Source organism: Saimiri boliviensis, chromosome 4 (assembly GCF_048565385.1).
Source record: "Saimiri boliviensis isolate mSaiBol1 chromosome 4, mSaiBol1.pri, whole genome shotgun sequence".
In the NCBI taxonomy this organism is placed as follows: Eukaryota; Metazoa; Chordata; class Mammalia; order Primates; family Cebidae; genus Saimiri; species Saimiri boliviensis.
This window is the reverse complement of record NC_133452.1, coordinates 425019-526606: the sequence shown is the minus strand read 5'-3', so window position 1 is coordinate 526606 and position 101588 is coordinate 425019. Positions and strand designations below refer to the sequence as shown.

Sequence of the window (101588 nt, the reverse complement as noted above, 5' to 3'; positions counted from 1 at the left end):
TGGAAAATGTCAATATAAGGCTAGACACAGTGGCTCATGCCTGTAATTCTAACACTTTGGAAGGCTGAGGCGGACCTAGAACTTCGTGAATCTGAGATTTTGCTTCATGACTTTGTGGATATTTTCTACTAAGACACCGAGACAAAATTCAACCAAGAATCTCAGTGGCATTTATCAACCTGTATTCCTTAGATCATCAAGATTCATTTAAAAGAAGTTTATTGAAGTAAAATAAGAAGAACTTGATAGCACAAAACAAAGAAAACCCAGAAAAAGAGAGAGAGAGAAGCAGAAAAACCAAACACTGAGTCTTAATCTGTTCTGCCACTAGTCAGCAGTTTGGACAGAGCACTTTAATGTATTCTCTGTTCATTAGTTTCCCTGTTTATTAAAGTAAATACCTCCAAAAAAAATTAGGTGTTCTGATTTTTGTCTCTCCAAACCACTCCCCTGCTCCCTTCTCTCCTCCCCGCTTCCCTGTCTCCCAACGCCCACACACGCCTAGCCGAGGACACCTCCAGCATAGGGTACCACCAGTTTTGCTGGGTTTATCTCCTTCTGCCCTTTCCACTTCCATCTGAGGAACAGCTGAGATTTAGGACAGCAACAAGGTGTACCTCTTTCCAGGCTACGAAAAAGGATTTATGATTAGGCTCAAGGACCCTTCCTAGTCACTCAGTGAAGTCTGTGCACTAGAAAACTGAGGTAGCAGTTTCCTGAGCAGCAGTAAACGGTGGTCCTCAGAGGCCGAGTGGCCAGGCTGGATGAGTCAACACTGCCATCTGGCGGCCTCTTGGAGGGCGATGTGGAGACTGGCTTTCATGGAAGAATGAGGTCCCTTGCTTTCCTGAACCTCAGCCAACTCTCCAGCAGGTTCTCACGGCAGAAGAGGTGAGGCCATTGTTCTGCTTGAGGACAAAGTAGGAGGACCACACTTTCGATCACCTCTACTTGCCCTGTGGACATCAGCTCACGTCCCAGGCTGCTTTTAAAATATTTTCCCATTATAGAAGAAATATTTTTCAAAGATGGTTCACAAGCTCCAGGGGCCATTCAGACAAGGGAGAGCAACTTGACAGCTAAATTCAAGAGTGGAGCAGATGCACCTGAAGCTCCGTCTGGCAGAGGCACAAGACACTGAGTCTGGCTTGGAGGGTGCTCATGGCAAGAGCGGGGCCACAGGCCTCTCCTTTCATTGGACATAGTGGTCATACAAAGTGACTGCCTCAAAATGCACCCACATACACTATGGACCCTCCCAGTCTAGAGAGAAAACAGCATAGTAGGTCAACAGATACATCAGCAGTCATCCTGTGGGTGAAGCAATGCACCCATACTCTTTGTCCTGCTGATCAGAACTCAAGGGTCAGGCACTTGTATTCCTAACTCCACTTGCCTTCAGCCTCCTTCAATGTTCCAAACTGCCCATGGACAGAGCTACTACCACTCCATAGAAGTGACAACTTAAAAAAGGGATTTGAAGCTCCTTTCCAAGTTTAGACTCAGGCCTGATGCTAGAAACTCCAGAGGAGGGTTGGAGAGAAGTTTGCATTGCTCACAGATTTAATGTTTCCCTCACAACCAGAAGTAGGCAGCAGAATGGATTTTAAATCAACACCAACCAACGGATCACTCCTGGGTCCTTTAAACAAATTCCATGTCTCTTTATAGGTTGTAGATGCCTCCTAAGTGTCCAAACTTTGTAAAACAGGCATATAAATAAAGTAAATGGGAGGGACAATATTTAAGAAATAACAGCAAATAATTGCATTAATATTTGATATAAACTGTAAGTATCAAGTTAATAGAAGCTCAGAAGAAATTCATAAAATATAGAAAAGTTGGAAAAATTTCAGTAGAGAAAATAAAATTTTATCTGGACTTTAAGAGTATGATTTATAAAATTCAAGGGGACAGTACACAAGGTCAGACAATGTTAGTTAAATCATGGAAGAATGAGAATATCACACCCACTTAATGAAGCAACCTAGCTTGTCAAAGAAATATGTCAAAGAGATAGGTAGGAAGTTTAGTAGGGAGGGGAGGATGGGGTGGAGAGTTCTGAAAACTGTTAACCTTAAATGATGAGATTCAGAAAATATGTTTAAGTAGACAGTTGATTCGAGGGCAAAGCTTGAGAATGGCCACCTGGAAACTGCCTCTAAATCAATAGGGTTAATGTTTCAGAGTGGAGAAGGTAAGGTTTCACTTAGAAATTTTAGCAGGATCACGTTTTCCATACAAGACCAGGGCATTTGCCACAGCAATTTGATTGGTTACAGATTGCCACTCATTCCAAGATTACATTATTACTCTGTGAGAAGGGTAGTGATCTGGGGGATCTTACCTCTTGTGCTCTTTTGTCTTAATTATTTATAGTGGGGAAAAAAGGCAGATGTTGCACCTGCGTGCCATATGACTCAGGATGCATAGCCACATTTCTTTCAAGGCTCAGAATAATTTAAAGTTCAAACAGACTTAGGTTGTATTGTTTTAAGTTTGAATTAATTTCATGAAGCCAAGAAGGAAGATTTGAACTTCATGCAGTAATGAAGACTGCTGATGGGTACTGAACAACTCTGGTGGGTTTGCACTGTGTGAGCCTAAGATGCACAAGGTGCAGTGAGGCAGTAGCCATCTGCTCTAGCGCTGCTGAGCAGAGCTGATGGGCTGTCATTGCTCACGCGTGTTACCTGTTGACTCACCTGGTGGCATGAGTTGCCCATGGGGTCTCAGCTCCTTAAGCTCCTGCCAGGCCCTTCTACAACTTCTCCCAAGCTCTTGGGCCAGGTGTGTATCTAGCCATGTACGTGATCACTGAAGTAAAGGAGGCCAGTACCTGATCACTGAAGTAAAATTTCTAAGGCAGTGGGACTGCCACAGGTGTCCCCATGGTCCCCGGTCACAATCCAGTCTGTTGACCCTCTCCATTCACATCATTGCCCCCTTGATAGACTGTGCTATGGGTTTTAGGCTCTTAGCATCAGAAATAGGCTTATATACATTATCTAATCAGCTCCTGTTACTTATGTGAGCCCAAACTCTGTGATAAATCTCTTTTTATGTTTCCTAGGGCTTCTCTGATTAAACCTGTGTGCTGAGGAGTTAAAGAAATTCTCAAATTGTGTATGCATAATAATCATCTGGGATTTCCATATTCTATCCCAGAGACTGGGACAATAGGTCTGTTTAATCTGGAAGTTCATTTTGAGTAAGTGCTCTATGAAATTCTGATACAGGAAATCTCCCAGTTACAGTTTCAAATTCACAAATACAAGGAATGAGAGATCCAGAGGCAGAAAGTATTTTTTTTTTTGTATAACATAACCACATTTATTTAAGAATGTTTTCCAATAGCAAATAGCAAATTTCAACAATGCAAAAACCGCAATTACTTTTGCACCAAACTTAACATAGTGAATTGTGTAAGCCCAGCAATCCATGGGTTAACAAGCCCTCCAAGTGATTCTGATGCATACTTGGCTGGCTACAGCAGCTTTCCTCCCTCAACCCCTCCCTCCAAATCTTCATCCTTTTTTTTTTTTTTTTTAATTGCATTTTAGGTTTTGGGGTACATGTGAAGAACATGCAAGATTGTTGCATAGGTTCACACATGGCAGTGTGATATGCTGCCTTCTTCCCCATCACCTATATCTGGCATTTCTCTCCACACTATCTCTCCCCAACTCCCCACCCTCTGCTGTCCCTCCCCTATTTCCCCCAACAGACCCCAGTGTGTAGTGCTCTCCTCCCTTGTCCATGTGTTCTCATTGTTCAACACCTGCCTATGAGTGAGAACGTGCAGTGTTTGATTTTCTGTTCTTTTGTCAGTTTGCTGAGAATGATGGTTTCCAGGTTCATCCATGTCCCTACAAAGGACACGAACTCATCGTTTTTGATGGCTGCATAGTATTCCATGGTGTATATGTACCACATTTTCCCTATCCAGTCTATCATTGATGGGCATTTGGGCTGGTTCCAGGTCTTTGCTATTGTAAACAGTGCTGCAATGAACATTCGTGTGCATGTGTCCTTATAGTAGAACAATTTATAATCCTGTGGATATATACCCAGTAATGGGATTGCTGGGTCAAATGGAATTTCTATTTCTAGGTCCTTGAGGAATCACCACATTGTCTTCCACAATGGTTGAACTAATTTACACTCCCACCAACAGTATAAAAGTGTTCTTATTTCTTCACATCCTCTCCAGCATCTGTCTCCAGATTTTTTAATGATCGCCATTCTAACTGGCGTGAGAGGGTATCACAATGTAGTTTTGATTTGCATTTCTCTAATGACCAGTGACGATGAGCATTTTTTTCATATGTTTGTTGGCCTCATGTATGTCTTCTTTTGTAGTGTTTGTTAATATCCTTCACCCACTTTTGAATGGGCTTGTTGTTTTTTTTTTTTTTTTTCTCTTGTAAATCTGTTTTAGTTCTTCATAGATTCTGGATATCAGCCCTTTGTCAGATGGGTAGACTGCAAAATTTTTTTCCCATTCTGTTGGTTGCTGATTCACTCTAATGACTGTTTCTTTTGCCGTGCAGAAGCTGTGGAGTTTGATTAGGTCCCATTTGTCTATTTTGGCTTTTGTTGCCAATGCTTTTGGTGTTTTGGTCATGAAGTCCTTGCCTACGCCTATGTCCTGAATGATTTTGCTTAGATTTTCTTCTAGGGTTTTTATGGTGTTAGGTCTTATGTTTAAGTCTTTAATCTATCGGGAGTTAATTTTTGTGTAACGTGTCAGGAAGGGGTCCAGTTTCTGCTTTCTGCACATGGCTAGTCAGTTTTCCCAACACCATTTATTAAACAGGGAATCTTTTCCCCATTGCTTGTTTTTGCCAGGGTTGTCAAAGATCAGATGGTTGTAGATGTGTGGTGTTGTCTCCGAGGCCTCTGTTCTGTTCCATTGGTCTATATCTCTGTTTTGGTACCAGTACAATCAAATTTTGATTATGGTAGCCTTGTATTATAGTTTGAAATCTGGTAGTATGATGCCTCCAGCTTTGTTCTTTTGCTTAGAATTGACTTGGCTATGGGGGCTCTCTTTTGGTTCCATATGAAGTTTAAGGTGGTTTTGTCCAGTTCTGTGAAGAAGGTCACTGGTAGCTTGGTGGGGGATAACACTGAATCTATAAATTACTTTGGGCAGTATGGCCATTTTCACAATATTTGTTCTTCCTAACCATGAACATGGAATGTTTCTCCTTCTGTTTGTGTCCTCTCTTATTTCATTGAGCAGTGGTTTGTAGGTCTCCTTGAAGATGTCCTTTATGCTCCTTGTTAGTTGTATTCCTAGGTATTTTATTCTCCTTGTAGCAATTGTGAATGTCAGTTTGTTCTTGATTTGGCTCTCTTTAAGTCTGTTATTGGTGTATAGGAATGCTTGTAATTTTTGCACATTGATTTTCTATCCTGAGACTTTGCTGAAGTTGCTTATCAGTTTCAGGAGTGACTTCCTCCTTTCCTATTTAAAAACCCTTTATTTCTTTTTCTTGCCTGATTGCTCTGGCTAGAACTTCCAACACTATATGAATAAGAGTGGTGAGAGAGGGCATCCTTGTCTAATGCCAGATTTCAAAGGGAATGCTTCCACTTTTTGCCCATTCAGTATGATATTGGCTGTTGGTTTGTTGTAGATGGCTTTTATTATTTTGAGATACATTCCATCAATACCTAGTTTATTCAGGGTTTTTAGCATAAAGGGCTGTGGAATTTTCTCAAAGGTCTTCTCTGCATCAATTGAGATAATCATGTGGTTTTTGTCTTTGGTTCTGTTTATGTGGTGAATTAGGTTTATAGACTTGCATATGTTGAACCAGTCTTGCATCCCCGGGATGAAGCCTACTTGATCATGGTAGATAAGCTTTTTGATGTGCTGTTGCAATTGGTTTGCCAGTATTTTATTGAAGATTTGTGCATCTATGTTCGTCATGGATATTGGCCTGAAGTTTTCTTTTCTTGCTGACTCTCTGCCGGGTTTTGGTATCAGGATGATGTTGTTCTCATAAAATGATTTGGGAAGGATTCTTTTTTGATTGTGTAGAATAGTTTCAGAAGGAATGGTACCAGCTCCTCTTTGTATGCCTGGTAGAATTCGGCTGTGAACCCATCTGGACCAGGGCTTTTTTTGGGTGGTAGGCTCTTAATTGCTGCTTCAAATTCTGCCATTGTTATTGGTCTATTCAGGGTTTTGACTTCTTCCTGGTTTAAGATTGGGAGGATGCAAGTGTCCAGGAATTTATCCATTTCTCCCAGGTTTGTTAGTTTATGTGCATAGAGTAGTTTATAATAATCTCTGATGCTGGTTTGAATTTCTGTGGAATCTGTGGTGATATCCCCTTTATCATTTTTTATTGCATCTATTTGATTATTCTCTCTTTTCTTTTTTATTCATTTGGCTACTGGTCTGTCTATTTTGTTGATCTTTTTGAAAAACCAGCTCCTGGATTTATTGATTTTTTGAAGGGTTTTTTGTGTCTCTATCTCCTTCAGTTCTGCTCTGATCTTGGTTATTTCTTGTCTTCTGCTAGGTTTTAAGTTTTTTAAAATCTTGCTCCTCTAGCACTTTCAATTTTGATGATAGGGTGTCAATTTTAGATCATTCCTTGCTTCTCATGTGCACATTTATTGCTATATATTTTCCTTGAGACACTGCCTTAAATGTGTCCCAGAGATTCTGGTATGTTGTGTCTTCGTTCTTGTTAGTTTCAAAGAACATCTTTATTTCTGCCTTCATTTCATTGTTTATACAGTCAACATTCAAGAGCCAGTTGTTCAGTTTCCATGAAGCTATGCGATTCTGAGTCAGTTTCTAAATTCTGAGTTCTAACTTGATTGCACTGTGGTCTGAGAGACTGTTTGTTATGATTTCCATTCTTTTGCATTTGCTGAGGAGTGAATTACTTCCAATTATGTGGTCACTTTTAGAGTAGGTGCGATGTGGTGATGAGAAGAATGTATTTTCTGTGGATTTGGGGTGGAGAGTTCTGCAAATGTCTATTAGGTTTTCTTGGTCCAGGCTTGAGTTGAAGTCCTGGATATCCTTGTTAATTTTTTGTCTTGTTGATCTGTCTAATATTGACAACGGGGTGTTAAAGTCTCCCACTATCATTGTGTGGGAGTCTAAGTCTCTTTGTAAGTCATTAAGAACTTGCCTTATGTATCTGGGTGCTCCTGTATTGGGTACATATATATTTAGGATCGTTAGCCCTTGTTGCATGGATCCTTTTACCATTATGTAACGTCCTTCTTTGTCTCTTTTGATCTTTGTTGGTTTAAAGTCTATTTTATCAGAGATGAGAATTGTTTAACTCCTGCCTTCTTTTGCTCTCCATTTGCTTGGTAAATCTTCCTCCATCCCTTTATTTTGAGCCTTTGTGTATCCTTGCATGTGAGATGGGTTTCCTGGATACAGCACACTGATGGGTTTCGGCTTTTTATCCAATTTGGCAGTCTGTGTCTTTTGATTGGGGTGTTAAGCCCATTTACATTTAGGGTTAATATTGTTATGTGTGAATTTGATCCTGCCATTTTGATCCTAGCTGGCTGTTTTGCCCATTAGTTGATGCAGTTTCTTCATTGTGTTGATGCTCTTTACCACTTGGTATGTTTTTGGAGTGGCTGGTACTGGTTGTTCCTTTCTATGTTTAGTGCCTCTTTCAGGAGCTCTTGTAAAGCAGGCCTGGTGGTGATGAAATCTCTGAGTACTTGCTTGTTCGCAAAGGATTTTATGAAGCTTCCTTCACTTATGAAGCTTAGTTTGGCTGGATATAAAATTCTGGGTTGAAAGTTCTTTTCTTTAAGGATGTTGAATATTGGCCCCCACTCTCTTCTGGCTTGTAGGGTTTCTGCTGAGAGATCTGCTGTGAGTCTGATGGGCTTCCCTTTTTGGGTGACCAAATCTTTCTCTCTGGCTGCTCTTAGCATTTTCTCCTTCATTTCAACCCTGGTGAATCTGATGATTATGTGCCTTGGGGTTGCTCTTCTTGAGGAATATCTTTATGGTGTTCTCTGTAATTCCTGGACTTGAATATTGGCCTGCCTTGCTAAATTGGGCAAGTTTTCCTGGATAATATCCTGAAGAGTATTTTCCAGCTTGGATTCATTCTCTTCATCACATTCAGGTACACCTATCAAACGTAGATTAGGTCTTTTCACATAGTCCCATGTTTCTTGGAGACTTAGTTCTTTGCTTTTTACCCTTTTTTCTCTAATCTTGCCTTCTCATTTTATTTCATTGAGTTGATCTTTGACCTCTGATATCCTTTCTTCTGCTTGGTCAATTTGGCTGTTGAAACTTGTGTATGCTTTGTGAAGTTCTCGTGTTGTGTTTTTCAGCTCCATCAATTAACTTCCATCCTCTCTAAGTTGTTTATTCTCGTTAGCATTTTATCAAATTTTTTTTCAAGGTTCTTAGTTTCTTTGCATTTGCTTAGAACATGTTCTTTTAGCTCAGCGAAGTTTCTTATTACCCACCTTCTGAAGCCTGATTCTATCAATTCATCGCACTCATTCTCCATCCAGCCTTGTTCCCTTGCTGGTGAGGAGTTGTGATCCCTTGTAGGAGGAGATGCATTCTGGTTTTGGGTGTTTTCATCTTTTTTGCACTGGTTTCTTCCCATCTTTGTGGATTTATCCACCTGTTGTCTTTGTAGTTGTTGGCTTTCAGATTGGGTCTCTCAGTGGATGTCCAGTTTGTTGATGATGAAGTTATATCTTTCTTTTTCTTAGTTTTCCTTCTAACATTCAGGCCCCTCTGCGGTAGGACTGCTGAGTTCCACTCATGGCCCTGCTTGCCTGGGGATGCAGCTGCAGAACAGTAAAGGTTGCTGCCAGTTTCTTCTGCTATCTTTGTCCCATAAGGATACCCACCCAATGTAAGTCTGAGCTCTCCTGTATGAGGTGACTCTTTGGATATATGGGGGTCACCGAGCTGCTTGAGGAGACAGTCTGTCCTTTATAGGAGCTCAAGTGCTGAGCTGTGAGCTCTGTTGTTCATTCAGAGGTGCTGGGCAGATACATTTAAGTCTGCTGCAGCAGAACTCACAACCCCCCCCAACCCGTTTTTTCCTAGGTGCTCTGTCCTGGTTAGTTAGGGCTTTATTTATAAGTTTCTGTCGTGCTGCTGCCTTTTTTCAGGGCTGCCCTGCCCAGCAAGGAGGCAGCCTAGTCACTGCCTACCTGCAGAGGCTTTGCTGAGCTGCTGTGGGCTCTGCCCAGCTGCCTTGTGAACTTCCCTGCAGTCCTGTTTACACGGGTATAGTTAGAACTGCCTCAGCAATGACAGCCCACCTCTGTAATGGCTCTCTCTGTAATGGCAGGCTGCCTCAGCAATGGCGGACTACCTCTGTAGTGGTGGACTGCCTTGGTAATGGTGGATGACCCTCTCCCACAGAGCTGGATCATCCCAGGTTCAGCTGTGCTTGCTGTGAAACTCGCAATCCAGAGCGTTTCAGATTGCTGTTTTTTTGTGGGGGTGGGACCAGCCAAGCCTGATCACCTGGCTTGCTGCCTCAGACTCCCTTTTTTTTTTCAGTTGAATGGGTAACTCTGTCTCCCAGGTGTTCCAGTCACCTGTTGAAAAGGTGCCGGGATCTGTGTGATTTCCTGTGAAGCGACACACTATGCCGGCTGAAATAGCTGCACTGAGATTTGTAGCGCTTTTTTGCCCTGGAATCTCCTGGCCTGGCTCCCTGCTTCGGTCCCCTTTTTTTATCAGTTAAATGGGCAACTCTGTCTCCCAGGAGCTCCAATCGCCAGCTAAAATGGTGCCCAGACCTGTGTATTTTGTGCAGAGACCCACTGCGCCAGGATGCTGGCCGAAACAGCCATGCTGGTGACCCTTGGGGCTCCTCCACCTGGGAATCTCCTGGTCTGTGGGCAATAAAAATCCGTTTGTAAATGTGGTGTCCACTCACCCTCCATGCTTTCACTGGAAGCTGCAATCCTGAGCTGGTCCTAATCGACCATCTTTGATCTGTCCATCAGAAAGCATGTTAATATGCTTTTGTGCCATTAAGGGCTCACCCAGGTAACAGATACAGAAAGGCAGAAAAATAAACCTATCAGGGTAATAATAAGACTTTTTTTTTTTTTTTGAGACAGGGTCTTGCTCTGTAACCCAGGCTGGAGTGCAGTGGTGCAATCACAGCTCACTGCAGCCTCAACCTCCTGGGCTCAAGTGATTCTTCTACCTCAGCCTCCTGAGTAGCTGTGACTACACAGGCATGTGCCACCATGCCTGGCTCATTTTAAAATTTTTTGTAGAGATGGGGTTTTCCATGTTGCACAGGCTGGTCTCAAATTCCTGGGCTGTTGCGATCTGTCCATCGTGGCCTCCCAAAGTATAAGGACTACAGGCATAAGCCACCATGCTTGGCTGAGACATTTGGTAGGAAATACTGTTTTCCTACTAAATTGTCTATATTCCTCTTGGGTAGACTTGCAAAGTCACTGTGACTACAACAGGAACTATGGCTGCATGGGAAATATGGAGGCACAAGAGTGGTACCTGGCAATCATAGGCTCGACTTGTTTCCAACCTCCCAGGTCAGCACAGCCCCACTGAACAGACTGCTGGCAAGTATTTATGCCATCTGTCAGATAATTAAGACAAATCCAAACATGCATTCAGTGTGTATAAATGGAGTCATGGCTAACCTCTCCAAAAAGAAAGCAGTTTTCCCTCAATCATTTGTAATATTATCAGATACTTTCAATCCCCTCTCACACAGGAATGAAGAAAAAGTCTCTACATAGCAGCAGCTTCTCACCGGAATCTTAAAGGCTAACTCTAAGAATGAATTCTACTTCCAATCTTTATCAAAGGCTGCCTTTTCACACAAGGAATGTGCCTGAATGAACTATAAAAGCTACCCAATTAGTAGCCAAATCAATATGCCAAGCATATTTGAGAGTTGGTGGCAGACTCCAAAATTGAGGCCATGCTAAAATGTTAGCCGAAGGGTGTAAAAAAACATTATGAAACACTAATTATGTGTCATCAATCATTACTCAGTTTGTAGAACTTCCCTATAAACTTTGGGAGGTGAGAGCTTTAAAGAAAATCCCACAAACAATTTTAGGTAATATAGAAAATTCCAAAATGGGAAATCCTTTAGAAAAAGAATATACCTAGTATACACAAAGATGAAAAAACATAGATTTCAAATGGGATAGTCTAGTTTATACTTGGGACATTGAGATAATTTTAGGTGTCAACTGACTGGATTAAGGGGTATCAAGATAGCAGGTAAAGTGTTACTTCTGGGTTTGTCTGTGAGGGTGTTTCCAGAGGAGACTGGCCTAGGAGTTCGTGGACTGAGGGCAGATTGGCCTGTGTGAGCTGGCACCATCCAACTGAATGGAGCCCAGATAGAACCAAAAGGCAAAGGCAAGTAATTCACCGTCTCTCTCTCTCTCTCTCCTCAAGACGATTCCTTCTTCTGCCCTTGGGCAACACAACTCCAGGTTCTCCAGTTTTTGGATTCTGGGACTTGATCAGCAACACCTCACACCCAACTGATTTTCAGGACTTTGACAGTTGTACTACCAGCTTCCCTGGTTGTGAGGCCTTCAGACTTGAACTGAGCCATGCTGCCTTTTTCTCTGGTTCTCCAGCTTGCAGACAGCCGGGCATAGGACTTCTCAGTCTCAATAATCGAGTGAGCTAATTTCTTTAATAAACCCTTTCTCATCTCTCTCTACACACATATCCTATTGGTTCTGAATCTTTGGAGAACCCTAATACAGACACTGTAAGAGAAATATGAACCAGGTTTTACCACTGTGTCCCCAATGCATGTGATAGCAAGTGACAGTACTGATGTTTGTGCAATAAATGTTTACAATGTGCACCTACTAGCTTTTGATAATTTGAATTATTCATAAAAGGGAAAATAAACAAAAGTGGTATCTAAGATTAACCATCAACTTACTAAAATTGCCTTTATACCACTGGTTGTTCTGATACAAAGCAAACAATAACTACAATGTTAGGTATAATTTGACTTGTTCAGTTAGAAGAAAATTATTCAAATATTATAATGGAGTTAAAATTTATTTAATAGATCTAAAACAAAAATTTTGGCTCATCAAAACTTAGGTCTTAATTATAACATTACTAAAGTACTTGTGAAAACTATCCCGGATTTCTGGCTAAAGCTTGTGTAAAGGGTTATTTGTTTTCATAATTTTATTTTGGTTGAAGATTTTCTCCAAAATGGCTATTCCAGACTGCTTAACAGTCCCAGAAGTGAAAAATTAACTTAAAGATACTTCGTTTATATCTATTAGCGTCTTAATAAAACCCAAGTCCCTTCAGGCAAGCTGGTGGAATAAATATCAGAGCCCTCTTCATTAGTTTGCCCAAAAGGTCAACTTTTACAGATAAATTCCTAGCTCATTAGTGTAAGGAAAAACTAGTATGATCTGTTTTTCATACTTAAAATACAAAACAACAACAACAAAAAACTCTGAAAAATAGTAAAGGGTGGCAAAAATGAAGAAAATGAAAAGAAATTCTACTTCATTTATCTGTCTTGCTTAGAGAAAACAGGCTATAGCAAAATGAATACTACAGGTTTCTCTTTTAATAAACAAAACCATCCAAAGTACAGTTCCAAAGTACAAAATCAACCAGGTCTGGACTGATTAGTGGTAACAGTACACAGATCAGTCCTTCCTTAAGGGAACAGTCTCCTCCCTGATGCCCTCTTTGGTCACTATGCAGATTCGGAGTGCATCCCCAGTGTACACGTCTCTCTCAGCCGCAGAAATGAAGACATCTTTCACCAGCCGCATGGCTCTGTCCAAAGACAGTGGGACATGCTCCACATTCTGCATGTTCTTAAAACCAACCTGGTGGGACAGGACACTTTGGTGAGATGTCATGTGACAATAACAAGTTTCCTACAATACCCTCATGTATATGAGGATTTTTGTGATGAAAACACTACACAAAATTAAAATGTCCCTCAGACTGAATACAAACCCTTCCAGACCTGGATGAACTACACCCATATTCACTGGGAAAGCTCCCACTCTTGAGAAGCACATGACCTAGAGAGGTAGATATATGGAGGCAAGTTATGAGGGAATTATTATAACTAAAAGAAAGTAAGAGCCAGAAGAGCCCCAATAGCTGTCTATTAAGTCTCCTAGAAGAAGAAAGGCTTCAACCTTCAGCAGACAGGACTTTTGAGTAGGTGAGTGCTGAAGGCTACACTGAGGAGCACAGAACATTCCAGACTGAAGATGTGGGATGGATTCAGGAAGAAGACATCTTTTCTGAGAAAAGCAGAGTTAGGGTCTGGGTAGAGCGTGGGTGACAGGTCAATAAGCAATAAGCAGAAGAGTAGCTCTATATAACGTATTTCAGAAAACTGAGCAGGATGAATTAGGGAAGTAAGCTTGTAGGCAGAAAGGATGTTAGGAAATAAATCCAATAATCTGATAATGCAGATCTGAATTTGGCTAGCAGTAAATAAAAGGAGGGACAAATTAGAAATACAGGTGACCAGCTGGGCGTGGTGGCTCATGCCTGTAATCCGAGCACTTTGGAAGGCTCAGGTGGACAGATCACCAGGTCAGTAGTTCGAGACCAGCCTGGCCAATACGGTGAAACCCCATCTCTACTAAAAATGCAAAATTAGCTGGGCGTGGTGGCTGGCACCTATAATCCCAGCTACTCGGGAGGCCAAGGCAGGAGAATTGCTTCAATCTAGGAGGCAGACGTTGCAGTGAGCTGAGATTGCACCATTGTACTCCAGCATGAGTGACAGGGCGAGACTCTGACTCAAAAAAAGAAAAAAAAAAAAAAAGAAAAAAAACACCATTGTTGACCTTTGAACAACAGTTTTCAATTGCTAAGGTCCATTTATACATAAATTTTTTCAATAAACATACTGGAAATTTTTTGGAGACTTGCAACAATTTGAAAAAACTCAGATGAGCCACATAGCCTAAAAATATTTTTAAAAACTAAGAAAATGGTATGTCACAACTGTATGTAAATACTATTTTATCATTTACTACCATAAAATACACATGAATTGATCATAACAAATTAAAGTGATCTCTCAAGGTTCTCCTTTGTTTTTCACTGTGTTTAGTGCAGTATTATAAACCTTAAATAACAAGTGACCCAAACAAAGCACTACTAGTGATGTTGGAATTGCTCCCTGAGAAGCAGAGAAGGTCATGAGATTACAAAAAAAAGTTGAATTGCTTGAATGTACTGTAGATTGAGGTCTGAAGCTGTGGTTGCCCACCACTCCAGACAGATCATTCTCCTTATAAACAGATAATGTAACTTGCAGTATTAATAAATATAGTACAGTACTGTAAATGTATTTTCTCTTCCTATTTTTTAAATATTCTATTTTCTGTAGTTTATCATAAGAATACAGCACATAATACATATATAAAATATGTGACAATCAACAGTTTACATTATTGGCAAGGCTTCTGGTCAAGAGTAGGCTTATTAGTAAAGTTTTCCGGGAGTCGAAAATTGTACGTGGATTTTCCAATGCTCAGGAAACTGTGCCCCAACTCCTGTGTTGTTCAAGGGTCAATTATATGGTTGGGTGCTAAAATACAGTACTAGGTAACACAAAAAGGGTGAGAGGGAGAAAGGCATTTTTATGATCTTCAGGTAAAGGTGGCAAGAAAATTAAAAACATGGGTGGAACCACTGCAGACATAAAGGAGTTGGAAGCCATGAGAATACAGGAAAACAAAGCCATGGAGTAGGTTACGATCCATTAAAGAGTAGGGAGAACACAGAGAGAGATGATAAGGTTTGTGTAGGGCACATTAGCCAAACTCAAAGAGTAACTTATAAGAAAGTCTTTGTATCTCAGCTCTCCTAAGCTAATGAAGAGAACTTGGAGGAAAGCACTTCAGCTGAACACCATGACAACTTGGACGGTATCATTACCTGGACATAGTATTACCTGGTTGTCAAGCAGGGGCTGTAGCATGGCACTTGCTGAGCCTCCAGCCTTGAAGGAGTCTCTCTGGTAAGACCCTACTGGGTCAAAGCTGTATACAGCCCCCTTTCCTTAAAGAAGAAAACAGTATCCATAAGGATGGCATCCAATCACAATCCCAAATCACTGCAAAAATAAATCAGGTCAAAACATGACAAAAAATGGACTATCATCTTGGCTAAAACTTCAGGGAAGGGTTGGAACACAGTCACTTTTACACTGTGACAGCTGTATCACACACTGTTGCACGGTGAAAGACAGAACAGTCACCGTTGCACAGGTGCCACCCAGCAGACAGCCCCAATCCCTGTGTAGCTGTGTTGTTCAAGGTTCAACTGTATGCTTGGAAGTTAAAATATAATACTGGGTAATAGAAGAAGGGTGAGTATGAGGGGGAGAGGCATTTTTATGATCTCTGGAAACATGGACTGGAACCACTACAGACATAAAAGAGTTGGAAGCCATGAGAATATAGAAAACAATCAAAGTAGGTAAGGACCCACAAAAGAGCAGGGAGAACAGAGAGAGAGAAGGTTAAGGTTTATGCAGGGCACATCAGCAAACTCAAACAGTAGTTTATAAGAAAGTCTTTATACCTCAGCTCTTCTAAGCTAATGAAGAGAACCTGAAGGAAAGCACAACTTAAGTATACGTCCACAAGACAAAGCAAAAAGAAGAAAATTCTGTAACATGTATAATATAATACTATTTTTGTTTAAAAGAGTAAGAAAACTATTTATTTGTACAAGCACAAAGTATGGAAAGATAAATAAACTGTGGATGGTTATCTATGAGTACTGAATTAGAGGCAAGAAAAGGGAATGACATCATATGCTCCTGTATTACTTGAGTTTACTACAAAGAACACAGGTAATGCTGTAATTTTTTTAAAAGGCCTGTTAAAAACCACTGTGACCTAGGCTTAAAAAAAATCACAAATAATTTACAAAATAATGATTTTTTAAAAATATAACTGATTTGGAAAACACATCATATACCAGAACTTAGTTACCAAGGGAGATGTGATATGGGGACAATCGTCTTACTAACCATGTACAACCACCATTAGTGTTGTATGTTTTCTACTATAGAAATGCATAAACTGAATTCTCTGGTGGTGGAGGCACCATCTGAGGTCACCTAAGAAACTGTGGTGTTTTTGCTGGAGGGGAGCTGAGGAAGACATGAGATCACAGCAGGCAACCCACTAACCTCAATATACAAAAAGAGATGTAATGTGTACAGGCCAAAAAAAAAAAAAAAAAAGGTTGTATCTCTCATGAGGCTGACAGGCCACAAGTAAACTGAGGCCCAAAAGCTTTACTCAAGGATGGAACCAATCTCAGAATACTACACATAACAAATTTAAAAAAAACAAACAAAAGAAAGGGTGGGATATATCCAAGAACATGGCTTTAAAGACTCTCTAGAAAAAGCAAGAGAGACACTGGTAAAATCAATATAAAACACACACATACACAAAATAAAAAAATAAAAATAAATCAATGCAGAATGGCATCAATCTTGATTACAAAGTGCTTTTCCTGGTCAAAGTAAAATCCAAAAAGCACAATAATTTCAATGTAAAAAATAAAATCAGACATTTTTAAAAAATAAATATAGGTAAGCTTTGGATGAGAGAGGTTTTTCTAACAAGGCAGGAAACTGAATGTCATAAAGAAATTATCGACAGATTAGACTGTATGAAACACAGAAATTTCTGTGTAGTGAAAGACATCACCCATAAGAGAAAAATCACACTCTTGGGGGTATCTATAATATTACAGAGGGTTGACACAGTTGAACGTAGTTCTTGAAAATCAGTAAGAAAACTAACCTGCAAAGAAGGAAATGGGCAAAAGTTAATATATGAGGAGATTTAAAAAGTCAATATATATATGAAAACATTCCCCAAAATAATATAAATTAAAATAATAGATTGGGCAAAGATACGTTTCAAAATGTGTTAATTCTAATACTGGGAAGGTTACATAAAATCGGATACTCAGGGTACTGGTGTGTCCTTTAGAAAGGGTGTTGTCAACAACAACAACAACAACAACAACAACAACAAAAATATATATATATATATATATATATCTGGCCCAATACTTCTACTACCAGAAGTTTATTCCAACAAGCCAAGCATAATCGGAGAAGTATGCAAAAGTATATTTACAAAGATGTTCATCATATTGTTTATATTAAGAAAACAGGAAACCAAATGCCCTTTAGAGGACTGATTAGGTAAATGGCAGTACAGCCATACTGTGTAAGTCAGCAATTAAAAAATCATTGTGTTATAGCAGCAAAAACAGAAGGAAAAAAAAATACAAAATCATTATGCATATAGCTTAGCTTATATCTCAATAATACATAATGTATAGTCACAGAAAAACCGATACCAAAGTCCTACTTATATAAAACTGCATGAGTGTAATGTATAAACATGTACTGATTGTTTTCATTGAAGAAAAACTAAAGCCATTTTTAATTTGGAAAAAAAAAAATTTAAAGGCATGACAGCAATTAAGAGATTAAAGAGATTAAAGACAGAGAGGTTAGTGTGGACAGTGGCTGACATCAAACCAAACAGCTGTGGACCTTGCTGTCCTGAAAGTTTCAATATGGAGCACTGCTCTCCAGGTCGCCACATCCACCAACACCGAAGACAGTAAATGAAGTCTCCTGAGACATTAGGGAGAGGCTCTGGACTTAGAGGACCAAGCTCAAGAATAGCAAAAGGTAGGAGCAAAACACATGAAATGGAAAGCTGACGTAAACAAAACACAGACTTTCAGTCCCCTTCTTCCTCCAAGGCCTAAAGCTGCCAACCAAGCTTTTCTTCCTATAGTCCCACCTCATTCCAGGAAAAAAGATTAAATAAATTCCTGGCCAGCATGGTAGCTCATGCCTATAATTCCAGCACTTGGGAGGCTGAGGCGGACAAATCATGAGGTCAGGAGATGGAAACCATCCCGGCTAGTATGGTGAAACCCCAACTCAACTAAAAAAAAAAAAAAGGAATTAAAGAAATTCTTCATCTGAAGGAAATGCTGCTTAAACACCTAGTTAATGGCTGTCAGTTGACAAGCCATGTCAACAAGGACTTTTATAATCAAATTTTGGTATAACACTTTTCAATGTGAATGGACAGCAAAAAAAAAAAAAAAGAAAAAAAATCAGAAATTTGAAGGAAGCCTCTAACAGAGAAGACAGAAGCTAAAAATGAACACACAACATGGAAAAAAAAAAGCACTCTAATGAAATATAGAAAACTTCAAAGAAAGTACACAACATCTAACAAAAACAGGATTAAAAAAAAAAAGCCAGAAAATAAGAAAAAGCTCTTAGAAATTAATGTCACCAGAAATAAAAGCAATCAGTAAAGAATGAAAAGCTAAAATTAAGGAACTCTTAATACAGTAGAGCAAAAAAGACAAAGAGATGGAGAACATATGGAGTAAAAAATAAAGCACCGGGCCATAATCTAGGTGGTTGTGGAAAAGGTGGCGAGGGGTAGGGAAGGAAGAGAGGAAAAGAAGGTGGAGAAAGGACAAAATAAATAAGAAACTCTAGGCAAGGAACATCACTATACAATTTCAGAACATCAGGGTAAAGAAAAGATCCTAAAAGCAAAGTCTCAAGAAGGTCCCATTTTCAATTTTCAGAAATCTCTTCTAAAATAAGGAAATAAGAAAGAAGACAGCATAGGATGTGGTGCAATCTCAGGATGGCAGTGTGCATCTGTCTTAGCACAACTAGTCCATCCTGAAGCAAAGGGAAAAGAGATCCACCTATTATGTGAGGTCTGACCATCAGACGAACTGTATTCAGAGTGTACAAAGAACTGACAAAAAGTTTAAAGAAATCTGAGCCAATTACAGAGAGAGTTAATTTGAGAAAAAAATAAAAACGAGTTATACAAGAAAGAAAATATCAACACATACTACTTGGTGCAACAAAGATGATTCTCTATCTGGTCGTAATATAAACATTAAAGGTCTATGTTATCAAAAGTTTGATGTGTTGTTATGGGAGGATACTAATGAGGAAGAGTTCACAAAACAGCTAAGAACCATCATCTACCAGAACAAAACCACCAAAAGATATCTCAAAAGAGTGCAGTATAGTTTTGGACAATGGAAGTGCGTGCCAGAAAATACAGGTAAGAGAGCTAAAAATTGTCTCAGGAGGGCAATGGAAAAAGAAGGTAGAGGACTGCTTTATTATTCACACAAATTCCTCTATAAAATAAAAATCAGTTTAAAGAACACATAAAGCCAACCCGACAGACAAGCTTAAACAGACAGTTCTAGAGACACCTGAGGTTGTCACCAAAACTAGGAACACTGTTACATGGAAATCAAAGAACAGAGCTCTGAAGTGAAACAAAGCCAAACCTAAGTCTTAGGTCTGCTGCTTAGTAAATATGAACTTTCCCAGATTAGACTAACTCTCAGAAAAACTCAAGGATGCTGTCTGGCCTGTGGAAATTCAATGGCAACAATTTTTAATGTTGCTAAAATCTGAATCTATTAATCTGACATTCAAGTCAAGCATAACGTTAAGTCAAAAAAGACACCAGAAGCATCCAGCATGCTAGGTTAGGCAAACTAATCTGTAGCTAGAATCTAATTACCCAGGTTAAGGGTAATTCATTTCCATTTTTACTATTTCTATACTTTTTCTCTTAGTTTTCAAGTAAAGTTGAAAGTCTTAAAAAGAAATTTTGTCAACCTAATTTGTCTACACCTAAACCAGGGTAGGTAAAATGATGAGTATGTTTCCCAAGGATGTGTATGGGGGCAGATACTAAGAGTCTGAGAGAGAGTGCATGCAAAGAAAATGCTCATGGAACAGAAAGCGACAGGAGTCAACACTTGAGATGTAGGGTCCTCAGTCCCCTTTTCCTTCTGTGTCCAACTGAGAAAGAGAGAGTGCTTTGACTGCTCTGTGATGTGGCCAGCTGCACGTATTCCCCTGGAGGCTCAGACCCAAGCTAAGGCCTGCCTTGAACATTCCCAGGCACTGATAATATTGTTTAAGCTACTGTTTGAAAACACTGAGAAATTACCCCTGTTGCTAAACACATAGAAACTATCCCCAGCCTTTAACCTAATTCCTTAAACACTCAGATAAACTCCCTAACTAGACTCCCTCACTGTGGACACAACTTTTCCTGGTGTCTGTTGAGAGGACTGCTGCAGCACTAAATGCTTTCAACTGATCACCCTGAGATTCAGTGTTCTGGAATCCCAACTAGGTTCAGGGCAGTCCCTTACAGGAATTCCTTTGCCACCACTTTTAGGGCAACTCTAGCCATTGGTTCAGCCAGAAGGAACATCAAAGATGGGTTTACTCCAATAATGTCCTCATCTAGAGATTTCTGTCACTTCTTATCTCAATGGACTATTCTAAATGGTTACACAGATCTGTCCTGGGAGATTGTACTTGGTTTTTTAGAAGCAACCAGAAGCCAATCCAAATGAGAACTGGTGGAAAACATCAATGCCCACAGGGCAGACATGTGGGGTAACACAGCTTTGGATCAAAAAACAGATGGAATAGTAAGTAACAAGACTAATACTCTCAGACACCCCTGGTCTGACTCTTGACAGAAAATCAAAGAGGTATTTCAAAAAGTTCTGAAAAAACTGGAGTAGATTCAAATTATTAATTACCCCAAATGACTTCTAAGACTTTTCAAGAACTTTTGGAAGTATGTCTGTTAAGAAAAAGTTTTAATATTCAGAATTCTGTTTAGGTCAAACTTTCTAGGTCAAATTTCTTTGTATAAGACAAAAATGCCTAATTATTTATTATTATTGTATGCAAGATCCTGAGAAACCAGTAAAATAACTGGCTGCTTAACATTCACTATTAGAGCTTTAACGTGTCTTTGGATATCATACATTTCCCTTTCAGCTTCAATTTCGTCACTTTCAATATCAGAAATAAAATGAGAATGGTGTTAGATGGTATTTTCAACTCTAGCTGGAAACATATACATCTAGGAAATAATAATTCCTCTTCCCCGCCGTTTTCCAGAAAACAGGAATTTTACCTTCTTCATCAAGTCCACCAATAATGTTGTAAACATAGTATGGAAAGAAGCGCCTTGAATACAGGATCGTAGACAGCATTGCAGCAATTGCCCCCGTAGTCATGGCCTTATTATTGGAATGCTTATACATCTGCAATTATTGATAAAAGGAACAGGCATGTAGAGGCAGAGGCTACTATAGACTAGAACAAGCAACAATATAAAGTGAATAAATGCACACCACAGTGAAAGGGGAAAGTATGACAATTTCTTTCATGCTCAACCAACAGAGTATTAATAAGATAGAATGTTAAGGGAAGGAATACCAAGTTTGCCCTCAGCTCTCTGGTTTAAAGACTATTTTCTATACCACCCTTATGTCAGGTACTGCCAATCCAAGAGCTAATGTGCATGAAAGGGCACATGAAGTGGCTTAAGGAAGATGGGTTCGAATCTATCTCTCTCCCTCACTCTGCATCTAGACTGGGGTCAGCAAACTACAGCCCAGGGGCCAAATCCAGCCTATCCTCTATTTCTGTAACTATTGTCTGTGGCTGCCTTTTCACTACAAAAGCAGAAACAAATAGCTGTGACAGAGCTCAAATAGCACATAAAGCTGAAAATATTTCCTATCTGGTCCTTTACAGAAAAAATTATGCCAATTCCTAATCAAACAAAGATGTAAATCCCTCTCTTTGTGGAGCAGATCTCTGTGACAACAGAAGACATAAGGGAACACCCTTATTCTGCGTAATTTTAATAAACAGCAGTGGTTGTGATCCTAAAAGATCTACAGTAGAGAAAACAAGCGTCCAAAACAGGGTCTTAGCATGACAATACAGTGACTGCAAAATCCTAGCTGTACCATACCCTTGGGAACCCTACATTATCCACCGATAGAGAAACTTCACAAAAATTATAAACATAAAATGAATTTAAGATCGCTAATTTTTGTTACCGATATAGCAAACATCTCTAAAGAGAAACCTAAAGCCAGGCATAGTGGCTCACACCTGTAATCTCAACTGAGGCAGGAGAACGTCTGAGCCCAGGAGATGAAGTCTACAGTGAACTACGATTGCACCACTATACTCCAGCCTGGGCAACAAAGCGATACACTGTCTCTAAATAAATAAATAGATGTCTAACTAGCACTGTAAAATCAAACAATGACAGTCAAAACAGTAAAAAATGATTAGAGATCAACTACACTACAAGTAACGGATAAGTCATTTTACATAGTCTTTCCAAGACAAAAACTATAAAAAATTATTCGTTCCATTTCAATTCAAAACCGAGCACCAACAATTATTTACTTCATCATTTCATAAAGTATGACAGACAAACTTCAGGAACGGGTGTGTATTATGTTGACTCCACTGTTTCTTGTTTTACTAACAATGCCATGTTTACTTTTGTCTTCTAAATCCCATTTATACAATAAGCATTAGGAATTACACAAATTGTCAATAAATGTAAGTCATTATAGCTTTCAATATAAGTTTTGAAAAAAGTATTAACAGTTGACAAATATTGAGTGAAATCCTTTCTACATGTTCAAAAAGCATATGCCAGTAAAAAATGACACTACATACTCCAGTGACCACTCACACGTGTAAATAATCTCAAGTGTTATTCACATGGGCAAAACAGAATGTGATCTCTCATGACTTCCGGCAGCTGGCTATCAACTGAAGCCTGTCAGGTGATAGAAGTTAATGGTGTATGTTGTGCTTCTCATCCAAGCTCCTGGCTTATTCACTCTTTTGTATTTATACTCATGCATCCTGCCAACTAAGAACACAACACTGTAAAGAGGGAAAGCTTGTCAGCTGATGGTGCCGCAAACCAAGCTCCCGTGTAAAATCTTTCCTGGGCTCTTTCCTGCCACAGAAATTGATTTGTTTTGTTTTTGAGGGCAGAGTATCTTCACAAGAACTCCCCCTAGGCTACTTCTAAAAGGGTAGCGAACCCTTCATATGATACAAGACTTTAACAAATAGAATGTCCTGTTGTTTCACATTATGCTACTTGAATGACCCTGCATTAATAATATAATTTCATTTATAGGCTGGGCGCACTGGCTCACACCTGTAATCCCAGCACTTACGGAGGCCGAGGTGGGTGGATCACGAGGTCAGGAGTTTGAGACCAGCCTGGCCAAAACCCCATCTCTACTAAAATTCAAAAATTAGCTGGGCGTGGTGGCAGGCGCCTGTAACCCCAGCTACTCAGAAGGCTGAGGCAGGAGAATCACTTGAACCTGGGAGTCAGATGTTGCGGTGAGCTGAGATCATGCCATTACACTCCAGCCTGGGCAAGAAGAGCAAAACTCTGTCTCAAAAATAAATAATAATAAATTTCATTTCTAGGATACATTTATAATTAATGTACTAACCTAGTGACTCTCCAGCTATTCTGACCAACAGTTATGCTGTAGGTTTAAATGAATGTAATGAATTGCTATTAATTTAAAAATAGTGTAGAAATGTATAAAAGCATCTACCTTTAGTCTTGCTTCAATAATCTTTGTCAGGGTAAGACAGTCTCCATGAAAACCGCTGCATCCAATGACTGTTTTGTCTGTTCTGTAAAAAGCACATTTCAGAAAACTGAGCTGGTTAGATAGTAGAGTAAAACATATCTTGGGAAATTTTACATTTAAAACTCCTATTCCCACTATTCTCTAAATGGTAATGGGACAACCAGCCACCCTTCGGTGGTGGGGGGCAGATGTCTGTACTCCTACGTCTCACTCCTTATTCCAGATAGGTGGATCAAAGAGTTTAAAAATTCAACTATGAATGGACTAAATAAATCATGGGTGATTTTTTTTTTTACTATCTTGGGCTGGGGAAGGTAGGTAAGTTGATTGATTTATTTTTGAGACGGTTTTGCTCTTGTTGCCCAGGTTGGAGTGCAATGGCACAATCTTGGCTCACTGTAACCTCCACCTCCCGGGTTCAAGCAATTCTCCTGCCTCAGCCTCCCAAGTATCTGGGATTACAGGTGTCTGCCACCAAGCCCAGATAATTTTTGTATTTTTAGTAGAGATGAGGTTTCACCATGCTGGCCAGGCTGGTCTCTCTAGCACTTTGAGATTAGAAGCGTGAGCCACCATGTCCAGCCTGGGGAAGGTAGTTTTAAACATGACACAATCCAAGGGCTATACAGAAAGATTTCATAAATTTGACTCTATAAAAAGTTAAAACTTCTACAGAGAAATTTATGAATAGCTTTTTAAAACCCTAACAAAACATACTGGTAGCATCTACTACCAAAGTTTAATTTTGATTCTACAAAGAGTTCTTATAAGTAAGAAAAGCAGTAACAACATAATGGAAAGATGGATTCTATGAACATTCTACGAACAGACAAGTCACAGAAAGAAGAGACATTAAGTCACCATAAACATAAGAGCCTCTATGTTGCTCAGAAATCCAAATCTAAAAAAGAGACTATTTCAACCAATTATACCAGCTAAAAATGCCTAACTAAATGCTGGTGAGGTTGTGGAAACAGTATAAACTGATTAACTTGTTAGATGAGCAACTTGGTAGTATATTAAAAATTTAAATACAAACCACTTTCACTAATTCTATTGCTAGAAATCTAGCTTGTCAATATCCTTACACAAATATGCAAAGGGATGTCTAGATTCACCAGAGAGTATACTTTTTAAAAGCGCCCCCAAACGAAACAAAACCTAAATGTCAATCTGTATGGAACGGATTAAAGTTTGGTACAGACATACAAATTCAACCCTGTATTTCAAAAATTAATTCCCAGATCTTGATCTGAATCTACAAAGAAACCTATTTGGTTTGGCAGAGGCCACCAAATCTTGCTTCAATAATCCATGAAAACCGCTAATTCCTTTTGGAAACTTATAATCCTTTTGGAAAATAATTCCTTTTGGAAACTTATGAATGACTCACACAAACCATACACGTCCTACTAGGAGAGCAGCTGACACCTCTGGAGTCATCACTAGCATCACTTGATCTATCCCTACCACCAACCTCACTGCACTGATGTGAAGACCTCCAATTCTCTAGAAGACTTTACTGCCTTTACTAACAAGACTGGTTGAAAATACCAACAGGGAAAAATCTTAGAATTTCAACATCCTTTTCTCAAATATCCAGGTGCATCAAAGAAATGGGAGTTTTCATGCAAAGAATGGAGTCTCAAACAGGTTTGGAAGAGGCAAGCTTGGTTATAGGTCAGCCCCACAGGACATGGGATGAGGGATATATACAGGCATTGGTTAATGCTGCATTGTTCCTGTTCTCTATCTCTATACCTGACTTGTTTCATTAAAAAAAAAAAAAAAAAAAAAAAAACAGGTGGGGCTCACTTCAGCAACAAACATAACTAAAGCATTACGAAGATGAGTAAAAGCTAGTACAAGAGTGAGATCCATAAAATTATGTCTTAAAATCTTATTCCTTATATTTACTACTTTCAAGTTGTACAAGTGTCATCTTTGAGGAGAAAAAGGTAACACCAGAGCATTATAAACAGAAAGCAGAAAGCGGGTATCAAAAGATGGACACGGACAGAAAGAGAACTGGGAAGACGAAGACAAACTTCATCGCTTTTCTGGGTTAAGCTGTGGGCCATTCCTGGGACCAGGAAAGAAAACAGATCCTTCCTTCTTTACCTACTCCCTGCAATACAAGGAGGGCCTGTCCAGAGGACCTAACCCTCTAAGTCCCATTCCTATTACAATTGAAGTTTAACCCAGGAATTCATGACCATTTATAAGCATTTCCAAAACTGGTAAAAATCACTGCTAATCTGCAATAGGTATTTAGGTAATTTGTGCAGGCTCTTTTTTTTAAGTTTTGGCTTTATTTTCATGTTTGAGGAAAAATACAGCTAGTCTATTAAAACTGAGCTGTGGATATAATTGCTTAGGATATATCTAAGATGAATGTTTCAGGTTTAAAGAAGTGTGGGAAGGCAGATTAAAAAAAAAAAACACCACCACCATTTCATGGATTAATGGTGCTATGGTTTGAATGTCCCCTTCAAAACTCATGTTGAAATTTAATTGCCATTGTGAAGGTACTGGGAGTTGGGAACAGGTGTTCAGGTCCTGAGGGCTCAGCCCTCAGGAATGGACATTATCATTAAGAGTGGGCTTGCACTCATTTACTCTCTCCTTTCTCTCTCTGCCCTTGCACCATGTTAAGACACAGCAGAAGCCCTCACCAGATACCAGCCCCTCAATCTTGGACTTCCCAGCCTCCAGAACTGTAAACAAATAAAATTCTGTTCATTATAGGTTACCTATTCTATGGCCTTCTGTTATGGCAGCATAAAATGGACTAAGACAAATGTATATGGAAAAAGTGATACAAAGTAATTACACTTTGTAAGACCTAGGTGATGGCATATGGGTTTCCATTATGAAACTCTCTTACTTTTGTTGTATATATGAAATTTTTCACAGTAAAATGCTGGGGCGAACACATTTAGGTTACAGAAAGGGCAGTTGGTACCCTGAATATGTTAAATGTTTAGACTGCACATTGAATCATTAGGAAACATTAACTTAGAAAATGGCTTTTTAATAAAATTGCTCCCGAGCAGCCTAAAAACTCATGAAATCAATCATGTAGAAGTAGAAACTCTCAAAGCATTAAATCATTACAAAGGCATTGTGAAGTATTTTTAGAAATATTTACTTACAATTTGTAACATTTGGGGCTATCCCGGGTATGAATTGAAAACCCTTCACTCAATCGAGTATCCGAAGCAACAATTGAAAAGTCTTCTCCAGCAATTGCCAGTACAGTACTGAAGAAAAAAGACAAAAAAAATTAATTCTCCAGAGTGACAATTCTATTTCTACAAATAAAAGAATGCTCCACAGCATATAATGGGGTAAAATACTCCAGATGTGAACAAAAACAGGATTCAAATGGGAAGACGAAAGATGAGGGGGAAGAGAATGAACCCCTGGCTACAAGTTGTCTGGAAAAAAAAATTATTAACAAGCCTAAATCAGGGCAAAGTCTTGTTGGCAGGAAGTAACAGAAAAGCCAATGAATGATCATCACCAACACAGTAAATACTTACTCGGGCAAAGTACTACTAATACAGAACAACTAAATGCTACATTTGCTCCCTTGAGGATCAGGTACAAACAGCAGTACTACAACGCAAGCTCTGTGAGTTTGGAGAATACGGGATTTTTTTTTTTTTTCATTTCTTTATATCCAAGTCCTTTTATAATGCCTATTTCTTTATACCTAAATCCTTATATAATGACAAATAAATGGGCAAACAGTAATATTTTCCTTCTGTGGCTGTACAATTTGATAGTTTATCAAAGAGACTTACGGTATGAATTTCAAAAGCAGACTGCCTGGGTTCTAATTCTGGCTTTCCCATTTAGTAGATAGGAGGCTGTGGGTAAGTTACTTCTCAAAGCCTCAATTTCACCATACATACAACAGAGATCATATCAGTTGCTACCTCATTAGGGTGCTCAAAGAATCAAATATGTAAAGCCCTTATTGTAGTGCCTGACATGTAACTGGTCCTCTAGTAAGTGTTAGCTATGACTGCTGTGGCACTAGAATATGATTAAGCACCTGGGCTCTGGAACTACATGACACAGAGACCCATCTTGCTATATACTAGGTATGTCATCTTGGGCAAATTCTCCAAATTCAAGTTGATGGTAACAGTACCTGTGTCACAAGGTGTGTATACTTGGGTGTGTATATCTTAATGTACAAAGCTTGATTGGTAACTATAACCACTGTTTCAATGCTGTAGTGGAAATTAAGGCATGGTGCTTCACAGACATAAGGACTCAAAAAACTTTAGCCACTATTTTTACTGAGGTAGGATTTGTGTTAAAGCTCTCACATAGAAAATGACGGCATTCCAGGTAAAATAAACAGCAAGTAAAAGCAAACAGGTAATAATTCAAATAGTACATACATTCGAGCAACTCATTTAGGTGGCCCTTTTTGCATAAGCACATGTAGTAACAACGTTTATGTGATGCACAGGGTTCCTACTGTAGAAAATCCCAAATGCCAAGCTAAAGATTTTGAAATTTTAGCAAGGAATCATGAAGGTTTTCTGAGCAAGAATGATCTGTAGCTGTAACTACTCAGGAGGCTGAGGAGGGAGGACAGCTTGAGCCCAGGTGTTCAAGGCTGCAGTGAGCTATGACTGTACCTGGGTATTAGAGTGAGACCTGGTCTTTAAAAAAAGAGAGAGAAAAGTCCCATTTACAAAGTAGGGTTTTAGAAAGACTACTCTGACAATAACATAATTATGAAATGGGATGGAAATATTGTTCTAATACTACGAACACAATGGTAAGGTAGCAGGTGAACAGGAACGAACAGGTAAATCCAAATTCATCACAAATACACAAAATAGACAAGTTTTTATATCTACTTAAATGTGTTAGGAACTGGGAAAATCAATTATGACATCCAAGATTCAGAACTTATATGAGCAGAATGATGGCATAATTATAAGAAGTATTTTAATGGTAGAGAGGAGGCTGGGCACAGTGGCTCATGCCTGTAATCCCAGCACTTTGGGAGGCTGAGGCAAGCGAATTGCCTAAATTTGAATTTGCCTGAATTCAGGAGTTTGAGACCAGCCTGGCCAACATGGCGAAACCCCATCTCTACTAAAAATAGAAAAAATTAGCCAGGCATGGTGGCGGGTGCCTGTAATCCCAGCTACTCAGGAGGCTGAGGCAGAAGACTCTCCTGCATTTGGGAGGCGGAGGTTGCAGTGAGCCGAGACTGTGCCACTGCACTCAAGGCTGGGCTACGGAGTGAGACTCCATTTCAAAAAAAAAAAATAATAATAATAATAATAATAATAAAAATAAAAATAAAGGAGAAGAGAAAATTGAGAGGAATAATTAGCTTTTTGTTTTGTTACCTGTCTTGATTTACCATGAGAGGAGAAAAACCCGTTAGAAACGTTTTACTGGCCGGAGGTGGTGGCTCACGCCTGTAATCTCAGCACTTTGGGAGGCCGAGGTGGGCGGATCACCTGAGGTCAGAAGTTCAAGACCAGCCTGGCCAACCATGGTAAGACCCTGTCTTCATAAAAATAAATAAATAAATAAAAAGAAATGTTTTACTGAAGAAGCCAGAATCAAGGGACTCATGAGAGGCAGAACTAGAAAATCAGATTTGGGATTAATCCTCCCAGGAAGGAGACATTAAGAGTGCTGAGTGACAAAGCGGCTAATGACTTGTTTAACTACATTTAAAGACAGAGTAGGAAAAAAGAACTAGGCCTCATTTTGTGGAAGCAAAGACTGCCTGAGAGCCAGCTGCAATAAACACCAAAGAAAAAGAACAAAGGCTAAGGAAAAGTAATCAGAAAGTTCTAAGTAACTTTTAGGGAAGTAATGGCTTAAACGGAATTACAAGGGATTAAAAAGTGAGTAATGAGTAGGGCATACTGAACACTGAAAATACTTATTTATGGAAAATAGTCTTACAAAATGGGTCCAATAACCCTCCCTACAATATACAACTTAATGAGTCATCACAGCAAGTGTTAGAGGATTAAATAAGATGATGGTTTACAATTTACAAAATACATCTCTCATGTTTCTCACCAAAAACTATGAAGCTGCTAAGGAAGATAAGGAAATTTAGGTTCAAGAAGTTCAGAAGTACCCAAAGACCACACTGTCCTTTAGTGGCAGAACCAAGGCTAAAATTAGTCTTTCGTTATCTATCACACTCCAAAAATGTGCATTAATATTTGAAATTTATGAGAAAGCAATTAATATTTTTGCTTTTTAAATTTTTTTTAAGGCTTTTTTTTTTGTAGAGATGGGGCTGGTCTTCAACTCCTGGCCTCAAGAGAGGATCCTCCTGTCTTGGTTTCCCAAAGTGCTGGGATTACAGGTGCGAGCCATGGTGCCCAGCCAATACTTTTCATTTTCTTAAAGAACCATGGGTTCGAAATTGAGTATTTATATTTTAATATACTAAGCTTGATTGATAACTATAACCACTGCTTAAATTTACAGCTCTTCCCTGTCAAGAGCATCTTTCTATAACCATAAATCTCTGGTGTACCACCACGGAAAATTTTATTACTCAGGATAAAGCTGGTAAATAAAATAAAAACCAAAACTTGAACATGCAAGAACACACATATTACAAGGTCCATCTTCTATTTTTTTTTTTCCCTGAACTTAAGCCAAACGTTTAAAAAAAAAAAAAAAGCACTTATCTACGAATTGTTTGCTCAACCAATCCCACCTTCTATTTGAAATAAAAGACAATGACCTAACTGCAGAATTAGAAATAACGGAAGTCAGGCGGCTACAATTAGACGTTCGGCTACCGACACACTATGTATCTAACAACACACACCAAACAATCCTAACTTTTAAGTCTCAGACGCTAAACCTCTATCCTCGCCTGCTGGCTTAAGAAACGTGTTCAGACTCTACGAAAAGCTTAGTTTTAAAGGTCTTCCATATGGGCAGAAGCTGTTTCAATTTCTACTTTACTGTCTGATAGCAGCAGGGAGCATGGAGTGGCGGTCTACACAAAGACCCAAATAACCAGGCTGTAATGGGAAACCCTGAAAACCAAGGCTGCATCGCAACCACCAAGTCAACTCGAGCAAAGCGAGCCTTAAAGGGGGGAAACAGCGCAAGAGAGGACGGCAGGAAGACCGGCCTTGCGCGGACCCACTCAGACCAGGGCTCTGAGGCCTACAGGGGATCCGGGCAGCGCCTTCGCGGCAGCGATCCCCAAACAGGCTTCAGCAGATGGCGGGAGGGCGAAAGGGAAAGCGGCGGCTCTCAAGGGTTTTTACCCTCCGTTGAAAGCGTAGGGCGAAAATCGTAGCTGCAGAGGGCCCGCAGCTCTGTGCGGCTCCATCCCCAGGTCTCCGGCGGGACCCGAATACATGGCCGTGGAGGACAACATCGCACTGAAGCGTCCGCAACTGCGGCCCGCGCTCCTGCTGTCTCACGGCGAGATGGCGGCCCTGACCGGACGTTACGCCACTTCCGGCTTCTCCTGAGGCTCGCTCCCGGCCTCTCTATCTCGCACTAGTCGTTGCTCCTGGAGGGCCGCCCCGCCACTAGTCCCTTTTCTAGTTGGGTCCCGCCCATTACCAAAAAGATATTAAGGTTTTTGTTTTTTGCTTTTCCTCCGAAGAAAACATTGGAATTCACCCAGATGGACAAAATTTTAAAAGTCTGACCATACAAAAATTTGCCAAAACTATGGAGCAACGGCAACTGGAATAATGGTAACAGCGTAAATTATCCTGGCTAATACAAAATGTATGTAACATTTCCTATCCTTAAAGAGCTCACAACCTCCCTGAGGTTGTGAAAGTACAAAGGAAACAAGCGGTATAATATAAGATTCCGCCAAAACGAACTACAGAAGGTAAAATCAAGGCGTGCTGAAGTCCCACTAGGCAACAGCTGCGGACCGAGCCTTTGACAACAGTGCCTGAAACGCCTTGTGTTTTGCTTAGTGTTCCTAGTCATTCTACACGCATGAAGATCAGCTAGCGTTGTTGCTGTCAGGTAAGGAGCACGCGCTTACTGAGTGCCAGGCACTGCTCAGGCATTGACTGTCAATCTCCAGACGGCCCAAAGTTAAGCACTATTATCATCATTATTCAATTTTACAGAAGAAACTGCGGGGGAGAAGTCAGGTAACTTGCCAAAGGTAAGCCTCTAGTTGCTTTAAACACACACACACACCATTTTAAAATTGATCTTTCCTGTGTCCAGCAAAGGCCAATTAGAGACAGCGGTGGTGCGGCGGCCCAGTCCCGGAACTCCTCAAGAGCTCCGCCCCTCCTTCCCTTAAGCGCCACGCCTACGGAAACACAGGAAGTGACCTAGTGCCCACACTTCGCATGGCCACCACCCTAGTGAGGACAATTTGCTGAAGCCGAGGGCAGAACTGGCGGAAGTGACATTATCAACGCGCGCCTGGAGTTCAGTGGGGTCGGGCACGGTCGCTGTGGCGGGCGACTGGGCCGCCGGCTGTTTAACTTCGTTTCCGCGGGCTCATAGTGATTTCTGCAGTGACCCAGGTAACGGCTTGTTCTCTTTTCTGAGGGTTCGGGCGGAGGCGACCACTGCATTGAGGCCTGGGGGCGATGATGGGGAAGAGACAAGGAATTGGTGCGCGCAGGCCCTGCAGGGGACGTTCTTCCGGCTCGTGCTGCCGCCGTTCCGGCCTGTAACGGCTACTCGGCCGCCGCTCCTGCCTGGTGGCCTGTTCTGCTGTGGTTCGCAAGCGGCTTCCGATCATACGAGTGTGGGGCGCGGGGTACTGGCGGGCTCGGCGGCGGCGGGCGGGACAGGACAGTCCCTGGCATCGAAGACCCAAAGTTTATTCTGCCCTGTCCTGCCATCCGCTGCTTCTCCATGTTTGAAGGCAGATTCACTATGGTCTGTGCCCGCCTATTTTGCTACCAACACTGAGACTTAAATACTTTGTCAGAAGCCCGAGACAGCGGACACAGTAGCGCTTAAGATATAGTACACATCACTTTGTTTACAGGGTCTCCCATCTCTCGGTTCAGGCCATCATGGTTTTCCAAATCTCTAGGTAGGCTTTTCTGTGAAAAGACTATGCTTCATTTAGATATACAGACACTAGAAGGCTATGCAGAGTTAGATTGCTTCCAAAAAATATCGAATTCGATGTTTCAGTTTCGAAGAGATGAAGATACCCAGCAAACAACTCTTTTCTGAGGATAAATTAGTGCAGTAATCACTGTGCGGTTTCTTCTGTAGACTTATGTGCAAAAAGTGATAAGAGCCTACCAATATGTGCTGTCTCATCTCCTGTAGTCACCTATACAGTCATACTAAGCATGTCACCTTCATACTGCATGCTTTTTCAATGTTATTTCGTTTATCTGAAGCCCTGATCCGCAAATTCCTATTCACCTTGTGAGACCCAAGTTAGATGGTCCTTGTTTTGTGAAAACACTGCTCCTCTTCATAGTAATTGGCTGTTAGTCTATATGTCTTCTCTTCCAGGGGCATATATACACTCATTCATGATCACATACTGTATTCCAGGCGTAGTGCTAGATGCAGAGATCACAAAGACTGGTTTCTACATTCAAGAAACTTAGCTTAGGGCACACCTGCTATTATACTATGTTTTATAGTAATTATTTGCATACCCTTTATATTGAACACTTTGATGCCAAGGACTATATCCTCCTAATCTTTACATCCTCATCTGCATCACTTCTGTTATTGTTGTTATACGGTAACTGTCAAAAAATATAATTTTAAAAACATCTCTGATATTTTTATTTTCAAAAGCAGAGTTTGCTTGCTTGCTTTTTTGGTCATTTTTTCAATGATAAGTAGGTAGGATACAGAGTCTTTGGGGGCCTTAGCCCTTTCAAAGCGATCCTCAGAATCTTTCATTCATTCAGCAAGTATCTGAGTGTCTACTCTGTACCAGCACATGCTTGAAGTGCATATGCCTGAAGGGTCTTTGGACATATAATTTGCAACTTTCAGATCTGAAGTTCTGTGTGAGAATATGTTATTATTATAAACTCATTTCAGATATGTAGTGAGTAAAGAGATGATTTAAGAAAAGCCAGATAACAGGCACAGTTTGCATTAATGTGTTCTAAAGAGGTAAGGTTATTATTTACAAAAATGTAGTGTTTTATCTTTGTGCAGCTTTTTTTTTTTTTACAGTTTTATTACAGTAGGAGCTCAATAAATGATCACCCTGAAGTATATTTACTTAACTTTTTGCCCAACACATTATAGAGGATATAAAATTGGAATAAAGATCTGAACTTTGCTTAACAGTACCGTATATACAGTGCGTAATGAATACTCTGCTGTGATATTACAGTTTGCTCAGGAATTAGTTTTCTCTAGGTATTTTTCCCCAGAAGTTTTAAATGCTGGTTATAACACCTTGATTTTGAGCATTATCAGAGTACTTAAATGTGTAACAAAATGATTTTTGTTTTGTTGGCGATTTTACATGCAATCACAGGAAACATGGAAGGAATAAGACTTTAGGATTATAAGGTAAAAGGCATTGTATTCCAAAATAGCTTCATTGGTTTTCTAGTTTGTGTTTTGTATAGCCATGGAACTGGCTTATAGGACTGTACAGGTTACCTGAATCCTTAAATTAAACTTCAGGCTTTTTTTTCAAAGCAGCATTTCTGTCTCTTGGTGTGTGAAGATAACCCAAGGAATTGAGGAAGTTGCTGAGAAGAGTGTGCTGGAGATGCTCTAGGAAAAAATTGAATGGTGAGACAAATTCCAGCCCAAGAGTTTCTGGTTTGCCAAGAAGAAAGTGAACGTCATGGATCAGAACAACAGCCTGCCGCCTTATGCTCAGGGCTTGGCCTCCCCTCAGGTAATACAACAGGAGGGAGATAATGAGAATAGGGAAGGCAGAAATCTGTACTTCAAGAGATGGTATCAAAGGGAAGGAAGGGTATTTAATGATCTGTTTTTGAAAATGACTATATATATATATGTGTGTGTGTGTGTGTGTATTTTAAGCCTTATTTTGTTGAAACGTTCTATTAGGCTTTGAACTGGCACAATAGTGTTTTATTTGGGGAGTCTGTTTGGAAGCTAAATTAAATATTTGTTTATAAAACATTAATCTTTTGGTAAACACTTCTGAGAATGTTTCAAATGATTATATAGGTTCTTTGGTTTTGAAAATCACCCTCACCAAATTATTTTCTAGTTTTATTTTTCCCTTTTTACATTTCAAGCTCTCAACCACCCATCTACTTTAATAATTTTTCTGGCCAGGAGTGGTGGTTCACGCCTGTAATTCCAGCACTTTGCGAGGCCAAGGTGGGTAGATCACCTGAGGCCAGGAGTTTGAGACCAGCCTGGTGAAACTCCATCTTTACTAAATATGCAAAAATTAGTCAGATATGATGGCGGGTGCCTGTAATCCCAGCTACACAGGAGGCTGAGGCAAGAAGAATTGCTTAAACCTGGGAGGTGAAGGTTGTAGTGAGCAGTGATTGTGCCACTACACTCTAGCCTGGGAAACAGAGCAAGACTCGGTCTCAAAAAAAAAAAAAAAAAGTCGGTAACTTCTGTTCAAATATAATTTGCATACAATAAAAATACTCATTTTAAATATCAGTTGTTTTGATAATTGTATATACCTGTGTAAGTGGTGGAACATTTCAATTACCTTAAAAAGCCCCTTCTTCCCCTTTATAGTCACTTCGTTGGCCCCAGGCAACTACTGAATCTGCTTTTCAGTGCTAAAGATTAGTTTTGTCTATTCTAGAATTTCACATAGATGGAATCATACAGTATATGCTTTTTTGTGTATGTGTGAGTTCCTAGCCCAGTATACTGTTTGTATATCAGTAGTTAATCCATTTGTATAGCCAAATAGCTCTCCATTGTTTGGATGTTCCACAGTTTATCCATTCTCCAGTTGCTCACATTTGAGGTCTTTCCAGTATGGAGCTATTATGAATAAAAGCACTATAAATATTTGTGTAGACTTTGAATTCACTGTTACTGTTTCTCATGGGTAAATACTTAGGAGTAAGATTGCTAGGTCCTTTATCAGTGTGTGTATAACTTTATAAGAAACTGCCATACTGTTTTCTGAAGTGGCTATAGTGTTTTACAGCATAAGAGAATTTTAGTTGCTCTACATCCTCACCAACACTTTGTGCTGTCAGTCTTTCTACTTTTACTTTTACTCTAGTGATTGCTTTTACTGTAGTTTTGATTTTTATTTGCCTGATTACTAATGTTCCCTAGCACCTAGGCAAGTACTTACCAGCCACTCACACACAGGCCCACCTCACTTTACTGCACTTCACATTATTGCATGTTTAACAAATTGAAGGTTGTGATAAACCTGTATCCCGCGAGTCTGTTGTTGGCATTATTTTTTTAACAGCATGTCTTGGTGTTAGATTTTGGTAATTGTTGCAGGATTTCAAACTTTTTCATTATTATTTGTTATTGTTATCAAATGCTCTCTTTTCTTTTTTCTTTCTTTTTTTTTTTGGCAGACAGACTTACTCTGTCACCCAGGCTGGAATGCAGTGGTGCAGTCTCGGCTCACTGCAACCTCCACCTCCTGAGTTCAAGCGATTCTCGTGCCTCAGCCTCCTGAGTAGCTGGAATTACAGGCATGCACCACCACACCCAGCCAAATTTTGTATTTTTAGTGGGGTTTCACTATGTTGGCTAGACTGGTCTTGAACTACTGGCTGCAAGTGATCCACCCTCTGGGATTATAGGCATGAGCCACTGCACCCAGCCAAATCTTTTCATTATTATTTGTTACTGTGATCAGTGATCTTTGATGTTACTATTATAATTATTTTTGAATGCCATAAACTTCACCCATATAATACAGGAACTTAATTGATAAATGTCTATGATCTGACCAGCCATTCCCCCATCTCTCCCTCTCCTTGGTCCTCCCTATTTCCTGAGATACAACAATATGAAAATTAGGCTAATTAATAACCTTACAGTGACCTTTTTTTTCCCCCCCTTTTTTTGAGACGGAGTTTCGCTCTTGTTACCCAGGCTGGAGTGCAATGGTGCGATATCAGCTCACCGCAACCTCCGCCTCCTGGGTTCAGGCAATTCTCCTGCCTCAGCCTCCTGAGTAGCTGGGATTACAGGCACGTGCCACCATGCCCAGCTAATTTTTTGTATTTTTAGTAGAGATGGGGTTTCACCATGTTGACCAGGTTGGTCTCGATCTCTCGACCTTGTGATCCACCTGCCTCGGCCTCCCAAAGTGCTGGGATTACAGGCTTGAGCCACCGCGCCCGGCCCTACAGTGACCTTTAATTAAGTGTTCAGGTGAAGGGAAGAGCTGACATCACTCATTTTAAATCACAAGCTAGAAATGATTATGCTTAGTGAGGAAGGCATATTGAAAGTTGAGATAGGCTGAAAGCTAGGCCTCTTGCACCAAATAGTTAGCCAAGTTGTGAATGCAAGGGAAACGTTCTTAAAGTAAATTGGAAGTGCTACTCCAATAAACTCACAAATGATAAAGCAAAACAGCCTTATTGCTTATATTGAGAAAGTGTCAGTGGTCTGGATCAAAGATCATACCACCCACAATATTCCCTTAAGCCAGTGTAATCCAGAGCAAGGCCTTAACTCTTCAATTCTATAAGGGCTGAGAGAGGAGAGGAAGCTGTAGAAGAAAATTTTGAAGCTAGCAGAGGTTTATTCATGAGCTTTAAGGAAAGAAGCCATCTCTACAACATAAAAATGCAACACGAAGCAGCAAGTTATATGGAAGATCTAGCTGAGATAATTGATGCAGGTGACTATAAACACTGGAGCAAGACCCTCTGTCAGCAAAATGATTATGACTTGCTAGAGGCTCACGTGATTGTTAGCATTTTTAGCAATACAGCATTTTTAAATTAAGGTATATACATATTTTTAGACATAATGCTATTGCACACCTAATAGACTACAATATGGTGTAAATGTAACTTTTATAGACACGGTGAAACCAAAAACTTCATACTGCTTGCTTTATTGAGATGGTCGGGAACCTAAACCGTAGTATTTCCACCGTATGCCTGTATCTTCATTTGTAATATGCCCTTCACATCTTTTGCCCTTCTTATTTGTTGCTCTTCTTTTATGGAGTTGTCAAAGCTCTTTATTATTCTGTTTACCAGACCTTTCTCAGATGTATGTGTTACAGCTATTTTTCCCCCCAGTCTGTGGCCTGCCTTTTAATTTTCTCAATGGTGTCTTTCAAAGAACAGAAGTTTTTAATTTTTCCAAAGCTCAGTTTATCGATTTTTCTTCATGTTTATCCACTATGTGATATTAAAGAAGAAAGCAGTGTGTTTAAGAATAGCAGGTTCTTCCCTAATTAATGTTTAACAACCCCATTATTCTCAGAAGGCATCTGCCTTTGCACATCTCACCTGCTGTTCTACCAGGAAAGTTCCACCAACACTTAGCACCAGCTAGCCTAACCTGTTTTTCTCCTTGCTTTCCACAGGGTGCCATGACTCCTGGAATCCCAATCTTTAGTCCAATGATGCCTTATGGCACTGGACTGACCCCACAGCCTATTCAGAACACCAATAGTCTGTCTATTTTGGAAGAGCAACAAAGACAGCAGCAGCAGCAGCAGCAGCAGCAACAGCAGCAGCAACAACAGCAGCAACAGCAGCAGGCAGTTGCAGCCGCAGCCGTTCAGCAGTCGACATCCCAGCAGGCAACGTCCCAGCAGGCGACACAGGGAACCTCAGGCCAGGCACCACAGCTCTTCCACTCACAGACTCTCACAACTGCACCCTTGCCAGGCACCACTCCACTGTATCCCTCCCCTGTGACCCCCATGACCCCCATCACTCCTGCCACACCAGCTTCTGAGAGCTCTGGGATTGTACCGCAGCTGCAGTGAGTACTTGTTGTTTTACATCTCCTCCCTCTTAGGAGTCCCTTTGAGCTGTGTTCCTGCTCTGTTTTTAGATGGATTCTTCTATTAAGGGAGTGGCACTGATGGCGATTGTGTATCAAATTGCCTTATCTCACACTTGGGAAAGGGAGCAAAGCTGTCTTAGTGCCCTCAGTAAAAGGCTCTCTTAACAGGTTCAGAAATGTGCTTATTTGTGTTTTATGTACTTGAAACAACAAAATTTAATCTGAATTCCACTGTTATTATTATAGGCATTTCCCTGTATCTGATATCACTGAATCACAGTGCTGTGATTTAGCTTGTGATTTATATCTTCAAAGATATAAATCTTTGAAGGCCTGTGTCCTTCTCACAAAGTGAGAATGACTGTTCTTGTCCTAAATGGATTTTTCTACCTAAATGAAGTGGGTTCTATATGTAACAGCGTAGTTAGGGTAGGAAATAATTTCATCTTCCTGAAAAAACAAGCGAATATTTCCAAATAATCCCAGTCAATAAAAAGTGTATACCTTTTCATTTTAGAAAGCTTATGACCAGATGAAAAGGTTACTTGCAGTCTCTGCATCTCCTCAGTTTTCTTGTACGATACCTCCCTCTTTCATACTCCCTTTAGATCTAGTATTTCCTACCTGCGTTTGTTCACCTTGTTACATATATGGTTGTTGTTTGTAAGCTATCTCTGATCATTTTTGGAACTAAGTGGTGTGTAATTGTGGATGCTAACTTTCACCCAAAGACCTAAATCTTGCCTCCACAATTGTGTTTTACCCCATGCACAATTTTAAAAATAAAGTAATTTTAGTGATTTTAGAGAGGGCCTTGTTAGCTCACCCTTGTCTACACCGCTCCCATGTGTCCAGCATGCCTGTCTGACTCCCAGGGATGTTTAAGTTTGCATTTCTGATTTAAATCATAAACAGTCCAGTCAGGTGTTTGTTTCTTGCCAGTGCCTTTGTTGTTCTGATACTCTATAGAGCATCCAGTCATCCACATTCCGGAATTTCCACTATCTACTAAGAGCCCTACTGGTTTGTAATTCAGTGCCCTCTAAATCTTGTAGGCTTAAAGGAATTAGGGTAATTATTAAATTATTGAAAATATATAAGAATACATTCGACAACTGTGTGACTAAAATCTACTTGATACAGTTCATAAGTGAACAAATGCTAAAGGCAGGTGTGTATACAAAGGTAATTTGAAGGAAATAGATGATACAGAAATGAAAACATTCATTGTGTTGATCACCCTAATTGGCTTTATAGTTGTGTATCTTAGATTGCCGTTCTCTGTTGAACAAAATTACGAGCCATCAAGTTTTTACAAGTATTGCATTCTGAGAGTACAAGAAAAAGAATCAGAAGCAACAATGAGCTATTTGAACCTATCCATTTGAAATCTGGAATCAATATTCTTGGGATGGTGATTTCCAGGTCTATGCAAGACAGTTTTTGAGCAGCTGATAGCATTCAAAGGGCCTTGCCAATTTCAAGTATATATACTTTCATAAGCAGAAAAATGTATAATGAAAATATGAGTTTGTTGTTTAAATTTTTATTAAAATTTCTAATAAAGTTACTTTTTAGTATATCTTTATCCTTATGTAAGTTATTCATTAAGTGATTTAAGAACACTGAAAAATGAAAAGGGTCTGTGGACACAGATGGCTCTATTTATCCTTCTTTACTGAGAGTTCATTAGAAAAGAACTCAGGGTTTTGCTTTTTTTTTTTTTTCTAAAGACACTTAGCTCTTGTTTTTCCAAAAGATACTTACTTTGAGAGAACTGAGGTGGTACATGCCTGCTTATCTTCAATATAAATACTGACTTCTTTTAGGAGTAGGGTGGTAGTGGTGGCTTTTCAGAGCTCACAGATGAGAGTTGAGTTTGTCTATGAGGAGGCCAAGGGCGTGCCTCTGGAAACAGACTCAAATCCTGGCTCCACCATTTGGGATCCATGTGCATCCTGAGCAAGTTGCACTCCCTTTAAGCCTCAGCTTATTTATCTGCATGTGGGAATACTAGTAACTACTACCTCAGTGCATTATAAGTATGAAGTGGAGTAATCTATATAAAATGCTCAACATGTACATGATACTTGTTAAACACCTAGTAAATGTGAGCAATTTAAAAAAATTAAAGCCTGGTTGAAATAATCAGATGTCTACGTAATATCTAACACCTCATCCTATGAAAGTTAACTAATTTAAATCGCCATTTTTTTTTTTAATTTCTTACAGAAATATTGTATCCACAGTGAATCTTGGTTGTAAACTTGACCTAAAGACCATTGCACTTCGTGCCCGAAATGCCGAATATAATCCCAAGGTTAGATCTATTTTAATGTATGTTTTTTTCTTTTTTGTCTTCTCTGCCATGTCTCTCTATTTTTAATATATTTCATGATACGTAACAAATGTCTGTAGATCAGGCCAGGCACAGTGGTTCACGCCTGTAATCCCAGCAGTTTGGGAGGCCAAGGAAAGAGAATTGCTTGAGCCTAGGAGTTCAAGACCAGCCCAGGCAACATAGTGAGACCCTGTCTCTTAAAAAAAATTTTTTTTGGCTGGGCTTGGTGGCTCATGGCTGTAATCCCAATACTTTGGGAGGCCAAGGTGGGCAGATCACCTGAGGTTAGGAGTTCAAGACCAGCCTGGCCAACATGGTGAAACCCCGTCTCTACTAAAGATAAAAAAATTAGCTGGGCGTGGTGGCATGCGCTTGTAATCCCAGCTACTCAGGAGGCTGAGGCAGGAGAATCGCTTGAACCTAGGAGGCAGAGGTTGCAGTGAGTGGAGATCATGCCGTTGCATTCCAGCCTGGGTGACAGAATGAGACTCTGTCTCAAAAACAAAAATCTATATATCAAAGATTGTGTTATCCTTGTTTCTTGACACCAACAAAATGAAGATCTAAAGTGAAATGTGCATTGTTTTATATCTTGGATATTAGTGAATAGAACAAGTTCATCTCATATTATGAGAATTTATAATGATTTATAAGAATCCTTGGGAATATAGCGGTCTATAAAATAAGCTAAGTTTTATATATATATATATATATAGTGTCTGGATCATGTGAAGAATTTTGTATATGTATAGGGATGGTGTTTGCCAGCTATGGTAGATAAAGTAATTTGTATAAACATTAGCTGGACTGAGAGAAATGTTAAGTAATGAACTTAGGATGCATTTTTAAATCCCTGAAACATAACGTCTAAGATCTCAAAGATAGCTAAGGATCTGAAAATCACCTTTTAACCACTCATAGTGAGTCTGTATGACATGTGGCATTCAAAGAATTAATATTTTATCCATTATAACTATATTTAGTTGAATGCATCATTTTGTGACTTTATGATCTTTAGTGAAGTGATATTAGTTATCTAACAAATAAAAATAGTAGAGGAGCTGGGCACAGTGGTTCATGTCTATAATCCCAGCACTTTGGGAGGCCAGGGTGGGTAGATCACGAGGTCAGAAGATCGAGACCATCTGGCTAACATGGTGAAACATTGTCTCTACTAAATATATAAAAAATTAGCCAGGCGAGGTGTGTAGTCCCAACTACTCGGGAGGCTGAGGCAGGAGAATCGCTTGAACCTGGGAGGTGTACATTGTAGTGAGCCCAGATCACACCACTGCACTCCAACCTGGGCGACAGAGTGAGACTCCGTGTAACAACAACAAAAAAATACATACATATGTATATATATAGTAAAGGAAATTCCGGAAATTCAAAATAGCTAGGCTTTTCCTGAGACTTACGTAAACTGCAATATACTATTAGCATTTTTAGATGTTGATAAAGTCACAGGGAAGACATAGGGCAATTTTTCTTTTTTTTTTTTCTTTGAGATGGAGTCTCACTCTGTCACCCAGGCTGCAGTGCAGTGACACAATCTCGGCTACAACCTCCGCCTCCTGGGTTCAAGCAATTCTCCTCCCTCAGCCTCCTGAGTAGCTGGGATTACAGGTATCTACCACCATGCCCAGCTAATTTTTTGTATTTTAGTAGAGACGGGGTTTCATTGTATTGCCTAGGCTGGCCCCGAACTCCTGACCTCATGATCCACCCGTCTTAGCTTCCCAGAGTGCTGGGATTACAGGCGTGAGCCACTGCCCAGCCAACTTAGAGCAGTTTTTAAACTAAAATTGTTAAACGCTGGGGAGGGTGGTTCAGGCCTATAAACCCAGCACTTTGCAAGGCCAAGTTGGAAGGATTGCTTGAGGCCGAGAGTTCAAGATGAGCCTGGGCAACATAGTTAAGACCTCATTTCATCAGAAAATTCAAACAATTATCAGTTATCTGGGGTTGGTGGCACACACCTGTAGTCCCAGCTAATTGGGAGGCCAAGGGGGTGGGGGGGATCTCTTGGAGTTCAGGGTTGTGGTGAGCCATGATTGCACCACTGCACTCTAGTCTGAGCAACAAAGTGAGACTGTCTCTAAAAAAAGTAATAAAATTGTTAAAGCAATCCAGTTTGTTAAGAGTTATCTTAATTAGAAATATATAGGTTTTATTGTATAAATATGTATTAAATAATTTATTTCAAAGTAATTATTTGCTTTTGATCATGTACCTAATAACTAAGGCCATTAATTCAACCCACAGTTGAAATACTTTCCCCTTGAGTAACTATCTTAGCAAGAAAAAGTTTCTCAAAGAATTAACATGTTTCAAGCATAAAAAGCAGAAAATAAAAGTTAAAACTGGTTTCCTCTCAATTTGCATTTGTATGTGTTTAACAGAATAATATAGTTTCTAAAGAGCAATTGGAAGCAGGATTTTACTTCATTACATATTGATATGCTTGTAATATGATTTATTCCATTAAGGTAGAAAAGGTTTGTTGGTTTATTTGCCTCAAAATCCATATTAATAAAACAAAAGTTATTGTTAGAGAAGCTGTAGTCATTCTAAGCAGAAAATATAAAGTAGACACAGAGGCACTGGTATTTATTGAGAACAACCAAATTTTGCAAACATTATTTCTCTTGATGGAATGCTCATGTGAAAGAACACACAGATCTTGGTATAACTTACTTAGTAGTCACAATTGATTATTTTCTGCTCCTTATGCAAAGGAATACTTGTTACGTGTGATGGTATGCAAATCCTTTACAGATATACAGAAATACAGGGCAAATATTTTGATAACTTGATGTACTATGTCCTTCTAGTTGTGATTTGTCAACGTGTATGTAGTTCTCTTAACAAAATTAAGCGGTTTGGCATGACCTCACTAATGATTCTCTCTGACCATTTTAGCGGTTTGCTGCCGTTATCATGAGGATAAGAGAGCCACGAACCACGGCACTGATTTTCAGTTCTGGGAAAATGGTGTGCACAGGAGCCAAGAGGTAGCCATAAGAAATTCATTCTTTTAGTCTGTGGGTTATGAATGAAAAGGTGGTATCTCATTGTTTTTAGGTTATAGGTTAATGCTTTAACATGTTATTATTGCTTTCTTATTAAAATGGTTGATTGTAATAATTTTAGATAGCGGTGATTTCATTTTCTTAAAAATTAGGTATGGGCCAGGCATGGTGTCTCACACCTGTAATCCCAGGAGGCTGAGGCAGTCAGATCGCTTGAGGCCAGGAGTTCGAGACCAGCCAGACCAACATGGTGAAATGCCAGCTCTGCTAAAAATACAAAAATTAGCCAGGCCTGGTAGTATATGCCTGAAATCCCAGATACTTGGGAGGCTGAGGCATGAGAATCTCTTAAATCTGGGAGGCAGAGGTTGCAGTGAGCTGAGATCACGCCGTTGCACTCCCGCATGGGAGACAGAGCAAGACTCTGTTTCCAGAAAAAGAAAAAGAATTAGGTATGATATAATATAACATCACAACTATTAATAAAATTCCCTTTATGTAAAAAAAATGTTGTACTTAACATCTTGAAATGGAAGAAAAAATAGATCAACAATTGGAACATTTCAAAGCTAATGGTCTATGCTCTTTGCAGACTTTTTTGGGCCTGGCAGCGTTTCAGCACCACATATTTTGGCCACAGAAACCTGCCGTCTCACTGAAACTAGCTTTCATTATGAGTGTTTGAGTTGTGCAGATCTTAAGGAATACACCCCTCTTATAAAATGTCATTGCCTATATTCTGCATCCGAAGTGATCCTGTCTGAAAGTTAGTGCTCTGGGACCTTCACTGTTCTAAATGGAGCTCATATACCTGGTAGAAGTCAAAAACTTGGGGGATAATTAGTGACATTAGCTTCATAAATGAACTGAACAAATAAACTAAAACTTTTTGGCCGGACATAGTGGCTCATGCCAATAATCCCAGCACTTTGGGAGGCTGAGTTGGGTGGATCACTTGAGGTCAGGAGTTCAAGACTAGACTGATCAACATAGTGAAACCCTGTCTCTACTAAAAATACAAAAAAATTAGCTGGATATGGTGGTGGATGTATGTAATCCCAGCTAGTTGGGAGGCTGAGGCAGGAAAATCACCTGAACCCAGGAGGCGGAGGGTGCAGTAAGCTGAGATCGTGCTACTGCATTCCAGCCTGGGCAACAGAGTGAGACTCTGTCTCAAAAAAAAAAAAAAACAACAACAAACTTTTTAAGTGAAAGAGCATTAAAATGTACTTGGAGGTATCAACACATAGAAGGAGGTTGTGGACACTTGCTTTTTCTGAAGTTTAAACTTGTCTTACAGTGAAGGGGATGCCATTGGCGTGGACATTCTGGCTCCTGGTCTCCAAGTTTTTTCAGAAGGCAGAACAAGGACCTGTCCTTGCCTTTCACTTCCCCTTGGCCACAACATGCAGTAGTAACCTCTTTAATTAGGAGCCTTTTTGTTTGCTTGTTTCCCCTTGCATGGAGTATCAGAAACTTGGTTTGTCAAGGCAGGCTTTTCTTGCAGCATTTAGCCCTTTTTGTCTCAGAGCATCTGAAAAGCAAATTTTGTGTATCTAATTGGATGACTGTTTCATCAAGGCAAGAAACCACCAATAAATTTACCTGAAAATTAAAAAGCACAGCATAGATATATATATATGCTTAATTTTTGTTTATGGCAATATTTTCACATTCTGCTTTTCCTTCTCTTTTTGCCCTTCCCTCCCTCCTTCCCTTCTTTCCCTTCCTCCCTCCCTCCCTCCCTTCCTTTCTTTCCTTTCTTTTTTTTTTTTTTTTTTTTTTTTTTTTTTTTTTTTTTTTTGAGGTGGAGTCATCCAGGCTGGAGTGCAGTGGCACAATCTTGGCCCACTGCAACCTCTACCTCCCAGGTTCAAGTGATTCTACTGCTTAAGCCTCCCAAGTAGCTGGGATTATAGGTGCATGCCACCATGCCTGGCTAATTTTTGTATTTTTAGTAGAGATGGGGTTTCACCATGTTGGCCAGGCTGGTCTCGAACTCCTGACCTCAGGTGATCTACCCACCTTGGCCTCCCAAAGTGCTGGGATTACAGGCGTGAGTCGGCATGCCTGGCCCACATTCTGCTTTTCTTATGTAAGCTCTGAACTACTAAGTTATAGTTTTTATTCAACAAATGACATCATAGGAATGTTTATCTATGATGAGTCTTGGTATAAAAGAGGACAGAATTAGTGAATACATTGTTCAGTAATAAATCTCATTGACATTTAATGATCAAAATGAAGCCTATTAGTTTTCCTCTCAGTAGAAATGCATGGGCTAAAATATAAAAATAGTGATGATTGATGATGATGATATAATTTATGTCCATAAAATCTAGGGCTACAGTAATTTGGTGAATTGAAAGTGTTATCATTTTGGCAGACCTGTCAAGGACCTTTTCTGTCAAGGACCCAGGAACACTTCATAAGGAAATTGTGAATGTTTGTCAGTCATTTCTCCTGTTTCAAGGGGGCTGACCGCTTTACACTTTATTAGTTTCCTGTTTTGGACTTTTTGTAAGTTATTAGTCTAAATAATTATTTTAGCTGGCTCTGAGTATGAATAACTCACTTTTTTCCTTTCCCTAGTGAAGAACAGTCCAGACTGGCAGCAAGAAAATATGCTAGAGTTGTACAGAAGTTGGGTTTTCCAGCTAAGTTCTTGGACTTCAAGATTCAGAACATGGTGGGGAGCTGTGATGTGAAGTTCCCTATAAGGTTAGAAGGCCTTGTGCTCACCCACCAACAGTTTAGTAGGTAAGCGTGAAATGTATTATGATTGCTTTTGACACCAGTTCATTTATAATCAAAGCATTGCTCAGAATAAAACAAATGCAAAATATTCAGTATGTGAGAACAGTTGGCATGGTTATAGTTGTCTGTATTCTTGCAGTGTCTTCCTGATGTTCTCAGTGGTATTTATCACCCTCACCAGCCTTCTGCTTCCCTTATCTCTTAGCAGTACCTGTAACTCCCCTTTACTGGAGTGAATTCAATTTTGCTTCTGTATGTTTTGTTTTATTGCCAAAAACAGTTGGAATGCATGAATTGAACCTAAACTCTTGTATCAATTTTTTTTTCCCAGTTTGGATCTTCTCTTTTAGTCCACAGTGTATCAGATCTACCAGTAAAGTGTAAAGTTGAGCCATGGGAACAACTTTCTAATTATTTTCCTGCTACTTACAGATGAATACTCACAGGCAGGCAGCCCTGCCCACCTCACAGCCTCATTTCACAGTCTTCTGGAGTCTGTTCACGGGCACACTAGTTCTCTGTGCCCCTTTGGCTCACTTGGTTCCTCTTGCCCTCCACCTTTGCACGTGCCACTTTTATGCCTAGCACATTCATTTCCCTTTTCACCTAGAAAGCTCCCACTTGAGTTCCATATATCTACCCATTCCACTCTCCCTGAGAGAAGCCTTTCTTGAATTTTCTCTTAGGTCAGACACACAGACACAGAGAGGCATCCTGTTTTCAGTCTCTCTGAACTAAGATAAATTAGATTTCTAGGCTTACAACAGGCATCCCCAAACTTTTTACACAGGGGACCAGTTCACTGTCCCTCAGACCATTGGAGGGCTGCCACATACTGTGCTCCTCTCACTGACCACCAATGAAAGAGGTGCCCCTTCCTGAAGTGTGGCGGGGGGCCGGATAAATGGCCTCAGGGGGCCGCATGCAGCCCGCGGGCCATAGTTTGGGGGGACGCCTGGCTTAGAAGAATATGTACCAGGCCTGGTGTGGTAGCTCACACCTGTAATCCCAGCACTTTGGGAGGCTGAGGTAGGCAGATCACTTGAGGTCAGGAGTTCAAGACCAGCCTGGCCAACATGGTGAAACCCGCGTCTACTAAAAATACAAAATTAGCTGGACGTGGTGGTGCACAGCTGTAATCCCAGCTACACGGGAGGTTAAAGCAGGAAAATCACTTGAAACCAGGAGGAGATTCTTAATTCTTATAATTCTTATAATTCTTGATATATATCCCCACACACACCAATAGTCCATTCAATCAGACAGCTTAATCAGGTTTAAGTTAATTCTCAGGCTAGTATATCACTTTGGTTAAATTTCCTGACCACAGTTAACAGCTAGAGAATATTTCAATTTAAGAAGGTGAGATAATGATTACCAATTAAACTGTCAGTATCAGATCTTAGAAGTAAATGATTATTAGGACTGTAATAGTAATTATTAGGACTGTAAAAGTAAATGATTATCATGAAAGACTGCAGACATAAATACAGGGCTCTTTTTCTTAAATCAGAAAATCCAGATTCAGTAGAAATAGGGTAAAGTTTAAGAGGACAAATAGCCTCCCATCCAGTGGTTATCAAGTGATGACTGCAAGTCGGCCTCAGTTGCTTTAATTATTCTGTCCTTGATGTTGCTTGAAGAACTGTGCTTTACCTATTGACTAGTTTGCTTGTTTATTCAGCATTTTTCCTTGTATAGGTCCTCATTTTATCTAAAAGCATGAAAGGTTCTTAATTTCTAAACTGTTTTTGCAATTTTCCTTCCAGTTATGAGCCTGAGTTATTTCCTGGTTTAATCTACAGAATGATCAAACCCAGAATTGTTCTTCTTATTTTTGTTTCTGGAAAAGTTGTATTAACAGGTAAGTTGTAACAGGCAGTAGTATCTGAATGTTTGTAAGTTGTGGCATTTTGTCAGTGCTGAAAATAAATTTCACTGTTGGGACAGTGGGCTAGCTTCTTTTACAAAGGCCTCCCACCCAAAGTCTGATGAGAAACACGCCCACTGAAGGCACAGTGAGAGCAGGGAAGTCTGATCACAGTCCTGCAAGTAGACTTCATTTACAGTGGGGAGGTGAGCATTGTACTGAATAAAAGATGGTGTTTTCACTTGGAATTAGTTATTTGAAGCTTTAGGATTCTTCAGCAATATGATTACGAGACAAGAAAGGACGATTCAGAAAAGAGCTTAGTTGAAGGCAGCAATGGGGAAAATCAGATTCGGTTGTTTTCATTGCTGTCCTGCTTGGTTTATGGCCTGATTCAGGACCAAGGAGAGAAGTATGAGGACATGCCTCTTGAGCTATAGAATGAGACAGTGGAGCCACTAAAATGACTATTTAAAAGTATTGTTTTATAAACCAAAATAAGATTGTGACAGGTGATTCCACCATTAATGGTTTCATGCCTGTGCCTTAATCTGACTGGGTATGGTGAGATTTGTGCTTGCAGCTTTGTTTTAAGGTAATAATTTTCCCTTCTTAATATGTTAAGAAATGCCATTTCAGTCTCTTATTTCTACTCCAACTTGTCTTCTTAGGTGCTAAAGTCAGAGCAGAAATTTATGAAGCATTTGAAAACATCTACCCTATTCTAAAGGGATTCAGGAAAACGACGTAATGATTATCATCTACCCTTGCCTCCCCCACCCACTTGTTTTTTTAAAACAAATCGGTTGGTTTTGGTACCTTTACATGGTGGTGGTGTGAGGAGATGGATGCTGAGTTGCAGGTTGTGGCACCAGGTGATGCCCTTCTGTAAGTGCCCACCATGGGATAATGGGAAGGGGCATTATTTGTGCACTGAGAACACCACGCAGCATGACTGTGAGTCGCTCATACTGTGCTGCTATTTGGGCAGCGCTGCCCATTTATTTATACATAAATTTTAAACACTGCTGTTGACAGTTGGTTTGAGGGACAAAACTTTTTAAGTGTTAAAGCCACCTCTACAATTGATTGGACTTTTTAATTTTAATGTTTTTCCCCATGAACCACAGTTTTTATATTTCTACCAGAAAAGTAAAAATCTTTTTAAAAAGTATTGTTTTTTGACTTTATAACTCCTAGGGGTTATTTCTGTGCCAGACACATTCCGCCTCTCCAGTATTGCAGGACAGAATACATGTGTTAATGAAAATGAATGGCTGTACATATTTTTTCTTTCTTCAGAGTACTCTGTACAATAAATGCAGTTTATAAAAGTGTTAGATTGCTGTTATGATACCTTGTAAGAGTCATGTGATCATACTGTTTTCTAAAAAGTTGTATTTTAGTTATAACATCTGAAACCATTTTGGTGTTTGCTTGTTTGATTCAGTCAATATTTCATTGTATGCTGCAGTGAAAACACATTAATGATCTAAGAACTCAAGGTTGCTGGGGAAATGTGTATTTACTACCTCCCATATTTTGAGCAACTGTTGTTTTCTAGGTACTTTGCATACAGTGCCTGGAATCCTCACAAAGCTGCAGTTAGGTTTTGTTCCTTTATTAGAAGTGAGGAGATATAGGCCCCAGCTGAGGGACCTGGCTGAAGTTACACAGCTAGTCAAGTGGTAAAAATGGTCTCTGAGTGAGTCCTTCAGGTTTGGAAGCTGGTGCCCTATCCACAGGCTGTGATCTCTCTGCAGTAACTTTTTTTTTTTTTTTTTTCCTCGTGAAATATCAGGTGGACATTTGTGGGTTCTTAGGTTTTATTGTTAGGGTGGTTTGTTTTTTTCCTTTTAATTGTAAAAGTCCATCTTCACACAACTCAGGAATAAAATCAGAAAGGGGAAGTCCTTCCTTCCTTTCTCTTCTGCCTGTTTCCCTAGGATAATGACCAGATTAGTGGGTATCTTCTAAGCCCTGTTCTGTGCAAATTTTGTTTTCTGGGCATGGCATTTGATCCCATTTTTGGAAAAAAAATGATAAAGGAATCCATTCAGTTTTACAACTTTCCCTTTTTTGCATCAATATATCATAAACCTATTTCCATGACTGGGAATCTAGGATACTCTTCCTAGGTACCTTCACTTACTGAGCTCTTCCTTTAATTATGGTCATTTACAAGACCTCCAATTTTTCAGTATCATAAACAGCGCTGCAGGGAACATCCTTGTATGTGTGCTTTTTGGATAAGTGCAGGTATTCACGAAGTAAACTTTCCTAGAAGAGGAACTAAAGACTATACATTCTAAGTTTTAATCGATTAATATCAGATTGTAGTCCAAAGAGAACGGTTTATGAAGTGCCCTTTTCTTCCATTACCCAAATTAGTGATGCAGATAATGTGTGGATTAATTGGAAAGACATCATTTCAATATTATTTCCTATTCAAGAAAGACATATCTCTTCAATGTCTGTAGGTACTATGTTCCTCAGTAAAGTTTTATACTTTTTTTTCACACAGGGCTTTTATATTTCGTGTTAATTCCTTAATCCCAAGTATAATATTATCATTTCTGTTTTATTAATGGAAGTTTTTCATAATACTTCAAAATTTATTGTTGTTGATATATTTTTCTTATTCCAAGTTTACTGAACTCCTATTACTGCTGATTTAGTTTTTTTTGTTTTTGTTTTTGTTTTTGAGACAGTCTTGCTCCATTGCCAGGTGCCAGGCTGGAGTGCAGTGGCACAATCTCAGCTTTCTGCAGCCTCCACCTCCTGGGTTCAAGCCTTCTGGATTCAAGCAATTCTCCTGCCTCAGCTTCCCGAGTAGCTGGGACTACAGGTGCATGCCACCACGCCCAGCTAATTTTTGTATTTTTAACAGAGATGGGGTTTCACCATGTTGGCCAGGATGATCTCGATCTCTTGACCTCATGATCCTCCCACCTCTGCCTCCCAAAGTGCTGGGATTACATGATTTAGTTGATTGCATTGAAAGTTCTCAGCATCTGTAAATGGTTAATTTTATGTTTTCCTTTCCAGTACTTTTCCTGTGAGTGGCTAGGACTTTAATGTGCATTACTTAAAAAAAAAAAACCTCTTACAGTTGTAGATACATATACAGAAAACCTAACAAATGTTTAGCATAATATATTATTTAAAGGCAGACACGCTTGCAGCTACCACCCAGGTCAAGAAACAGAATTTTGCTGCCTGTCCTATCCAGCCACACACTTCTGGCTTCGTTCAGGTAGGAACTATTATCCTGACTCTTACGCATTTAAAGGTAATTGAAGTTCTTCGTCCATTTCTTTTCTTTCCAATTTATAGGCCATTTAGTATGTAGATCTTCTCATAGTCTGGGGTTTGCTAGTTGGAAATTCATGATGTAGTTTCTTTATTCTCTGTATTTCCTGCAAATTGGCATCTGCTGCATAATTCCTAGATCTATTAATTCATTAATGGGTTGCAAAATGACATGTCAGTCATTTCATTTGTTTTTCATTTAGTAACTAGAATACTTTTATAAAGTGTTGTACTCCACATAGCAGGATAAATACTTGCTCCTTTCACTTTTTAAGTTTGCAAGATAAAATATGAGTTCATATTAATATGAGTTTATATTAATATGTCCAATTCATATTCAAAATTTATAGGGCTTTTACTTAACCGATTCTGTATTATATATACACTCTTCTACACTGAGAATCCTTAATTCTTAAAGACATAGGGGATGATAGTATCTCATAATTACTCATTTACTTTATCTATGTATTTATCGTTACTTTATCTGTTATTTGTGCAATATTTTCTGAGACACAGTCTTGCTCTGTTGCCCGGACTGCAATGCAGTAGCACAATCATGGCTTGCTGCAGTCTCAAACTCCTGGGCTCAAGTGATCCACCTGAGCCCCCCATGTACACCAACACATCCAGCTAATTTTTTTTTTTTTTAACTTTTTGTAGAAACAAGGTCGCTAAACTGTTGCCCAGGCTGGCCTTGAACTCCTAGGCTCACGCCATCATCCCACCTCCACCATAGCATTCTTAAGAGTAACAAAAATACTATCATCAATATGATTGCCAAAAACACTTAACTTTTTTGTGTGTGTGTGATATCTGAAATAAGGCAAAGCTGAATATGCTGCTGTCTACAGCAGAGGAGTGCTGCTGTGGCTGGACAGTATCTGAACCAAGCAGATCTTAAAACTTCCTAGGTGTTGAGAAATGGTGGATGCATGGACTGGCACCATCTGTGGAGCCATGATTATGTAGGTGAGACTTGGTTGTTATCTTACAGTGTTTTAAAATGTCTTCACATTTCTAGAGGCAACTTGCTTAATGCATTTAAAAAGTTTTTTATGTTGTATAGTTTTTTAATATAGTAGTTGTTTTTTAACACAGATGCCAAGCTGGTGCTGTGACATTTTCTTTATGTTGATTTGGACCAGTCTGTCTCCCTCTTAATAGACCTGTTCCTGGAAAGGCCCTGTAAACTTCTATGATCATCTCCACAAGTTGACCGGAATATATATAAATGACAGCCTGGCTGGGTACCTATCATCTGGTGATCTCCCCAAATAACAGTTTTACCACAGAAGACTAACATGTTTGCTTTGAAAGCCCTCAGCAGTCATAACTTACACATTCCATCTATAATGAATAAGACATAATTTTAGATATGAAGGCCCCACTAGTCCAGGTTTCCTTATACCACTGTGCTTCCTACTAAGTGCTATGACCAACTCTTGTCACAGTTGCTGATGACAGCTTACTCCAGTAACTACAGACTGACACCATAGTTACAGGTGATTCTCATTAATTTAGCCACCCCTGTTTTGAAACTAGTATCCTCTAGTTCTTAAGTAGCCTAGTATCAAACCTCCCTATGGGAGAAACTCCATACTACAGTTTCTCATATGGTGCTATGTATAACTGTATCTTATATATACATACACACACATACTCAAAATTAATACAAACTGTATATATACTTAAACATACATAATATGGACTAATAGGACAGGACTTTCTAAATTACAGTAGCTGACGTTACCTATGAAAATGTGAGGATTTACGGTGGCAATGCATTTCAGAATTAACAGGCATGTGTTATGAGGCAATGTGCGCCAATGTAGATGAAAGAAATAGGCCTGAGAAATTTATCAGAATTGGCTGTCAGTATTCAAGCACTGACAGCAATGTGTCTTCAGGGCAGGCATCGCTGGTGCTGAGAGAAACTGGGAATTGCCAATCGTGAGCTGCTGCGGGATGGAAGGAACCTTAGCGCAGTCTTAGGGGCCACTTGCTTAAATAAGTGTATCATAAACATAATAGGCCAAGGGTCAGCCCTTTGAAAACTGATTTCAGGGCCTTCCTTTCCTCAGGCTGCTGCCTCCTAGGCCAGATCCTTACTCTGGTTTATGTACCATAACCGTTGTATACGCGATAGGAAACTGTACAATGCTGACATGGAAAGTGAAGACCATCATCTTTTCCTTTCAGTGTCTCTGTAAGCAAGGCCACCGGCTGACAAAGATCTGTTCTGAAGGTAGAGAGCCTCTTTAAATTCCAGCTTTGTGATTACAAAGCCACTCTTGTTCCTGATCCTGCCAGCTGTGATAGTGTTGCTTCAGAATTACTGGGTTTCCTGTACACCATACTCACCGACCTAAGGAGGTTTGGTATTTTTCTGATGTTACGGGCTTCAAGTACATACTAGAGCCTGTGACAATCAGAGGATGATCAGACAAGTTTGTTGGGGTTTTACCTAAGTATTGTTCTTTGTGTTTTAAAAAACTTAGGGTGGGAAATGCTCTCAGAGTGAGATGGTTTAACTTCATTAGGCACGTAACCCATTTTTACTTTAGAAATGCCTGTGTAAGTAAAAAGATCATTTTCATTAGTCCCACCATTTACAGGTAACCGGTGCACTAAGTGTACATCTTTGCAGATTTATTTCTATGCACACATACATGTACAAATATTTTTACAATAGGGTCATACCATAAATACCACCTATAATGGTATCTCAGTTGTCAATATATGTGTGTATAAATAAGATTCTGTAGCCTTCCACTGTGGATGTACCAAAATTTAATTCTCTGTCACTGGACACTTTTGTTTCACTAATATGTAGACACTGTGTAAGCAATGTCTCAACATCTCTGCACCTCTATTTTTGGCATAAATATTTCCTTAGGATAAAGTCCCAGAAATGGAATTGCAAGGTGTAAAAGATTATTAACATATCTGAAGGCTTTAAGATGCCCTTACGGTGTATTTGTTACATCCTGCTTCCACACAAATTCTTCTGTATAGCCAATACCCAAACTGCAGCTCTCAGCACAGGTGAAGACAGCCAGGATGCCCCAGTCAATGCTCTTGCCCAGTCTGTCAGCCTTCAGGTAGTTTAGGAGCTGAGGCATGACCTGAGAAGAGGGTGACATACAGTTAGAATGCTGCTTCACAGCAGGGAGCACTACTTTTAAGAGACTTTCTTGGCCAGGATGGTAAGAGGGATCCTGGTCTTTCAATCCTCATACAGGATTATAGACAATATACAATTAGTATGTTTAACAATCTAAAACTACCTTATGACTTCAAAGCCCCACTCCACCTCATCTGACCTTCTGTTTGGTATGTCTTCCATTTGAGAAAGAAGTCCACAAGTGGCTGTTAACGAATTATTTTCATTACTAACATGCCATTCAAAAGGGCTGAGGCTTCTATTTGGGCAACTTTTACTTTTTATCATTGCAGATGTTGTTAATCTTGACTGAAGAAACACTGATTACTAGTAATGACACTGTGATACAGAATCACTATACAAATCTTGCCATCTCATTTTGGACGTTGGGAGCTTTGGCACTAAGAACCAAGCATAGCTTTAGATGTCTTCATAATTACTTTTTACCCAAAGAAACAAATCCAGTATTAGCTATGACTTAGGTAAGGTTAGTGAATCCATAGCTCAAGATCATTTCTACCCTACCCAAATGGATTTTGGTGCCAACAAATTCTTTTGTGTGTGTGGGTCGGGGGAGGGAGAGGGAACGACATTTATCTTTAATGCTTATATCCATTTGTTCTTTGAACAAATCCACAAACCAAGATTAAATATTGAAGACCCCCCCCCTTAAAAGTATGGAGTCAAAAGACTTTATTTAATGGAACTAGAAAGGAAGGCATAAATTATTTAAAATAAAAGTTAACAGAGGCACTAAAAATGACATAGCCACACTGGAGTTGGAGGACACTCTAGGTATCCTCATCTTCACAGAAGTCAGTGAACAGATAGTGTCTGAAAACTAGGAAACAAAAAACAAAGAATTCCTTCCAGGAAACTAGCCCCAAGGTGAGGCAGGAAACTGATGATTTTCATTATAGGGCACCATCTGTACTGCCATGTTGACCCATGTGCACGTTACCTTGGTAAAGTTTTTAATGTTTTAATGTTTAAAAATATTAATCATGGTGATTACACACTAAAATGGTCCTTATTTAAGGTCATACCTGGAACTCAAATATTCTCTTGGCACCACAGGAGCAATCTGGAATATCCTTTTCTTGAGGAATATTTTCACCAGAAATCCAGATGGGGGTAATACCTCTGCCATATCTGAGAATCTGAAATCAATGAGGATCATGTTCAAATAATTATACCTTACCTAAAAGTTTCCAATGGTAACATGCTATCTGATGATCATTTAGAGAAACTCCATGAATATTCCCACTCTTGATGTAACACTGACCCAAAAGGCATGTCATAGTTCCCCCATCAGACCTGGCTGTGGCAGTGTGCCATTAATGCCTTCTCAATCACCTAAAAGTGATTATTTCAGCTTATCTGACTCAGGAGGCATAAAAATGTATTTCCTAGTTGATGCTTTTATTACCTAATGTTGGAATCTTAATACTATGAATATATTGTGAGCCTTTGCTCATGTAAGAATGAGCCTTTGCTTCTCCATTATCAGGTTCTGATTGTAGAATTCTGCCTACCTTCTGTGGCTACCTTCATAGTTAAAAATTTGAGGAGGGACAAATACCAAGTAAAACACAGTGTTTTGAAAAAGACTACAAACATAGGTAAACTTCCCTGTAGTAAGCTTCCTGTGGCACCTGAGTGGTTTTCTGTATTTTGTCTAAAAGCATATAGATTGCTAAAAACTGCCTCAGTGTTTAGGACCTAGATCTACTCTTCCTATAAAGCCCTGGGTATTTATTTGATCCAGTGACTGGTTTACGGGAATTTAGTTTTCTTTCATGATTTATGCTTATAGTAAGGGAGGTTAAGGAGAAAATGTTAACAGGTCATATTTGTTTTACAAGCCACAGGTACCTGTTGGAAAAGGGCAAATAGCATTTTTTTCTTTTTTGGGGGCCAGTGGTGCCTAAACCTCATGTACCATAGGCAACATCTCATTCATCTCCCATCCCTGATGCTTTCTTTAGAAAATGAACTCTGAATGATAAACAGTATAACCTTTAGTCTTTCAGTAACTATCCATATGGCCATCTGTGTGAGGAACTCCTCTAACAAGGTAACAAAAATCTGATTTTATAGGCTCCTAAGGAACAGACTAGTGTTAATATGAAAAGTTAATTCTTCTCAGAGGTTATACTCATAAAATATGGCCTGAAGAGAACACAATGAGGAGTTTGTGTTTACCTGTTCTGGTTCAAGGGCTATCTGAGTTTTAAACTTCTGAAAAATTTTATCTTCCTTGGATTCATGTTTTGCCATGGAATCCAGTTCTTCCTCAAGTGTTTCACCTGAAAAATCAACATAACTATGATGGAAAACAGGAATAATCTTCACAGTTTGACAGTTCACACATGGTGAGGGGACTCACTTTTAATCGGATAGCTTTCCTATTTATTTACTCATTCAAGTTGTACCATCTGAATTTCCAGGTACTCCATTCAGCTCTATTATATGGGCTTCCATTCAGTACATCTCTTTAAAGCTTCAAAATAACAGAATGGTCAAGTCAAGGGCTTAGGACTGCCCAGCACATCATAGAACACCCAACGTATGTGAGCCCTTCTTATCACTGGTATCCTCAGCTGGTACACTTGCTCACTCACTCATCAAATGTTCATTTCCGGCCAGGCAGGGTGACTCACACCTGTAATCCCAGCACTCTGGGAGGCTGAGGCGGGCGGATCACCTGAAGTCAGGAGCTCAAGACCAGCCTAGCCAATATGGTGAAACCCACCCTGTCTGTACTAAAAATATGAAAACTAACCAGGCGTGGTGGCAGGTGCCTGTAATGCCATTTACTTGAAAGGCTGAGGCAGGAGAATCACTTGAACCCAGGAGGCAGAGATTGCAGTGAGGCGAGTTGAGCCATTGTACTCCAGCCTGGGCAACAGAGCAAAAGTCTGTCTCCCGCCCCGCCCCCAAACAACAAAAAAAGTTCATTTCCTTCTCCACATTCCTTCTTGGTATTATAGCCACTCTAAGCCACTGCTGTCCCCAACAGACCTGTGTCTCCAAGTATAGCCATTAGGCTTGTAATGTACATTAAAATATAGCTGATATACCCTGAGTCAGAGAAGCTAAAATAACTGCTTTAGTGAAACTGGAAAGGCATCGGTGGTGGTCACTTGCACCGTCAGATCTGATGGAGGAAGTGTAGGATGCCTTCAGATTCACGTTTCATCAAGTGTACCTGGAAAGTTTCAGTATAACCTTTAGGACACTGTACACGCTTTTCCCTCAGGCCCTGCTGCCTCCTGCCAAACTCCTCCATCTGGGAACTCAAACTCAAGTCTCAGGTAAGACATAGCTACCTCCAGGAAGCATTTTTCTTTTTCTTTTAATTCCCCTTTTATTTTGGAAAATTTTGAACATATACAAAAGTGGAAAGACTATAATGAACCACCACATACCATTAATCAGTTTCACACTATCAAGTACACTGTGTCCTTTCTCTCCCACTTCCAACTCAGTTATTCTTAATCCCACACATGTCACTTCATTCATAATTATGTACCCCTAGGAGGCAAACTCTTTCCTTTTAGTTACCAATTTGAAAATAATGAATCTGTTCCCAAATATTCTACAAAGATGAAGTATCATTTTGAACCCATTAAACATATCTGATGCAGGTAGTGTCCTTATGGATGTTCAAACCATCCATCTTTTGCCAGCAGGAGCCTTTTCATGTTGCACGAGTTCTTCCGACATGGCCCTAGTAATCACTGCTAGCTTCCTTAATCTTTGATATGGTAAGTTCCCACAATATTTGAACATTTCCTGACCCAGTTCTGGAATCAACCACCTCTCCAAAGAGCCTGGAGTTCCTTTTAGAGAGAAATGGTATATAGACACCATCAACATTGTCTTCCTCCCATGCCCAACACAACACCTCAGTTCTCATAATTACTCATTTGCTTCATCCTGCCCAATACACACACAACGATCTCAAAATAACAGCAATAGTCTAGTAGTAACATGTTTACTGAAAATACTAACAGTGTTAATGTTTTTTATTCTCAGGGTATATTCCATTAGAGAGGTACTGTCCTATGTTTTGAAGTCGCCTAGAAGAGTTCTTAGTGTTGTTATATGACTACATAAAGAGTTTTTTTTACTTCTGATGATTAGGGACTGCTTTTTAAAACTTATTTTACTTTATAATCTTAAAATACACAGTTCCACAGTCAAATTTACACAAACAAGGCATATCTGAAGTTCAGCTTTCATCCTTGACCCTCCTACTCTAGGCTTTCCCTTCTCCTATAGGTAAGCATTTTCATTATTTATCATTTTTATCATATAGGTATGAACACACACGTGTGACCCCTTCCAGGCAGTCTTCAGTGATGTCACATGTGTTCCCATGGCACCTGTATTGTACTCTTACCAGTCATTACATGGAATTTAACTTCCCTAAGTATTATTTGGGCTCCTCCATGAGACTGAGCATCTGACCACTGGAGTGTTGACTCCCATTATATCCCTATTAGCAAGCACAAGGTCAGGCACAGAGTAAGACTCAAACATGTTTTGGAATGTATGACTGGTATGAGCTACAAAGCAGTAACATGACGCTTTCATTTTGAGTCTATAGTTTTGTGGTGGTTTTGTGTATGGCTCAAAGCTCAAATTGTGAAACTTAACATTATGTGACCAAAGCAAGTTATACCCAGAACCTCAATTTCCTCACCTTCAAAATGGGGCAGTTTCTGACTTACTGGTCTGCTGTCAGGATTTTAATGAGCCCATGCACAAACAACCCTTTATATAAGATAAGTGCTGGATAAATGTTGGCTACTATAATAAAATGAGCCTCTAAGATAGTTGGTCAGCATAAGCACTATCCAAGAGTATGCACTGTAGATAAACTGACAAAATTGTGTTATCTAAAACTGTCCAGGTGAAAAAGAAACTTTTAAGGGGCCCTTCTGCATGCCTGACACTGTGCTAGGCACTCATACTATCCTGACCTGAGAAACAGATCTGGGAACCAGAGGAACTTAGCAAGCCTCCAGCATCTTGTGCAGCTCTACTCATGGGACTATCTGGGTACCCCGCCCCTTGTCTTTATAGGGAGCAGAACACACATGATACATGTCAGGAAACAATGTCCAGGAAGTATATTTTCACCTGAGGCAATATCTGAAAATTGTAGGCTACGGCCTCCAGAGTCTTCCTCTCAGTACCTCTCTATTATAGACACATCGGGCCCTTTCTTCCAAGCATTATGTTTAATCACTTATGAAGTCTTGAAACTGCTTACCCATACTCCCTATAATCTCTGAGTAATCTTCCTTTTCCACAACCTCAGGCAATATTTCATCTTCTGTTTCTATTACAATTTCAAATTCTGGAAAAAGGAAGTTGTGGTCTGGAATTACATGGTCCAAATGATCTGAAACAGAAAGGACAGCACTATTAGTAATGATTTAGTTTTGAAGACAGTCTAATAATTTGCTGTCTCTAAAGTACCATATTCCCTATAGTAACAGTTATCCCTATTATTACACGTAGTTGTGGCATTTTAGAGAAAAGTTCATAAATTAAATGCCTATATGGTGATATTACTCACTGATTCAGACTTCGGAGCCTCTTTTTTACAAAGGTGTTCCAGTTAGGAAAATTTTTTTTTTTTTGAGATGGAGTTTCGCTCTTGTTACCCAGGCTGGAGTGCAATGGTGCCATCTCGGCTCACCGCAACCTCCGCCTCCTGGATTCAGACAATTCTCCTGCCTCAGCCTCCTGAGTAGCTGGGATTACAGGCACGCGCCACCATGCCCAGCTAATTTTTTTGTATTTTTAGTAGAGACGGGGTTTCACCATGTTGACCAGGATGGTCTCAATCTCTCGACCTCGTGATCCACCCGCCTCAGCCTCCCAAAGTGCTGGGATTACAGGCGTGAGCCACCACGCCCGGCCGGAAAAATTCTTAAGTACTATACCTTTCATAATTTTAACTTTAAAGCTTCCTGCAAATATCTGGTTGACAAAAGCAATGAAACTGAATTGAGAAAAAGATGACTCACCTGGTTGTGCACAAGCCTGCTTATGTCCCAGTCTCCAGTCTAGGGTCTGATGCTCCTTGCTGCAGTAATACACTTTGTGGCATCTGGAACACGTTTTGGGGCCTAAACAGCCACAAACCCTGCATAGATGAGCACCAGACTTAAGTTGGAGACACACTGATTCGGTTCCTGGGGGAGGATTCTCAGACGGTGGCTCATATGAATAAAAATCATTTTTCCTGGGTAGCTGATTCCTAAAAACTAAAAAAGAATGCAAAGAAAGTTATATCTTCAGTCAAACAAAACAGCAATTCAAATATCTGAACCTCTACACATAAAAGAAGTTGTTTTTTTTTTTCTTAGAGAAATGAATGTTTTTGCTTTCAGGAATAAGCTTTTAAAATCCAGAAACTAGAGTATTTTCTGGTACACGCAATAGTTGCCTCCTGGAGCCGGTTCGAGTTAATAAGACTAATAATTAAGACCGACGGCCAAAAATAAGAAAAAGCTACTGGGATCCATCTTTCCAAGACAATTCCTATTATCTGAATAGCACCATACCTAGTACCCATCGATTCAAAGCTGGGGGTTACCAACGCGCGAGAGCACAGAAACTAATTTAGCAAAAATGAGGACACCCTGGGAGGGCCCGGGAGAAGATGCTCCTGGGGCAGGGCGGAGAGGAAGCTCCGAGAATGCGGCGACAGGGGTGCTTTCCGATGTACCCCAGTCACTCCCGCAATTTCAACGACGCGTGGCCCCATCCCGACCCCAATGGGCCACGCACCTCGCAGGCCGGAACAGCATGGCGGCTCGCGGCAGCAGAAAAGGAAGATGCCGCGGTGGAAGGCGTCGGCGCGGCCGGGCAGCGGCGCGTACACCTGCAGCAGGAAGGAGAGCGGGCGGCCGCACAGCGCGCAGGCCAGGGCCCCGGGCCCCGGCAGCCCGGACGCGCCCAGCCACGCCGGCCGCCCGCCTACCTTGCTGGGGAACTGCTCGCTGCGCAGTCGCCACGCCGGCGCCAACTCCACGAAGCCCAGCTCCACAGGTCCGGCCAGGGACGCAGCCATGCGGGGCGCGGGCTGGGGTGGGGCGCAGTCCACAGCTGGACCAGAAGGCGGAAGTCGGGTGCCGGACCGGAAGGCAGGAGGAGGGTACTTTTCCGGAAGACAGGAGGCGGGAACACGTTTGACAAGGGCGGCTGCAGGACCGATGCGAGGGGACGGGGGCGAAACCTCCAGGCGTGGGCCCCGCCCCTGGCGCCTCTGCTTCCGGGCCGCTTGCCTGGTGCTTCCGGGTGCTCAGAGTTGGCCTTTGGGAGAGTCGCAGCTGGTGACGGCGGCGCTCCGCCTCACCTCTGCGCATGTCTTGCAGGGTCCTGCGGGTGGCCGCCATCTAAGCAGAGCCCTGGCTCAAGCGTTCCCTGCTGGTGTCCACTTCAGGATGTGGGAAATTTGTGCGCTGGCCAAGTGCTGCTCAGGGAGTAGGCCTGCATGTTCTGCACATGTATCGCAGAACTTAAAGTATAATAAATAATTTTTTTAAAAAGCAGTAAGCTAAAATGCTAGGGAAATAAAAAAGATAAAGGTTGAACAGGTAAACTGAGGACTCTACAGTGGAAACAGAACCTTGTGTGTCCTGAGGGTGATGAAGAAGCCTCTGCACAAGAGTCTGACACTGTTGTGTCAGTCTTAAGATCTCTGTTTAATGCTGGCTTGCTGTGCCTGAATTTCAAGGGAGGAGTGTATAATGAGGCATTCCCAATCCTCACTTCCCATTATGGCCTGAACTAGTTTTTCAGGTTAACTTTGGAATGCCTTTGGGCAAGCACAGGGTCCATCAGTGGGTTGGAGGGTTTAGAATTTTATTGTTGGTTTGCAAAGGCCTGAAAGAAACATGTACCATCTATTCTCTGTAAGGACTTCTACCTGTGAGCTTTCAGTTACATAACAAGACCATGGTTGTCAGTCAGGTATCCTCTTCTTCACTCCCATAACCTGTTATGCCACAATCCAAACCCCCATTCTATAACCTCAAGATGATATATAAGCTTCTGAACTCCATTTGGGGCTTGAGTATAATCACTCTGGTTCTTCCCCATGTGCATGTTAATATTTGTATGCCCTTTGTCCAATTAATTTGGCTTTTGTCAGTTGACTTTTCAGTGACCCTTCAGAGGGCAAAAGGGAAGCTTTCCTTTGGCTCCTACAGTGGTGTTAATGGAAGTAAAGTCATCAATAACATTTATTTCTGAGAAAAATCACAGTTTAATTGGCAGTATGGTTTTTTTTTTTTTTTTTTTTTTGAGATAAGAGTTTTGTTCTTTCGTTCAGGCTGGAGTGCAATGGTGCAATATTGGCTCATTGGAACCTCTGCCTTCCAGGTTCAAGCATTCTCCTGCCTCAACCTCCCTAACAGCTGGGATTCAAGTGTGTCCCACCATGCTTGGCTAAGTATTCTATTTTTAGTAGAGGTGAAATTTCACCATATTGGCCAGGCTGGTCTCAAACTCCTGGCCTCAGATGATCTGCCTGCCTCGGCCTCTCAAACTTCTGGGATTACTGGTGTGAGCCGCCATGCCTGGCCAGCAGTGTAATTGTAATAGTACATAAAATAATGTCTGTTTTTTGTTCTTTGTTTTTTTTTTTTTTTTTTTTTTTTTTGAAATGGAGTCTTGTTCTCTCACCCAGGCATTGGGCTCTGAGAAGTGCTAACTTTAGGTATGACCCAGCACATTTCCAGCTGTGGTAGCTGTGGTGAAATACTTCTTCTGTTTGAGAAAAGCAGGGGTAAAGTAAAGAAAATTCTGTGTTGCACCTCATATAGCAGCTCAGCCACAGTGGAGTAGAGCAGCAGGCAGAATCTTAGAGTTTCTGAGTCCAGGCCTAGGGTCTTGGTCAGCATTTCTGCACTTTCCCTGCACCAAAGGTCGAGTCCCAGACATTGCAGAATTTATCACAAGCTTACTAAAGAGTCCTTGGGCTTTAAGTGAGAAATTGATGATGATCTGGCAGAACCCCCTCCAAGGGCCAGAGGTTTTGGTAGCCATAGAAGAGGATCCTCTGCCTGCAGATGAGGGAAGGAAAAGTAGAAAATTCTTTGTCTTATGGCCTAAGTGCCAGGTTAGATACGGTAAAATAGAAGAGCAGGTAAATATTAAAGATTTTATACTTCAATCTCTGGCTCCCAGGTAGCATCTATGGACCCACTCATGGCTACAATAACTTGCGACCCTGGAGGTAGAGAAACAAACCTGGCTGGTTTTGCCACTTATTAATCATAGAGTCCTAGGACTTTGAGTAAGTTTATATGGTGGCCAAGTACTGATTACAGTGAGCTTTGGGTGAGGCCAAGTTCTGTGCCTACTTCAGGTGTGAACCTGCACAGTACCAGTGATGGTGGTTGCAGAGGTGCTTGTGTTACCCCAATCCCAGCTCCACATGCCTCAGTACAGAAAGAGAGACTGCTGGTTTGAGAGAAAGTAAGGAAAGAGGACAAGTCTCTACTTGATAAATCAAGATAAGTTTTCTTGATGTTAATCCAAGACCACCAAGGCAATACCTCTATTTGTTTGTATAAACTACTGTGTTACTGGGTTTGGGGCCCAAGTCTCTTTGAATACCTGGAAAGTTTTTCCAAAAATAATGGGCACAAACAAGCCCAGTCTGTGAAGACTACAATAAAGACTGAAATCTTGAATGCCCAGATCCAGATGAACATCTACAAGTATCAAGACCATCCCAGAGCACAAGAACTCACCAAACATGCTAAATAAGGCACCATGGACAAATCCTGGAATAAAAGAGATATGTCACCTTTCATACAGGCAATTGAAAATAGTTGCTTGAGGTAATTCAAAGAAATGCAACATAACACAGAGAAGGAATTCAGAATTCTATCAGATACATTTAACAATGATATTGAAATAAAAAGAATAACAGCAGAAATTCTGAAGTTAAAATGCAATTGGCATACTGAAGAATGTATCAGAATTACTTAAAATAATTGATCAAGGAGAAGACAGATTTAGTAAACTTGAAGTCAGACTATTTGAAAATACAAAGTCGGAGAAGAAAACAGGATAAAAAATAAAGCATGCCTACAGAATCTGAAAAACAGCCTCAACATAGCAAATCTAAGAGTTACTGGCCTTAAAGAAAAGTAGAGAAAGAGATAAGAGTTAAACATTTATTTCACTAAATAATATTAAACAATTCCTCAACCTTCGATATCAACATTTGAGTACAAGAAGGTTACAAAACACCACGCAGATTTAACCCAAAGAAGACCACCTCAAGGCACTTAACTGAACTGCCAAAGGTTAAAGATAAAGAAATGATTCTAAAAGCAGTGAGAGAACAAAAACACATAACATTCAGTGAAACTCCAATGCATCTGAAAGCAGGCTGAGAGAGTGGCATGACATATTTAAAGAGCTGAAAAAAAAAATAAACTTTTACTTTAGAATAATGTATCTGTCAAAAACATCCTTTAAACTTGAAGAAGAAATAAGAACTTTTCCAGACAAACAAAAACTGAGGAATCATTAACACCAGACCTGTTCTATAAGAAATGCTAAAGGTAGTTCTTAATCTGAAAGAAAACAAAACGTTAGTGAAATAAGAAATCATCTGAAGGTACAAAACTCACTAGTAATAGCACACAGAATACTATAACATGGTAATTACGGTGTGCAAAAATCTCAGAAAGAGTAAACAATAAACAAACAAACAAAAAAAAAGCCTTTCCAAGACATAGCTAGTAAAATAGGGAATGAAGAGAAACAACAAAAAGTTTAAAAGAATGACAATGAAGTTAAAGTGTAGAGTTATTATTAGTTGTTTTGCTTGTTTCTTTGTTTATGCAATCAGTGTTAAATTATCTGCAGTTTAAACTGATGTTATATTATTTTCAAGTTTCATGGTAATTTTAAGTCAAAAAGCGTGCCACAGATGTATAAAAAAATAAAAAGCAAGAAATTAAATTATATTACAAGAGAAATCACCTTCACTAAAAGGAAGACAGGCAGAAAGGAAAAAGGAAAGAGAGGACAAAAATCAATCAGAAGACAACAAAATGGCAGGAATAAGTGCTTACTTATCAATAATAACATTGAATGTAAATAAAAATAATCCAGTCAAAAGACAAATAGTGGACGAATGAATAGAAAAGCAAGACAATAATCTGTGATCTACAAAAAATACGTTATCTATAAAGATACATTTAGACCTAAAATAAAAGGATGGAAAAAAGGTATTCCATGCCAATAGAAACCAAAAAAGAGCAGAAATAGCTATACTTATACTAGACAAAAATAGATTTTTTCTTTTTCCAAAGACTGTAGGAGGAGATAAATATATTTCATTATATAACAAAAGATCAATTCATCAAGAAAATATAATAATTGGAAATATATATGCACCCAACACTAAAGCACCTAGATAAATGAAGCAAATATTAAAAGCGCTAAAGAAAGAGAGCTCAATACAATAATGGCTGGGCACTTCAACACCCCACTTTAGTCATTGGATAGACCTTCCTGACAGAAAATTAACAAAGAAACACCAGACTTAATCTGCACTATAGAACAAATGAACCTAATAGATATTTACAGAAAATTTCATCCAAAAGCTGCAGAATACACATTCTCCTCAGCACATGGGTGATTCTCAAGGATAGACCATATGTTAGGTAACAAAACAAGCCTATAAACATTCAAAAAATTGAAGTAGTATCAAGCATCTTCTCTGACTGCAATGAAATAAAACTAGAAATCAATTTAGAAAACTGATTCTAAGTATGACTTTTCAGTGCTTCATGCTTATGCTGCAATTTGGAATGGGTAGGGACTCCGGACCACAAAGGGCTTTTCCATACAACATCGCTCAGATTTTGAGCTTGTTAGAATGTTGCCTGGGTGCCAAAGAAAAGTGACTATAATTCATTGCAGAGGATATCAAAAGGGAGATTGACCATGTAAAAGAAAATGCCCTTGCAAATGCAGTAGTCAAGGTCACTGCACTGAAGCTGATGGGCATGCCGGTCAGCATACCTAGAGCTGGGCCAGCATGCTCCGAAGAATGGGCCAGGGATTGCAGTTTAGTCCAGAACCCCTCTGGCTGGCTGACTCATGCCAATACATTACTAATTCCAAATACTAATCATAGGAAAATAGTTAAGCACTTAAGTGATTGTTTTCACCCTAGAAGGGATTCTTTGTTTCAGTTAATGTCTCATTGGTTTATGGCAGGTGTCACCAAACTTTTTACACAGGGGGCCAGTTCACTGTCCCTCAGACCGTTGGAAGGCTGCCACATACTGTGCTCCTCTCACTGACCACCAATGAAAGAGGTGCCCCTTCCTGAAGTGCAGCAGGGGCCGGATAAATGGCCTCAGGGGGCTGCATTCGGCCTTCGGGCCGTAGTTTGGGGAAGCCTGGTTTATGGTGATAAATCTTTTCAAGACACTAAAAACAGATGACCCTGCCCTGAGCTCTGTGCCTGAAATAACCCAAACAGCCAGCAATTTTCTTCTCCTCTAGTTTAACCTGTCCAACATTGAGAAACCTCTCCAAGTGATGACTGAAAGCTCTAATTTACTCAGGCACCTTTAAAGATTTGCTAATGCTTACTGATACCTTCACTGGTTAGATCAGGGCATTCCTCAGGCTATCTGAAATGTGTTTACCAGAAGATATATTCCTCAGTTTGGATCATCTAAAAGCGTGCAAAGTGACAATGGCCCATCTTTTCAGCAGATATATCCCAACACCTGTTCTCAGCTTTAGGAATCAAATATCACCTTCACTCTGTATGGAGACTGCAGTCCTCTTGAAAGGTGAAAGAACTAATAAAACTCTAAAGAAGACTCTAGCGAAATCAAGAGGCCTATCTCTAACACCCATAACTTACTATGGGTTTCAGCTGCTCCAAAGGAAAACTTATAATTAGGTCCTGTTGAGTTAGCATACAGAAAGCCTTTTCTAACCACACATCTCCTAAGAGATGAAAGGACTCATCAATTACAAAAGTATGTCATCAGTATAGGACACGTGCAAAGGCACTCTGTGACTATGGAAACAAAGGACTTCCCCTCCCACATGGGAGGAAAATTCAGTTTCAGCTCAGCTAGGGATTTAGTCTCACTAAAGACATGGGAGGAAGTTCTTCAGCTGCCCAGCTCTCCCCAGCGTGGAAAGGACCACCGCAAGGCCACCTGAGCTCTCCAATAGACATTAAACTCCAAGGGACTCAAAGGTGGGCACACCTGTGTAAAAGTAAAGCTGTTTCTTATTCTGGGAACCCAATCCAAGGCTGGGGGAGGTGGTCACGGGGCTATTTAAGCATCGGCAGATGGGGGGCTGAGTCATTGTGTGGTTGGCCTTCCGTCTCACGTTTCTGTTGCTGCCCTAGTCCTGCCTTGGCTATGCGGGAGATCGTGCTCACCCAAACCGGGCAGTGTGGGAACCAGATCAGTGCAAAGGTTGGCAGCTGGGGCTCTGAGGTCCCAGCTCATGCCCGCAGGGTGGCCAGTGAAGATGTTGGCAGTGGAGGGTGTGGTGCCTCTGCATTGCCATCCCTGGGCTCCCTGCCTTGGATGCAGTAGATCTGGGTGGCTGGCGAGGCTGCCAGGGTGAACACCAAGGGTCCCAGCGGTCTAAGGGTGGGGATGGAAGTGGGAGATGGACTGGGGCAACTCCAGCTCCCTGAGCTCCATGACTCAGCCCTGGCCTGTCTGGCCTCTTGCATCTCTTGCAGTTCTGGGAGGTGATCTCTGATGAACGTGGCATCGACCCCGTTGGCACCTACCATGGGACAGTGACCTGCAGCAGGAACGCATCAATGTGTACTACAACGAGGCCAGGGGTGAGACCCCAGTCTTTCCCCGACCACCCTCCTGGGAATGCCAGCCCTCTCCTCACTGATGCCCTTGTGTTCCCTTCAGGTGGCAGGTATGTGGCCTGCGCTATCCTCGTGGATCTGGAGCCGGGCACCACGGACTCTGTGAGCTCAGGGCCCTTCGGGCAGATCTTCAGGCCAAACAACATCTTTGGTGAGCTGTGGATGAGGACTGGGATGCGGCTCCTTAGCCAGGGCAGCTCAAAGTCAGTGAGTGCCCCAAGGTCATCTCTGAGAACTGTGGAACCGGGGCCCCTGAACACCCTCCCATCCTCTGAATTACTCAATCTCTCTCTCCTAAATGGGCTTTGGGGGAGGAAGGCCCAGCTGTCTCCTCAAGGTGAGGAGCTACTGATGTGATCTCCCTGCAGGGAGCTGAGCTGGGGCGGTGACTACAGCCTTCGCTGGGAACGGGCAGGAGCCACGTGCAGCGAGTCTCTTGTTTGGCTCCTGATCTAGGTGCTAACAGGCAGCTGTCTCAGGTTTGGTTCCTGATGTAGATTCTAACAGGCAAGGCTGCTGTCCTGTAACTTTAGGGGCAAGGGTTTCATTTGCTCCACCTGCAGGGTGATTGGTGCTTTTTGCATTGTGGTTGTGACCACCGATGACCATATACCTGGCCATCGAGTGACTGACTGTACTGCCTTACAGGTCAGTGTGGGGCCGGGAACAACTGGGCCAAGGGGTACTACACAGAAGGCGCAGAGCTGATGGAGTCGGTGATGGATGTTGTGAGAAAAGAAGCTGAGAGCTGTGATTGCCTGCAGGGTTTCCAGCTGACCCACTCCCTGGGTGGGGGGACTGGGTCTGGGATGGGTACCCTTCTCATGGGCAAAATTCGGGAGGAGTACCCAGACAGGATCATAAACACTTTCAGCGTCCTGCCCTCGCCCAAGGTGTCAGACACCGTGGTGGAGCCCTACAATGCCACCCTCTCCGTCCACCAGCTCATAGAAAATGCAGACGAGACGTTCTGCATTGATAACGAAGCGCTCTATAACATCTGTTCCAGGACCTTAAAACTGACCACACCTACCTACAGTGACCTGAATCACCTGGTGTCTGCTACCATGAGTGGGGTCACCACGTGCCTGCGCTTCCCGGGCAGCTGAATGCTGACCTGAGGAAGCTGGCCGTGAACATGGTTCCATTTCCCCGGCTGCACTTCTTCATGCCCGGCTTTGCCCCACTAACCAGCGGGGGCAGGCAGCAGTACCGGGCCCTGACCGTGGCTGAGCTCACTCAGCAGCTCTTTGATGCTAAGAATATGATGGCCGCCTGTGACCCCCATCACGGCCGCTACCTAACCGTGGCTGCCATTTTTAGAGGTCGCATGTCCATGAGGGAGGTGGATGAGCAAATGTTCAACATTCAAAATAAGAACAGCAGCTACTTTGCTGAATGGCTTCCTCACAACGTGAAAACAGCCGTCTGTGACATCCCACCCCGGGGGCTAAAAATGTCAGCCACCTTCATTGGTAACAACACAGCGATCCAAGAGCTCTTCAAACGCATCTCTGAGCAGTTTACAGCTATGTTCAGGCGCAAGGCCTTCCTGCACTGGTACACGGGCGAGGGCATGGATGAGATGGAGTTCACCGAGGCCGAGAGCAACCTTAATGACCTGGTGTCAGAATACCAGCAATGCCAAGACGCCACAGCTGAGGAGGAGGAGTTTGAGGAGTGTGCGGAGGAGGAGGAGGTAGCCTAGAAGCTTCCTTTTCTAGATAAAGGGGGAAGTAGTGTGAATTTTTTTAGTGTGTTATGATAGCCGTTGTCACTACACACTTGAGTCTTTACATCTCCTGCATTTTAAAGCATTTTCATAGCAAGTAGTTTGACCTAATAAAATATTTTCATAGCATCTGGTTTCACCTCCAGCTTCTTTCTATAGGCCCTCTGGGTACTACTTTCAGATGGGCATACTTCTTCCGGATGGGCATAGTGGTCCTGCAAGGCTGCAGCTGTCTTGGGCTTCTCACATCCTGGGAACAAGCATTCCAGTGGCTCCTGGAGGGGGTCAGCATGGGCTGTGGACATGGCAGGCAGGCTTCATGCAAACTTGGGGCTGGCCTGGACCTTGGACAGCTACTTAGTGGGAAACCCGTTTCTGAGGGCAAACCTTGGTTTATCCTATTTACTGAACTTCCAGGGGACCAGCTGGGCCTCTGTTTCTGGAATTTTGTAAGTGGTTAGTGGCCCTGGTGGATGATGTTCCCCACATATCATCTCAGGGTAGGACTGTAGTCAGACAGTTGGCCCTGAACCAGCAATGAAGGGTGGGCAAGTAGGGTTCCAGCCACCCGCTCACCATAGCGGCCTGGGTGTGTCTGTGGCCTCATTCTCTTAAGGAGGTGGGCCGGGGTATCTAGCAGGGGCTAGTGGGCAGGAATTAAGCCCACCATCTACTCACATGCAGTGAACCCCATATGGAAGGGGATTGGGTCCTGAAGGCCGTAGGGTACAGTTGCTGGCCTGCATACTTGGGGTAGTATCTCTCCAAAGGCACAGATGGGGTTTCTGAACGGGGCCTGGGAAGACAGGCAGGTGCTCACAAGTGCCGTTTTCCCCACTGGCAACCAGTGAGGAAACAAATGCCTGCACGGAGGTCTGACCTGCCCCAGTCTGCAGGGCTGATGTTCTCTGGAAAGGTGGCTAATGGGCGTTCTCCTGTCTGTCCCCCACTCCAAAACTTCAGGGCAATAATAATCCAAGATTGTCAGGATGAGACTGGTGAGGGTGGCACCTTTGGGGATGGGTTCTTTAGCCCGGCAGAGTCTCTTCCCCAGGCTTCTCAGGAGCCTGGACTTCAAGACCTGCTTCGAGGAAGCTGTCAAATAAGATGTGTGCATGAGCTGGGTGCTGGCAGCATGCCAGGACAGTGCTCTTCTACGTGGCTCTTGTAGAACTTGTCCATGGCCTGTGTGATGACATCTTGGTAGTTCTCCACCCACTCATATCAGACAGGACAAAGCCAGTATAGCCATGGGGTGGGTAGAAGTACAGGATTCACTCCAGGTCCCCCGGGCACACCCACCTGCCTGTCAGGGAAAACAGGCGAGGCTCCTCTTTTTATTGTCTGAATGTTGACAATGGGCTACTGGGGGCAAATGAGAGCAGGCAAAGAGGATCATACCTCATCTTGAAAGAAGTGGCTCCTGGAAGTAGCAGCGAGGTGGGAGAGGTCCCCCATGCTCCCCCAACCTGTTCTTGGAGCAGGAAAAAGGGGCCTCTCTGACAGCCCTCTTCAGTGGCTTTCACTGTTTGAGGGGTATCCTTGCCCAGCCCAGGCACACACCCACTTGAGATGACCTTGCATGGATCCAGTTGGGAAGGTTCAGCTGCAGCAACCACCGGAACCTGCTCATACCTAGTGTCTGCACTCAAGCATGGGGTCAGATGCGCCTTCCTCCTGTAGCAGTAGTGGTACAGCCAGAGTGGCAGGGGGGCAAGTCACTACTGCAATTCTCACCTGAGTCTAGGGGTTGGGATTGGTACCCACGTATTTCCCAATTACCTGGTTCCATCTGAGGATTTTATGGATAGGAGTGGTGCTCTTTCAGGCATCGTATCCATATGCTAGCTACAGGTTTGGGTTTCCAAAGTTTCTAGAGTCCCCCTTCCAGCCTGGCAAGCATGGCGAATAACAGGGGAAGTGCCTTAAGCCTGAAGGCAGCAGTACCTGTCTGGGTATGTTCCCTACCCCTGGTGTCCTCTGGCCCCTAGTTGTTTACTTCCTTGGGTGAGAGTCAGCTTAGGATCTCAATATTTTTGTAGGACTTCAGAACTGTACAGACAGAGGCCAAGGGGAGCAGCATCTGGAACCGGCAGCTAACCAGTGTAGTGGGGGTCATACGACTCAGCTTGGTTTCAGCAGGGAATTCAGGGAGGTTTGGATTTGCTGAAGCCCTAGATGAGCTTGGGCTTGGATATGGAAATGACGTGGAGCAGGGGCCCTTCTGCACGCTGGAGTCTTTGCGTAGTTGTACCCTGGTACATCCACAGGTGTTCCCCACCTGGAGTGCAGCTGTGGATAGAAGCTGGCATAGTTGTGGAGGGAAGAGGAGGAGGAAGCAGGATGAGTCTCCAGGGCAGCCCCAGCAGCCAGGAAGGGACTCTGCAAGTGAGATGCAGATCCGGCCTGTGGGCCACTGAGCAGCTGCTTGGGCGGCTGCAGATCACCTGACCTCTGCTCACCAGGAAATGGGAGTTGCAGCAGCACTTACCTTCTGGGACTCCTGCAACTTGAAGGGAGAGCATACATCATGTGCTGAGAACGCACCTGACTCAGGCAAGCTTCTCCAACAGCACCGCATCAGATTAGCATCCAACCTGTATAGGACAGCACCAGAACTCCCTATTCCTCATTGCAACTGTAATAAAAGGGAGTCTCTGTCCTAGGAGAGCAAGCACAGGCATATTTGTGCAGTGGGCACATGACCCAGGTCGGGGAAAGGTCCTTGGATACATGCTGGTTTCACCAGGAATCTGTGGTGTGGGTTTGGCCTCGACTCCTGTACCCCTGGAGGCCAGTAGCCCCCTGTATGGGACCAGGACTGGGAGGTGAGCGGGTGGGCCGAGCTTTGAGGGAAGCCATTTTTTGGCCTCACGGGAAGGTGGTTGTTGATGGTTCGGTTTTGCAGGGCCTGTGTGATCACCCAAGGAGTGCAAATTGCCTTTAAAAAAAAAAAAGCCAAAATGGACACAAGCTCACCAGTTGCAAAGGTGAGGAATGCTGGTAGTCGTCCTCACCTGCCTTTTCCCCAGAAGTAAGTGGTGTTCAGAGGTGGATTTGGTTCCTTCCCAGCCTTTCCCCTTTGCATGTAGCTGTGTGCCTATGCTTAGGTGTGTACTCACACATGTTTCCTGGCGAGGTTACTTTTTTGTTTTGGGGGGAATAACTGGTGACGCAGCCTGGCATTTGCTAACCTTGTCTTTTAGTGTGGAGTCCTTTATAGAGTGGGCATCGGGTACTTACTAGCTGGCCTTAGCTGTTTGGCTGCCCCAGTTTCTGCTCTTCACAGACATGCTGGCCACCCAGTGTGACATTCAGTGGTATTGTTCACAGCTAGTATGATGAGACTAGTGAATAAGCTTGCAATTCCTTGGCAAGGAAATGAATGGTAGGTTAAAAAGAGCTTCAAATAAAAATTAATGGCAGAATAGCAGGATAAGACGTTGGATATATTCTTTAAAGAAGTTCCTTTGTTATGGATGCATAGTATTCCATGGTGTATATGTGCCATATTTTCTTTAGCCAGTTTCTTTTACAGACTTTGCCAGAGAGTGTGGAGATCAATACTCCCAGAGGCAAGACCAGGTTAGCAGTGAAAGGGTGGGGGAGTTCCAGTGTTTAAAAAGTCCTTCTCTTACATCAGTAACACTTCAGTCCATTCTTAGCCCTACTTTTGCTTTGTCAATGCGGCCTTGGTTTCATGACCATAGGTAAATGTCCCCTCCAAGCATTTCTTTTTCTTTGCCCTCCAGCTGTTAGTGACAGACCTTGCTTTAATAAGAAGCAAGAGGTAGGGCAGGAATTTCTCATCACACTGTGGGTGCATGTCTTGTGTGCATGTGTGCAGAAGTATGTGCTTGATTTGCTCCTGAAATTTTTGAAGTGAGCCTATGATCAAAAGCCAGACATTACAGTGTTAAGCAAGTGGCCTGTGATTCTGAGTTACCTTTGTCAGCTTTCCTTTCTCAAGGTGCTGAAAGAAGACATGTTTCCTTGCTTTCTAAAAAACCTCGGTTAGGCATGAAGGGGAGAACCAACTGATTATAGGGAACTGTTAGTTTTCAAAAGGCCTCATTGCCAGTGGAAAGGGGAGAAAGAGAAAAAAATGACCCTGCAGAAAGCAAATGCTCTGATGATTCATGCATTACTTGCCATTTTTTTGCATAAGGACTAAAAACTAAACACTGCTTGTGGCTCAGAATTTCTCAGGGGGAAAGGATAAAAGGTTATTTTCCTCTAAGGACAACACCTAATATTTGCACCACAGGGTGAAGTCATTTTCACAAGCATTATTTTGTTTGCCCATCTTCATCCTCAGGCTGAATTAGACTTTACATTTCATTTTTGACTGAATCTGTCTCTGCTTGAGCAGTGGTTGGTAGAGGTCCTTCGCATCCCTTGTTAGTTGTATTTCTAGGTATTTTATTCTCTGAGTAGCAATTGTGAATGGGAGTTCACATGATTTCGCTCTCTTATGGCTACTACGGGTGTATAGGAATGCTTGTGATTTTTACACATTGATTTTGTATCCTGAGACTTCGCTGAAGTTGCTTATCAGTTTAAGGAGATTTTGGGCTGAGACAATGAGGTCTTCTAAATGTGCAATCATGTCATCTGCAAGTAGAGAAAACTTGACTTCCTCTTTTCCTAATCGAATGCCCTTTATTTCTTTTTCTTGCCTGATTGCCTGGGCCAGAACTTCAATACTATGTTGAATAGGAGTGATGAGAGAGGGCTGACAGAAGTTTTCTGAGTGACCCAGAAAGTCCTCAGTATGAGATAATGCAATGGGGGATGCAGTGAATCCATTACATCTCTGCTGGAATTGCTTTCTGGAGACTTTGAGATGTCAGGGTTGAAATGTCACACAGGAAGTCACTGGGCTGGTAGATAACTAGAAGAGGGGGAGAGTTAGTCCTGATTTTGTACCTTGGTTCTGCCATTTACCAGTTCTGCTGCTCTTGCTAGGGAGATTGTGTTAACATACTAGCACCAATAGTAATCACTGAAGGTTATGAGTTCTATATAGTAAGTAGCATTTGCCTCATTTTATAGAAGAGGATACAGCGTCAGAAAAGTTAGTTGCTTTCCCTAAGTTCCCTGGACACATTTGTTACCTGGATGCAAACTCAGGCTCTGTGATGCCACGCCCTGTGAGAATTCCATCACATCATCACTGTCTTCCCCAAATGGGTTTGGCCATAATTAGACACAGGAGAGACCCGTTGTTAGGAAACCATAGCCACATCAAGGAGTGGTTTGGACTCTCAGCATGCTGCCCACTGGTAAAGCTCGCATGTGTTCTGTTGAGTGGTTTATATAACTTAAAAAGACCCAGTGATAGTGCTTCGATGTTGACCAATAACAACAAAACTCTTCTGTTCTCTTTTGTCTTGTATTCTCTCTCACATTCTGTGCTCTGATTAGTAGCGGAATCTCTCATTCCTACCAGACGATTCAATTCAGGTAAACAAGTATATTTGTTTGTAGCATTACCACCACTCCAATTCTCGGTAAGAAAGGGAGAACTGAGCCGTCTTCCATAGATTATTGGAGAGAGTACTGTGACAATGCACTTACAGTGCTTAACACAGTGCCTGGGACAGAACAGCACCTTTTATCAGTCATAACTCTTATTAGTGCCGTTTTAAACTAGCTGTGCTTGCAAGTATGTCACTTGGCCTCAAACCTTCACAACTAGCTGCCGATGTATCTGCAGCAACACCCAGCTCCAGTGCACACAATTTCTAAAGTGTCTGATGTCAGGGTTTTGGATGTAAAGATCGCTCACTTTTTTCTCTTTCTCAGAATTGGTCTCTGCTTTCTTTTCCCACGACTACTTGCATTTTTAAGATAATTTAAAAATGCAAAGTGGTTTTGCCTCAGAAGTATCATAAGTATAAAATAATAATGCCAGACTCATCTTGGAAATCTTATTATACCCTCTCTAAAGGCAAATATCTGTTTATTCAGGTCCAGCCCTTCACTGAGAGGCAATGAGATTTAAGCCCCTTGCCCATGTCTCAGGGCCTGTTCGATCTTAGAAGAGAAGCTCCTCCCTGTGATTCCCAAGGCAGACAGTGGTGAATTAATTCTAATGAACATGGAACAGTCAGCCCATTTGTGTCCCTGGGATGTGACCCAGGGGGTTAATCTCCCATCTCCTGGTTGATTGCTTTCATGCTCAGGCTGAATTAAATCTCAGTTTTCACTTTTGATTGAATCTGTCTTTGCTGACAGAAATTTTCTTGGCAACTCAGAAAGTCCTCAGGATAAGAGTATATGATGGAGGATGCAGTGAATCCATAACATCTCTGCTATACTTTCTGGAGATTTTGAGATGTCAGGATTGAAATGTCACATGAAGTCACTGGACAGGTAGATAGCTGAAGAAATGGCCCCATGAAGGCATTGTTTATCTCGTTCCAAACATATCTGGCTCCTTTTGAGAGGCAAATAAGGGAGGAAGAGAGTTATTCCTGAATTTGTACCCTGGTTGTGCCACTTACCAGCTCTGCTGCTCTTGCTAGGAAGATCATGTTAAAATATCAACACCAATAATATCACTGAATGTTATGAGTCATTTTATCCTCACTACCCAAAATGTGGTTCTTGGGCCAGCAGCATTGTTATTTCCTGGATGCTTGCAAGAAATGTAGCCTCTCAGGCTACACCCCAAATTACTTAGAAATTCTGATTAAATGAAGAAGAATAGGCATCTAATCAAATCCTCTGAGTAATTTGTATGCTCTGGACAGTTTGATAATTGCACTTGCAATTATCTCATTTCTTCCTCAATGATACTAAAGATACTCATTTTGTAAACTCTATCTCCTGATAATACTAAACACTACCCTGCTTTACGTGGAAGGAAACTGAGGCTCAGAGAGGTCAAATGGCTTGCTCAATATCATACAACCAGAAAGAGGGTTTGAAGCTATGTTCTCACCAAAGCAGATACTCTTAACCACTATGCAGTTGGGAGACTTAAATAAGATGCTAAGTATCCATCATTCAGCAGAGTACCTGGCCCACCATAGATGGATGATACATGCTGGTAACCTTCTCTGTTACTTCTCTTTCTCTGTTCTGGTTATTTTCAGACTTCCAGATGCTCCCTTGCCATGGCATTGATGTTGGTCCACCCTAGATAAGAGAGGCCCTAACTAAGTTCCTGGCTCCCCCTTGACTAGGGCAGTGATTCTTGACTGTGCCTTGGAGGGAGTGATGTCTGTTTTCCCTCTGGATCCTAGAGGGTATCCTAAAGGGTGTTGCCAGCCCCTCTTCTTCTCTTCATCCCCAATGAAAAGAACTTGATGATGTTTGCTCCTGACCATGAAGCTGGGAATGAAAGCAATGCCCTGATAGGCTGGCTGGCATCTTGTTCTCTTCCTCTTGACAGGTATCATGGATTTTCCTAGAGCAGACATGGCATGAGTTCATGATTTTCATCCTTTATTTATTTTGGTCCTGGGAGTTGCATAAATGGACTGGTCTTTGTCGAGGGGACTTCTGGTTTCACACTTTATTTTTATTTGGAAAAATAAAGGGTTCTGATTTATAGAAAGCTTATTTCTAAAAAGGATGAGCATGTTCATAGTTAACCAGTTGCCATGTTTTTGGTTTCTCAGTAATAAGTATGTTAAATCATACAGGACAGGAGAATGGTAGAAGGATTGAAAGACAAACATGAAATCTTTTGACAGGTAAATAAGGATGGAGGAAGGGGAGGAGAGTTAGTTTTGTTAAATAAACAGGAGTATAATTGAGTTACACATTCCTATCATTTCTAGACCCAATTTTTCAACCAGATGTAGCTCAGATCTTATTAGGTGTTCCTTAGAAGACAGAGCAGATCTAGAGCCTGTGATATTCACACCACCTAGTCAACCTTATCTCAGGCTTTAGACATGAGTACGTGGTGAGGAAATGCTTTGGGACAAGATGGAAAACTCCTGGGGCAGCTGGGTGAAGATTATAGTGAATCAGATTATTGAAGTAGCTTCTCTCATTTGATTAATATCCTTGACAAGGAGGTTAGGGAACTGACGGTAAGTGTATTTGTGACTACATTTTAGGGAAAGAGGTCTGAAATCAGGAGAAGACAGGAGAATGTGCATACATTCTCTTTGGAGAGCCTATTGTCTGTAACAGAAAATATGTTAGTTATTTATTGTTACATAATGAATCTCCTCAAAAACTAAGTGACTTAAACAGCAACAAATGCTTATTATAACACAGTTTGTGTGTCAGAAATTCAGGAGTGATTTAGCTGCATGGTTCTGGCTTAGGGTCTGTCCTGGAGTTATAGTCCAGATGTTGGCAAGGACTGCAATCTCTGAAAATTTAAATGAAATTTCTAACGGGACCAGAAGAACCATTGCTAACTCACATAACTGGAGATACTGTCTCTTGGCAAGATGCCTCTGCTCCTTGGACATTTGGGAACCCTTTGGAGTGTCTTGAGTGTCCTCACAACCTTGTGTCTGCCTTCCCTTAGAGCACACGTTTCAAAAGAACAAGAAAACAGCTGCAATCTCTTTTATGACCTAGCCTCAGAAGTCACATGTTGCCATTGCCACAATATCCTATTGGTTATACAAGTCAGCCCTCTTTCATGTGAGACAAAATTATACAAGAATGTGAATACTGGTAGGCGGGAATCACTGGGGGCCATCTTTGACGCTGGATCTCATAAAAGATAATATATAATTATTTAGGGACTGGGGCAAGTGGGGCATTCTGGGTTCGTAATACTCTCCTTAATTGTGTGATCTTAGATCATTTGGAATCTCTTGGTCTCTGCTTCTTAATCTCTAAAAACATTAGAATGATCTCAAATACTCTAATGCTATGGGATTTTGGTCTGATGGAAAGGTAGAAAACTTGCCACCTGAGGACCTCAGTTTGAAGTCCAACTCTCTCTCACTTGCTGGAAGGTCTAACGCAAGTCACTCCCAGTTCTGAAAAATGGATTTTTGATCTGCCAAGTGGGGATGGTCCTGAGGATTAAAAGAGATAATGGATGTGGAAGTGTTTTAAAAATTTAAGTTCTATGCACTCGTAAGATGTTTTATTTCCTCATAAAAAAGCTGAAGTAAAGGAAGCCAGAAGGAAGTATCATTTTATTTTCATTGCATTAAATGAAAATAAAATTACCTTCTACTCTTCAATGAATTATGAGCCCTGGAAACAGGCTTTTCTATCTGCAAGCTAGACTGTGATCTTTTGAGTTATGCCAGGTGATTATGAGGGAATGTGTTCTCTTTCTGGGTCCGTGAGGGGGCATAGCTTTAAGGGCAAGAATTTCCCAGTGCCATGCCCTGCTCCCATTTCTCTCCATCCAGGAGATTCAAATGTTTATGTTTGAATTTCACAGGAAGGGGAAGAAACTAAAAGTCAATCACTCCAGAGGAAGTTCTAAGAAACTCCTTTCATTGGCTCAGCGTCTTGGAGAAGGTGGGGGTTTCTCCCAGGATAAAAGTCCATGCTCCCTCACCTGCACTGGATTTCCAACTTTCTGGAATCCCCTCCCACATGGTAGGAGGTCCCTCTGGGATTTCCCCTCTGGAATTCCCTTCCACACTCTTTGTGGAAGCCTTTCTCTTCTCCTTTCCTTCTCTTTTCTCTACCTAAATAAAATCACCTTTCTGCAACACCATCTTTGGTCCAGAATTTAACTTTGCAAGCATACAGTGCAGCTGAAGCAGTCCCACTGCTTATTCTTTAAGAGGTTGGAGGTCAAGAACCCACAACATCCAAGAAGAAACCTGGTTATAGTTATTATAATAGAAACTAAAAGCCATATTATTTCACATGTATGCTTTACAACTTAAAAAGAGCTTTACTGACATGTTATTTAGGCCTCATTTTTTTTTTTTTTTTTTTTTTGCCAGCATAAAATACCTTTTTTATGAAGGTACTTTTTAAACAAGTAGTTTTTAGGAATGTGAATGTATGATTTTGGAAACTTCATGCTGATTGTTATTTTTAGGATTGCTTATCACCCTCACCCATGAAGTGGGTAAAGTTGGTCAAGTAGATCTCCTCCTTATCTTTCACACATGAGTAATTTGGATCTCAGAAAAGCTAAGTGGCTTATCAAAGACTCAGAGCCACTCAGGATGAATCTGTAAAGGCACATCTTATGTCTGTGGCTATTTTGTTTTACTTTAAAAACTGCTTTAAACCACTGAGATGAAAATGACAACCAAACTAATCAAAATCATTATTAAATTCTATAAATCCATCTTACGTTCTTTCCTGATGCCAAGTACTAGAGTCATAAAGATGAATGAAATGTGGTTTCTCATCTTGTGTAGCTGACTCACTGGTGGAGATGGCGGATAAGGCTAGACATGCAGGTAAATAATTTCAAGATAGTATGATACATCTCACTGTAGAAGTTTATTAAAAAGTATGTGCCCTGGGGGAAAAACCAAAGACCCAAACATGATCTTCTGATTGAAGTTGTAAGAAAGGGAGCGGGGGGCCTTAAGCTGTATGGTAGAGGCAGGAAGGGAGTTGTTGAGTAGATTATGCTGGGCATCACACAGTGTGCAGAACTGTGTTAGGGTTAGGGTTAGGGTTAGGGTTAAGGTTTAGGATTAGGGTTAAAGGTTAGGGGTTAGGGGTTAGGGGTTAGGGTAGGGTTAGATAGATTTTATTTATAAAACTGCAGGGAAAGAGAGACTCCAGTGTAGAGCTGGGCTCAATTCCAAATACAACCAGAACAAGTGGACATTTTTAGCTAAAAAACAAAATATAGGCTTGGGGAACATGGATGGATGGAAACTTGACAAGAGGAGACATCAAGTCTGGGAGGAGTCTGGCTGAACTGACCTGATGGTATCCTTACCAGAGGCAGGCAGGTAGGCAGTTAGGCATCACCTGGGGAATGATGGAGGTGAGGAGTTTAATCAGATGCCAGGTATCAGGGGTAAGGAATTCTCTCCTAAACCTTCTTAACAGTACTCCTATTAAAACTCCATTATGCAGGGAAGTACATGACAGGCCTTGTTGGGTAGAAGGCCCAAGAGAGCATGGTTAAAGTTTGGTCAAGCAAAGAATCTTGATTGGTGTCTTGGCTTGGCTTCTTGGAGTTTTCTGGATCTCTGTTTCAATGTCTTTTGTAATTTTTAGAAAACTTTGAGCCATCATATCTTCAAGTTTTCATTCTGACCTATTTGTTTCCTACTTCTGGGCCTCAATCATATGTGCGTTAGTGTGCTTGATAGCACTCGGGCTCTTGGATACTGTTTTTTTGTTTGTTTATGTGTTTGTGTTTCATTGTGGGTCATTTTACTGGCCTATCAAATTTCATTGTTTCCTTCCTCAGTCATAGAGTTGACTAATAATCCCACTGAAGAAAATCTTCACGTTTTGCCATGTTTTCTCGTATCTATGATTTCCTTTTTATCTTTTTCACACAACTTCTTTCTCTCTGCTGAAATTCCTGCTGTATTCAGGCATGTTGCCACCTTTTCCACTTGAGGATATGTTAGTGATACATCCATTTATTTAATTATTAGTTTATTTACTTATATTTATTTATTTTTTATTTTTAAGATGGGGGTTTCACCATGATGGCCAGGCTGGTCTTGAACTCCTGACCTCAGGTGATCCACCCACCTTGGCCTCCCAAATTGTTAGGATTACAGGTGTGAGCCACAGCGCCCGGCCTACTTATTTTTTTTAACTATTTACTTGTAAATCTTTATTTATCTTTATCTTTGTCATAAATAATCTGTCTCCCTTTTTTGGTGTTTGACTGTTGACAGCTTCTGAGCTCCAGCCCTCCCTCTTTCCCTCTGCCTAGCATTTGGGACTGCTGATAAGAAAGCCCAGGTTTTCCCTCCTCTGGTGCTTGCAGGAGATGGAAGCCATGTAAGCCCTTCCTGTGCACAGGCATCTTCCCCGGGGGCCATCCCCTGCCACCGTGAATCCTCAGGACTCTTCCAGCTCTCTCAAGCCAATTTTGGGCCTGCATGGGAGATCTGTCCTGATCTCCCCAGAATGCCTCATTATGTGGGTAAAATCAACCTTTTAACACTCTCCTGTGGCATGTGTTTGCCTCATTAGTTTCCACATGGGAACCAAACTTGGGGTGAGAATCCACCGTCCATAGAGAGTGGCCAGGACAATCTGACAGCAAGTTGCAATATTGGAGTCATCTCTGAGTCTGGTCCTGTTGATTACTGTGTCTGCTGACAGTGGTGTGTGTGTATGTGTGTGTGTGTCGGGGTGTGTGTCGGTGTGTGTGTGTGTGTGTGTCGGTGTGTGTGTCGGGGTGTGTGTGTGTCAGTGTGTGTGTGTGTGTCGGTGTGTGTGTGTCGGTGTGTGTCACTGTGTGTGTCGGTGTGTGTGTGTGTGTCGCTGTGTGTGTGTCGGGGTGTGTGTCGGGGTGTCGGGGTGTGTGTGTCGGTGTGTATGTGTGTGTCGGGGTGTGTGTGTGTCAGTGTGTGTGTCGGGGTGTGTTTCGGGGTGTGTGTGTGTCGGGGTGTGTGTGTTGGGGTGTGTGTGTGTCGGTGTGTGTGTGTGTGTCTTGGTGTGTGTGTCAGTGTGTGTGTGTCGGCGTGTGTGTGTGTCAGTGTGTGTGTGTCTCGGTGTGTGTGTCGGGTGTGTGTGTGTCGGGGTGTGTGTGTGTGTGTCGGTGTGTGTGTCAGTGTGTGTGTGTGTCTCGGTGTGTGTGTCGGTGTGTGTGTGTCGGTATGTGTGTGTCGGTGTGTGTGTGTCTGTGTGTGTGTCTGTGTGTGTGTGTGTCTGTGTGTGTGTGTCGGTGTGTGTGTGTGTGTCGGTGTGTGTGTGTGTGTCTGTGTGTGTGTGTGTGTGTGTGTGTGTGTGTCGGTGTGTGTGTCGGTGTGTGTGTGTCGGGGTGTGTGTGTGTGTCGGGGTGTGTGTGTCGGTGTGTGTGTCGGTGTGTGTGTGTGTCGGTGTGTGTGTGTGTCGGTGTGTGTGTGTCGGTGTGTGTGTGTCGGTGTGTGTGTGTGTGTCGGTGTGTGTGTGTCGGGGTGTGTGTGTGTCAGAGTGTGTGTGTGTCGGTGTGTGTGTGTCGGTGTGTGTGTGTCGGTGTGTGTGTCGGGGTGTGTGTGTGTGTCGGTGTGTGTGTGTGTCAGTGTGTGTGTGTGTGTCGGTGTGTGTGTGTGTGTCGGGGTGTGTGTGTGTCAGTGTGTGTGTCGGGGTGTGTATGTGTGTCGGTGTGTGTGTGTGTGTCGGTGTGTGTGTGTGTCGGTGTGTGTGTGTGTCAGTGTGTGTGTGTGTGTCGGTGTGTGTGTGTGTGTGTCGGGGTGTGTGTGTGTCAGTGTGTGTGTGTCGGGGTGTGTGTGTGTCAGTGTGTGTGTGTCGGGGTGTGTATGTGTGTCGGTGTGTGTGTGTGTGTCGGTGTGTGTGTGTGTCAGTGTGTGTGTGTGTGTCGGTGTGTGTGTGTGTCAGTGTGTGTGTGTTGGGGTGTGTGTGTGTCAGTGTGTGTGTGTCGGGGTGTGTATGTGTGTCGGTGTGTGTGTGTGTGTCGGTGTGTGTGTGTGTCGGTGTGTGTGTGTCGGTGTGTATGTGTGTCGGTGTGTGTGTGTGTCGGTGTGTGTGTGTGTGTGTCGGTGTGTGTGTGTCGGTGTGTGTGTGTCGGGGTGTGTGTGTGTGTCGGTGTGTGTGTCGGTGTGTGTGTGTCAGTGTGTGTGTGTGTGTCGGTGTGTGTGTGTGTCAGTGTGTGTGTGTCGGGGTGTGTGTGTGTCAGTGTGTGTGTGTCGGGGTGTGTATGTGTGTCGGTGTGTGTGTGTGTGTGTCGGTGTGTGTGTGTGTCGGTGTGTGTGTGTGTCGGTGTGTGTGTGTGTGTGTGTGTGTGTCGGTGTGTGTCTGTGTGTGTGCGCGCGCGCGTCAGCCTCATCCTCTCTGAACGCCACACACCCTGCCCAGAGCAGCAGCGCTGGGGCTCCCGTGCCGGTGCCCGGCCTTCGGCCCCCTCCTCTCAGGCCTCGCGTGGTGCTGAGCCGTCCCGCTCAGAGGCGAGCCGGGCCTGAGCCGCGTCGTCCATGGCGCCCTTCCCGGCAGCACCGGCTCCGGCGCCTCCGGCGTGACCTCAGGTGACCTCGCGCGGCGCCGTCTTCCCCTTCCCGGTGCGCCTGCGCCCCCCGGCGGCCCCGGGGCTCCTTCTCCTCGGCCGCCTGTGCCCGGCGGTCTCCGGGGGCTGCGCGCCGAGGGCGGGCGGACTCGGTTCCCCGCGCAGCCCCGTCGGAGAGGCCGCGTGGCGGGACCGCGGTCCAGGCGTTCTCGGCGACCGGCGCCGCCTCCCACCGCAGCCGCCCGAGTGCGCGGCGGGTCCCGCGGGGCCGGGGGGACCCTCGGGGTCGGGGTGCGGCCGTTTCCCGCGTCTCCGCCCGCCGGGCCCCGGGGCAGGGGACGCGCTCCCGGCGCACTGGGCGGCGGCCTCCCCGCCGGGCCGCGCGGGGTCGGGCTGTGCGGAGCGCGGGGTCCGAGTCCTCCCGGCCTGCGGCGCCCCGTCCGCGCGCGGCACACGCGGGGTCCGAGCGCTCCCCGCCCGCGGCGCCGCCTCCCCCGCGCCCGCCCCGCCCCAGCCCGGGCTCCCGCCGGGCCCCGGCCGTTCCGCGCCGTCCGGGCTGCTCGGCCGCGCGGACTCGGCCCCTCGGCGGCTTCGGAGCTTCACCTGGCGGCCGCGCGGGCCGTGTCGCCGCCGGGCTGGAGGGACGCCGCGGGGCTCCGCCGTCCCCGGCCGGCCTCGGGTGTCCGCGCCCGCCCCGCGGAGGCCGTTTCCGGGACGGGGAGGCTGACGGTCGCCGTCCCGAGTGCGGAGGCTCCGCGGACCGGCGGGGGGACTCGGCCTTGTCCCGGGCCCTTCTCACCCTGAGCTGTCCCGTGTGCGACATAGAAGCGCCATCTCTCCCCTTTTCGTGACTTGGACGCTTCGGAGGATCAAGTGAGTCTAAGGTATGAAAAGTTCCCTGTTAAACTCTCAAGTTGAGCTGTGAGTTAATCACTCTGCACATGTCAGGGGTTCCTGTGATTTTCTTCCATGTAGGAAGTAAAAGTCTGGAGAGACTGACTTTTACAGGAATCCAGATCTTACCCGTCCCTTCAGAACGCGGGTCGGTGTTTTAAGCACCTTCCTGTACATTTGTTTTTGCATTCATTCCACATACGCACTGAAACCTTTCTTGATAAAACACCAATTTGAGGAGTTCACGGATCCCTGACTGAAGCTACAAGCTTCTTCTCTGAGACCTAAGTGTTTTTTTGAGGAAGGACATGAATAAATAAGTAAATCAGTAACAGGCAGGGGTGCTGTGGCTGCTCAGAGGCGAGGCAGTGTCTGGGGGTCTCCCGCTGAAGGTGGACGGATGGTGGAGGTTGCTCTGCAGAGGGAGAAGGAAGGGACGCAGGATGGGACCCTTGGAGGCCCAGGGAGGTCTCTGAGATCCGGGGGAGGAGCGGGAGAACCCTGGCAGGCTGTCTGCTGTCTTCAATGGGGATCAGCTTCCTCAGGACTGGACGAGGTCCCGGTGGACTGAGCCATCTGGTGGGCACAGGGAACCAGTTATTTAGAGTAGGAAATTATCCCACTGCTCTAATCTGAGGCTATCACAGAAAATAAAGAGTGAACCATTATAGTTTTGGTAAATATGTGGATAGCATGCAAGAGAGATTCAGCTGCAAAGGTGAGAGTTACCACTGGATCCATGTCCACGTGACCAGGGCTAAGACCCATGATTGCCACATGTCCCACCCCATACTGGTGAGCCTGTGTCCACGGTGACATGTATTCAGCAGCCAGTGTGGCACAGGCAACCACTGTATGACATTCCCCCACTGCCAGGATGTCCTGGCGCCCCCCACATGCCTGTCTGTCTCATTCTTTTGCACCCCAAAGAAGAGAGAGGACCAACGGTTCCCCACTTAATTACACCATGTCAGAGCTTTCTGGAGGCAGGAGCATCTTCACTGGAGATACATCTTCTAGTGACAAAAACACTGAAATGCCTTCCTGAAAATTCTCAGTAAAAAGTGAGGATTCAGGCCACTATTTAACAGCAAAAGAGTCAGGTTCTGGGACAGCTGGAGGCAGTGGTGGTAACTGGAATAACTTTCCAAAGGGAAGCTGTTTTGCGAATGGTCCTTTCCAGTAGAGATGGCCAATATGCTTTCGTACAGTGCCAGACTGGCTTCCTATTGCCCAGGATTTTGCTCTTTAGTTAAAAGTGTTGTCAACTGCAAAGACTTTTCAACTGCAGGATCATCAGGTTCTGAAGAGTCTCATGTGGCCTCTGCACCTCCAGATACATGCTTTCAAACACTGTGGCCTGATGAAAGTATGGGACCATTTGGACCTCAACATAGAGGTTCCAGCTTCCTGGGAACATAGGTTTTGATTGTCACCTCAATGGGACTGGTTCACTGAAGAAAGCCTGGTTCATAAAACTTTGCCTGATATTCTAGCAGAACCTTTATCAGGTGAAAGACAAGTTTGTGATGGCACAACGTGTGAATGAATTTTATGGTAATGAGGCACCTGTTGAACACAAAATGAACAGCAGAGAAACTTTGAAAGTGCCAGAGTAGAGTGTGCAATACAGATATGCCCAGAATTGCTGCAAGAGATTTTGAATCACTGCTTCCAGAAGTTGCTAATAGCAAACTAATGATTCTGACTGTAACACAGAAAACTAAGGATGATATGATTGGTTAGAACGAAGAAGTAGCAATTGAGAGAGAAGTTCTTTTAGACAGTGGTGCCAAGGAAATTTGCTATGCTCTTCAAGCTGAGGGATACTGGGCTGACTTTATTGATCCATCATCTGGTTTGACATTTTTTGGGCCATATACAAACAACAATCTTTTTGAGACAGATGAAGGCTACTGACATTTAGGATTTTCTGTCAATGACCTTGAATGCTGTAAAGTGATTTGTCGTAGTCTCTGGGGTGTCCATGTAGTTGTGGGAAGTGTCTTCACTAATGCAACACCAGACAGCAGTATTATGAAGAAATCAAGTGGAAATTATCACCAATGTTCATTTATTTGCTGCATTATTTTTATGTAATATTTGGGTTGAACTATAAAGACTGTGAGACTAAAGTTTTTAAAAGATACTTATTTCTAAGTATTTATTTCAACATTTATGAATTCACAACATTGGCAAATGATTTGTGATTTTAAAATTGCAAACGTTTATTATTCATATTATCATTGAATACATGTTGAGCATATCCACATTGTATAGAATGTGGTAATTAGCCTGTAACCAGGGTATGATCTACTATGGTTATTTCTCCCCTTTATTGGTAAAAAGCCTCAGTATTAATTTCTTTCAAAAATAAATCACACGTTTGGTTATGAAAAAAAGGTAAGGATTCCTGAGTCAGAATTCTGAAACCTGCATACTGTGGCTGACATTGTACTAGTATCACTCATTCCTCATTTGCAAGTATGCATGATGCGTGTGAAAATCCCATCTTCCCAAGACAGGTGTGACAAGATTGATCTGTCTCATTGTGGGAGAGTTTCAGGTACAAAGTATATGACAAAATCCTGGTTCCATTTCAGCACAGAGCAGGTTGAACACGTGGCCATGGGAGGATTTAGAAGGGAAGAAACGTTCAGGAATTTCTGAGACAAAAGTGCAGAAAAGAGGAGACCCATCTACATGCATATCTATTTCTGTGTGAATATGAAGTCTGTTGAGGGGCATCAGACTATTCAGAGAAGCAGTGATACTTTTTAAGACGGCAATGTACACCGCTTGCCCTCACTGTGTCCTTGGGCACAGCAATGAGTGGGAAAGGGACTCGGACGTCCTGTGATTTCCTTCCTTGCTGGGCTCATGCCACTGCTCCTTAATCTGTCCTCCATATAATTGTTAAATTATTTCCTTTAAGAGCCCTCAATAAATTGTTTTACCATCTTTAAAACATGCATTTCCTACATCAATTGTAAAAAATAGAGACGAAAGAAATGGGACCGATGACAGGTGATGTAACTCAGTCCTCCAGTTGCTGGGCTTCTTATTAACCTTTTGCACGGCGCTGAACTTCAGGCTGAGTTATGGATGCCGGTTCCTCACTCTGGACCTATTATATCCACTGTTTTATTTCGGTGCCCACACCTATTTTATGAGTGAAAAGCAAGGACAAAATTAGGATGACGCTCTCTGTATTGCAGCTGGAGGTGGAATGGGGTTTTACACAGAATCCATCGTGTGAGATGTCTGTTGCTTGGTATCACTTGGTATATCAGGAAACTTCATGTTGGTTGAACTGGCTCCAAGTTTCTCAGTCCATGATTCCTAGCTGGGCTTCAGCGAGTTTTTGGCCTCTTATAGAGAAGCACCTGGGTTGCGGTGGATTTGAGCATTTTTGTAGGAATTGGAGTGGAAGTGCAGTCACTTGCATTTCTGAATGGCCACATGAAGCCCAAGGTGAAAGCAATTTTACCACTGGTGGAGAATGATCATCTCAGACCACATCCCTCAAGGGCTGCCCAACTTCCTCCAGCATTCCAAGTTACCTCCTTCACTTTGTGCATGTGAGAACCGCCTGGGCCTGGCTGGGGTCAGGGAAATGGGTTGTCATGGGCACAGCTCTGAGGTCTCCCTTCAGCCTGCAGCCCCCACATCTGTCTGCTCTGCTCACTCCCCGCGGCCTCCAGGCTGTCATCTGTTGTTTGAGGTTGGAGTTCCTCATTTTCTGGGTTGCCAGGCAGGGTGTCAGTCCATTGAGCCAGGAGCAGACCCCCCAGTACAGGATGGCAGTTTCTCATGACATCAGGGACTGGCCTGGCTTCGAAGGCATGGCTGGCAATGGCGGGGCTGTGTTTGTGGGACATGGAAGCTGGGGCATGGGGAGCCCTTCACCAGGCATGTTCCAGTTGCTCTGGTGAGAGGTGACAGGGTCACACCAGGGGAATGGGAGTAGGTGGGTGTGGCAGGGAGGGCATAGAGCAAGAGAAGAGTTACATTGGAGGGAGAGAAAGGCTTTGTGATTCAGGCATCTGAAAGGTCAGGAAGAGCCATGTAGAGTGAGAGGGACAAAGAGGAGAGGCTGTCTCCATCCATGCGACCCCTGATGGAGAACAGAATTGCACCATAGGTGCCTGGGCAGGGACCATTGCAAAAGGAAGTCAGCTTAGGGGAGCCTGTGGCTGAAGAATGATTCCAGCATGGGGGTACAGAGGCTAACATTTCTTGCTGTGGGTGATTTAATATTGGGTCTCAGTATTTCACCTCCCCACCCCTGGAAGAGCATGACACATCCACATCCTCACCAGGGCCCGAGGGAGGGTAGATGGACTTATCCATCCCAGAGGTGTTGCTCGTGGCTGGGCGACTTGCTTATGCCAACGAGACTTTAACAGACATGGCACAAGCAGAAGCCTGAACTGTGTGGGCCCTGCTAGGCCTGCCCTCTAATGCTCTTGATTTTTCCCATGGGATGGGCATGCCCCAGAGAGCCATGGCTCCAGCTGCAGGAGGAGAGGCGTGTGGAGCACACGTGGTTCCAACCCTCAGCCCGGAGCCAAGCCCGGACTAGATCAGCCTAAGCCAAGCCAAACCGCAGGTGCAGGAGTGAAAAGCAAATGCTGACTGCCTGTGACATTGACTTTCAAAGGGGCGTGTCCTGTGATGCACCTCAACCCAACAACAATGAAGGTATTTCTCTGTCAGTCAGATGGGAAATAATTATCTACAACATGCTGGGGAGGTGGAGTGATTTGAGTAGATTTGCTCCCTGCTTTCAAGGGGTGTCTTTTCCAGAGGGGCAGACAGAGGATGGATGCATACATGTAAATTATTCTATTGGCTGGTGCAGCAGTCATTGCAGTTTTTGCCATTAATAGCAATGGGGGAAGAAAAAGCAGGGAGGAGCCGGTGCTGCAGTTCATTAAAAGTAATGGGAAAACTTCGATGACTTCTGCATCAACTAATAGAATAATCACAGGTCTGCAAAACGTGGCAGTGGGGAAGTTCCGAGTGCTGGGATAGCGTCTGGATTCCTGAAGTCAGGAGATAGTGGTTGGCGACCTACCCAGGGTTAGTCCAAGGGAGGGGGGTGGGCAGGGAGCGATATTTCAGTGGAGACGCCAAGCATGAATGGCGATTAGAAAAGGAAACCCAGGTGGTGAGGGGGGAAGTGTTTTCGGCACAGAGATCAGCCTGTGGAAAGGCCCGGGGGTGCGAGTATACCATGTGTTCATCCACCTGAGGGGCGACCAGCAGGCTGGAGCTGAGCAGGCCAAGAGGAGGATGGGGAGCCTGGGAAAGGCGCCCAGGCAGAGGCACAGAGGGGCAGAGGCACAGAGGGGCAGAGGCCCAGAGTCAGGCCTGAGCCTGTGTGGTTTGAGGAACTGACAGAGGCCAGTCCAGCAGAAAAGAAACAGCCAAGGGAGACCACGAGGCCAGGGCAGAGAGCGGGGCCGTGCTGGGCACGTGGGCTGTGATGGGAGCTGCTGTTTGTGCTCAGGTGATGGGAATGAGCTGAAAGATTTTAAGGAGGGGAGTCACGTTTGGGGTTAATGTGTATTCTGGGAACCTTAGCAAAGTAAATTCATAGTTTGAATGTTCATAAGACTTTAATGCAGATAGAGAGAAAGAAGGTTCTTTCCACAGCTGTGATTAGATCATATTAAAAATATAGCTACGTTTTTAAATGTCATTTCAAATTGTGTATTTCCATCTGACATTGGATAGAAGTAGATTGCAAGATTCATGGAAAGTAGAAAAGTTAACTGACTTGCAAGAATATAAAAGACACATCAATTTGAAAGCAAAACGTTTATTCATTTACTTTTGCTGTGGTTTTGTTGACTGCAGAATTCCATGAGAAGGGATTGTTCAGGAAGGTCCTGAAGCTGGAGACCCAGGAGGAGCTGGTGGGGCTGTTGTTTAAGCCTGAGGGTCGTGGACGTGGAGACCTGGGGAGGAGCAGTTCTTTTTGTAGTTTGAGGGAGATGCAGCTACGTACCTGGGCAGGAGCAGCTGTTACTTTACTTTGGGGTCAGACGGCTGTGGACCTGGGCAGGAGCAGTTCTTTTTGTTGTTTGAGGGAGATACATCTGTGGACCTGGGCAGGAGCAGTTCTTTAGTTTGAAGGGCACACAGCAGTGGACCTGGGCAGGAGCAGTTCTTTGTGTTGTTTGAGGGCCACACAGCTGTGGACCTGGGTGGGAGCAGTTCTTTCTGCAGTTTGAGAGCCACACAGCTGGGGATCTTGGCAGGAGCAGTTACTACTTTAGAGAACCTGACAGCTGTACACCTGGCAGGAGCAGTTCTTTGTGTTGTTTGAGTGCTGCACAGCTGCTGACTTGGGCAGGAGGCATCTTACTTTGGTCCATGCAGATGGAGTTCTGTGCAGATGTGGTTCTCACCTTAGGTTGATGGCCACAGCTGGATACCTGGGCAGGAGTAGTTCTTACTTTAGTTTGAGGGCTGCACAACTGAGGACTTGGGCAGGAGGGTTCTTACTTTATTTTGAGAGCTGGGCAGCTAGGGACTTGGGCAAGAATGGTTCTTTCTTTAGTTTTAGGCCTGCACAGCTGGGGGCCTGGGCAAGAGTGGTGCTTATTTTAGTTTGAGGGCTGCAGAGCCTCAGACTTGGGCAGGAGCAGTTCTTTCTTTAGTTTGAGGATCGTGCAGTTGAGTACCAGGACAGGAGTGGTTCTTACTTTAGTTCGAGGGGGCAGGAGCGGTTTTTGCTTTAGTTAGAGTCAGAGATTCCAGAGAATCCAGTGCTGCTGTTGTAGAGTAAGGACAGGTTAGCTGGAATCCTTGGGAGGAGTCAGTGAGGCTGTTATGTCTGAGGTTCTTGGAGCTAAACATGGAGCCAAAGTTGGGAAGGAGAGAGAGAGAGTCACAGAAGGGCACCTGAAACTGTAGATGTAACTGCACACCAAGCAAGCTAAGCCTGGGAGTGTCTCAGTCCTTCGTATTAATGCTTTCTTTTTACTTCTACACAGTTGGGATTTGTTTTCTGTCTGACACGACAGAAAGACCCTGATCAATATCCTCAGGAATTGAAAAGTTTAAAAAAACTAAATGATGTTGGCAATAATAATAATAGTAGAAATTTAACCAGGATTACCTTGACTGATAGAGACAAAATCACACATACACACAATATATGTCTTTTCAATAGTTAGTAAAATAAAAATAAATAGAAAAATAGGTCCAAGTAAAGCTCTATAAGGTTGTTTCATGGAGAAGGGGTGAAGGACAGAGGTGAATCTGAGAGTTGCTGCTGATGGACACATGGAGAATGGACCATTTTCCCCACGCGGTTTCAGTGTACGATGATCTTCTGTGAGACCTGGCAGCTGGGTCGCTTCACACAGCTGGGGATGCAGTGGGCATCACAGAAGGACCCTGTCTCAGCTGATCCTGCCCCTTTGCTGTGATGAGTGTGGCCTCTGATCTCCAACAACTGACTGTGTTTTGAGGGGAAGCCAGGCCTGTGAGCACAAGGGTATCCATGGTGAGGTTCTGTGGGTGGAACGTCTTGGATGTGCTTGAGGTTCCTTCCTGATGCTCATCTGCCATCTCGCTCTTTAACGCATCTTGTTTATAACTGTCTTCTCAATACTGTATAGGAAATAAGCACTTGTATAATATGGGCCAGGCATAAAGAATGTTCACACATTGGACACTCGGGACCTCCACCAAGTTTGGGGAATAGAATCTGAAGAAACCAAACTTTGGATGCTCCCTGGAAGCCCCTCCTGAATCCCAGTCCCTTCCCTTCTACTTCAGAAGGAGTCACTTTTTGCTTTAGTCTTTATCATTCCTGTACTTTTCTTCATGGTGTGTTTCTTTCCCCACATTTGTGTGCATCCCCAAACAATACTGCATGTGGTTTCTGAACACTCTGTTGTCTTTTTAAGACAGGTCTTGGTCTGTTGCCTGGGCTGCAGTTTTGAACTTTGATGTGAAGAAGTCTCCTGTGTGGCTGCTTCTCTGCTGCACTGGCTCTGAGCATTTGCTCCATGTCTATTTTCATCCTCTGTTCTCTTCCTGAGACCTGTCCACACTAACCTGATTCATTTTCATTGCTGCATGATCTCTAGTGGTGGATGGGACCCTGGGAAATGACTTTTTTTTCCTGCTGATGAATGTTTGGCCAGGTGGGCCCCTAGAACTGTTACTGTGAAGGTTCTTGGGCATTTCTTTTGTACACAACTTCAGTTTCTTCTGGTCAGTGGCTTTCAATTTTTTTTTTTTTTTTTTTTTTTTTTTTTGAGACGGAGTTTCGCTCTTGTTACCCAGGCTGGAGTGCAATGGCGCGATCTTGGCTCACCGCAACCTCCGCCTCCTGGATTCAGGCAATTCTCCTGCCTCAGCCTCCTGAGTAGCTGGGATTACAGGCATGCGCCACCATGCCCAGCTAAATTTTTGTATGTGGCTTTCAATTTTTAAAATTTCATCCCAGTAAGAAATGTAATTGTCCTGATGACCCACAACAGACACCCTTTCATAAGCAAGCACAGCAAAAATAATTCACAATCATTCTTAGTGGTGGCTGAGCATTCCTGTGGCTCTCCATTCTCCCCAACACTTGCACTGATTGTGGTATTTTTGCCAGTCATCTGGGTGTCAGCTGGTATCTCACCCCGTTAGGCTGAAACCCTCTTCATGTTTTTAATCATCCATTCCTCCACATTTTTTTTCTTCTGTGAAGGACTGGTTCAACTCCTTTGCCATGTTTCTATTTACTTGTTAAAATTTGAACCAGGCAAATTCTCATTAGAGACAAGGGGCCAAAGACTGAGCCGATGGAATCTAATGTCTTTTAATGTTGACTTCAATCCAGTAAAGCTCTCGTTATGCCATTTAAGTGTAACTGGGCCTGGAAGAGGCAGTGCTCCCTCTGGAATTAGAGGTCCAAATATTTGGATTTGATTTCCAGCCCTCTGCCAGTCAGTCAGCCATGCACTTTCAAGTGACAAGCCTTAGTCTAGTCACTTTGTCTGTTTCTCGATTTCTGCACAGGGATATATGTGGGCCTTAAGGCCCACTGGGAAACGATCCCTCTTCAAGCCCAGTGCCTGGTTTGTTGAGTATACTTGTCAATGTAGACTTGAATACACCTATGGTTTTGGATTAGCTCTATTACCTCTGCTAGAAATTGACACACAAAATTGACATTGATTGACAAGATGAGAATCATTTCTAAAGAATTCAAATATAACTTAATCCTTTATTACTAAAAGAATGCTCAACTCAAGGGGACACAGATCACTCATTTTGACTTCATGAGCTATGGCACTTAGAGACAACTTTTTGAAAATACACAGCTTAAACTGTCCGTGCTTTAAGGGCTACACAAGTTTTTAAGAATACACAGCTAAAATGGTCCCCGCTTTAAGTGCTTTAGGAAAATGGATTTCGGGCAAGGCCAGGTACGTCGATTTCAGAAGAGTCGATTTCAGACAAGGCAAGGAAAGTCAATTCCAGAGAAATCGATTTCAGACAAGGGGAGGCAAGCCGATTTCAGAAAAGTCGATCTCAGACAGGGCACGTCGATTCCAAGGCATGCAGATAACCGAAACGGTTCCGGAAACGGCCTGTGAGGGAGGGGCAGCCGCGCAGAGTCGCCTGCTGGAGGCCGCATAGCTGGGAGGTGCCGCCGGGGTGGGGTTGGGTGTGGCTGCTGCGTGCCAGGGGTGGCTGCCAGGCCGAGGGCAGCTCCATCTGGAAGTTCCAGCCCATCACAGTGCAGTCCACAGGTTCCAGACGGGGCTGTGCGGGCAGCGTGAAGGCGGGAAGGCTCCCGGGGGTCAAAGGAAGAGAAGGTGCCTGTTCCGGGGACCCCAGGGTGAGCTTTCCAGGCAGAGGGAAGCCCGGGACCGGTTGTCATGGGGGTGTCTGAGTCTAGCTGGAGTTACTGGGGCAGGGAGGTTGGAAACGTAGGCCAACCGGTGTGAGCCTCCGCCTGCTGAGAGCTGCGGGGAGGGGCTGGTGTCCGCTGTCAGTGGCCTGTAACCCCGGGCGTCCACTGCCGGCAATTGCAGGAGCCTCCTCCCTGGTCTCTGCCCTCACAGCTGCGCCAGCCGCCCCTGCGCCCCAGCAGAAGCCGGGCTCTTAACATGGCAGTCCCCTCTGCCCCAGCGCTCGCCTCTCCAGGCACCGTCCCGGCTCTGGGCACCTGCGCTGCCCGTTCTGTTCTGCATTCCCTCCACCTTTTCTGCCCTGTGAGGCAGACCTCTGCTGTCTTCGCTGCTTTATTTCCCCAGACCCAGCCAGCATCGAAGGCGTGCTGTGTCCTAGGACCCTTGCAGCTGGCATGCAAGGAGGAGTGTGAGGCTCCCTGTCCCTCCTTAGACTCTCAGAATTCAGAAGAGCCACACTTTTTTGCCTGAATTTAACTCTTAGTTCTTTGAAGGCCCTCGAGAAAAAGTGTGCAAGACTGCTGTTAACCAGTCAGTCCTGAGTTGGATTCTTCACGCTAAAACGTGACTTAAGCCGGAAGGCTTTGTTCATTCGAAACCATGACTAGGCCAGAGAAGTTTACACCAATGTAAAGGAAAATACAGTCTTAATTATACCAAGCCTGACTTTTCTACCATTGCATCCAACAGGGAAACTGCTGGCTTCCATCAAGACCTGGTTCCACCACAGAGCAGGAGAAAGAGGCAGGGACGCAGGGGACCCCCCACCTCCAGCCTCTGCAGGCGCCAGATGCCACTGTTCTTCAGGAAGCCAGATGATAATAACCACCCTTTCCTGCTAAGTTGTCTTGAAAACCCTTAGGTAGAAAAAGTCCTCAAAATGTGTCGGCTTAATTAGACGTACAGCGTCTCAGGTCTCAAAGGGAAAAATGCATTCTCTTTCTTCCACGGGCTGGTTTTGCTGCTGGCGGCACTGCTGAATGGAACCAGAACAAACCAACTTCAAAGTGAATTCCCTTTTGTCTGAGGCCAGCTGCTGTATCAGGTCCGTCTGGGATCCTGTGTGTAAACAGCACACCTGGCCTCCTCAAACGATTCCCATGCATGCTTCCAAAAGAGAAATAACTAATTCTCAATGATACCATGACAGGATACTTGAAACTAATTTTTCTGAATTGTAGATTTGACAACAGATTCCACCTAAACCATCAATTACGGTTTCTTTCTAATACCTTCAGATTCCATCTAAAACATAAACAGGAGGAGGTACAAAACTGGTAAGTGGAGGTATGCTGTGTGTTCACATGACTGGATCTGAAATGTCACCTCACATCATTCCAAAGCAGCCTCTGAGCAGGGCCCTCAGCCACAGCTATCAATCCACGGCCATAACAGAAATCAGCCTCATGGAGAAATCGTCAAGACAGAAGCACGAGAACCCAGAACAGCCCTCATCCTCTGTCCAGCGATTCTCCGCCTTCAGGACGGGAGCGTGAGAATCTAGAACAGCCCTCATCCTCTGTCCAGCGGTTCTCCACCTTCAGGACGGGAGCGTGAGAATCTAGAACAGCCCTCATCCTCTGTCCAGCGATTCTCCGCCTTCAGGACGGGAGCGTGAGAACCCAGAACAGCCCTCATCCTCTGTCCAGCGATTCTCCACCTTCAGGATGAGAGCGTGAGAACCCAGAACAGCCCTCATCCTCTGTCCAGCGATTCTCCACCTTCAGGATGAGAGCGTGAGAACCCAGAGCAGCCCTCATCCTCTGTCCAGAGATTCTCCACCTTCAGGATGAGAGCGTGAGAACCCAGAACAGCCCTCATCCTCTGTCCAGCGATTCTCCACCTTCAGGATGAGAGCGTGAGAACCCAGAACAGCCCTCATCCTCTGTCCAGAGATTCTCCACCTTCAGGATGGGAGCGTGAGAACCCAGAACAGCCCTCATCCTCTGTCCAGCGATTCTCCACCTTCAGGGTGGGAACGTGAGAACCCAGAACAGCCTGCCTTCATCTTCTGTCCAGTGAGAGAGCTGGCACCTTGTCCTGATTTGCTTTTAAATCCTTCCAGCAGGAAGGCTGTAATTTATAGTGTTAGTGAAAAGCCACAAATATGATTTAAACTACACATGATTCTGTGCTTTTCCTAAAGGACCACAGGTTAGGCATCACCTTTTTATCTGAGTTGAGCGGCAACGGAGATTGAGATGCAGTCGGAAGTACGCAAAGCGGTTTACCGGAGACTCTGCCTGAGGCCGAGCAGGGCTGCCATCGGGCCTTGCTCACCAGAAAAATGGGTTATTATCATAATTATCCTGTATACCACACGGTGATTAATACAGCTCTCTTCCTCTTTTCAAAACTGCATAATAAAATCAGCTTTAGTCACTACTGAGATGAAGAAAATCATTTTAAAACCACTTTAAATCAGGTTACTGGCTGTCAATTTACTTAAGATTGGAACATTTATACCCCTATTATTAACAACAGAATCCCTATTTTAGGAATGTTTATCATATGCTGCACATGGTGGACACTGCAAGCTGAGAGCTGGATTTTGTCTTCTTTTAAGAGTGCTGAGGTTTTTTTCTGGCAATTAAGTTACTGGCACATGCACACTTGTGAGTGAATCAGTGCTGGGACTGGGATGCAATAGTCCAGAAATAAGTGCTGGGACTGGGCTCACGTTGTCCAGGAATCAGTGCTGGGACTGGGTTCATGCTGTCCAGGAATCTGTGCTGGAACTGGGTTGAGGCTGTCCAGGAATCAGTGCTGGGGCTGGGCTGAGGCTGTGCAGGAATCAGTGCTGGGACTGGGTTCATGCTGTCCAGGAATCTGTGCTGGAACTGGGTTGAGGCTGTCCAGGAATCAGTGCTGGGGCTGGGTTGAGGCTGTCCAGGAATTGGTGCTGGGACTGGGCTGAGGTTGTCCCAGAATCAGTGCTGGGACTGGGTTGATGCTGTCCAGGAATCAGTGCTGGGACTGGATTGAGGCTGTCCAGGAAATCAGTGCTGGGACTGGGTTGAGGCTGTCCAGGAATCAGTGCTGGGACTGGGCTGAGGTTGTCCAGGAATCAGTGCTGGGACTGGGTTGAGGCTGTGCAGGAATCAGTGCTGGGACTGGATTGAGGCTGTCCAGGAAATCAGTGCTGGGACTGGGTTGAGGCTGTCCAGGAATCAGTGCTGGGACTGGGCTGAGGTTGTCCAGGAATCAGTGCTGGGACTGGGCTGAGGCTGTGCAGGAATCAGTGCTGGGACTGGGTTGAGGCTGTCCAGGAATCACTGCTGGGCCTGGGCTGAGGCTGCATAGGAATCAGTGCTGGGACTGGGTTGATGCTGTCCAGGAAACCAGTGCTGGGCCTGGGCTGAGGCTGTGCAGGAATCAGTGCTGGGACTGGGCTGAGGTTGACCCGGAATCAGTGCTGGGACTGGGCTGAGGCTGTGCAGGAATCAGTGCTGGAACTGGGCTGGGGTTGTCCAGGAATCAGTGCTGGGACTGGGTTGAGGCTGTCCAGGAATCAGTGCTGGGACTGGGCTGAGGTTGTGCAGGAATCAGTGCTGGGGCTGGGTTGAGGCTGTCCAGGAATCAGTGCTGGGCCTGGGCTGAAGCTGCATAGGAATCAGTGCTGGGACTGGGTTGAGGCTGTCCAGGAATCACTGCTGGGCCTGGGCTGAGGCTGCATAGGAATCAGTGCTGGGACTGGGTTGATGCTGTCCAGGAATCAGTGCTGGGGCTGGGTTGATGCTGTCCAGGAATCAGTGCTGGGACTGGGTTGAGGCTGCCCAGGAATCAATGCTGGGACTGGGTTGATGCTGTCCAGGAATCAGTGCTGAGACTGGGCTGAGGCTGTCCAGGAATCAGTGCTGGGACTGGGTTGAGGCTATCCAGGAATCAGTGCTGGGACTGGGTTGAGGCTGTCCAGGAATCAGTGCTGGGACTGGGCTGAGGTTGTCCCGGAATCAGTGCTGGGACTGGGTTGAGGCTGTCCAGGAATCAGTGCTGGGACTGGGTTGAGGCTGTCCAGGAATCAGTGCTGGGACTGGGTTGAGGCTGTCCAGGAAATCAGTGCTGGGACTGGGTTGATGCTGTCCAGGAATCAGTGCTGGGACTGGGTTGAGGCTGTCCAGGAATCAGTGCTGGGACTGGGTTGAGGCTGTCCAGGAAATCAGTGCTGGGACTGGGTTGATGCTGTCCAGGAATCAGTGCTGGGACTGGGCTGATGCTGTCCAGGAATCAGTGCTGGGCCTGGGCTGAGGCTGTGCAGGAATCAGTGCTGGGACTGGGTTGAGGTTGTCCCGGAATCAGTGCTGGGACTGGGCTGAGGCTGTGCAGGAATCAGTGCTGGGACTGGGTTGAGGTTGTCCCGGAATCAGTGCTGGGACTGGGCTGAGGCTGTGCAGGAATCAGTGCTGGGACTGGGTTGATGCTGTCCAGGAATCAGTGCTGGGACTGGGCTGAGGCTGTGCAGGAATCAGTGCTGGGACTGGGTTGAGGTTGTCCCGGAATCAGTGCTGGGACTGGGCTGAGGCTGTGCAGGAATCAGTGCTGGGACTGGGCTGAGGTTGACCCAGAATCAGTGCTGGGACTGGGCTGAGGCTGTGCAGGAATCAGTGCTGGAACTGGGCTGGGGTTGTCCAGGAATCAGTGCTGGGACTGGGTTGAGGCTGTCCAGGAATCAGTGCTGGGACTGGGCTGAGGTTGTGCAGGAATCAGTGCTGGGGCTGGGTTGAGGCTGTCCAGGAATCAGTGCTGGGACTGGGCTGAGGTTGTCCCAGAATCAGTGCTGGGACTGGGTTGATGCTGTCCAGGAATCAGTGCTGAGACTGGGTTGATGCTGTCCCGGAATCAGTGCTGGGACTGGGCTGAGGCTGTGCAGGAATCAGTGCTGGGACTGGGCTGAGGCTGTGCAGCAATCAGTGCTGGGGCTGGGCTGAGGTTGTGCAGGAATCAGTGCTGGGACTGGGTTGAGGCTGTCCAGGAAATCAGTGCTGGGACTAGGTTGAGGCTGTCCAGGAATCAGTGCTGGGACTGGGCTGAGGTTGTCCCAGAATCAGTGCTGGGACTGGGTTGATGCTGTCCAGGAATCAGTGCTGAGACTGGGTTGAGGCTGTCCCGGAATCAGTGCTGGGACTGGGCTGAGGCTGTGCAGGAATCAGTGCTGGGACTGGGTTGAGGTTGTCCCGGAATCAGTGCTGGGACTGGGCTGAGGCTGTGCAGGAATCAGTGCTGGGACTGGGTTGAGGTTGTCCCGGAATCAGTGCTGGGACTGGGCTGAGGCTGTGCAGGAATCAGTGCTGGGACTGGGTTGATGCTGTCCAGGAATCAGTGCTGGGACTGGGCTGAGGCTGTGCAGGAATCAGTGCTGGGACTGGGTTGAGGTTGTCCCGGAATCAGTGCTGGGACTGGGCTGAGGCTGTGCAGGAATCAGTGCTGGGACTGGGCTGAGGTTGACCCGGAATCAGTGCTGGGACTGGGCTGAGGCTGTGCAGGAATCAGTGCTGGAACTGGGCTGGGGTTGTCCAGGAATCAGTGCTGGGACTGGGTTGAGGCTGTCCAGGAATCAGTGCTGGGACTGGGCTGAGGTTGTGCAGGAATCAGTGCTGGGGCTGGGTTGAGGCTGTCCAGGAATCAGTGCTGGGACTGGGCTGAGGTTGTCCCAGAATCAGTGCTGGGACTGGGTTGATGCTGTCCAGGAATCAGTGCTGAGACTGGGTTGAGGCTGTCCCGGAATCAGTGCTGGGACTGGGCTGAGGCTGTGCAGGAATCAGTGCTGGGACTGGGCTGAGGCTGTGCAGCAATCAGTGCTGGGGCTGGGCTGAGGTTGTGCAGGAATCAGTGCTGGGACTGGGTTGAGGTTGTGCAGGAATCAGTGCTGGGACTGGGTTGAGGCTGTCCAGGAATCAGTGCTGGGCCTGGGCTGAGGCTATGCAGGAATCAGTGCTGGGACTGGGTTGAGGCTGTCCAGGAATCAGTGCTGGGACTGGGTTGAGGCTGTCCAGGAATCAGTGCTGGGACTGGGTTGAGGCTGTGCATGTGTCTCTCTTGGGACTGGGCTGTGGC

At 43.2% G+C, this 101588-nt stretch overlaps 4 protein-coding genes and 1 pseudogene across 6 annotated transcripts; 3 read left to right on the top strand and 2 right to left on the bottom strand.

Annotated features, from left to right (window-relative positions):
- Positions 1–12581: 12581 nt before the first annotated feature.
- On the bottom strand, positions 12582–31086 carry PSMB1 (proteasome 20S subunit beta 1). The gene is made up of 6 exons (XM_003943433.3): positions 30892–31086; positions 26749–26856; positions 23555–23636; positions 21070–21199; positions 14967–15073; positions 12582–12867 (listed from the first exon to the last, which is right to left on the bottom strand). Exons 1-6 carry the CDS (start codon positions 31002–31004, stop codon positions 12682–12684), a joined length of 726 nt encoding a protein of 241 aa, XP_003943482.1. The 5' UTR covers positions 31005–31086; the 3' UTR covers positions 12582–12681.
- Positions 31087–32021: 935 nt separating this feature from the next.
- Positions 32022–49872, top strand: TBP (TATA-box binding protein). 2 transcript variants are annotated; one of them, XM_003943432.4, is made up of 8 exons: positions 32022–32136; positions 34259–34460; positions 38094–38497; positions 40754–40841; positions 43785–43876; positions 46487–46654; positions 48421–48515; positions 49193–49872. In XM_003943432.4, the coding sequence occupies exons 2-8, from the start codon at positions 34407–34409 to the stop codon at positions 49270–49272; spliced, it is 981 nt and encodes a 326-aa protein (XP_003943481.1). In that variant the 5' UTR covers positions 32022–32136; positions 34259–34406; the 3' UTR covers positions 49273–49872. The 2 variants fall into 2 exon arrangements, with proteins under 2 accessions (XP_003943481.1, XP_010329592.1); XM_010331290.2 differs by having other exon boundaries at positions 34256–34460.
- Positions 49873–54606: 4734 nt separating this feature from the next.
- Positions 54607–62243, bottom strand: PDCD2 (programmed cell death 2). 2 transcript variants are annotated; one of them, XM_039467954.2, is made up of 6 exons: positions 61810–62228; positions 61044–61283; positions 60281–60412; positions 57202–57305; positions 56043–56156; positions 54607–54958 (listed from the first exon to the last, which is right to left on the bottom strand). In XM_039467954.2, exons 1-6 carry the CDS (start codon positions 62090–62092, stop codon positions 54800–54802), a joined length of 1032 nt encoding a protein of 343 aa, XP_039323888.1. In that variant the 5' UTR covers positions 62093–62228; the 3' UTR covers positions 54607–54799. The 2 variants fall into 2 exon arrangements, 1 of the variants encoding a protein (XP_039323888.1); XR_005578893.2 differs by lacking the exon at positions 57202–57305 and having other exon boundaries at positions 54873–54958; positions 61810–62243.
- Positions 62244–69576: 7333 nt separating this feature from the next.
- On the top strand, positions 69577–70671 carry LOC141584117 (tubulin beta-8 chain-like). The gene is given in 2 exon segments (XM_074397063.1): positions 69577–70024; positions 70027–70671. Coding segments are annotated over 2 exon segments (999 nt in total). The 5' UTR covers positions 69577–69630; the 3' UTR covers positions 70632–70671.
- Positions 70672–86518: 15847 nt separating this feature from the next.
- On the top strand, positions 86519–91644 carry LOC141584216 (cobalamin trafficking protein CblD pseudogene; annotated as a pseudogene).
- Positions 91645–101588: the final 9944 nt, after the last annotated feature.

Excerpts from the sequence above, each read along its gene's own strand:
- PSMB1 (XM_003943433.3), bottom strand. The coding sequence starts at position 31,004 with ATGTTGTCCTCCACGGCCATGTATTCGGGTCCCGCCGGAGACCTGGGG. Across the intron at positions 21,200-23,554 it reads TTATTGAAGCAAGACTAAAG|ATGTATAAGCATTCCAATAA; the intron begins GTAGATGCTTTT and ends CAATAATTGCAG. Across the intron at positions 15,074-21,069 it reads TGGTGGACTTGATGAAGAAG|GAAAGGGGGCTGTATACAGC; the intron begins GTAAAATTCCTG and ends TTCTTCTTTAAG.
- PDCD2 (XM_039467954.2), bottom strand. The coding sequence starts at position 62,092 with ATGGCTGCGTCCCTGGCCGGACCTGTGGAGCTGGGCTTCGTGGAGTTG. Across the intron at positions 60,413-61,043 it reads GCAGGCTTGTGCACAACCAG|ATCATTTGGACCATGTAATT; the intron begins GTGAGTCATCTT and ends TTTCTGTTTCAG. Across the intron at positions 57,306-60,280 it reads AGAGATTATAGGGAGTATGG|GTGAAACACTTGAGGAAGAA; the intron begins GTAAGCAGTTTC and ends TTGATTTTTCAG.
- TBP (XM_003943432.4), top strand. The coding sequence starts at position 34,407 with ATGGATCAGAACAACAGCCTGCCGCCTTATGCTCAGGGCTTGGCCTCC. Across the intron at positions 43,877-46,486 it reads GTGTGCACAGGAGCCAAGAG|TGAAGAACAGTCCAGACTGG; the intron begins GTAGCCATAAGA and ends TCCTTTCCCTAG. Across the intron at positions 48,516-49,192 it reads TGGAAAAGTTGTATTAACAG|GTGCTAAAGTCAGAGCAGAA; the intron begins GTAAGTTGTAAC and ends TTGTCTTCTTAG.